Below are 141,461 nucleotides of genomic sequence, written 5' to 3' on the forward strand. Positions count from 1 at the left end.
TTTGACTAAAAACATCCTGGTACTGGGTAAAGTTCATGATGCCGGTGACCTAAACATGGCCCCAGCATGGACCAGTGGAAGCAAAAATAACCCCATAACATCAAATATCCACCACCATATTTTAAAGGAGGTATGGGATTATTTTCTACTTAATGAAACCAGGGGTGCAAGAAATGTAGATACCTTTAGATTGTTTTTAATACTTGCTTAACAAAATCACTTTTTTTCTGTACAATTGTATTAGTACTTTTTTTTATTTCCCAATTTATTTGAGCATACAATATCGCTCAGTATTTGTATTATTTATTTTATACAGTATTTTTTGCTCATCTTTATCAAGGGTGCCAATAATTATGGACCTGACTGTATATCAAACATTTACAAATGATGCAGTGATTTTAAAACAATTATGAAGGCTATATTGAATATCGAATTAGACGGAGTAGGATTAAACACTTCTATAGAACACATCAAAGGGTTAAAATCAGATTACATCATCGACTCCAGCCGAGGAGCAGCCATCTTTTTTCCAAGACCAACAATTTCACTTTCACCGAAGAAAATCAAATAGATATTTATTTATTAATCATCTCAAACAAGCGACTATTCCGTTCCATCGAGACAAATACCAACGAACTCAAAGGTAAATCGGTGAGATTTGCATGTCAATGTTTCAATAATTCTACTGTCACTGTTTTTCATGGCTGTTTCAAAATGCACCACTACCACCGGTTGCTTTGGTGATGCATTGTAACGGTGCAATAATAAGTGATGTGCATTGGATACAATGTCAATGGGCGAGATTTGGCAAAAACATAATGGCAGATCTTGACAGCCTATTTTCACGATAATGGCAGGTTTTGTATGTTGAGTTTATGTCGAAAAACGAATGTGCGTGACCAGTTTTTAACAACACAATGCCATGCAACTTTTCTGATAATTTATTAGGTAACCTAACACACCTGATATTTTGAAATAGTGTCTATCTACTTGACTATAGCCTCACACGTGCATTTGTCACCAATTAAGTACAGGCCGTAGTGGGGTGATTTGAGCTAGATTAGATTAGATGTAGTGTTCTTATATGATGAAGTCTTTTAAATGTTAAAAGGCGCAATCAGCAGTCGCTACATCCATTTTTTACTTATAAATGCATGATATGTACGCAATGATTCTAGAAGAATATAACTTGTTAGTGCTTCGTGAGCTTAGTTCAACTGTCATACCACATCGGAACCCAAAATATAAACGTGTTTTACGCCAACATTTGTAAACAAAGAAAAGGTAAACAAACATGGTTAAAACGATCATTTTGATATCATGGATTGTCAGTCGTTGAGTCCATAGCCATGTCTATGAATTTGAGAGAGGTTACATTTTCCCAGCCCCATCCCTTAACTTTTTACCGAACTAGAGGTGGGGAACCGCGCTTTGTTATTGTCAAATCAAATCAAGATGATGTTGATAGACATGGCAGCCCTGTTTCTAGTTCCTTATTGTTTCTGCCGCTGACTGACGCTTTAAGGATTAACTCCAAATGCTGAAAATATGTGCCGCTCAAGGTCATGAACCTGTGTAAGCTTTTGGGTTATTATGTTTTTTAAACACCTGTTGATCTTGTTCAGTATCACAGAGGTCAGCATGAGAGTTCACAACATCAATATGCTCCCAGATGTTCTGTTAAAACTCTGGGCATTCATATGCTGCTTAACACTGTCAACAAACACAACATATATTTGAAGTCTTTCCACACTTCATTCGTTTTGAAATCCCACTCCCCAAACAAACCCATGTAACCATGAGCGTCTCTCAAAGGAAAACAGTTTGTAGATTGAGCCAGATTGCTCTCCCAGCACCCTTTCACCACTGAATGATGCACATGGATGTGACCTGTGGGTGTAGGGCCTGAGTAAATCATGTATCCATCTGAGCCAGCAGCACTGTGAGGGATGGAGGAAGGAAACGGTTGTAATCAGGGGAACTTTGCTGTTTTCCAAAGTGGAGGCAGGAAGTCAGTCAGCTCTGGGGAGATGACAGCCAATGAATGCAGAGATAGAGAGAGGGGTAAGCGAGAGGTGCTGTGTGTTCTGCATTTTATGTTGAATTTGAGAGAGAAGGAATACATGTATGTTACATGACTGTCCACTGTCAAACTTCCTTTCATCATTTATTTCATCTCTGTTGCACTGTTGCAGATGCAATGCTATACAAAGTCAATTGTAAAATCAATTACAAACTCTTGAAGGGCAGACCACCTGGAAAACCACCTGGAGAATTGCACACTCCTGGTTTTCTTTGCTACCGTTTTCTGTCAATGTTGGTGTATCTGGCAATATGAAATGAGCCCATTGCAACTAATGGAAGAAGTGTGTTTACAATACAGTTTTACAAGGGTCTACGAAAGGGCAAAGTTGTATATTGAAAGTCTGTTTATTGAAGCAGCTTGCCTGGACAGCATCAATGTTCTCACACTCGTTCAGTAGTTCATGCTGCAGTGTTTTTGCAGGGCTGGTGAGAAGTTAAGTTTTGCATCGAGAGTCCATTTCCAACAATGCGGAGTAAAAGATAAGATAGAAATCGAATCAAATTGTATTTGTCACATACACCGAATACAACCGGTGTAAATCTTACAGTGAAATGCTTACTTACAAGCCCTTAACCAACAATGCTTTAAGAAGTTTTAAGAAAAAAAGTGTTAAGTAAAAATGTCAAATAAAAGTAACGAATAATTTAACAGCAGCAGTAAAATAACAATAGCGAGGCTTTATACAGGGGGTACCGGTACAGAGTCAATATGCGTAGGCACTGGTTAGTCGAGGTAATTGAGGTAATATGTACATGTAGGTAGAGTTAAAATGACTATGCATAGATAATAACAGAGTAGCAGCAGCGTAAAAGAGAGATCTGGGTAGCCCTTTGATTAGCTGTTCAGGAGTCTTCTTTCTTGGGGGTAGAAGCTGTTAAGAAGCCTTTTGGACCTGGACCTGGTGCATTGGTACCGCATGCCGTGCGGGAGCAGAGAGAACAGTCTGTGGCTTGGGTGACTGGAGACTTTGGGCCTTCTTCTGACACCGCCTGGTACAGTAGTTCTTCCTTTAAAAGTTTTGAACGTATGCCGCTACCATTTTGTGGTAGATGGTGGCATATTGTGGTAAATTGTGTCATTCTGGCAACAATGGCTGACACTTAAATAACGTGCCATAGAATTATGCTGCATCCTGCAAGCTGTGCTACAGTACGCCGCCACTTTTAAAGGAAGAACCACTGTATAGAGGTCCTGGATGGAAGGGAGCTCGACCCCAGTGATGTATTGGGCGATACGCACTACCCTCTGTAGTGACTTGAGGTCGGATGCCAAGCAGTTGCCATACCAAGCGGTGATGCAGTCAGTCAAGATGCTCTTGATTGTGCAGCTGTAGAACTTTTTTGAGGATCTGATATCCCATGCCAAATATTTTCAGCCACCTGTCGTGCCCTCTTCATGACTGTGTTGGTGTGTTTGGACCATGATAGATCCTTAGTGATGTGTTGCACTGAGGAACTTGGAGCTTAGGGCATAAAAATTCCTAATATTGAGTTGTGCCCCCTTTGTCTGCAGAACGGCCTCAGTTTGTCAGGGCATGGACTCTACAACGTGAGGAAAGCATTTCAAAAGGTTGCTGGCCCATATCGACTCCAACGCTTCCAACAGTTGTGTCAAGTTGGTTGAATGTCCTTTGGGTGGTGGACCATTCTTGATACACACGGGGAACTCTTGAGCATGAAAAATCCAGCAGCGTTGCAGTTCTTGACACACTCACACCTGACAGCTACTACCATATCCCGTTCAAAAGGACTTAAATATGTTGTCTTGCCCATTCACCCTCTGAATGGCACACATACACAATCCATGTCTCAATTGTCTCAAGGCTTAAAGATAATTCTTTAACCGGTCTCCTCCCCTTCATCTACTCCGATTGAAGTGAATTTTATTGAAGTGGACTTCAATAAGGGAATATAGCTTTCACCTGGATTCACCTTGTTACTCTATGTCATGGATAGAGCAGGTGTTCTTAATGTTTTGTACACTCAGTGTATATTTAGTTCATTTAGCAGGTGTTCTTATCACACCATAGTGCCATCAGACTTCTGATAGGTAAAGGGTAAAGGGGAGGGGGGCACAAAATGTGAACTGCTATAAAAAAAAATGATCAAGAAAAGTTTTTTGTATTTTGAAAACAATTACAAAATACATTGGTATAGTTCGGCCCAGTGTAATTCAAATGACAAAATACTTAATTGTGTATTTCAAATACATGTAACAGAAATACTACCCATCTCTGGGTATTCATAGTGAGGCAGCACAGCGCAGGGAGAGGGCAGACTAGACATGGTGGTTCCTTGGTGTTCTGGGTTGTGTTTTCTCAGTCCTACTTTGCTGTCTGACCGTATTCAGGCAGGAGGCCTGTTACACTGTTCTGACGCTGTTATTGTTACCATTTATTCCAATGAATAAATGTTACTCCTAATCTTTTCTGGGGAATCGTAAGTGTATACAGCACTTTGCTGGGCCCATGCGGACAGACTTGAATGTAATACGAATACCACAAGAGCAACATGTTTTCTGTGTGAACATGATTCAGATAGTCACGACAAACATTTGTTCCTCATTTTTATTTGGGTTGAGTGGAATGTCGGTTCCAGTGAATTTGTTTGAATAACATGTTCCCACCACATGAGATACTACCCTCCAGTGGAATGTTCCCGGTTGACATCATCCTGATTCCCTATGCAGTTAGACCTGATTCCCGGCATTACATTTCCATGGCACAGCATCAATTTCAGTAGCATGAACAGCATGTCAATCTAAGGGCAGTGAGTGCTAGTGATGAGCAGTGAATCGAACGCATTTCCCACTGAGTCAGCGGGATTGCAGGCTGGTGATTGTGTTACACAAAGGACACTTAGGTTCAGCAGCACTCTGTCCACTCACAAACACATTAAGGCCCCTGGGGATGGGTCTCTGCTCTCCATGGCCTCTTTGGGCTTCTAAGAAACAACTTTCTTTCAAGAGACAGATGTTCATTTTGTTTTACTCTAGCATCTTGTCTACATTGCTACTTTTAAATATATATACATACATGTATATATACCCTATATATACAAAAGTACTTGGACACCCTTTCAAATTAGTGGATTCGGCTATTTCAGCCATACCTATTCCTAATTCCTAACAGGTACAGTTGGGAGAACAAGTATTTGATACACTGCCGATTTTGCAGGTTTTCCTACTTACAAAGCATGTAGAGGTCTGTCATTTTTATCATAGGTACACTTCAACTGTGAGAGACGGAATCTAAAACAAACATCCAGAAAATCACATTGTATGATTTTTAAGTAACTAATTTGCATTTTATTGCATGACATAAGTATTTGATACATCAGAAAAGCAGAACTTAATATTTGGTACAGAAACCTTTGTTTGCAATTACAGAGATCATACGTTTCATGTAGTTCTTGACCAGATTTGCACACACACTGCAGCAGGGATTTTGTCCCACTCCTCCATACAGACCTTCTCCAGATCCTTCAGGTTTCAGGGCTTTCGCTGGGCAATACGGACTTTCAGCTCCCTCCAAAGATTTTCTATTGGTTTCAGGTCTGGAGACTGGCTAGGTCACTCCAGGACCTTGAGATGCTTCTTACGGAGCCACTCCTTAGTTGCCCTGGCTGTGTGTTTCGGGTCGTTGTCATGCTGGAAGACCCAGCCACGACCCATCTTCAATGCTCTTACTGAGGGAAGGAGGTTGTTGGCCAAGATCTCGTCATACATGACCCCATCCATCCTCCCCTCAATAAGGTGCAGTCGTCCTGTCCCCTTTGCAGAAAAGCATACCCAAAGAATGATGTTTCCACCTCCATGCTTCACAGTTGGGATGGTGTTCTTGGGGTTGTACTCATCCTTCTTCTTCCTCCAAACACGGCGAGTGGAGTTTAGACCAAAAAGCTCTATTTTTTGTCTCATCAAACCACATGACTTTCTCACATTCCTCCTCTGGATCATCCAGATGGTCATTGGCAAACTTCAGACGGGCCTGGATATGCGCTGGCTTGAGCAGGGCGACCTTGCGTGTGCTGCAGGATTTTAATCCATGACGGTGTAGTGTGTTACTAATGGTTTTCTTTGAGACTGTGGTCCCAGCTCTCTTCAGGTCATTGACCAGGTCCTGCCGTGTAGTTCTGGGCTGATCCCTCACCTTCCTCATGATCATTGATCACGAGTTGAGATCTTGCATGGAACCCCAGACCGAGGGTGATTGACTGTAATCTTGAACTTCTTCCATTTTCTAATAATTGCGCCAACAGTTGTTGCCTTCTCACCAAGCTGCTTGCCTATTGTACTGTAGCCCATCCCAGCCTTGTGCAGGTCTACAATTGTATCCCTGATGTCCTTATACACAGCTCTCTGGTCTTGGCCATTGTGGAGAGGTTGGAGTCTGTTTGATTGAGTGTGTGGACAGGTGTCTTTTATACAGGTAATGAGTTCAAACAGGTGCAGTTAATACAGGTAATGAGTGGAGAACAGGAGGGCTTCTTAAAGAAAAACTAACAGGTCTGTGAGAGACTGAATTCTTACTGGTTGGTAGGTGATCAAATACTTATGTCATGCAATAAAATGCTAATAAATTACTTAAAAATCATACAATGTGATTTAAAAACATTTTTTGAAGATTCCATCTCTCACAGTTGAAGTGTACCTATGATAAAAATTACAGACCTCTACATGCTTTGTAAGTAGGAAAACCTGCAAAATCGGCAGTGTATCAAATACTTGTTTTCCCCACTGTATATAAAATCAAGCACACCGCCATGCAATCTCCATAGACAAACATTGGCAGTAGAATGGCCTTACTGAAGAGCTCAGTGACTTTCAACGTGGCACCGTCATAGGATGCCACCTTTCCAACAAGTCAGTTGGTCAAATTTCAGCCCTTCTAGAGCTTCCCCGGTCAACTGTAAGTGCTGTTATTGTGAAGTGGAAACGCATAGGAGCAACAATGGCTCAGTGGTAGGCCACACAAGCTCACAGAATGGGGCCGCCAAGTGCTGAAACGCATAGTGCATAAAAATCACCTACCGAGCTCCAAACTGCATCTGGAAGCAACGTCAGCACAAGTACTGTTTGTCGGGAGCTTAATGAAATGGGATTCCATGGCCGAGCTGCCACACGCAAGCCTAAGATGTAAAGCTTGCTGGCATTGCACTCTGGAGCAGTGGAAACGCGTTCTCTGGAGTGATGAATCAATCTTCATAATCTGGCAGTCTGACAGACGAATCTGGGTTTGGTGGATACCAGGAGAACGCTACCTGCCCCAATGCATAGTGCCAACTGTGAAGTTTGGTGGAGGAGGAATAATAGTCTGGGGCTGTTTTTCATTGTTTGGGGTAGGCCACTTAGTTCCAGTAAAGGGAAATCTTAACGCTACAGAATACAATGACATTCTAGATGATTCTGTGCTTCCAAATTTGTGCAAACTATTTGGAGAAGATCTTTTCCTGTTTCAGCATGACAATGCCTCGTGCCCAAAGTGAGGTCCATAAAGAAATGGTTTCTTGAGATCGGCGTGGAAGAACTTGACTGGCCTGCACAGAGCCCTGACCTCAACCCCATCGAACACCTTTGGGATGAATTGGAACGACTGACTGCGAGCCAGGCCTAATCACCAACATCTAGTGGAAAGCCTTCCCAGAAGTGTGGAGGCTGTTATAGCAGCAAAGGGGAGACCAACTCCATATTAATTATTTTGGAATGAGATGTTCGACGAGCAGGTGTCCACATACTCTTGGTCATGTAGTGTATATATAGTTACAGACAGAATTTAAAGTGTATTACATTTACATTTTGTTTCATTGGCCTACACACAATACCCCATAATGTAAAATTAGAATTATGTTTTTAGAAATGTTTACTAATTCATTAAAGATAAAAATCTGAAATGTCTTGAGTCAATGAATAATCAACCCCTTTGTTATGGCAAGCCTAAATAAATTCAGTATTACAAATGTTGCATGGACCCACTCTGTGTGCAATAATAGTTTGGATTTTTGAATGACTACCTCATCTCTGTACCCCACACATGAAATGATCTGTAAGGTCCCTGTCGAGCAATCAATTTCAAACACAGATTCAACCACAAAGACCAAGGAAGTTTTCCAATGCCTGGGCAAAGAAGGTCAGCTATTGGTAGATGGGTAAAACAAAGAAAATAGACATTGAATGTCCCTTTGAGCATGGTGAAGTTATTATTACACTTTGGATGATGTATCAATACACCCAGTCACTATACACCCAGAGGAAGGAAGCCGTTCAGGGATTTCAGAAACCTTTGTTTCCTGGTGACTTTAAAATAGGTACATAGTGTAATGGCTGTGATAGGAGAAAACTGAGGACAGATCAACAACATTGTAGTTACTCCACAATACTAAGCTAATTGACAGAGTGAAAAGAAGGAAGCCCGTACAGAATAAAATATTCCAAAACATGCATCCTGTTTGCAATAAGGCACTAAAGTAATACTGCAAAAACTGGTGCAAGGAAATAAACTTAAATGCAAAGCATTATGTTTGTGTCAAATACAATACAACACAACACATCACTGAGTAGCACTCTTCATATTTTCAAGCATGGTTGTTGCTGCATCATGTTATGGATATGCTTGTCGTCGGCAAAGCTTGTTTTTTTTAATAAAAAGAAACAGAATAGAGCTAAGCACATGCAAAATCTGGTTCAGTCTGCTGTCAACAGACACTGGGAGATAAATGTACCTTTCAGTAGGTCAATAACCTAAAACTCAAGGTCAAATATGCACTGGAGCTGCATACAAAAACGACATTGAATATTCCTGAGTGGCCTTGTTACAGTTTTGACTGAAATCGGCATTCAAATCTATGGTAAGACTTTAAAATGGCGGTACCAATGATCAACAACCAACTTGACAGAGCTTGAAGAGTTTAAAAAGAATAATGGGCAAATACTGTACAATCCAGTTCTTACCCAGAAAAAAAATCACAGCTGTAATCACTGCCAAAGGGGGTTCTAACATGTATTGACTCAGGAATGTGAATACTTATATAAATGAGATCATTCTGTATTTCATTTTCAATACATTTGCAAACATTTCTAAAAACACGTTTTCACTTTGTCATTATGGGGTGTTGTGTGTAGAGGATGAGTAAAAAAATAAGATTTAATCCCATTTTAATTCGGGCTGTAACACAACAAAATGTGGAATAAGTATGAAATATGAATCCTTTCTGAAGGAAATGTATATACTAGAATTTGAAATAGTAAAATATCAAGAAGTATAGGCTACATCCCCATTTGGTAATATTGGACCACAGGTCATTGTGTTGTGTAGTATATACTGTGCCATTGCAGTAGTATCTGCCTCATAGGTTATTTTAGTTGGACTAAATTAAGACCTCAAACTCTCCCAGTAACATTGTTTGAATGGAAACTTGCCATCTGGAAAGCAGAGCAGTACTCCCCAACTGTGATTGTAGACCAAAACAGATACTCCCGCCCTCCTCCTAGGCCCACGCCATGAGTCCCAACATGCCAACGGCCAAGCGGAAGGCTATTTCTGTCTGCGGTCGGCTGGTCCAGCCGCCCCCTCCTCCACTGACCCAATGCTGAGTGCAGCGGCCCGCTCCGCTGCCTGGGCCCTGGGTCCAGGAGGGGAAGTGGGAGGGTCAGACGCCATGTGTGAAGATCTCAGTCATGGCCACTGGAGAATTTATTAGACTTATGACTTATGGGAAAGTTACGGTGTTTGAAATGGGGGAATTTTGGTGGGTGGGGAAGAAGAAGAGTTAAGGATGAGGAAGTCTCTATCTTTCTGCAGTGCTGCAGTAGTCAGTCTCACACTGTTTTCTTTTGTGCTGTTCTGAGTGTGGTGAGACCCATATGGCCTAAGCACACATGGAAAAGGAGGCTTTTTTTCCTGTATTTTTTCCAGCTTTTTTTGGCGAGTACTATCAGCTATTTTTAGCCATACAGTTGACCTCCTCTGGCTTACTGGTGGTGAGTCAGTGAGTGTTTTATTGAGGTTCAAAGTTATAAATGTGTAATGTGGTAACATACCATTTTTTTCTCTATTCCACATGCATTCTAGTTTTTTCCCATTCCTCACAATCCTCTTTCCGTCACCACTGCGGATTTTTCAATTTCAACTTATTCTGTTCTATCTCCTGTTGTGCTGAACTGCTTTTAAGCATTACTATTTCCTGATAGGACATAATGATTTATTTATTTTTTATCTCACCACTGTCTGTGTCTTCTCATGAATGATCCAGATAACAAGCAGATCACAGGCCTTGCCTCCCATGTCTGTTAGTTTTTTTCTACAGATGTGTCCCAACAAGTCTCAAATGAGACTGCATTGTAATCGGATTTGACATGGCTCAGCTACTTAGCATCAAATTGCATCTACACAAACCACGAGGACAAACACAATAGACCATGGATCCATGAGGACACTTTTAACCCCCAGGATAGGGTGGAATTCTTACTACGTTGACACTCAATGCTTAGTCATGTGCACTATGTGGCTCACTTTCTGACCTAGGTGGTGACACAGTACATCCCAATTCAGAGGACCGCAAGTGAACTCGGGCGAAGCAGGCTTTGAGCTGTTGCCTCGGCCCCAACAGAGGTGGCCTCATGCTCACTAGGGGTTTAACCTTGTGGTACACAAGGAACCTATGAAATAGATATGCTGTGTCAGTTCAAAGGGACAAAGATTTAGTGTTGTCATCATGTGTATTTTGAAGAATCTATAGGGGACAAGTATTGATTTCTACACTATTGTGAAACCAATCCACTGCCAGTAGGCCTTGTGGGTTACACAGAATCAAACCCCTGCTGAGATAGCAGAGTTGTTGTGTCAGGAAGAGGTCAGCTCTTGAGTCATACCGGCAGCCCATTGTCTAGACATGTTTACACCCGCATCTACCTCTTAGTCGTAATTTACAGAAGGAAAATCATCTGCCTCAGGCATCTATGGGAAGAGGAATATTGTCATGTGCTCGTACGTAATGTCATAACTAGGCATCAAGTTACTCAGTGGGACAGACACACACCCTGGGTATGCTGATTAAAGGAACATAAATTAACTAACGCTCATAGTTACGGATTATTGCACTTTCATGAAACCAAATTGTCTTAATTAATAGTGTAATGTAGTCTAAGAATAAATGTAATCTGTGTGACTTAGTTGGTAGTTCGCGTTCCTAGGAAACTATGCAGTATTTTGTTTTTTTACATGTTATTTATTACATTGGTACCCCAGGTAATCTTAGGTTTTATTACATACAGTCGGGAGGAACTACTGGATATAAGAGGAATACGACATTCCCGAAGCGGATCCTGGGTTTTACCCACCACCCAGGACAATGGATCGGATCCCAGCCAGCGAACCAATACAACGACGCCGTAAAAGAGGCAGACGAAGCGGCCTTCTGGTCAGGCTCCAGAGACGGGCACATCGTGCACAGCTCCCGAGCATACTACTCGCCAATGTCCAGTCTCTTGACAACAAGGTTGATGAAATCCGAGCAAGGGTAGCATTCCAGAGAGACATAAGAGACTGTAACGTTCTTTGCTTCACGGAAACATGGCTCACTCGAGACACGCTATCGAGTCGGTACAGCCAGCTGGTTTCTTCACGCATTGCGCAGTTTGCCTTATGATTAACGAGACGTGGTGTGATCATAACAACATACAGGAACTCAAGTCCTTTTGTTCACCTGACTTAGAATTTCTCACAATCAAATGTTGACCGCATTATCTACCAAAAGAGAATTCTCTTCGAATTTAATCACAGCCGCATATATTCCCCCCCAAGCAGACACATCGATGGCCCTGAACAAACTTTATTTGACTCTATGTAAACTGGAAACCACATATCCTGAGGCTGCATTCATTGTAGCTGGGGATTTTAACAAGGCTAATCTGAAAACAAGACTCCCTAAATTCTATCAGCATATCGATTGTGCTACCATCCTCAGAGCATGCGCAGACCAGCTGGCTGGTGTGTTTACGGACATATTCAATCAATCCTTATCCCAGTCTGCTGTTCCCACATGCTTCAAGAGGGCTACCATTGTTCCTGTTCCCAAGAAAGCTAAGGTAACTGAGCTAAACGACTACCGCCCCGCGTAGCACTCACTTCCGTCATCATGAAGAGCTTTGAGAGACTAGTCAAGGACCATATCACCTCCGCCCTACCTAACACCATAGACCCACTCCAATTTGCTTACTGCCCCAATAGGTCCACAGACGACGCAATCGCAACCACACTGCACACGGCCCTAACCCATCTGGACAAGAGGAATACCTTTGTGAGAATGCTATTCATCGACTACAGCTCCTCATTTAACACCATAGTACCCTCCAAACTCGTCATCAAGCTCAAGACCCTGTGTCTCGACCCCGCCCTGTGCAACTGGGTACTGGACTTCCTGACGGGCTGCCCCCAGGTGGTGAGGGTAGGAAACAACATCTCCACCCCGCTGATCCTGAACACTGGGGCCCCACAAGGGTGCGTTCTGAGCCCTCTCCTGTACTTCCTGTTCACCCACGACTGCGTGGCCATGCATGCCTCCAACTCAATCATCAAGTTTGCAGACGACACGACAGTGGTAGGCTTGATTACCAACAACGACGAGACGGCCTACAGGGAGGAGGTGAGGGCCCTCGGAGTGTGGTGTCAGGAAAATAACCTCACACTCAATGTCAACAAAACAAAGGAGATGATCTTGGACTTCAGGAAACAGCAGAGGGAGCACCACCCTATCCACATCGACGGGACAGTAGTGGAGAGGGTAGAACGTTTTAAGTTCCTCGGCGTACACATCACGGACAAACTGAATTGGTCCACCCACACAGACAGCGTGGTGAAGAAGGCGCAGCAGTGCCTCTTCAACCTCAGGAGGCTGAAGAAATTCGGCTTGTTACCAAAAGCACTCACAAACTTTTACAATCCACAATCGAGAGCATCCTATCGGGCTGTATCACCGCCTGGTACGGCAGCTGCTCCGCCCACAACCGTAAGGCTCTCCAGAGGGTAGTGACGTCTGCACAATGCATCACCGGGGGCAAACTGCCTGCCCTCCAGGACACCTACCCCACCCAATGTCACAGGAAGGCCATAAAGATCATCAAGGACAACAACCACCCGAGCCACTGCCTGTTCACCTGTTCACCTACTGCATCTTGCCATCTTTATGTAATACATGTATCACTAGCCACTTTAAACAATGCCACTTAATATAATGTTTACATACCCTACATTACTCATCTCGTATGTATATACTGTACTCGATACCATCTACTGCATCTTGCCTATGCCGTTCTGTACCATCACTAATTCATATATCTTTATGTACATATTCTTCATCCCTTTACACTTGTGTGTATAAGGTAGCAGTTGTGGAATTGTTAGGTTAGTTTACTTGTTGGTTATTACTGCATTGTCGGAACGAGAAGCACAAGCATTTCGCTACACTCACATTAACATCTGCTAACCATGTGTATGTGACAAATAAAATTTGATTTGATTTAGAAACCCCCCCACTTCTCCTTATATGGTTCCTTTTGAAACCCCCACTTCTCCTTATATGGTTCCTTTTGAAACCCCCACTTCTCCTTATATGGTTCCTTTTGAAACCCCCACTTCTCCTTATATGGTTCCTTTTGAAACCCCCACTTCTCCTTATATGGTTCCGTTTGAAACCCCCACTTCTCCTTATATGGTTCCTTTCTAAATGCCCACTCTTTTCGAAACCCCCACTTCTCCTGACATGCACTTCACTGAGAGATGACATATCAGCAGGGGCGTGTATTCATGGATGCCAAGGGAAGCCTTGATTATAATGGCATGGAAGTTCAATATGTACGGTAGCTAGATGTCGAAGGCTAATATTAACTACCTATCGTTGGCCATGACTAGAAGTTAGGCTAGCAAGCAAGCATTTTAGCCAGGTAGCCAAGGACATCAAAAAATAAAGTGTGTACTGTATGAGAGAGTGATAGTTTCGTCAACATGAAAGAAAGGAGGATGGCATTGATGTTTCTCTACAAGTAGGGTGAGTCAACATGTTTTTCTACTTGCACGAACAAACACACGCACACAGAAATCAGAACCATGGATAGCCACATCCTATTTAGCTTACGTTGATTGGACTAAATAGGTTTTGGTATCTTTTAGTTGTCACTGTATTAGACTAAGCAGAGGTGATTTGATGATCAAATCAATCAAACTTTATTTGTCACATGCGCCTATTACAACAAGTGTAGACATTACCGTGAAATGCTTACTTACAAGCCCTTAACTAACAATGCAGGTCAAGAAGAGTTAAGATAATATTTACCAAGTAAACTAAAATAAAAAGTAATCATAAAAAGTAACACAATAAGAATAACAGTAACGAGGACATATACAGGGGGCACCGGTACTGAGTGAGTGTGGAGGATATATACAGGGGGCACCGGTACTGAGTCAGTGTGGAGGATATATACAGGGGGCACCGGTACTGAGTCAGTGTGGAGGATATATACAGGGGGCACCGGTACTGAGTCAGTGTGGAGGATATATATAGGGGGCACCGGTACTGAGTCAGTGTGGAGGATATATACAGGGGGCACCGGTACTGAGTCAGTGTGGAGGATATATACAGGGGGCACCGGTACTGAGTCAGTGTGCAGGGGTACAGGCTAGTTGAGGTAATCTGTACATACAGGTGGTGGTGAAGTGACTATGCATAGATAACAAACAGCGAGTAGCAGCAGTGTACAATTGCCTTGTGGCGATTTTATTAATTGTTCAGCAGTCAGTTGTTCAGCTTGGGTGTAGAAGCTGTTAAGGAGCCTTTTGGTCATAGACTTGGCGCTTCGGCACCGCTTGCCGTGCGGCAGCAGAGAAAACAGTCTATTTTTTTTTTACCTTTATTTAACCAGGCAAGTCAGTTAAGAACACATTCTTATTTACAATGACGGCCTGGGAACAGTGGGTTAACTGCCTGTTCAGGGGCAGAACGACGATTTGTACCTTGTCAGCTCGGGGGTTTGAACTCGCAACCTTCCGGTTACTAGTCCAACGCTCTAACCACTAGGCTACGCTGCTGCCCTATGATATGGGTGACTGGAGTCTCTGACAATTTTATGGGCTTTCCTCTGACACCGCCTATTATATAGGTCCTGGATGTCAGGAAGCTTGGCCCCAGTGATGTATTGGGCCGTTCGCACTAACCTCTGTAGCGCCTTACGGTCAGATGATAAGCAGTTGCCATACCAGGTGGTGATGCAACCGGGCAGAATGCTCGATGATGTTGAAATGTTGAAGTTGAAATTCTGCTGGAATAGTGGAGGCAGCTCCTGTTTTCTTTGCGCCTTGCGGTAACTGTCTGTGGTTCTAAATCAATAGTTGTTTAGTGGTCCGAAAATGTCGGAAACAGTTTTGTGATAAACAAAGGTGTGGTTGAATCTGCCACTGTGTCTTCTTATTGTCTCTGCCTTTAGGCCTATATATCACTGTCCCAATGCGCAAATATGGCTTCCCCAGTGATTTTACCCACACACTGCTACTGCATATCAGTAGGGATGACTGCTCTGGGAGATGAAGTCGCAGCTGGACCCTATGGCTTCAGTGTGCCTGTTTTCCATATCTTAAGGCTGCCACTCCAGTGAAGAGCCACTGATCTATAAATACCTGTCCTGTTATTGTTTAGCCCCAACCAACACTGCACTCTGCTCACCAATTAGCGTCACCACGGCAACCCACTTCAATGAGATGCAAACTTTCAAGCGGACAAACAAGTCTCAATCTGGTTTACATGTTAATCTATCATTTCCTTTTTAGAGAATATTTGTTCTCATTGTTGAAGTGATGGTAGTCTCATTTCACAGCCACTGTGCCTCTACCACAAAATGTGATTGGGAAGGGCATTCATTGCAAAAAATATATTGTCTTTGTGTTCCAGTTTGGAAGGCAGCGCCATGACCTATTGAGTTGTACAGCAGCACTACCAGACAGTGTCCTCTCCTTGCTCCCTCTCGTACTGTCACAGGTAAGCCCAGATAACACCTCAAGGTTGTCTCACCCCATATAAATATTCTCCCCCTCTACCACTGTGGTGTAAATCATCAATGGGGGATTGAACATTTACTTTCAATTTACTTTAAAGGGCTTCTTATAATCCAATATGTGTTTATTTTTAATTGATAATATACTTTCCTTAATGCCTTTTCAAGATCAAGTTAAACCCAAAAATCATCATAGAGGTTTGGTTAAAAAAAAAAAAAAGCTAAATTACCGAAATAACAATGGTGACACATGGCTGAAGTTTCCTTTCCTTTAGGGATCAGTCATTTAGAATAAAACATCAAATAAAGGCACTGCCAGGGTTAGGAACAGAACATTCTTGAAAATGGCATGTAATTGGCTTCCAACAACATCAGTTAAGGAATTCGAAATGACTCACTCCAGCTAACGCACTGCAGCGCCATCTACTGCTCCTCTGTGGTTTGTTCTATGAAGAAAGTAATAGAATAGAAATGTCGAATAAAGAACAGTGGCTCACTTCAATTCTTACACTCAAATATTTGGCAGGTGAAATACACAGTGGTGTGTATTTAAGGATCAGGAGTGTGTGTGGCCGTCTTTCTCACCAGTAAGTAGTATTGTATGGACTGATTTTATGTCCAGGCATTGGGTTCAGTATCTCATTATCATCATTTGCAATAAATATAAATGTGACAGCAGCAATCCAGCTGAGGTACTTTACAGAGATCCGTGTGTCACTTTTTCCCATCCCTGTGTGAGTGCGTGGTCATGTGTGTGTGTGATCTGATTGTGCGTGTGTGTATGTGTATGTAAGTGTGCATGCATGCATCCATGTGTGTGTGTTGAAGATGATGTGACCCAACACAGCCAGAGGATTGCCTTTCCGTAGACTCTTCTTGGCAGCTGCCTGCATGTCGCACAGCTTTCATGGCCTTCAAAGAGAAGTCAGAGGCCTACAGGGATTTCCCTCTGGCTTTCCCACCATGTGCGCTGCGCTGCAGAGAGCCTAGCAGGGGATGGAGAGCAGAGCAGCAGGAGTGGGAAGGTAGTCGGTATAGAGGAGATTCCTCTGTGAAAACCAAGAGCCAAAGTTACTGAATTGTATCAGCATGATCCCCGTGGTAGTACAATCTTTATCATTATAATAAATACAAGTGTCTGGATTTACAGAGTCCACTGTAATGTCGAGGCACTGTAATCACCAATGGCTAGGCTAGCAAGTCTATTTCCGCTGAGATAGTATTCCTACAGTGTCAGACCCATGGCTTGGCCTCTGAGATAACATCTAAAACCAGGTGGAAGGCGATACACCTCGTTCCTGGACTGACAGACAGGGTCAAACTGTGCCAACTACGCAGACCTCTCTCAATAATGAATAACACTAGGCGAAGGGCTTGTAATCTCAATGTTTTATAACCTGCAATCAATCAGCCAAAACACTCAACCCTGACACTCTATGCTCATGTGTTCTGGCTAGGCAGTCAGGCCATGATCCAACTAGGCATTTATCTTGGTTGTATCAACATGCCAGGTGGTTTATGTAGCCAAAAACAAGTCCCTTTATTTTATTTGCCCAGAATTGGGCTTAGAGCTGTGGCAAGACCGACTAACTCTCTTCACATGTGGGTACCTGTAGCCAGATCACATTGACATGTTGGTGTCTTAGCCATGCTCTACATACGCTCTCTCTCACTCACTCACTCACTCACTCACTCACTCACTCACTCACTCACTCACCACTCACTCACTCACTCACTCACTCACTCACTCACTCACTCACTCACTCACTTAAAGCAAGTCTTTGTTTCATAGCAAACACCAGTGTGATGCAGAGGCATGAGCAGCAGATTCTATCTGCCACAGTGCATGTGAACTTGGTTAGAGCACACGTCATGTACCTCCGGGGGAAGACAGAGGATTGCTTCAGTGTTTGGTCTCTCTAATGAGAAGCCATAGCCTGCTAGTGGCGCCTTAAATCACTTTGAGTGTCTTATAAGGGTTTGTCAACCATGTTATTGCTGGCTGTTTATACTGTGGTTCTTCTTATGCGTTGTAAGCTAATGTGACCATGTTAATTGCTGAATCTGGTCTCATCTTGATTTGGTTCTTTGTACTGTAACCTGAGAACGCTTCACGAGATGTAACTCTGTAGTTACACACTTTTTTGGACTCAACACTCAGGCTTTGACACTGAAAAGGCTTTGATGTCTAAAGGCATTCTCTTTTTGGGGAAAAGAAGTAGAAATGGACATTGTGAAAGATCATTTAGGACATAGGGTCAACAGTCCAATGAGATCAATATAAGTCATAGTGTAAATGTATGTTTTCTCGTCATGACAACATATGGCATCAGCCAGGAGAAAAACCTAGTCTGCAGTACAGGAAAAACGTAATGGGGCTTATGGCCCTGCACATACTGTAAGTTTAATGAGCCGTTATTGGTATGCAGGAACGGTACATGTCTGCACAGCCATCTCAGTGATAGAGTGTTGTGTTGTGTTGAAGTAGCTTCCTAACTGAAAGGTTAGACCCATCAGTATGGCATCCACTGGAAATGTCATGTTTGTTCTGGCAATTGTCTGGAAAGGATGTGGCAGGTCAGTTGAAGAGCTACATTCTTCTCTCCTCTTCTCATGTTCATTTTATTTCATGATGAGTGATGTGTACATTTTGGTAGAAATGACTAATGACAGGTTTTTCATTGAAAGGAATCCAGTAAACAACTCTCGCAAGGTTTGCAAGTTTATCCAAACAAAAACCCAGGCTATTCCAATTGATATGATCTACATCTGGTTGTTCAAGGAGCCAGAACGCCCCATAGTTATGGCATGGCATGGTTCCTGGTCTGTCTTTGGCCAACAACAAGCTATCTAAGGAACAGGACTGGCTTGAGAGCTAGACTATATTTAACAGACCTGCAGAGTACCACAGACCATGTACCAAGAGGATTCATCTAGACAGTACACGTCCATCCTAGCCAAAGGTGCACCTGACGTTTTTGGCTTGGTGCACACTTGGCTAACTGAATACAGCCAGGCAGGCTGGTGCATTGCAGAGCGATAAATTCTTTGCATATAAAAGACTGTATCGTGTTAATAATGGAACTCAGCCTGAGTTTGGAGACGCTTTATCTTTATTTACATGAATCGCCGATAAGTCTGGTTTATTTGGCCAGCCGGAGCATCTAAAGTGAAGAGAGAGGCAGTCCTTCATCTCTTGCACAGCCCTGGTTGTAAACAACACTAATGCGTGTACTTTAGCTGACTGAGAGTGTAAACTAAGAAGCATTGGGATTTGAGTATCGATCAAAGATCAACAGCACACTGAAAGCTGACATTAGTCTTGGCAAAGAGTCCAGGGATCGCATTACAAACCCTCTCCTAACTGTAAACACATCCTCTCCTAACTGCAAACAAACCCTCTCCTAGCTGCAAACAAACCCTCTCCTAGCTGCAAACAAACCCTCTCCTAACTGCAAACAAACCCTCTCCTAACTGCAAACAAACCCTCTCCTAGCTGCAAACAAACCCTCTCCTAGCTGCAAACAAACCCTCTCCTAGCTGCAAACAAACCCTCTCCTAGCTGCAAATAAATCCTCTCCTAGCTGCAAACAAACCCTCTCCTAGCTGCAAACAAACCCTCTCCTAGCTGCAAACAAACCCTCTCCTAGCTGCAAACACATCCTCTCCTAACTGTAAACACATCCTCTCCTAACTGTAAACACATCCTCTCCTAACTGCAAACAAACCCTGCAAACAAACCCTCTCCTAGCTGCAAACAACCCCTCTCCTAGCTGCAAACAAACCATCTCCTAGCTGCAAACAAACCCTCTCCTAGCTGCAAACACATCTTCTCCTAGCTGCAAACAAACCCTCTCCTAGCTGCAAACAAACCCTCTCCTAGCTGCAAACAAACCCTCCCTAGCTGCAAACACATCCTCTCCTAGCTGCAAACAAACCCTCTCCTAGCTGCAAACAAACCCTCTCCTAGCTGCTAACAAACCCTCTCCTAGCTGCTAACAAACCCTCTCCTAGCTGCAAACACACCCTCTCTTAGCTGCAAACAAACCCTCTCCTAGCTGCAAACACATCCTCTCCTAGCTGCAAACAAACCCTCTCCTAGCTGCAAACAAACCCTCTCCTAGCTGCAAACAAACCCTCTCCTAGCTGCAAACAAACCCTCTCCTAGCTGCAAACAAACCCTCTCCTAGCTGCAAACACATCCTCTCCTAACTGCAAACAAACCCTCTCCTAGCTGCAAACAAACCCTCTCCTAGCTGCAAACAAACCCTCTCCTAGCTGCAAACAAACCATCTCCTAGCTGCAAATAAATCCTCTCCTAGCTGCAAACAAAACCTCTCCTAGCTGCAAATAAATCCTCTCCTAGCTGCAAATAAACCCTCTCCTAGCTGCAAACAAACCCTCTCCTAGCTGCAAACAAACCCTCTCCTAGCTGCAAATAAACCTCTCCTAGCTGCAAATAAATCCTCTCCTAGCTGCAAACAAACCCTCTCCTAGCTGCAAACAAAACCTCTCCTAGCTGCAAACAAAACCTCTCCTAGCTGCAAATAAACCCTCTCCTAGCTGCAAACAAACCCTCTCCTAGCTGCAAACAAACCCTCTCCTAGCTGCAAATAAACCCTCTCCTAGCTGCAAACAAAACCTCTCCTAGCTGCAAACAAACCCTCTCCTAGCTGCAAACACATCCTCTCCAAGCTGCAAATAAATCCTCTCCTAGCTGCAAATAAAGCCTCTCCTAGCTGCAAACAAACCTTCTCCTAGCTGCAAACAAAACCTCGCCTAGCTGCAAATAAACCCTCTCCTAGCTGCAAACAAACCCTCTCCTAGCTGCAAACAAACCCTCTCCTAGCTGCAAACAAACCCTCTCCTAGCTGCAAACAAACCCTCTCCTAGCTGCAAATAAACCCTCTCCTAGCTGCAAACAAACCTCTCCTAGCTGCAAACAAACCCTCTCCTAGCTGCAAACAAAACCTCTCCTAGCTGCAAACAAAACCTCTCTAGCTGCAAACAAAACCTCTCCTAGCTGCAAACAAAACCTCTCCTAGCTGCAAACAATCCCTCTCCTAGCTGCAAACAAACCATCTCCTAGCTGCAAATAAATCCTCTCCTAGCTGCAAACAAAACCTCTCCTAGCTGCAAACACACCATCTCCTAGCTGCAAACTCTCTCCTAGCTGCAAACAAACCCTCTCCTAGCTGCAAACAAACCCTCTCCTAGCTGCAAACAAACCCTCTCCTAGCTGCAAACACACCCTCTCCTAGCTGCAAACAAACCCTCTCCTAGCTGCAAACAAACCCTCTCCTAGCTGCAAACAAACCCTCTCCTAGCTGCAAACAAAACCTCTCCTAGCTGCAAATAAACCCTCTCCTAGCTGCAAATAAACCCTCTCCTAGCTGCAAACAAACCCTCTCCTAGCTGCAAACAAACCCTCTCCTAGCTGCAAACAAACCCTCTCCTAGCTGCAAACACATCCTCTCCTAGCTGCAAACAAACCCTCTCCTAGCTGCAAATAAACCCTCTCCTAGCTGCAAACAAAACCTCTCCTAGCTGCAAACAAAACCTCTCCTAGCTGCAAACAAACCCTCTCCTAGCTGCAAACACACCCTCTCCCAGCTGCAAACAAAACCTCTCCTAGCTGCAAATAAACCCTCTCCTAGCTGCAAACAAACCCTCTCCTAGCTGCAAACACACCCTCTCCTAGCTGTAAACAAACATTTACATTACATTTTACATTTAAGTCATTTAGCAGACGCTCTTATCCAGAGCGACTTACAAATTGGTGCATACACCTTATGACAACCAGTGGAACAGCCACTTGCATCTAAATCTTGTTGGGGGGAGAAGGATTACCTACCCTTACTTACCCTATCCTAGGTATTCCTTGAAGAGGTGGGGTTTCAGGTGTCTCCGGAAGGTGGTGATTGACTCCGCTGTCCTGGCGTCGTGAGGGAGTTTGTTCCACCATTGGGGGGCCAGAGCAGCGAACAGTTTTGACTGGGCTGAGCGGGAACTGTACTTCCTCAGTGGTAGGGAGGCGAGCAGGCCAGAGGTGGATGAACGCAGTGCCCTTGTTTGGGTGTAGGGCCTGATCAGAGCCTGGAGGTACTGAGGTGCCGTTCCCCTCACAGCTCCGTAGGCGAGCACCATGGTCTTGTAGCGGATGCGAGCTTCAACTGGAAGCCAGTGGAGAGAGCGGAGGAGCGGGGTGACGTGAGAGAACTTGGGAAGGTTGAACACCAGACGGGCTGCGGCGTTCTGGATGAGTTGTAGGGGTTTAATGGCACAGGCAGGGAGCCCAGCCAACAGCGAGTTGCAGTAATCAAGACGGGAGATGACAAGTGCCTGGATTAGGACCTGCGCCGCTTCCTGTGTGAGGCAGGGTCGTACTCTGCGGATGTTGTAGAGCATGAACCTACAGGAACGGGACACCGCCTTGATGTTAGTTGAGAACGTCAGGGTGTTGTCCAGGATCACGCCAAGGTTCTTAGCGCTCTGGGAGGAGGACACAATGGAGTTGTCAACCGTGATGGCGAGATCATGGAACGGGCAGTCCTTCCCCGGGAGGAAGAGGAGCTCCGTCTTGCTGAGGTTCAGCTTGAGGTGGTGATCCGTCATCCACACTGATATGTCTGCCAGACATGCAGAGATGCGATTCGCCACCTGGTCATCAGAAGGGGAAAGGAGAAGATTAATTGTGTGTCGTCTGCATAGCAATGATAGGAGAGACCATGTGAGGTTATGACAGAGCCAAGTGACTTGGTGTATAGCGAGAATAAGAGAGGGCCTAGAACAGAGCCCTGGGGACACCAGTGGTGAGAGCGCGTGGTGAGGAGACAGATTCTCGCCACGCCACCTGGTAGGAGCGACCTGTCAGGTAGGACGCAATCCAAGCGTGGGCCGCGCCGGAGATGCCCAACTCGGAGAGGGTGGAGAGGAGGATCTGATGGTTCACAGTATCGAAGGCAGCCGATAGGTCTAGAAGGATGAGAGCAGAGGAGAGAGAGTTAGCTTTAGCAGTGCGGAGCGCCTCCGTGATACAGAGAAGAGCAGTCTCAGTTGAATGACTAGTCTTGAAACCTGACTGATTTGGATCAAGAAGGTCATTCTGAGAGAGATAGCGGTAGAGCTGGCCAAGGACGGCACGCTCAAGAGTTTTGGAGAGAAAAGAGAGAAGGGATACTGGTCTGTAGTTGTTGACATCGGAGGGATCGAGTGTAGGTTTTTTCAGAAGGGGTGCAACTCTCGCTCTCTTGAAGACGGGAGGGACGTAGCCAGCGGTCAGGGATGAGTTGATGAGCGAGGTGAGGTAAGGGAGAAGGTCTCCGGAAATGGTCTGGAGAAGAGAGGAGGGGATAGGGTCAAGCGGGCAGGTTGTTGGGCGGCCGGCCGTCACAAGACGCGAGATTTCATCTGGAGAGAGAGGGGAGAAAGAGGTCAGAGCATAGGGTAGGGCAGTGTGAGCAGAACCAGCGGTGTCGTTTGACTTAGCAAACGAGGATCGGATGTCATCGACCTTCTTTTCAAAATGGTTGACGAAGTCATCTGCAGAGAGGGAGGAGGGAGGGGGAGGATTCAGGAGGGAGGAGAAGGTGGCAAAGAGCTTCCTAGGGTTAGAGGCAGATGCTTGGAACTTAGAATGGTAGAAAGTGGCTTTAGCAGCAGAGACAGAGGAGGAAAATGTAGAGAGGAGGGAGTGAAAGGATGCCAGGTCCGCAGGGAGGCGAGTTTTCCTCCATTTCCGCTCGGCTGCCCGGAGCCCTGTTCTGTGAGCTCGCAATGAGTCGTCGAGCCACGGAGCGGGAGGGGAGGACCGAGCCGGCCTGGAGGATAGGGGACATAGGGAGTCAAAGGATGCAGTAAGGGAGGAGAGGAGGGTTGAGGAGGCAGAATCAGGAGATAGGTTGGAGAAAGTTTGAGCAGAGGGAAGAGAAGATAGGATGGAAGAGGAGAGAGTAGCGGGGGAGAGAGAGCGAAGGTTGGGACGGCGCGATACCATCCGAGTAGGGGCAGTGTGGGAAGTGTTGGATGAGAGCGAGAGGGAAAAGGATACAAGGTAGTGGTCGGAGACTTGGAGGGAGTTGCAATGAGGTTAGTGGAAGAACAGCATCTAGTAAAGATGAGGTCAAGCGTATTGCCTGCCTTGTGAGTAGGGGGAAGGTGAGAGGGTGAGGTCAAAAGAGGAGAGGAGTGGAAAGAAGGAGGCAGAGAGGAATGAGTCAAAGGTAGACGTGGGGAGGTTAAAGTCGCCCAGAACTGTGAGAGGTGAGCCGTCCTCAGGAAAGGAGCTTATCAAGGCATCAAGCTCATTGATGAACTCTCCGAGGAACCTGGAGGGCGATAAATGATAAGGATGTTAAGCTTGAAAGGGCTGGTAACTGTGACAGCATGGAATTCAAAGGAGGCAATAGACAGATGGGTAAGGGGAGAAAGAGAGAAAGACCACTTGGGAGAGATGAGGATCCCGGTGCCACCACCCCGCTGACCAGAAGCTCTCGGGTGTGCGAGAACACGTGGGCGGACGAGGAGAGAGCAGTAGGAGTAGCAGTGTTATCTGTGGTGATCCATGTTTCCGTCAGTGCCAAGAAGTCAAGGGACTGGAGGGAGGCATAGGCTGAGATGAACTCTGCCTTGTTGGCCGCAGATTGGCAGTTCCAGAGGCTACCGGAGACCTGGAACTCCACGTGGGTCGTACGCGCTGGGACCACCAGGTTAGGGTGGTCGCGGCCACGCGGTGTGGAGCGTTTGTATGGTCTGTGCAGAGAGGAGAGAACAGGGATAGACAGACACATAGTTGACAGGCTACAGAAAAGGCTACGCTAATGCAAGGAAATTGGAATGACAAGCGGACTACACGTCTCGAATGTTCAGAAAGTTAGGCTTACGTAGCAAGAATCTTATTGACTAAAATGATTAAAATGATACAGTACTGCTAAAGTAGGCTAGCTGGCAGTAGCTGCGTTGTTGACACTACACTAATCAAGTCGTTCCGTTGAGTGTAATAATTTCTACAGTGCTGCTATTCGGGGGCTAGCTGGCTAGCTAGCAGTGTTGTTTACGTTACGTTGAGTTAAAAGAACGACAATAGCTGGCTAGCTAACCTAGGAAATCGCTCTAGACTACACAATTATCTTTGAAACAAAGACGGCTATGTAGCTAGCTATGTAGCTAGCTACGATCAAACAAATCAAACCGTTGTACTGTAATGAAATGAAAATGTGATACTACCTGTGAATGCGACCGGTTGAGTTCTATTCAGTAGACGTTGGCTAGCTAGCAGAGTCTCCTACGTTAAGGACGACAAATAGCTGGCTAGCGAACCTCAGTGAATTAAGATAATCACTCCAAGGCTACACACACTAAACTACACAATTATCTTGGAAACAAAGACAGCTATGTAGCTAGCTAACACTGAACTAATCAAGTCGTACAGTTGAGTGAATAGAACTACAGTGATGCTAATCTGTGTGCGTTAGCTAGCGTTGCTAGCTCCTGGGCGAATAGCAGTGAAGGCTACGTTAGGGCGACGAAATACGAAATACGATAATTATGCAATTATCTCTGATACAAGGACGGCTATGTAGCTAGCTAAGAAGAATGGCTAAGATTATGTAGCTAGCTAACAGTAAACTAATCAAGTCGTACAGTTGAGTGAATAGCACTACAGTGATGCTAATCTGTGTGCGTTAGCTAGCGTTAGCTAGCTCCTGGGCGAATAGCAGTGAAGGCTACGTTAGGGCGACGAAATACGATAATTATGCAATTATCTCTGATACAAGGACGGCTATGTAGCTAGCTAAGAAGAATTGCTAAGATTAGACAAATCAACCGTTGTACTATAATGAAATGTAATGAAAAAGTTATACAACCTGCAGAGCGAAGTGCGAATGCGACCGCTCGCTCCAACCGGAACCCTCTCCTAGCTGCAAACAAACCATCTCCTAGCTGCAAATAAATCCTCTCCTAGCTGCAAACAAAACCTCTCCTAGCTGCAAACACACCATCTCCTAGCTGCAAACTCTCTCCTAGCTGCAAACACACCATCTCCTAGCTGCAAACTCTCTCCTAGCTGCAAACAAACCCTCTCCTAGTTGCAAACAAACCCTCTCCTAGCTGCAAACAAACCCTCTCCTAGCTGCAAACACATCCTCTCCTAGCTGCAAATAAATCCTCTCCTAGCTGCAAATAAACCCTCTCCTAGCTGCAAACAAACCCTCTCCTAGCTGCAAACACACCCTCTCCTAGCTGTAAACAAACCCTCTCCTAGCTGCAAACAAACCATCTCCTAGCTGCAAACAAACCATCTCCTAGCTGCAAATAAATCCTCTCCTAGCTGCAAACAAAACCTCTCCTAGCTGCAAACACACCATCTCCTAGCTGCAAACAAACCCTCTCCTAGTTGCAAACAAACCCTCTCCTAGTTGCAAACAAACCCTCTCCTAGCTGCAAACAAACCCTCTCCTAGCTGCAAACACATCCTCTCCTAGCTGCAAATAAATCCTCTCCTAGCTGCAAACAAACCCTCTCCTAGCTGCAAACAAACCCTCTCCTAGCTGCAAACACACCCTCTCCTAGCTGTAAACAAACCCTCTCCTAGCTGCAAATAAATCCTCTCCTAGCTGCAAACTCTCTCCTAGCTGCAAACAAACCCTCTCCTAGCTGCAAACAAACCCTCTCCTAGCTGCAAACAAACCCTCTCCTAGCTGCAAACAAACCCTCTCCTAGCTGCAAACAAACCCTCTCCTAGCTGCAAACAAACCCTCTCCTAGCTGCAAACAAATCCTCTCCTAGCTGCAAACAAACCCTCTCCTAGCTGCAAACACACCCTCTCCTAGCTGTAAACAAACCCTCTCCTAGCTGCAAACAAACCATCTCCTAGCTGCAAATAAATCCTCTCCTAGCTGCAAATAAATCCTCTCCTAGCTGCAAACAAAACCTCTCCTAGCTGCAAACACACCATCTCCTAGCTGCAAACTCTCTCCTAGCTGCAAACAAACCCTCTCCTAGCTGCAAACAAACCCTCTCCTAGCTGCAAACAAACCCTCTCCTAGCTGCAAACACATCCTCTCCTAGCTGCAAACAAACCCTCTCCTAGCTGCAAATAAACCCTCTCCTAGCTGCAAACAAAACCTCTCCTAGCTGCAAACAAAACCTCTCCTAGCTGCAAACAAACCCTCTCCTAGCTGCAAACACACCCTCTCCCAGCTGCAAACAAAACCTCTCCTAGCTGCAAATAAACCCTCTCCTAGCTGCAAACAAACCCTCTCCTAGCTGCAAACACACCCTCTCCTAGCTGCAAATAAATCCTCTCCTAGCTGCAAACAAAACCTCTCCTAGCTGCAAACACACCATCTCCTAGCTGCAAACTCCTCCTAGCTGCAAACAAACCCTCTCCTAGTTGCAAACAAACCCTCTCCTAGCTGCAAACAAACCCTCTCCTAGCTGCAAACACATCCTCTCCTAGCTGCAAATAATTCCTCTCCTAGCTGCAAATAAACCCTCTCCTAGCTGCAAACAAACCCTCTCCTAGCTGCAAACAAACCCTCTCCTAGCTGCAAATAAATCCTCTCCTAGCTGCAAATAAAGCCTCTCTAGCTGCAAACAAACCCTCTCCTAGCTGCAAACAAAACCTCTCCTAGCTGCAAATAAACCCTCTCCTAGCTGCAAACAATCCCTCTCCTAGCTGCAAACAAAACCTCTCCTAGCTGCAAATAAACCCTCTCCTAGCTGCAAACAAAACCTCTCTAGCTGCAAATAAACCCTCTCCTAGCTGCAAACAAACCCTCTCCTAGCTGCAAACAAACCCTCTCCTAGCTGCAAACAAACCCTCTCCTAGCTGCAAATAAACCCTCTCCTAGCTGCAAATAAACCCTCTCCTAGCTGCAAACAAAACCTCTCCTAGCTGCAAACAAAACCTCTCCTAGCTGCAAACAAAACCTCTCCTAGCTGCAAACAAAACCTCTCCTAGCTGCAAACAAACCCTCTCCTAGCTGCAAACACATCCTCTCCTAGCTGCAAATAAATCCTCTCCTAGCTGCAAATAAAGCCTCTCCTAGCTGCAAACAAACCCTCTCCTAGCTGCAAACAAAACCTCGCCTAGCTGCAAATAAACCCTCTCCTAGCTGCAAACAATCCCTCTCCTAGCTGCAAACAAAACCTCTCCTAGCTGCAAATAAACCCTCTCCTAGCTGCAAACAATCCCTCTCCTAGCTGCAAACAAAACCTCTCCTAGCTGCAAACAAAACCTCGCCTAGCTGCAAATAAACCCTCTCCTAGCTGCAAACAAAACCTCTCCTAGCTGCAAATAAACCCTCTCCTAGCTGCAAACAAACCCTCTCCTAGCTGCAAACAAACCCTCTCCTAGCTGCAAACAAAACCTCTCCTAGCTGCAAACAAACCCTCTCCTAGCTGCAAACAAAACCTCTCCTAGCTGCAAACAAACCCTCTCCTAGCTGCAAACAAACCCTCTCCTAGCTGCAAACAAACCCTCTCCTATCTGCAAACAAACCCTCTCCTAGCTGCAAACAATCCCTCTCCTAGCTGCAAACAAACCCTCTCCTAGCTGCAAACAAAACCTCTCTAGCTGCAAATAAACCCTCTCCTAGCTGCAAACAAAACCTCTCCTAGCTGCAAATAAACCCTCTCCTAGCTGCAAACAAACCCTCTCCTAGCTGCAAACACACCCTCTCCTAGCTGTAAACAAACCCTCTCCTAGCTGCAAACAAACCATCTCCTAGCTGCAAATAAATCCGCTCCTAGCTGCAAACAAAACCTCTCCTAGCTGCAAACTCTCTCCTAGCTGCAAACAATCCCTCTCCTAGCTGCAAACAATCCCTCTCCTAGCTGCAAACAATCCCTCTCCTAGCTGCAAACAAAACCTCTCCTAGCTGCAAATAAACCCTCTCCTAGCTGCAAACAATCCCTCTCCTAGCTGCAAACAAAACCTCTCCTAGCTGCAAACAAAACCTCTCCTAGCTGCAAATAAACCCTCTCCTAGCTGCAAACAAACCCTCTCCTAGCTGCAAATAAACCCTCTCCTAGCTGCAAACAAACCCTCTCCTAGCTGCAAATAAATCCTCTCCTAGCTGCAAACTCTCTCTAGCTGCAAACAAACCCTCTCCTAGCTGCAAACAAACCCTCTCCTAGCTGCAAACAAACCCTCTCCTAGCTGCAAACAAACCCTCTCCTAGCTGCAAACAAACCCTCTCCTAGCTGCAAACACATCCTCTCCTAGCTGCAAACAAACCCTCTCCTAGCTGCAAACACACCCTCTCCTAGCTGTAAACAAACCCTCTCCTAGCTGCAAACAAACCATCTCCTAGCTGCAAATAAATCCTCTCCTAGCTGCAAACAAAACCTCTCCTAGCTGCAAACAAAACCTCTCCTAGCTGCAAACACACCATCTCCTAGCTGCAAACTCTCTCCTAGCTGCAAACAAACCCTCTCCTAGCTGCAAACAAACCCTCTCCTAGCTGCAAACAAACCCTCTCCTAGCTGCAAATAAACCCTCTCCTAGCTGCAAACACACCCTCTCCCAGCTGCAAACAAAACCTCTCCTAGCTGCAAACAAACCCTCTCCTAGCTGCAAACAAACCCTCTCCTAGCTGCAAACAAACCCTCTCCTAGCTGCAAATAAATCCTCTCCTAGCTGCAAACAAATCCTCTCCTAGCTGCAAACACACCATCTCCTAGCTGCAAACTCTCTCCTAGCTGCAAACAAACCCTCTCCTAGTTGCAAACAAACCCTCTCCTAGCTGCAAACAAACCCTCTCCTAGCTGCAAACACATCCTCTCCTAGCTGCAAATAAATCCTCTCCTAGCTGCAAACAAACCCTCTCCTAGCTGCAAACAAACCCTCTCCTAGCTGCAAACAAACCCTCTCCTAGCTGCAAATAAATCCTCTCCTAGCTGCAAATAAATCCTCTCCTAGCTGCAAACAAACCCTCTCCTAGCTGCAAACAAAACCTCTCCTAGCTGCAAATAAACCCTCTCCTAGCTGCAAACAATCCCTCTCCTAGCTGCAAACAAAACCTCTCCTAGCTGCAAACAAAACCTCTCCTAGCTGCAAACAAAACCTCTCCTAGCTGCAAATAAACCCTCTCCTAGCTGCAAACAAACCCTCTCCTAGCTGCAAACAAACCCTCTCCTAGCTGCAAACAAACCCTCTCCTAGCTGCAAATAAACCCTCTCCTAGCTGCAAATAAACCCTCTCCTAGCTGCAAACAAAACCTCTCCTAGCTGCAAACAAACCCTCTCCTAGCTGCAAACAAAACCTCTCCTAGCTGCAAACAAAACCTCTCCTAGCTGCAAACAAACCCTCTCCTAGCTGCAAACACATCCTCTCCTAGCTGCAAATAAATCCTCTCCTAGCTGCAAATAAAGCCTCTCCTAGCTGCAAACAAACCCTCTCCTAGCTGCAAACAAAACCTCGCCTAGCTGCAAATAAACCCTCTCCTAGCTGCAAACAATCCCTCTCCTAGCTGCAAACAAAACCTCTCCTAGCTGCAAATAAACCCTCTCCTAGCTGCAAACAATCCCTCTCCTAGCTGCAAACAAAACCTCTCCTAGCTGCAAACAAAACCTCTCCTAGCTGCAAATAAACCCTCTCCTAGCTGCAAACAAAACCTCTCCTAGCTGCAAATAAACCCTCTCCTAGCTGCAAACAAACCCTCTCCTAGCTGCAAACAAACCCTCTCCTAGCTGCAAACAAACCCTCTCCTAGCTGCAAACAAAACCTCTCCTAGCTGCAAACAAACCCTCTCCTAGCTGCAAACAAAACCTCTCCTAGCTGCAAACAAACCCTCTCCTAGCTGCAAACAAACCCTCTCCTAGCTGCAAACAAACCCTCTCCTATCTGCAAACAAACCTCTCCTAGCTGCAAACAATCCCTCTCCTAGCTGCAAACAAACCCTCTCCTAGCTGCAAACAAAACCTCTCCTAGCTGCAAATAAACCCTCTCCTAGCTGCAAACAAAACCTCTCCTAGCTGCAAATAAACCCTCTCCTAGCTGCAAACAAACCCTCTCCTAGCTGCAAACACACCCTCTCCTAGCTGTAAACAAACCCTCTCCTAGCTGCAAACAAACCATCTCCTAGCTGCAAATAAATCCGCTCCTAGCTGCAAACAAAACCTCTCCTAGCTGCAAACTCTCTCCTAGCTGCAAACAATCCCTCTCCTAGCTGCAAACAATCCCTCTCCTAGCTGCAAACAATCCCTCTCCTAGCTGCAAACAAAACCTCTCCTAGCTGCAAATAAACCCTCTCCTAGCTGCAAACAATCCCTCTCCTAGCTGCAAACAAAACCTCTCCTAGCTGCAAACAAAACCTCTCCTAGCTGCAAATAAACCCTCTCCTAGCTGCAAACAAAACCTCTCCTAGCTGCAAATAAACCCTCTCCTAGCTGCAAACAAACCCTCTCCTAGCTGCAAATAAATCCTCTCCTAGCTGCAAATAAAGCCTCTCCTAGCTGCAAACAAACCCTCTCCTAGCTGCAAACAAAACCTCGCCTAGCTGCAAATAAACCCTCTCCTAGCTGCAAACAAAACCTCTCCTAGCTGCAAATAAACCCTCTCCTAGCTGCAAACAAAACCTCTCCTAGCTGCAAACAAAACCTCTCCTAGCTGCAAACAAAACCTCTCTAGCTGCAAACAAAACCTCTCCTAGCTGCAAACAAAACCTCTCCTAGCTGCAAACAAAACCTCTCTAGCTGCAAACAAACCCTCTCCTAGCTGCAAACAAACCCTCTCCTAGCTGCAAACAAACCCTCTCCTAGCTGCAAACAATCCCTCTCCTAGCTGCAAACAAAACCTCTCCTAGCTGCAAATAAACCCTCTCCTAGCTGCAAACAAAACCTCTCCTAGCTGCAAATAAACCCTCTCTAGCTGCAAACAAACCCTCTCCTAGCTGCAAACACATCCTCTCCTAGCTGCAAATAATTCCTCTCCTAGCTGCAAATAAACCCTCTCCTAGCTGCAAACAAACCCTCTCCTAGCTGCAAACAAATCCTCTCCTAGCTGCAAATAAAGCCTCTCCTAGCTGCAAACAAACCCTCTCCTAGCTGCAAACAAACCCTCTCCTAGCTGCAAATAAACCCTCTCCTAGCTGCAAACAATCCCTCTCCTAGCTGCAAACAAAACCTCTCCTAGCTGCAAACAAACCCTCTCCTAGCTGCAAACAAAACCTCTCTAGCTGCAAATAAACCCTCTCCTAGCTGCAAACAAACCCTCTCCTAGCTGCAAACAAACCCTCTCCTAGCTGCAAACAAACCCTCTCCTAGCTGCAAATAAACCCTCTCCTAGCTGCAAATAAACCCTCTCCTAGCTGCAAACAAAACCTCTCTAGCTGCAAACAAAACCTCTCCTAGCTGCAAACAAAACCTCTCCTAGCTGCAAACAAACCCTCTCCTAGCTGCAAACAAACCCTCTCCTAGCTGCAAACACATCCTCTCCTAGCTGCAAATAAATCCTCTCCTAGCTGCAAACAAAGCCTCTCCTAGCTGCAAACAAACCCTCTCCTAGCTGCAAACAAAACCTCGCCTAGCTGCAAATAAACCCTCTCTAGCTGCAAACAATCCCTCTCCTAGCTGCAAACAAAACCTCTCCTAGCTGCAAATAAACCCTCTCCTAGCTGCAAACAATCCCTCTCCTAGCTGCAAACAAAACCTCTCCTAGCTGCAAACAAACCTCTCCTAGCTGCAAATAAACCCTCTCCTAGCTGCAAACAAAACCTCTCCTAGCTGCAAATAAACCCTCTCCTAGCTGCAAACAAACCCTCTCCTAGCTGCAAACAAACCCTCTCCTAGCTGCAAACAAAACCTCTCTAGCTGCAAACAAAACCTCTCCTAGCTGCAAACAAAACCTCTCTAGCTGCAAACAAACCCTCTCCTAGCTGCAAACAAACCCTCTCCTAGCTGCAAACAAACCCTCTCCTATCTGCAAACAAACCCTCTCCTAGCTGCAAACAAACCCTCTCCTAGCTGCAAACAAACCCTCTCCTAGCTGCAAACAAAACCTCTCCTAGCTGCAAATAAACCCTCTCCTAGCTGCAAACAAAACCTCTCCTAGCTGCAAATAAACCCTCTCCTAGCTGCAAACAAACCCTCTCCTAGCTGCAAACACACCCTCTCCTAGCTGTAAACAAACCCTCTCCTAGCTGCAAACAAACCATCTCCTAGCTGCAAACAAAACCTCTCCTAGCTGCAAACAAACCTCTCCTAGCTGCAAACTATCCCTCTCCTAGCTGCAAACAATCCCTCTCCTAGCTGCAAACAATCCCTCTCCTAGCTGCAAACAATCCCTCTCCTAGCTGCAAACAAAACCTCTCCTAGCTGCAAATAAACCCTCTCCTAGCTGCAAACAATCCCTCTCCTAGCTGCAAACAAAACCTCTCCTAGCTGCAAACAAAACCTCTCCTAGCTGCAAATAAACCCTCTCCTAGCTGCAAACAAAACCTCTCCTAGCTGCAAACAAACCCTCTCCTAGCTGCAAACACATCCTCTCCTAGCTGCAAATAAATCCTCTCCTAGCTGCAAATAAAGCCTCTCCTAGCTGCAAACAAACCCTCTCCTAGCTGCAAACAAAACCTCGCCTAGCTGCAAATAAACCCTCTCCTAGCTGCAAACAAAACCTCTCCTAGCTGCAAACAAACCCTCTCCTAGCTGCAAACAAAACCTCTCCTAGCTGCAAACAAACCCTCTCCTAGCTGCAAACAAAACCTCTCCTAGCTGCAAACAAAACCTCTCCTAGCTGCAAACAAAACCTCTCCTAGCTGCAAACAAAACCTCTCCTAGCTGCAAACAAACCCTCTCCTAGCTGCAAACAAACCCTCTCCTAGCTGCAAACAAACCCTCTCCTAGCTGCAAACAAACCCTCTCCTAGCTGCAAACAAACCCTCTCCTAGCTGCAAACAAAACCTCTCCTAGCTGCAAATAAACCCTCTCCTAGCTGCAAACAAAACCTCTCCTAGCTGCAAATAAACCCTCTCCTAGCTGCAAACAAACCCTCTCCTAGCTGCAAACACACCCTCTCCTAGCTGTAAACAAACCCTCTCCTAGCTGCAAACAAACCATCTCCTAGCTGCAAATAAATCCTCTCCTAGCTGCAAACAAAACCTCTCCTAGCTGCAAACACACCATCTCCTAGCTGCAAACTCTCTCCTAGCTGCAAACAAACCCTCTCCTAGCTGCAAACAAACCCTCTCCTAGCTGCAAACAAACCCTCTCCTAGCTGCAAACAAACCTCTCCTAGCTGCAAACAAACCCTCTCCTAGCTGCAAACACATCCTCTCCTAGCTGCAATCAAATCCTCTCCTAGCTGCAAACAAACCCTCTCCTAGCTGCAAACACACCCTCTCCCAGCTGCAAACAAAACCTCTCCTAGCTGCAAATAAACCCTCTCCTAGCTGCAAACAAACCCTCTCCTAGCTGCAAACACACCCTCTCCTAGCTGCAAACAACCCTCTCCTAGCTGCAAACAAAACCTCTCCTAGCTGCAAACAAAACCTCTCCTAGCTGCAAACAAACCCTCTCCTAGCTGCAAACACATCCTCTCCTAGCTGCAAATAAATCCTCTCCTAGCTGCAAACAAAGCCTCTCCTAGCTGCAAACAAACCATCTCCTAGCTGCAAACAAAACCTCGCCTAGCTGCAAATAAACCCTCTCCTAGCTGCAAACAATCCCTCTCCTAGCTGCAAACAAAACCTCTCCTAGCTGCAAATAAACCCTCTCCTAGCTGCAAACAATCCCTCTCCTAGCTGCAAACAAAACCTCTCCTAGCTGCAAATAAACCCTCTCCTAGCTGCAAACAAAACCTCTCCTAGCTGCAAATAAACCCTCTCCTAGCTGCAAACAAACCCTCTCCTAGCTGCAAATAAATCCTCTCCTAGCTGCAAATAAAGCCTCTCCTAGCTGCAAACAAACCCAATCCTAGCTGCAAACAAAACCTCTCCTAGCTGCAAACAAACCCTCTCCTAGCTGCAAACAAACCCTCTCCAGCTGTAAACAAACTCTCCTAGCTGCAAATAAACCCTCTCCTAGCTGCAAACAAAACCTCTCCTAGCTGCAAACAAACCCTCTCCTAGCTGCAAACAAACCCTCTCCTAGCTGCAAACAAACCCTCTCCTATCTGCAAACAAACCCTCTCCTAGCTGCAAACAAACCCTCTCCTAGCTGCAAACAAACCCTCTCCTAGCTGCAAACAAACCTCTCCTAGCTGCAAACAAACCCTCTCCTAGCTGCAAACAAAACCTCTCCTAGCTGCAAATAAACCCTCTCCTAGCTGCAAACAAACCCTCTCCTAGCTGCAAACAAACCCTCTCCTAGCTGTAAACAAACCCTCTCCTAGCTGCAAACAAACCATCTCCTAGCTGCAAACAAACCTCTCCTAGCTGCAAACAAAACCTCTCCTAGCTGCAAACAAACCCTCTCCTAGCTGCAAACAAACCCTCTCCTAGCTGCAAACAAACCCTCTCCTAGCTGCAAACAAACCCTCTCCTAGCTGCAAACACACCCTCTCCTAGCTGCAAACAAACCCTCTCCTAGCTGCAAACAAACCCTCTCCTAGCTGCAAACAAACCCTCTCCTAGCTGCAAACAAAACCTCTCCTAGCTGCAAACAAAACCTCTCCTAGCTGCAAACAAACCCTCTCCTAGCTGCAAACACACCCTCTCCCAGCTGCAAACAAAACCTCTCCTAGCTGCAAACAAACCCTCCCCTAGCTGCAAACAAACCCTCTCCTAGCTGCAAACACACCCTCTCCTAGCTGTAAACAAACCCTCTCCTAGCTGCAAACAAACCATCTCCTAGCTGCAAATAAACCTCTCCTAGCTGCAAACAAACCTCTCCTAGCTGCAAACAAACCCTCTCCTAGCTGCAAACAAACCCTCTCCTAGCTGCAAACAAACCCTCTCCTAGCTGCAAACAAACCCTCTCCTAGCTGCAAACAAACCCTCTCCTAGCTGCAAACAAACCCTCTCCTAGCTGCAAACAAACAAACCTCTCCTAGCTGCAAACAAATCCTCTCCTAGCTGCAAACAAACCCTCTCCTAGCTGCAAACAAACCCTCTCCTAGCTGCAAACAAACCCTCTCCTAGCTGCAAACAAACCCTCTCCTAGCTGCAAACAAACCTCTCCTAGCTGCAAACAAAACCATCTCCTAGCTGCAAACAAACCCTCTCTCTGCAAACAAACCCTCTCCTAGCTGCAAACAAACCCTCTCCTAGCTGTAAACAAACCTCTCCTAGCTGCAAACAAACCCTCTCCTAGCTGCAAACAAACCCTCTCCTAGCTGCAAACAAACCCTCTCCTAGCTGCAAACAAACCCTCTCCTAGCTGCAAACAAACCTCTCCTAGCTGCAAACAAACCCTCTCCTAGCTGCAAACAAACCCTCTCCTAGCTGCAAACAAACCCTCCTAGCTGCAAACAAACCCTCTCCTAGCTGCAAACAAACCCTCTCCTAGCTGCAAACAAACCCTCTCCTAGCTGCAAACAAACCCTCTCCTAGCTGCAAACAAACCCTCTCCTAGCTGTAAACAAACAAACCCTCTCCTAGCTGCAAACAAACCCTCTCCTAAACAAACCCTCTCCTAGCTGCAAACAAACCCTCTCCTAGCTGCAAACAAACCCTCTCCTAGCTGCAAACAAACCCTCTCCTAGCTGCAAACAAACCATCTCCTAACTGCAAACAAACCCTCTCCTAGCTGCAAACAAACCCTCTCCTAGCTGCAAACAAACCCTCTCCTGCAAACAAACCCTCTCCTAGCTGCAAACAAACCCTCTCCTAGCTGTAAACAAACTGTCTCCTAGCTGCAAACAAACTCTCTCCTAGCTGTAAACAAACCCTCTCCTAGCTGCAAACAAACCCTCTCCTAGCTGCAAACAAACCCTCTCCTAGCTGTAAACAAACCCTCTCCTAGCTGCAAACAAACCCTCTCCTAGCTGCAAACAAACCCTCTCCTAGCTGCTGCAAACACACCCTCTCCTAGCTGCAAACAAACCTCTCCTAGCTGCAAACAAACCCTCTCCTAACTGCAAACAAACCCTCTCCTAACTGCAAACAAATCCTCTCCTAGCTGCAAACAAACCCTTTCCTAGCTGCAAACAAACCCTCTCCTAGCTGTAAACAAACCCTCTCCTAGCTGTAAACAATCCATCTCCTAGCTGTAAACAAACCCTCTCTGCTGCAAACAAACCCTCTCCTAGCTGCAAACAAACCCTCTCCTAGCTGCAAACAAACCCTCTCCTAGCTGCAAACAAACCCTCTCTTAGCTTCAAACAAACCCTCTCCTAGCTGCAAACAAACCCTCTCCTAGCTGCAAACAAATCCTCTCCTAGCTGTAAACAAACCCTCTCCTAGCTGTAAACAAACCCTCTCCTAGCTGCAAACAAACCCTCTCCTAGCTGCAAACAAACCCTCTCCTAGCTGCAAACAAACCCTCTCCTAGCTGTAAACAAACCCTCTCCTAGCTGCAAACAAACCCTCTCCTAGCTGTAAACAAAACCTCTCCTAGCTGTAAACAAACCCTCTCCTAGCTGTAAACAAACCCTCTCCTAGATGCAAACAAACCCTCTCCTAACTGCAAACAAACCCTCTCCTAGCTGTAAACAAACTGTCTCCTAGCTGCAAACAAACCCTCTCCTAGCTGTAAACAAACCCTCTCCTAGCTGTAAACAAACCCTCTCCTAGCTGTAAACAAATCCTCTCCTAGCTGTAAACAAACTCTCCCTAGCTGCAAACAAACCCTCTCCTAACTGCAAACAAACTCTCTCCTAGCTGCAAACAAACCCTCTCCTAGCTGCAAACAAACCCTCTCCTAGCTGTAAACAAACCCTCTCCTAGCTGTAAACAAACCCTCTCCTAGCTGCAAACAAACCCTCTCCTAGCTGTAAACAAACCCTCTCCTAGCTGTAAACAAACCCTCTCCAAGCTGTAAACAAACCCTCTCCTAGCTGTAAACAAACCCTCTCCTAGCTGTAAACAAACCCTCTCCTAGCTGTAAACAAACTCTCTCCTAGCTGCAAACAAACCCTCTCCTAGCTGCAAACAAACCCTCTCCTAACTGCAAACAAACCCTCTCCTAACTGCAAACAAACCCTCTCCTAGCTGCAAACAAACCCTCTCCTAGCTGCAAACAAACCCTCTCCTAGCTGTAAACAAACTGTCTCCTAGCTGTAAACAAACTGTCTCCTAGCTGTAAACAAACTCTCTCCTAGCTGTAAACAAACCCTCTCCTAGCTGTAAACAAACCCTCTCCTAGCTGCAAACAAACCCTCTCCTAGCTGTAAACAAACCCTCTCCTAGCTGCAAACAAACCCTCTCCTAGCTGTAAACAAACCCTCTCCTAGCTGCAAACACACCCTCTCCTAGCTGCAAACAAACCCTCTCCTAGCTGCAAACAAACCCTCTCCTAACTGCAAACAAACCCTCTCCTAACTGCAAACAAATCCTCTCCTAGCTGCAAACAAACCCTTTCCTAGCTGCAAACAAACCCTCTCCTAGCTGTAAACAAACCCTCTCCTAGCTGTAAACAATCCATCTCCTAGCTGTAAACAAACCCTCTCCTAGCTGCAAACAAACCCTCTCCTAGCTGCAAACAAACCCTCTCCTAGCTGCAAACAAACCCTCTCCTAGCTGCAAACAAACCCTCTCTTAGCTTCAAACAAACCCTCTCCTAGCTGCAAACAAACCCTCTCCTAGCTGCAAACAAACCCTCTCCTAGCTGCAAACAAACCCTCTCCTAGCTGCAAACAATCCCTCTCCTAGCTGTAAACAAACCCTCTCCTAGCTGTAAACAAACCCTCTCCTAGCTGCAAACAAACCCTCTCCTAGCTGTAAACAAACCCTCTCCTAGCTGCAAACAAACCCTCTCCTAGCTGTAAACAAACCCTCTCCTAGCTGCAAACAAACCCTCTCCTAGCTGTAAACAAACCCTCTCCTAGCTGTAAACAAACCCTCTCCTAGCTGTAAACAAACCCTCTCCTAGATGCAAACAAACCCTCTCCTAGCTGCAAACAAACCCTCTCCTAGCTGCAAACAAACCCTCTCCTAGCTGCAAACAAACCCTCTCCTAACTGTAAACAAACCCTCTCCTAGCTGTAAACAAAACCTCTCCTAGTACAGTATATCAACTGAGTTAAGTAGCAGCTTTCTCATTTGTTTTGCCCATCTCGATAATGTGCCTCGTGTGGTAGAGAGCACAGACCTCATTGTGTAAAACTATCTTTGTCCGTCTTCTATTCTGACGTTTTCTGGCACTGCTACTCATACCAAAGCACTATGGAGATTTATATGTGTGTTGTAGATAAATAACAATATTTCCATTTTGGACTGTGTCTTTATCCAGAGGTATCCTGCAACACAGCTGGTTCTCTTTTTACCCAGCATAACACCCTGGAGCCAGACAGGAGAAATGGGACTGGTGCCACTCCATCCTCTGGGAGGCTGGAGCACATTATAGAGAGAGAGAGAGAGAGAGAGTAGATTCTGGGTTGGGACGGAGGGGATGGAAGGGTGATATGTTTGGCTCCATGGCACATCATTGAAAGCATTTTGCTATCTCTGTGATTTAAACCATTGTATTGCATATATCAATCAGCAAACTGTAGGCTTTGCATACGCTGCGATGGAATTGACTATTACATGAGAAAAGTGTATCTGATATGTTTTATGGCATCACTATCTGACATAGGACAGTCAAATGGGTGATAGGGGAAGTGGCACATCCGTCTGGTACAAGGTGCTAGAAATAACTGCTTTTGACATCCCATACAATATATCACTTAAATGATTGAAATGATTTGGATTTTTTAAAATATATATCCTCCCGCATCTAAATAAAAAAAACACACTTACAAGCCTCGATATGTAGCTCCAAGCATCAGTTCACACGTCAAGCTGACATACATATTCACATTCTCTCTAAGATTGCACTCTCTACCCTTAAAACCACATGTTCTGACATTCAAAAAAGAAATTCTGTACTAGTGATGTGAATTCAAGCAAAGGAACCATCATGACCTAGGCTAATGCTGAGATGTGCTAAACAGTTGCTGTGCTGAATGCACGCTGAGATGGGAGGACTGTGCCCAGAATGCTGTCATTGTCCATAGCCACCTCTCATACCTCTCCCAGTCTGCCAGCTCCCAGTGGAGCTGAAACCGGAATGCATGAAGAAGAACAAACAAAGACCCGCCTTAGTTTTAACACAGCTGGAGTTTGTTTTAGAGATGGAAGGTGCCTTGCAGCTCAGATGTCTTGGGTTTCTACTTTTGGATGGCAGGTTTCAGAAGCCAGACACTGTAGCAGCTATAGGGTAAGGTCATTTCATATCTGGCACTTGAAGGGTAACGTTGTGTACACCTGAATCCCCTCTGTAGGCTGTCCTCCTGAAACAGACTGACAATGGCTCCATTCCTAAGCAGCCTGGATCTGTATCTGCACCACAGTCTGCCTCACGTTGCACATTCAGCATCTGTCACTGGCAGACATAGAACAGGGCCACATTCAGTTGCAAAACGTTCTCCAACGTTACAGATAGAATTTCCGTGCATAGAGCTGACGTTATTCCTTATTCAACACATACAAGAGGAATGTTTGTTCTACATAGCATATTTCTATCTGACCGTCCTGCTGAACACGCCCCAGCTGTGGAGCCTTGCGCCCAGTCTACACGATCTACAATGCTGTCTACACACTCCTTATCCCACTCTTACTCTGGGATAAGAGCCACATAAAGACATGTATAGAACATATACAGTTGAAGTCAGAAGTTTAAATACACTTAGGTCGGAGTCATTAAAACTCGTTTTTCAACCACTCCACAAATTTCTTGTTAACAAACTATAGTTTTGGCAAGTCGGTTTGGACATCTACTTTGTGCAAGACACAAGTCATTTTTCCAACAATTGTTTACAGACAGATTATTTCACTTATAATTCACTGTATCACAATTTCAGTGGGTCAGAAGTTTACATACACTAAGTTGACTGTGCCTTTAAACAACTTGGAAAATGTACATACACCTTATCCAAATACATTTAAACTCAGTTTTTCACAATTCCTGACATTTAATCCTAGTAAAAATTCCATTTTAGGTCAGTTAGGACCTAAGAATATGGGTTGATGAAGTGACTGTAGTAAGACCAACAGGAAACTTTGGAATCCAATTCTATACAAAACTTGGGAAATGTATTACTAATTAGAAACATACAATATGCCAAGACCTTATACATTTTGTACATTCATCTGTTAAAATAAGTAATTTGGCTTTTAGCGTGATTCTTATTGATCAGCATCAGATTAAATGTGAACAGGGCACATTAATCTTTAACTTTATTGTCAAGCTCCCTTCTGCTTCAGTTCCATAGTGATCTCCATGCAATCAACTGTTAGAAGTAAAACTGTTATAAGTAAATTACATTTTTCAATTGGCAGCCAAGTTTGTCATGTGATGAATAACTCCTGCTGTAAAATGACACAATGTTCCCATCTCCCCGGCAACAACTGACAACAGCAGCAGCTCTATCTGCCCTGCTGGAGGAGACCCGGCCTAGCTCCTCCTCCTGGGGAGTGCTGAGGCTGCAGCATGGAGCCCCAGGGGAGTCTGGGAGTGGAGGGGGCCTTCAGTCTCCGGAGCGAGGCAGTGACCCACGAGCTGGAAGATCTGACTATGGAGCCCAGTCCCAGCCTGCCACCTCTCAAAGAGCGTAAGAACGGTGAGTAGTAGACCATTCATTCACCGAGGTCAATCACCTAGGGCAGGGCTGCCCGACCCTCTTCCTGGAGATCTACTGTCCTGTAGATTTTCAGTCCGACCCTAATTTAGCGTATCTGATTCAGCTAGTTAAGGTCTTGTTGAGCAGCACAGCAGGAAATGCAAACTTGGCTGCCAGTTGAATAGTGTATTAGAGGTTTAAAAAGGCTTCTAAAGTTTGTCATTTCCACTTTGCATATTCATTTCCAATTTGTAATTGCATACCTAGTATCAGGAGGATGAGTGGTGAAAACACAGAGGGGAAAATCAATTGTATTTGATTTCTTGCATCCTCTCTCTCTTTGCCTTCTTCTCAAAATGCATTGAAGCAGATCCGAGGCTCTGAAAAATCAAGGAAATAAGATTGAAATTAACCCAGAGACTCTGGTTTCTATATCATCCATCAGAGAGCAAGCCTGCCCTGACAGTGAGAAAACAAACTCCTCTCCAGTCCAGAGAGATTTGTTTGTGGAGAGAAGTGGGGAATTAGACTGGAATTGCATCTGGAAGCCAACACATAATCACAGCTTGAACAGTTCCTGACATCAAGTCCCAAAGTCAGTCCTCTCTTTGGGCCACTAAGTGTTTTGTTTGTTGGTTGCTCTCAGAAAAGCGGGAATTATTAATGAGTTAAATATTATAAATTAGATGCAGATTCTGATGAACACACTTCAACAACAGTCAATGAACGGGTTGAGCCTCTCGTTGAACTTTTCACTGATGATGAATTCCTTACTAATATTTCTCAGTGCATTTTCCTTGAAATTGTGGACCTTCAGTATCTTGAGATCTCCTCTGTTATCTCACTCTCCTAACCCACTGGTTCTCAGACCAAAGCCAGAACGCCAATCTGGAAATATTCCTCTGGCATGTGAACCATAGTGAGGGGTAGCACTGAGGCAGTGTCTGGTGGGCAGGCTGACACTCACCTACCCCGAGTGGTAGCCTGATATTTTCCAGTCCCTAGAGAGGGCACAGTCAGGAATAGAGAGTATGGGGTGGAGACTACTGTTCACCCCAACCTTATTGCCCAAGAGACAGACACTGGGAAAACTCAGATGTGTTGCACTCTACGCCTTGTTGATGATGTGATGATGTAGTGGAGATTTTTAAATTTAGTTCAGTTTCAAAATACATGCGTCTGGCCAAGTTTAATCTCTCGCGTACTGACCCTTACTACCCTCCCCTCACAAGCCCCTCCCTCAGAAAACTTGGACTCGACTCAGACTATGATGTCTTTTATCACCAGAATAATACAGGAAGTTCGCTGTTTGTTTTCTCTTCTGGTTAATGTCTGATTAATAATTTCCAATGCAGCTCACGTGATACGCGGGACCCAACATTTTTGTATTGATAGCGATGCACATCGGACGTCATACGCCATCCATTATTGAAGTGTTTACTCCATACAGTATGCACTTGTGGAGGCCCTTGACATTGCAACATCAACACACCCCTTTAGTGGGGAGCTCTCATAGGCCAGTGTCTCTGCTTGGTACTCCATCTTGTGCCACTCTCTGTATTGATTGCCACTTTCTTCTTGCTCTGGGCTGCAGACACATTGATCCCATTGCAGGCCAGGTCTGAGCTCCATGAATCCCTCCCCACCACGGCTCTTTCTCCCTCCCTGGGCCCCAGCAGGAGCTGACACAGTCAGGCACGTCATAGGGAGCATCTGGGGCGTCTAGAGCACATACTGCATCCTGTCTTTCTTCCTAAGAGGGAGACCCCTGTAGTGGATTCACATGCACAACAGGGGCTAGAATCAGGATCAGGACCGGCTCTATAAAGGAGCTTGCTTTCATTTAAGCAGCATTCCTAATCCATTTGAACACATAGAACCGGCCAGTCATTTCCTTTCGGTTCTGTATCTTTGTTAGTGTCATAATATGACTACCGCTGTTTATTTAGACATTCAGCTTGCAGTTGTTTCATGTTATAGTATTGTAAGGTTAACACGTTCATGACTGTTCCCAAGTTGTCCTTGAACATTGACATGGGTGAAATATACCAGGGCGAAATGGATTGGAATGGAAATAGAAGCAGCATGCCAGTTCATGTTGGCTGCCCTCTGCCCTTTAACCTGCAGTGTTAGGGAGTAGGGAGGGACACACATGTCTGCACTTCAAGCGTATGACTCATACTTCCTATATGTGAATGCTAACCCGGCTGGAAATGACCATCTATTCATCTGTTATCACTCTTCGGTGTTCTCTCTTCCCTGTTGTCCCTTTAGAAGTCTCCTCTGGGTGGGTGATAAGTCTCTTTGCTGTTATTGGTTCTCAGACACAGAGACCAGATTGATATATGTTCTCCTAGACAACATTGTGAAAGAGACAGGGTTGAATGCAACCACCTCCCATTTCTAATGTTTCCATTTAATCTATTTTGTTTGAAATCCGAAAGAAAATATTGATACTTATGTCAATATTAGTCAGCAACAGCTACGGTTGGGTCTACACAAATGAAAACAATAGATAAGATTGTATTAATGTCATGTTTGTGCTTTGAGTGTCGTGTTGTAGTCGAAATAATGAAATGAAAATGATAGCAATAACAAGAATGTGCTAAATGTCAGAAATACACACTTTACAACTGGGAAAAGTGACAAAGATAAACATCAATGTCCCAGGGGCCTCAGCATGTTTGTTTTTGTCATTCTTATCCAGTGACACAACATCGTATGAAAATAAACTCCCGGCTCGTTTTCTCATGGAGCTTTTCATCCTCGCACTCAAAAGTCACAAATACTCAATGTTTTTGGGCCAAGAAAGACACAATAAGTTAAAATGACATTTCAATACATGCATATAGTTAGCCTATTTCATGATATGGTTGAAAGTATGACTTACCTTTATAGACTTTTAGGACAGCAGTTGGTTTAGTCAAAAGTTTGTATTGTTCTCTGTGTTGTTTTGGTAATTAAAGTTGCTTGACTCATTGTATTTAGTTCTAATGAGGCTAGTGTTGAAAGAGCAGAGCACTGAGAGCTGAGTAGAGTGACCCAGCAGGGGTTAACAGTGGCTTGTCTGTCTGTGTTCCCTCCTCCTCCTGACGCTGAGCCCAGCCAGAGCATGAGTGAGCGCACACTCGCTCCCGCTGAGACCAACACAAAGACAGGCAGAGCGAGATTGGAGAGACTGGAGAGAGAGAGGGAGGGACTGTACGTACCAGACTGTGAGAAACAGTTCTCTTACCATACGCTCCTAGCTGGGTGTTTTCCCTCATTACCAAACCCTCATGCTTGTCCTCGTTCCTCACTGCCCTGATCACTCCATGGGACTCCAGACCCGGCCGCTAAGCGACCCGGCTCTCTCCTCCTCTATGGCGTGCCTCGACGTGGAGTCCCCCGCCGTCTGCAGGGGTAAATTTAAATCAGGTGCCCCTGTCTCTCTCTCTCTCTTTCCTTTTCTCCCTCCTCATTCTTTCACTCTGTCTTTCTATCGCTTACCTTTTCACTCTTTCTTCCTCTCTCTGCTAGGTAGCATCACTACGTTGTTGGCATGAAGCCCAGTATCAACATAAATCAGAATCCATTTTGGTTTCCTCTACGGTTGTCTCCAAAAATGTTGTGTGTTTAGGACTTTTTAACTACAGTATATTCTCACTAGAAGGCAAATGGTTGTTTAAGTTCTCAGTAAAATAATGGAGTTACAGTGAAATGTGTATGGCTTTATGGGTTTAGGTCTGCTTTTCAGTCAATGTGATTACCTTGAATGAAATATACAGCTACTTATAGGCCTTGACCAACGGCGTGATGTCAGAGTAATCTGTACTGATTAATTGATGATAACACCTTGATGCTGGGCTAGGACAGAGACAGAGAGCCCCACCAGGAAATGATAGGGCATTACAGAACGAATAGCTATTAAATGATGTCCAGTATCCGTTTGAGACTGGATTAACAGCACCACAATAGTGTAAAGAGTTGTTGTTTTCTATTAGAAACAAACAAAGTCTAAATGAGGGAGGAGATGAGGCCAGAATGAGGGAGGGGACTAGGGAGGTGGGTTTATATAGCGTATCATATTATTAGGATCCTTAAACCCAGGACTCTGTGTTCACTTCTTATGATGACAAATAACTGCAGAGCTCAGTGTTACCCTCAGGCTATCAGCTAAGCATGATGTCACCACTTAGTTCGTACCTTTTCCTGAACGAAAGCATTCTGCTGTACAGTATGTTGGCTGGGAGGAATAGTCCCCAGTGAAATGCTAAGCCTGGAAATGCTGTTGCTCCACATTCTGTTTGTGATCTGCATACTGTTACAGAGCAGCTCCTGAAAGTATTAGGTGTTTCAAAGAACAACTTGGTGTGCAAAGAAAAGGTGATATGACTCTATTACTTGGTTTCAATGTAGGTCATATTTAAAAGCTATTGTGTCCCCTCGGGTCATGGGTGTAGAATCATGCTTGGATGAGTTTGATGGATCTGGTTTGAATTTATTACCAATGTTTTATTCCTTATCTACCTTCGTGCATACATCAAACAACAAACTGACTCATCGAGTGAATGAGCATTTGCAAGGGCATGGAACACAGCTGAGCTGCAAGGAGAATACTGTATATTTCCAGCAATAATGTCAACATAGCTTATGTCAGTGTCAGACTGTTTCTATAACAGTGTAGCCATAACAAAACAGATTCTCTTTTATATTTACGCAGAGTGTTTCTAGGAAAAAGTCAGGCCAAGAGATCTAATGGTAGACTTTGTCCAGAGATGAGTTTTGTTGAGACGGACATAGGCAAGGGATTAGTGATAGAATCAGGAGACAGGGATATTAGTAAAGCCTATGTACACTCTGAGGTTTGTGAAGTACCTCTGTTTATGTTGTGCTGGAGAGCAGGGGAGTACAGCCGACTTGCATCACACAGAGGTTAGCCAGGGTTCAATGAGAACAGCACTATTGACATCGGCCAAACAAAATGTAAGGAGCACCTCAGGCATGGGCTGTACTGTCCACGTTGATGTCAAGAATAACAACTTGAAAGGCAGCATTGTTCTCATAAATCGACAATTATCCTTTAGCATTCTTTTCCAGTCGAGTCAAAGTGGATAATATGAATTTTGAAACCAACCAATAGTAATTCTCTCCTATCTTCCAGAATGATCTTTCTGTGTCGGTGCCCCCCTGGTGTGCAGGTTGACGTGTATTGTCATAAGTCTTGTCCTGGAGGCAGCACTGAGCGATTTTCCCTTAGATAGGCGATCTGTAAAGTCACAATTTTGTAAAAATGAATGAAAACAAACATGAGCTTTTTGGTCTTAATTTAAAGTTAGGGTTAGGCATTAGGGTTATCAGTGTGGTTAAAGATAGGGTCAAAATCTAATTTTATGTCTTTGTGGCTGTTCCAGCTAGTGACCGCTTCAGAACTTCCTCCAGAACAAGATTCATGAAAAAACTGCTAACCTGACCCTGGTGTGAACGTGTAATGGGAACCATGAATAGGGAGCAGGAACACAGTGTTCTGAGCCATGGAGGCGCAGAGGGGCTTGTAAAGGTTTTGGGGGGCTCTGAGAATGGACTCAGTTGCTCCCCTGCCTTGACTCCCTGGGACTCTCTGTGCTCATCTGTCTACCAGTGGGAGCGGGTCCCCACCACTCACTCTGTACAATGCTTTGGGTTCCAGTCCAGTCCAGTCCCGTCCCCCACCCCCATGCCACCTCCAGACTCCATGGTTCCCAGGCCTTCTTCTCACAGCTGCCCAGTTTATTTTAGCTGGAGTGAGTCACGTTGGCCTGGTCAGACGCAGTGACTGTCCCAGGGGACTAGAGCAGAGCAGGCCTGGGTGTGTATGTAGTATGTAGTGTTTAGTGTGTATGTGTGTGTTTGACTGTGCATTGACCATCTGGCTATAGCCAATGAGCAGTCTACTCCAGCAGCAGTCCGACCGCTCTATGAACAGAGTGCCTTGGTGACAATAAGGGCCCCAACATTCTTCACAGCGCCGCGTCGTTCGTCACCATCAACCGTCACCTTCCTCTTCAAATATTTTTGCTGAGGATCACTGTTATTCCACTGAAATAACACGTCCACGCTCGCCTGTTTATACATGTGTAAACTGGGCCCGCACTGCAGTTTATTATGATAGAAAAATAACATTGGGTGCCGTCCAAGGATTTGGAGCCTCCTGCATAAGAGGCCTTCTTGTCTTTTTATGTTCCAAGGACTTCATGGATCAGTGCTTACCGCTCCAAAACAAGACTACACATCTCACTTTTTATGGGGCGGCACTTACAAAAGAGACCGAGTTCACTCAGTCCTGGGATGACATCATCTCCAACTCGGAGGTGACTCGGACATATGAACATTGCCCTGTAATTAGTCTTCAGGGTTTGTTCTTTCTACAGTGGTACTTGAGAAAGACTCATCCTTTGCGTGTGTCTATCTATGTTTGTATTTCAAGTTGAACATCTATGTAAAGTTACCTCTGCATTTGCATCCCAGTCCGTCCTCAGTATGTCCTTGTCTTCACTTTATTTGAAGAGAGCTTGTATATTAATATTTAAAGCCCATGTAATCGCTCAAATGTAAACTCACAGTGCCAAGAAGAGTGCAATTGCTAGTCGTCTGGTAGGTTAACCATGCAGAAAGACTGTAGGCGGTCTTTATAGGATGTCTTAGGTGGAGGAACAGGACTTCCTGTTTTGTTCTGGCCGGGCTGTGATGTGTCAACACAAATTGGTGACTCGTCAATTTTTTCAGGTCCATTACACAATTTTCTTCTTCATAACAAATTGTGTCCAGTACACAATGTTCTTTATAAGGAATTCCAATTTGTTGTGGCTAAAGTTAGCTAGGTGGCTAACGTTAGCTAGGCTAGTGGTTAAGGTTCGGAGTTAGGGTTAGGGGTTAAGGTTAGGGTTAGCTAACATGCTAGCTAAGTAGTTAAAAAGTAGTAAGTACAGTTGAAGTCGGAAGTTTACATACACTTAGGTTGGAGTCATTAACTTGTTTTTCAGCCACTCCACAAATTTCTGGTTAACAAACTATAGTTTTGGCAAGTCGGTTACGACATCTACTTTTCCAACAATTGTTTACAGACAGATTATTTCACTTATACTTCACTGTATCACAATTCCAGTGGGTCAACATACACTAAGTTGACTGTGACTTTAAACAGCTTAGAAAATTCCAGAAAATTATGTCATGGCTTTAGACGCTTCTGATAGGCTAATTTACATTTCTTTGAGTCAATTGGAGGTGTACCTGTGGATGTATTTCAAAGCCTACCTTCAAACTCAGTGCCTCTTTGCTTGACATCATGGGAAAATAAATAAAAAAATTAAAATTGTAGACCTCCACAGATCTGGTACATCCTTGGGAGCAATTTCCAAACGCCTGAAGGTACCACATTAATCTGTACAAACAATAGTACGCAAGTGTAAACACCATGGGACCACGCAGCCGCCATACCACTCCGGGAGGAGACGCGTTCTGTCTCTTAGAGATGAACGTACTTTGGTGAGAAAAATGTGAATCAATCCCAGAACAAAAGCAAAGGACCTTGTGAAGATGCTGGAGGAAAAAGGTACAAAAGTATCTATATATATTGACATAACCTGAAAGGCCGCTCAGCAAGGAAGAAGCCACTGCTCCAAAAAAGCCAGACTAAGGTTTGCAACTCACATGGGGACAAAGATCGTACTTTTTGGAGAAATGTCCTCTGGTCTTGTGAAACAAAAATAGAACTGTTTTGCCATAATGACCATTGTTATGTTTGGAGGAAAAATGGGGAGGCTTGCAAGCTGAAGAACACCATCCCAACTGTGAAGCACGGGGGTGGCAGCATCATGTTGTGGGGGAGCTTTGCTGCATGAGGAACTGGTGCACTTCACAAAATAGATGGCATCATCAGGAATGGGAAAATTATATGGATATATTGAAGCAACATCTCAAGACATCAGTCAGGAAGTTAAAGCTTGGTCGCAGCAAATGGGTCTTCCAAATGGACAATGACCCCAAGCATACTTCCAAAGTTGTGGCAAAATGGCTTAAGGACAACAAAGTCAAGATATTGGAGTGGCCATCACAAAGCCCTGATCTCAATCCTATAGAAAATGTATGTGCAGAACTGAAAAAGAGTGTGCAAGGGCAAGGAGGCCTACAAACCTGACTCAGTTACAGCAGCTTTGTCAGGAGGAATGGGCCAAAATTCACCCAACTTATTGTGGGAAGCTTGTGGAAGGCTACCTGAAAGGTTTGACCCAAGTTAAACAATTTAAAGGCAATGCTACCAAATACTAATTGAGTGTATGTAAACTTCTGACCCACTGGGAATGTGATGAAAGAAGTAAAATCTGAAATAAATCATTCTCTCTACTATTATTCTGACATTTCAAATTCTTAAAAGTGGTGATCCTAACTGACCTAAAACAGGGGATGTTTTATGTATTTGGCTAAGTTTAAATGTATTTGGCTAAGGTGTATGTAAACTTGTAAACTTGCTAATTAGCTCAAATGTAAAAGTTGTCCATTATGTGAGTCGAATATGCAACGTTTGGGTTGCTAGACCTTCACGTTATATGCCCACCTACCCTCCACGACCAACCTCCCTCCTATCATTTCTGTCTTAAGTAACCTACTGCCTTAATCTGTGGGTTAGGTGTGTAGTAGAACTGGGTGGACAAAATCCATATTGCAATAAATTGCCAGAATTTTATAACATGAATGTGCACCAGTGACTGGTATCGATCATTTTCAGTTCATCGTCCCAGCTCTAGGATGTAAACTTATCTCTGCTTCTCTCCCACAGTCCTCCAGCGCCGCCTGCAGCAGAGACGCACCCGTGAGCAGCTAGTGGAGCAGGGCATCATGCCACGTGAGTATAACCACTGAGCATTGGGCACCGCCCCTCTCAAACCACCAAAGATTTAATATACTGTAACTCACCTCTACCAGAGTTAAGGTTATTGGTCTGGCATGTAGGAAAATTATAACTGCACCCACACCACAGTCATTAAAGTGGGTCTTGGTTCCAGAAAGCTCTCAGAAAATAAATGTCATACAATTATTACCTAAATTAATACCATAGATTGAACTATGTGCTGTCTGATTTGCTACTATTATGACAACCATACAGGAGTGGAATTCTGCCACTACTGACGTCTCGAACCACCCTCCACCACAACCTCGTCATGATGTTTGTAGAATAAATAAATACTCTGAATGGTCCAAGGTCTTAATCCACAGTGAGGCATACATCGGTGGCCAGTGACATACCAGAAACCAAAAGGCATACTGAAAACTTCCACACCCGGCTCACAAAGTCAGCAAAGTGGAGCAGAATCCTTCCTTTTTCTGCCCTTACTGGATTAGTCTCTTTGGGAGCCAGTGGGTTGCAGACTAGAGCAGACAGACTGATAAGAAGTCAGACAGCAGACAGACACAGAGAGAGGGAGAACAGTGATGTAGCCAAGTTATTTGTGGCTAGAGCTGCAGGAGCCCCAGACCAGAGACCTCTCAGTGCTGGGAGTGTGCTCTGTCTTGTCTTGTCCAGCCCTATAATAGGCCTCCTCCATGTGGACTCTAAGCTCCTCTTATTAGGCTCCACAGTCAGAGCTGTATGAGTCAGTGACTGGGCCTGCGCTGGAGGTCAGTAACCCCCACTGTGGCCCTAGAACAGGCAGCACAGGAACCTCCCAGCCAGCGACACTGGGTGAATCGCTCTGGTTCTCCCACACTGAGGACTTACAATAGGTATGCAGGCCAGGACTTGGGTGACGCTCAGGAATGCTTAGCTCTGCTCCTCTGAGTTTGACACACTCCCTCTGACTAAGAAGAACCACTGGTCAGTGTGTGTTCAGACCTCGGTGTGTGTGTGTGTTGAGAGCAAACAGTGCTTGTGTTAGTTAGAGGTGACTAATGGGTGTAGCCGTGCCATGCCAACAGCAGGATAAGTGTGTCTGATGAGATCAAAGTCTCGGCCTGACTGTCTCACTAGTTGGATGAGTGGAACATTCAGAGACATCCTGTCCTACTCCCGTCAGCTATTGTGTAGTAGCAAAGTCATCCTCTCTTCCAAAGAAATAACAAACATTATTGTCTCTCCCTTGTTGTCGTCAGCTTGTCATCAAGTACAACGACTTAATGTGTCAAATATGACATTTCAGGAGGACGAGTTGACCTTTTACCCCTCAGAAGATATAGGTAGTTACAGTGAGCTCCAAAAGTATTGGGACAGTGACAAATGTTTTGGTTTTGTACTCCAGCACTTTGGATTTTAAATGATACAATGACTATTAAAGTGCAGACTGTCAGCTTTCATTTGAGTTTTTTTTATCCATATCTGGTGAACCGTTTAGAAATGACAGCAGTTTTTGTATTTTTTTATTTTATTTTTTTATTTCACCTTTATTTAACCAGGTAGGCTAGTTGAGAACAAGTTCTCATTTGCAACTGCGACCTGGCCAAGATAAAGCATAGCAGTGTGAACAGACAACACAGAGTTACACATGGAGTAAACAATTAGCAAGTCAATAACACAGTAGAAAAAAATGGGCAGTCTATATACAATGTGTGCAAAAGGCATGAGGAGGTAGGCGAATAATACAATTTTGCAGATTAACACTGGAGTGATAAATGATCAGATGGGCATGTACAGGTAGAGATATTGGTGTGCAAAAGAGCAGAAAAGTAAATAAATAAAAACAGTATAAAAACAGTATGGGAATGAGGTAGGTGAAAAAGGGTGAGCTATTTACCAATAGACTATGTACAGCTGCAGCGATCGGTTAGCTGCTCGGATAGCTGATGTTTGAAGTTGGTGAGGGAGATAAAAGTCTCCAACTTCAGCGATTTTTGCAATTCGTTCCAGTCACAGGCAGCAGAGTACTGGAACGAAAGGCGGCCAAATGAGGTGTTGGCTTTAGGGATGATCAGTGAGATACACCTGCTGGAGCGCGTGCTACGGATGGGTGTTGCCATCGTGACCAGTGAACTGAGATAAGGCGGAGCTTTACCTAGCATGGACTTGTAGATGACCTGGAGCCAGTGGGTCTGGCGACGAATATGTAGTGAGGGCCAGCCGACTAGAGCATACAAGTCGCAGTGGTGGGTGGTATAAGGTGCTTTAGTGACAAAACGGATGGCACTGTGATAGACTGCATCCAGTTTGCTGAGTAGAGTGTTGGAAGCCATTTTGTAGATGACATCGCCGAAGTCGAGGATCGGTAGGATAGTCAGTTTTACTAGGGTAAGCTTGGCAGCGTGGGTGAAGGAGGCTTTGTTGCGGAATAGAAAGCCGACTCTGGATTTGATTTTTGATTGGAGATGTTTGATGTGAGTCTGGAAGGAGAGTTTGCAGTCTAGCCAGACACCTAGGTACTTATAGATGTCCACATATTCAAGGTTGGAACCATCCAGGGTGGTGATGCTAGTCGGGCATGCGGGTGCAGGCAGCGATCGGTTGAAAAGTATGCATTTGGTTTTACTCGCGTTTAAGAGCAGTTGGAGGCCACGGAAGGAGTGCTGTATGGCATTGAAGCTCGTTTGGAGGTTGGATAGCACAGTGTCCAATGACGGGCCGAAAGTATATAGAATGGTGTCGTCTGCGTAGAGGTGGATCAGGGAATCGCCCGCAGCAAGAGCAACATCATTGATATATACAGAGAAAAGAGTCGGCCCGAGAATTGAACCCTGTGGCACCCCCATAGAGACTGCCAGAGGACCGGACAGCATGCCCTCCGATTTGGCACACTGAACTCTGTCTGCAAAGTAATTGGTGAACCAGGCAAGGCAGTCATCCGAAAAACCGAGGCTGTTGAGTCTGCCGATAAGAATTTGGTGATTGACAGAGTCGAAAGCCTTGGCGAGGTCGATGAAGACGGCTGCACAGTACTGTCTTTTATCGATGGCGGTTATGATATCATTTAGTACCTTGAGTGTGGCTGAGGTGCACCCGCTCGGAAACCAGATTGCACAAATAGTCCCCCATTTTAAGGGACCAAAAGTATTAGAACAAATTCACTTATATGTGTATTAAAGTAGTCAAAAGTTTAGTATTCGGTCCCATATTCCTAGAACACAATGACTACATCAAGCTTGTGACTCTACAAACTTGCTGGATGCATTTGCAGTTAGTTTTGGTTGTGTTTCAGATTATTTTGTGCCCAATAGAAATGAATGGTAAATAATGGATTGTGCCATTTTGTAGTCACTTTTATTGTAAATAAGATTATAATATGTTTCTAAACACTTCTACATTAATGTGGATGTTACCATGATTACAGAGTGTCCTGAATAAATCCTAAATAATGAAAAAATTAGAGGCATATCATAAACCCCCCAAAAGATCCTCCCCTGTTATTGTAATGGTTCGCATAGTAATGGTTAGTATTAATCTGTCGTTAATACACTGTTCCTAGGCAGTCATTGTAAAATGAGTTCTTAACTGACTTGCCTAGTTAAATAAAAGAAAAATACTTTTGGAGCTCACTGTATATGATGTTGATCTTCCCTCCCATAGCACTGAAATGCCCTGCTGCCTTCCACGAACAGATCCGCAGCCTGCAGAGGTCCAGGGTAAGACCTCACTGTTCACTGTACTTCATTGAGATAAAAACACACTATCACATCCACATGCCATTCCATATCATCTCGATTAAATGTAGCTTTATGTTGTTTTCTTACAGACTGAGAACTTCTTGAAGCACAAAATCCGCAGTAGACCTGAACGTTCAGAGCTGGTCCGCATGCACATCCTGCAAGGTAACCTCACTGCCATGTACTGTATGCTTTATGATAAGCTATAGAGAAGACAGATGATATGGAGCATACTCAGCTACCACCAGAAAGTACATGTGCATTTAGTTGACCAAGTTAGCTCTCAGAAGAGAGATGATGACGGAAGAGGAGAATCCTGTGAAATTGAATCCCTCCCTATTGGATACAATCCATAGGATATTAAATATTCTTGAGATGTTACAATCAGTTGTCTGATTGATCGTCTTTGACGTATGAGGACATACCACCTTAAACAGTCTCCACTGTGAGACACACAGTAGTAGAACAGTACTGTTGTGAGTTCTTGGTAGACTAGCAGTTACTGATGACTTGCTGTCTGTCCCACAGAGACCCATGCGGAGCCCTCTCTGCAGGCCACTCAGATGATGCTGAAGAGAGCCAGGCTGGCTGATGACCTCAATGAGAAGCTGGCCCAGCGACCCGGCCCCATGGAGCTGGTGGTCAAGAACATTCTGCCTGTGGAACCCAGCCTCGTCAAGGACGGCGTCACCGGTAGAGAACACTCTTGACTTTATACATTATTATTTCCAGGCTAAGGGCGAAGTAACTCATTCAACTCCCACTCCCTGCATATTTGTATGGTGTAGATTTCTGAAAGTGCCTATTACGACTAACACAGCAATGAGGCATTTCCAGTGACTACCATGAGAAACAATTTAGTACAAACCTCTCTCCATTGGTCTACTTGTAATTAATAAGCTGTGCTTTTGCACGTGTTACGTTGCAGATCCCCCAGACGGTGAGGTGGAGAATGACTTCCCCAAGACGAAAACACCTGATGTGTACAACTTTGACGAGGACAGCAGCGACACCCTGTCCCCAGAGCAGCCAGCCAGCCAGGAGTCCCAGAGCTCCTCTGCCCCCTCACCCTCCCCCAGAACCCCCAGGGTGACAGAAGCCCCTGTTGCCCTCTCCACCTCCCCACCGACCAGCTCCATCACCATGAAGGTAGGTCCCATCGCAGTACCTCAGCAGCGTAAATATTTTATGTTTCTACATTTTGGGCCTAAATAATAGTCTCCCATTGTACCTGTCTGTTGTATATGAAATTCTGCTTGCTAGAAAATATTCTTTGCCTCCTGTTTTCTGTTAGACGACATCCATCTTTTGTTAGTCTTTTTCCAGTTGCTCTGCCCTTGTGGTTTAGTGTGGGAGGGGGATTTACAGGCCTCTGTTCCCCTTCTTACTGAACGGGCCATGTGGTTTCTATCTGTCTCTTTATCTCAGCACTGCCCATCTACCTCCCAGTCCACAACAGACTTCTTCAACTTCTCTCATGTCTCCACCAATGAGCATCAGAACAATCGCCTGGTGACCACGCCTCAGCCAATCGCCATTGTTGCCACTCCAAAGCCGGGGCCCATGTTAGTAAAGGTGAGCCTCAAATTTGAAAGAAAGTGATGTCATATCACATGATGGGAGAGTACTTGAACCTTGTGGCAAAGGTATGGTATTTCATGGCAATGTGCAAAGCTGTACATTCAATGCAAATATTAAATATACATTTGTTTATAGCGTTTAGCGGAGCACATTATTAGCTATAACCAAACTTTTCTGTCCCTTGGTACAGAAAGCTATTTATTTAAACAATGACAATGTTTTGGTTCCTTTTTGATCCCAGTTAGCTGAGCAAGCTTTTCCTACAAACACTAAATATACCCTTTAAACATGAAAGTCACCTCTGGTATTTGACTCTCTCTCTCTGATCTGCTGTGGTTTTCATGCTGCTTCCTTTGGAACTGTAATCAGAGATAAGAAGTCAGAGGAGGACAAACACTGGGGCTGTGTTCGGTCACAGTGGAAGAGCCCGTCAGTGCAGGCAGAGACCAGTCACAACTGATGGTTCGGCCAATTCAAATGTGGTTCAAAGCACAACAAGGCCTGGAGGAGTTTTTCACAAATCCTTGGACTTAAACTGGCAGCCGCTCTCTGTCTTCAATTAAGGTTAAGTGACAGGCTTTCTCTTAGCCTTCAGGGCATAAAGGATGGAAGCAAGAGAAGAGAGTGAAGTAATAACTTGGGCATTTGTTACAATCCTTTACACACAAAGCAAATGAATATTTTCTGAGCTCTGCCCCTCCCGTGTTGAAGAACAGGGAGGAACACATTCGAGGCTGTGTGTTTGCATAAACCAACTTCAATTGGTGTTTATGGCTTGCATGCATATTTTTATGGCTTGCATCTACCTCTCAAATGCCAAGCCATTTAATGTGCATCCTGTAATTTAGTTACTGAACAATAAGGGTCACCCCACATCCCTTTCCACATTCCATTTCCCCATCCTGTCTTTCTCACTGGGTGTTATCACAATGTCGCACATATTCATTTGATACTACAGTATGAAATGGGCACAATTTCGTGGACAAGCCTCACAATACTGACAAGATGTTTAGACGTTATCCACAACAGTCAGAACACTAAACATGTCCACAATCCACTCAGTGAGATGAACCTTTGAAGTTTTCAGTGAAAACTGCTCCTCCCGGATAGTATCCAGTAGGTTGTAACCGTTCCTCTTTTCCCCTGTGCAGCAAAGCCAACCAAAGACACCCAATGACAAGAGCCGCAGTAAGAAGAATAAGGATCCCAAGCCGCGGGTGAAGAAGCTAAAGTACCACCAGTACATCCCCCCGGACCAGAAACAGGAGGCCAACGAGGCCCCCATGGACTCAGCCTATGCCAGGCTCCTGCATCAGCAGCAGCAGTTCCTCCAGCTGCAGATACTGAGCCAGCAGCAGCAGCACTATAACTACCAGACCATCTTGCCTGCCCCACTCAAGTATGGCCCACTGTAAAAAGGACATTGGAATGTAATGTATTGCCGCAGCTTGAATACCGTAGGCCAAGTAATATGGCTAGCCCTCACATTCTGGTTGCAGTTTAATTGACTGACAGCTTTGAGTTGAGGGCGGTTAGTACATCATCGCTACACCTGGAAGGCAAACATTGTTTCCTTTGAACAATGTGATTCAAGCAAACAATCCTCCCTGACAGAATAAGTCCACACCTGGATAATAGCGATGTAATCTGTCACATCCGTTTCCTGCACAGCTTCTGTTTGGCTTAGATATATAGTATTCCTGTGTGCATTGTCCCGGACGGAGACTGTTGATTGTGAATGATGGGACATACAGGAAACTCTTTCTCCCATCCGAACACTAAACCCTCCTCCCGTTGTCTGTGTTCCTACAGGTCGACGGAGGGTCAGAACAGCTGCTCCAACATGTCTCTGAGTGGCAGCAGTCTGTCCAGTCCCATCATGGTCTCTCTACCCAGCGTTGCCCCAGCACGGTCGAACCAGACTCTGACAAACCGCAAGCCTGGTGTCCTACCTGCCAACCTGGACGAAATGAAGGTGAAGCTCACTCCTGCTCCGTACAAACATAGATTATTTTACTCAAACATAGATTTTCACTATATGATAGATATAAACTCAGCAAAAAAATAAATGTCCTCTCACTCTCAACTGCATTTATTTTCAGCAAACTTAACATGTGTAAATATTTGTACGAACATAACAAGATTCAACAACTGAGACATAAACTGAACAAGTTCCACAGACATGTGACGAACAGAAGTTGAATAATGTGTCCCTGAACAACGGTGGGTCAAAATCAAAAGTAACAGTCAGTATCTGGTGTGGCCAACGGCTGCATAAAGGACTGCAGTGCTGCAGCGCCAGCCATCATAGACTCTGGGTTCGCGCCCAGGCTCTGTCGTAACCGTCCGTGACCGGGAGGTCCGTGGGGTGACGCACAATTGGCCTCGCGTCATCCGAGTTAGGGAGGGCTTGGCCGGTAGTGACGCATGACTTTCAACCTTCGTCTCTCCCGAGCCCGTACGGGAGTTGTAGCGATGAGATAAGATAGTAGCTACTAAAACAATTGGATACCACGAAATTGGGGAGAAAAAGGGGTAAAATTCAAAAAAATAAAAAATACTGCAGTGCATCTGCTCCTCATGGACTGCACCGGATTTGCCAGTTCTTGCTGTCAGATGTTACCCCACTCTTCCACTAAGGCACCTGCAAGTTCCCAGACATTTTGGGGGGGAATGGCCCTATGCCCTCACCCTCTGATCCAACAGGTCCCAGAGGTGCTCAATGGGATTGAGATCCGGGCTCTTCGCTGGCCATGGCATGATTTCCTGTCTTGCAGGAAATCATGCACAGAACGAGCAATATGGCTGGTGGCATTGTCATGCTGGAGGGTCATGTCACAATGAGAATGCAGGAAGAGTACCACATGAGGGAAGAGGATGTCTTCCCTGTAACGCACAGCGTTGAGATTGCCTGCAATGACAACAAGCTCAGTCCGATGATGCTGTGACACACCGCCCTTGACCATGACGGACCCTCCATCTCGATCCCGCTCCAGAGTACAGGCCTCGGTGTAACGCTAATTCCTTCGACGATAAACACGAATCCGACCATCACCCCTGGTGAGCCAAAACAACGTTGTTGCTGGTGATGTCTGGTGAGGACCTGCCTTACAATAGGCCTACAAGCCCTCAGTCCAGCCTCTCTCAGCCTATTGCGGACAGTCTGAGCACTGATGGAGGGATTGTGCATTCCTGGTGTAACTCGGGCAGTTGTTGTTGCCATCCTGTACCTGTCCCGCAGGTGTGATGTTCGGATGTACCAATCCTGTGCAGGTGTTGTTACACGTAGTCTACCAATGCGAGGACGGTCAGCAGTCCGTCCTGTCTCCCTGTAGTGCTGTCTTAGGTGTCTCACAGTACGGACATTGCAATTTTTTGCCCTGGCCACATCTGCAGTCCTCATGCGTCCTTGCAGCATGCCTAAGGAACGTTCACGCAGATGAGCAGAGACCCTGGGCATCTTTCTTTTTGTGTTTTTCAGAGTCAGTAGAAAGGCCTCTTTAGTGTCCTAAGTTTTCATAACTGTGACCTTAATTGCCTACCGTCTGTAAGAACAGTGTCTTAACGACTGTTCCACAGGTACATGTTCATTCATTTACATTTAAGTCATTTAGCAGACGCTCTTATCCAGAGCGACTTACAAATTGGTGCATACACCTTAAGACATCCAGTGGAACAGCCACTTTACAATAGTGCATCTAAATCTTTTTAGGGGGGGGCGTGAGAAGGATTACTTACCCTATCCTAGGTATTCCTTGAAGAGGTGGGGTTTCAGGTGTCTCCGGAAGGTGGTGATTGACTCCGCTGTCCTGGCGTCGTGAGGGAGTTTGTTCCACCATTGGGGGGCCAGAGCAGCGAACAGTTTTGACTGGGCTGAGCGGGAACTGTACTTCCTCAGTGGTAGGGAGGCGAGCAGGCCAGAGGTGGATGAACGCAGTGCCCTTGTTTGGGTGTAGGGCCTGATCAGAGCCTGGAGGTACTGAGGTGCCGTTCCCCTCACAGCTCCGTAGGCAAGCACCATGGTCTTGTAGCGGATGCGAGCTTCAACTGGAAGCCAGTGGAGAGAGCGGAGGAGCGGGGTGACGTGAGAGAACTTGGGAAGGTTGAACACCAGACGGGCTGCGGCGTTCTGGATGAGTTGTAGGGGTTTAATGGCACAGGCAGGGAGCCCAGCCAACAGCGAGTTGCAGTAATCAAGACGGGAGATGACAAGTGCCTGGATTAGGACCTGCGCCGCTTCCTGTGTGAGGCAGGGTCGTACTCTGCGGGTGTTGTAGAGCATGAACCTACAGGAACGGTACACCGCCTTGATGTTAGTTGAGAACGACAGGGTGTTGTCCAGGATCACGCCAAGGTTCTTAGTGCTCTGGGAGGAGGACACAATGGAGTTGTCAACCGTGATGGCGAGATCATGGAACGGGCAGTCCTTCCCCGGGAGGAAGAGGAGCTCCGTCTTGCTGAGGTTCAGCTTGAGGTGGTGATCCGTCATCCACACTGATATGTCTGCCAGACATGCAGAGATGCGATTCGCCACCTGGTCATCAGAAGGGGAAAGGAGAAGATTAATTGTGTGTCGTCTGCGTAGCAATGATAGGAGAGACCATGTGAGGTTATGACAGAGCCAAGTTACTTGGTGTATAGCGAGAATAAGAGAGGGCCTAGAACAGAACCCTGGGGGACACCAGTGGTGAGAGCGCGTGGTGAGGAGACTGGTAGGAGCGACCTGTCAGGTAGGACGCAATCCAAGCGTGGGCCGCGCCGGAGATGCCCAACTCGGAGAGGGTGGAGAGGAGGATCTGATGGTTCACAGTATCGAAGGCAGCCGATAGGTCTAGAAGGATGAGAGCAGAGGAGAGAGAGTTAGCTTTAGCAGTGCGGAGCGCCTCCGTGATACAGAGAAGAGCAGTCTCAGTTGAATGACTAGTCTTGAAACCTGACTGATTTGGATCAAGAAGGTCATTCTGAGAGAGATAGCGGTAGAGCTGGCCAAGGACGGCACGCTCAAGAGTTTTGGAGAGAAAAGAGAGAAGGGATACTGGTCTGTAGTTGTTGACGTCAGAGGGATCGAGTGTAGGTTTTTTTCAGAAGGGGTGCAACTCTCGCTCTCTTGAAGACGGAAGGGACGTAGCCAGCGGTCAGGGATGAGTTGATGAGCGAGGTGAGGTAAGGGAGAAGGTCTCCGGAAATGGTCTGGAGAAGAGAGGAGGGGATAGGGTCAAGCGGGCAGGTTGTTGGGCGGCCGGCCGTCACAAGACGCGAGATTTCATCTGGAGAGAGAGGGGAGAAAGAGGTCAGAGCACAGGGTAGGGCAGTGTGAGCAGAACCAGCGGTGTCGTTTGACTTAGCAAACGAGGATCGGATGTCGTCGACCTTCTTTTCAAAATGGTTGACGAAGTCATCTGCAGAGAGGGAGGGGGGATTCAGGAGGGAGGAGAAGGTGGCAAAGAGCTTCCTAGGGTTAGAGGCAGATGCTTGGAATTTAGAATGGTAGAAAGTGGCTTTAGCAGCAGAGACAGAGGAGGAAAATGTAGAAAGGAGGGAGTGAAAGGATGCCAGGTCCGCAGGGAGGCGAGTTTTCCTCCATTTCCGCTCGGCTGCCCGGAGCCCTGTTCTGTGAGCTCGCAATGAGTCGTCGAGCCACGGAGCGGGAGGGGAGGACCGAGCCGGCCTGGAGGATAGGGGACATAGAGAGTCAAAGGATGCAGAAAGGGAGGAGAGGAGGGTTGAGGAGGCAGAATCAGGAGATAGGTTGGAGAAGGTTTGAGCAGAGGGAAGAGATGATAGGATGGAAGAGGAGAGAGTAGCGGGGAGAGAGAGCGAAGGTTGGGACGGCGCGATACCATCCGAGTAGGGGCAGCGTGGGAAGTGTTGGATGAGAGCGAGAGGGAAAAGGATACAAGGTAGTGGTCGGAGACTTGGAGGGGAGTTGCAATGAGGTTAGTGGAAGAACAGCATCTAGTAAAGATGAGGTCAAGCGTATTGCCATTCATTGTTTATGATTCATTGAACAAGCATGGGACACAGTGTTTAAACCCTTTACAGTGAAGATCTGTGAAGTTATTTGGATTTTTACAAATTATCTTATGATCTTTGAAAGACAGGGTCCTGAAAAAGGGACGTTTCTGTTTTTGCTGAGTTTATTAAAGGGCAGTGACATATGGATGGAGATTTATTGAGAGGGCTTGTTTTTTGTTATGATGACTCATGACTGTTCATTATACCTGGCCCGTAGGTAGCTGAGCTGAAGATGGAGCTGAAACTGCGAGGTCTTCCGGTGTCTGGCACCAAGACTGACCTGATAGAGAGACTAAAGCCTTATCAGGAGATCCCCAGCAGCCAGGCTGCCACTGCCATGGAGCTGACAGGCTACACAGGGGCCCCACAACCTGAGAGCATGAGCTCCACACCTCCTGTGTCCCCCACGCCCTCGGAGGTCTCCAGCCTGGGCATGGAGGAGGCTGGGATGCCAGGAGCTCTTTCCCCAGCTCGGCCCACTCCTTCTGGGTCGTCTCCCCACCAAGGCCGCCTGGAGGACAGCCCAATGGAGACCAGAACCTCAGAGAAGGACCAGCGACTGCACGAGAAGGAGCGTCAGATCGAGGAGCTGATGAGGAAGCTGGAGCAGGAGCAGAAGCTGGTGGAGGAGCTGAAGATGCAGCTAGAGGTGGAGAAGAGGGGTCTGCCCAGCCCTCCAGTCCCCATGGCCCTGGCCCAGGTCAAAGAAGAGGGCAGGGCCGCCTCAATCTGCTCTGCCTCTGCGCATAGCCCACTAGCAGTGGTGAAACAGGAGGAGCCCAGCTCAGGCCAGGTGCAGACGTCCCCCCTGCCTCAGTTCTTCATCAGCCACCAGCAGGTGCCTCAGGTCCTCAGACAGCCCCAGCCCTCACTGTCTGGCCAGCCTGGAACACAGATCCTGCTGCCTGTCTCCCTGCCCACCAGCACTGCCACCATCCAGCTACCGAACAACAGCATTAAGCTGCAGGTCAGAGAGCCAGTCCTGCAGACCACAGTTAGTACTACAGCTCCAGGCCTCATCCAGAAAACAGAGGCCTCAGCACCCCACCAACAACAACACACCACCCAGACCCAACCCATGGCACAGGTGAGAATGTATGGTTTAATTGACTCTAATCCCATATTTAGAGTGGGATATTCCCCAAGGTACTGTCAGCAGACACCATTTTACCCACCTGTATTGTAGTGTCTCTGTGTATTGTGTTATAGTACTCTCCATGGTCTGTGTGCTGCACCAAACCATAACTAAATAAATTGCTGTCTGGTCTGTGGATGAGTTGTTCCGCTGAATAAATTGCACATCCTGTTTTTGTGCCCTTTTTCTGGGATAACACCATTTCCAGAGACACTTTATAAATCGCTGCTTACATTCTATTGTGATGGGCCGGCCTAATCACATTTTTTAGGGCATTAGCCGTGTTTTGAAAGCAGAGAGTCTCCCTCTCCAACTTCTTTAATATTCTCTTCTCTGGGTGATTTATCTAGTGTGTTGCCAAGGTAATAGCAGGCCTGGACAGGGTGATGAATTCCTCTCCTAGTCACATCAAAAGGAGAGCCGGAGCCTGTCTAAGCTCCGGTTACTGGAGCAGGTGCTGACTGACGGCCAGGCAGACAGCACACTAGACTACGCTGTCTGTTCTAGTCTCTATAGTACCAGACCTGTGTTCAAATAGCATTTGTTTTCCTTCAAATACTTAAGCTGTGCTTGACTGGGCCTGCCTGGCAAAAATGTAACCAACTGAATAGTCCCAAAAGTGCACACTCCGTCCATCTGTCACTCAAATGCAAGCTCAAGCAAACACTACTTAATTGAAAGATGTCAAATACTATTTGAACCCAGGTCTGCAGAATCGGAACGGGGCCGAATCAACAGCCAGCTAGAATTAGCAACACCAACTGCATCACAACACTCATTGACGAGTGCTCCCACATCAAGAAACACACTGCTTTGTGTTGCACTGCACTGATATTATTATTATTATTATGTCCCTAGAGATTGTGTACTACCACATAATAATACATAAACACTTTGTATTCCTCCCAGAGAGAGTGTGTACCCTGTCCAACCACTGTGTGCCTTCTAATGGAGGGTGTGTACTACTACAGCTGACCAGTATTTATCTGCCCCAGAGAGAGTGTGTACCATGGGGTTAACCACTGTTCATCATTCCTCTACAGATGACAGTCCCACTGTGCACCACCACCACCTCAGGCTCTGGGTTCCAGTTCAGAGCAGGCCCAGGTCAGACAGAGATCCCCCAGTGTTTCCTAAACACTTTCCCAGGGAGCAGGTCCCCTGCCAGGGCCTCGTCCAACCAAGCAGTCCCCGATGGTCCAACAAACAAGGCATTGTTTAATTAAATACTGCATTATATCCACGTATTCATTTAGTTGTGTTGAATATGTGAACCGCATAGGTTGTTAAGAGCTTATAGGGATTATATCTCATAGTTTTTTCTGTCCATCAGTCCCCTTCTCCCTGCCAGCCCAACTTCCCAAACCACATCCCCAAGAGTAAGGACCCGCCACGCTACGAAGAGGCCGTTAAACAGACGCGCAGAATGCAGACTGCTGCACAGGTAATAGAGCTTTTATAACACCCTACTAAAACACACTGGACTGACCTTCTAGGTCTGTTAGGCGTTGAGGCAGGTATTGACTGGTCTTTATTGTCTATGCAGGTACCCACTGCAACCAGCCAGCACATGGACGACCTGTTTGACGTGTTGATCGAGAGTGGAGGTGAGAAAAATACTTGAATATCGTTGGGGTCTCCTCCTCTCCATTACGACAGCTGAGTCCCTCCCTGGCCATGAATCCATCATCTCCCATGTTCTTTTCTTCTACAGAGATCTCCCCATTCATCAGACAGGACCCTTCCTTTCCAGACAAGCTGCTTCCTGTGACCGCCAGCGTAACCACCCTGCCCTTCAACACGGTGCTATCCCGCCCCCCGCCCCAGATCCTGGTGGCCCGCCCGCCCGCCCCCACCCTTAACCCCCCGGCCCCACCCAGCCTGACAGGCCTGGCCATAGACAACCAGCTGGAGGCCTTCCTGGAATGCACGCTGAAGGGGGAGACTGAGCCCCAGACACTGAGGTTGATGGAAGAGCTGCACAGTCAGCTGCTGGAGCACTCGCCCCACTCCCCCATGGACACGGACACCACCGGGTTCAACAATGTCAGTACACCCCCCTCCAGCTACCACCTGGACCACACCAACCTGGACAACATGGAGTGGCTGGACCTGACCATGCCCGGGCCGACGGGGGGACTCAACCCACTAGGCCTTCCACCGTCTGGGGTCTTCTCCTCTGACTTCCTGGACTCCCATGACCTGCAGCTACACTGGGACTAAGGGGCGTCAATGTGACCTCCCCCCCCCCAAACAGGCCTGTTCAGACAGAGGGCTGTCAGGGAGAGACACACACATACTGATAAGTGAGACGGAGAGGTCAGTCCTTCTCCAGTGGAAGTGGGGGAGGAGAGTGCAGTGCTGCTGGCCTTGAGTCCCTGCAGGGCTACAGCAGCACTAGTGGTGGATCTCGCTGCTCTGAGCAGATCAGAGTGCTAGAGGCAGGACCCTCCTTCCTCACTGGATATACAGTGTAGCTGTTTCCCTCTGAGGTATCGTCCCTCATAACAGCCACTCATTCTAAGGAAGGCTAAGCACCCGCTGGGCTGTGGTATAGATCAATGGTATGAAGAGGTTGATCTCCCCCTGTGATCTCTTTCAGAAGAGGACCTGGTCTGAGGAAGGGTGGTCTCTCCTGAAATGGCGTTACAGTAGATAAGGAGCGGGATCAGGAAATGTGATCCCGGCTCAGGATGAGAACTCGCTAGTGGAAACAGATGTTGACCCAGGTGTTAGAGAATTTCACGCCTGGTTCTGACTGCGCCAGTGGCATGGTTACTGACTTACTTTCGTGATAAATTTGACAGACAGCGCAGAGAGATTGTATATATTATAAGCCTATGTCTACAGTAGCAGTAGTCTGTCTGCTCTGCTGCATACATCACTAAGGCAGCTGTATTACAGTCCTGTGTATGTATATGACATATTGGAATGTGGTATTAGCTTAGCATTATGGCTTTGAAATAACTGCCTTTGCTTTACTCAGTGCCCCCATGCGATTCCCATCATGCGAGGGAATTGGACACAGATGCTAAAAGACTGCACATATTGCATTATGCCTTATAAGACCATTTGCCAAATATCTTGATATTTTCAACGCGTTGCTTTCACTTAATTCAACTAAAGACTTTCCAAAGAGTAATGACTGATTGTGTTGTAACTAAAATAAAGCAGGAGACTACTTAAAGTGAGTGTTAACAGTAAGCACCCTTATGTCATGTAAGATAAAACAGTGAGTGCACGATACCCACATTTAGTATCATTGGTTGACAATACGAGAGCTGTCGCCCTGAGAACTCTTGAATTAATCCAAATTAGAAGTTGAGAGCCATCACATTTTTAGCAGCTGTTGTTCTTACTCTATTCTTGTGTGGGGGAGAGTAGGGCCAATGTGAGTTTGTTTACCAAACTACAACGTGCTTTGCCTGAGTGTGCATGGGGTCACAATAGGTGGCACAGCACCGCTGTAGCTAGCTAGCCCAGGCCTATGTCCTTTACATTATCGACAAAAGAGCCTTTGGAAATGTTCTCTCTCAACCCTATTGTCAAGTCTGGAGTGGATTTATCCCAATGTACAGATCAGCTGAATCCTGCTTGTTTATGTGTGACGTGCAGTGCACATGAGCTAGAGCTGGTGTGTAGAGCTGGTGTGTAGAGCTGGTGTGTGTGTGTGCACTGCACATCTGTGTTGCATATCGCTTTTGCTTGTTTTGACTCTAGGAACTGGCAGAAATATAGCCAGTAAATTCCCCTCGGCATTTCAATATACCATCTGACCTTAGTTGGCTGACATACCGAGAACAAACAAATTGACATCATTCAGTTTGACAAGCCAAGGAGTCACAGTGAATCAGCAGAGGAGGTTCAAGGCTGTCTTGTGCTTTTGTGATCAGCTTAGCAATATTTGTGGCTATAGTCCTGCAGGTTCAAATGTAAGCATCATTATTGTATACTTTTGTTGTAGTAGGCCTGATGTGTCTCTATTCATGAAGCCTTAGACCAGCAGATTATGTAGGATCAGGATTTCAGCCACTCACAATCACATCAAGAGGCAACCTTTCAAAACACATTTCAAAGCAGTGTGTGATCCATATGTACAATTACTACCAACAGATGGGTATTAAAATGATCTCCACACTGTTGTAATAGCCTTGGTTTTCACTCCTCTCTCCCAGTTGAAGTCTTCTTTTAGGTCAAAATCCTATATGATTATTGCAATCGTACACATGTATTAAAAAATTACATTACAGTGACATAAACTGGCCAAAGATAAAATGTGAAAGCATTTGAAGTGTTGAACCAACAGTTAAAATGGGTTAAGGCAGAGGAGTTTACAGATGGGTTGACTTTACAAAAGTTGTCGGTCTTCTTGTTCAAGCAGTCTGAGCTACGCCACGGATTACTGCCTTTAGAAACACAGAAACCTTTCTGTAATTTAGTAGAGCCCCCCAAAAATGGAAGAAGCTTTAAAACATTATTCGGCATGATAAAGTTTGAGGCATCAACGACAGCATAAGCATTCCTTGGAAATACATTGCAGACCGTGCTAAAGAAATATGTCATTTCAAGGGTTTGGATCAATTCTAGCCGACCTGTCTGTCCCCTACCAAAGAAAATGACTTAAAGGTCCAATGCAGCTGTTTTTAACTCAATATCAAATACTTTCTAAGTAACAATGAAGTACCTTACTGTGATTGTTTTCACTTAAAATTATCAAAAAGAAACTAAAACAGCTCCTTAGCAAAGAGCAATCATTTTACTATGACTGTCTGGGAGTGGTCTGAGTGGGGAGGGGGAAACTGAAAACTAGCTGATATTGGCAGAGAGGTTTGGAACTAGACACACCGGTGTGCCAGACACACTGGTTTGAGTCTGTCAATAACTGCAAAGCTGCTGGGTTTTCATGCTCAACAGTTTCCCATGTGTATCAAGAATGGTCCACCACCCAAAGGACATCCAGCCAACTTGACACAACTGTGAGAAGCAAGCATTGGAGTAAACATGGGCCAGCATCTCTTTGGAACACTTCAACACCTTGTAGTCCATGCGCCGACGAATTGAGTCTGTTCTGGGGGGAAAAGGGGGGTGCAACTCAATGTTAGGAAGCTGTTCCTAATTCCTAATGTTTTGTACAATCAGTGTATATAAATGCTTTTGAGTGCACTGGTCCTTTAATGCCTCAATGTCACACATTTCTGTTAGAAATACAGACAAAAGCACTTAAATTGCAAAGCAGTTTACACTGTGAGTGGATAAAAATGGGTAGCTAATCAAAAAAACATTGCCTGCTCCTGATTGGTCTTTGTGCACAACTTTGTTTTTGTCTGAGCATCAGTGCCCCATTGATCATGTGTCCAAACTACAGAAAGGGAGAATGAGCTGGAATCAGAAGTCATTTTATTTGTACTATACTAGTATAGCCCCTTCCCTTGCAATGGTGTATTGATACATAGTTAGTATGCCATATATTTTGCACATTGTGTATATATTTTGCATTTAATTTTTTTATTTTATTTTTTTTTTACAAATGTCGCACATGAGCTCTTTTCGTACATTTTATACAAATGTAGCACATCTAAGCTCTTTTGTATTAAGACTGTTTGGTGTATACAGTATGCATACTACTGTATACCCATAATGTGTATATATAGCCTTTTTGTGTCAATGTACATTGTGTGTGAAAATGATTCAGTTGTGTTTAGTAAATAAAACAACCATATCATGTGACTTTTTGTTTATCAATGAGTTCCAAACCCTAACACAGCCACCACTCGGCTTGGATAAGTCACATGCAGCTTTAGAGTTCACAGACCTTGAAACACTATTTTCCTCCGATGTTTTACAATTCACACAGGTTTTTTGCAGGTCAATAAAAATGTTTTTTAAAAAAACATTTTAATGCAGTTTCTCTAATAAATTGCATTGATGAATACATTTTATTCCAAGAACAATGCCATACACACTAACTTAAAATGTACAGGATGCAGCCACAGTTCTCACAGTATGACTACATCATCATCACAGGAGTGATGGGAGTGACACTGACCTCAGTACAGTTGTTGGGAATTTATGACCACTTCTCACTCAGCAGAACATGTTTCACTATGGCTTGGCCCCATCCACATTCATTGTCCATTTCCTCCACATCCAATGCTGTCCTGTACCTGCATGGTGGGACAGGGTGTCTACTGAACCCCAAATGGGTCACCTCAGATTCATGGTAGATGTCTCATCATCACAAGGGGAGATCTCCAAGCCCAGTCTGAGACCTGTTTATTAGTCTCTATGTACATGTGGGCCCTTACCTCAGAGCTTTTTGATGGTGATTATTGAACTTCGACACTTAGGACATCTATGCGTGACATCTTTGAAGTTATCAATGCAGAAAGGGATAAGGCAACAGCCAGCCACACAGCTGAATGAGAATAGACCAGAAAAGATAGTGTTAAACTTTGCATTCCATCAGGTGATGTGATTATCAGATATGATACTAGCCCAAAGGCACTACAAACTGAAATTTGCATAGTACTGCAGGAAACAAACATCTGGAATGCAGTCTCCAAAAAGCACCTGTTGGCACCTCTACTTAAGAGACCTAAGCAGTGTTCCTATTCTTTGTTAACTGAAATATCCTACTCCCTCCAACTCCAGATGAAGAATAGAGTTGAAAACACCTCATTGTCCACCTCCTGTCCATTCAAAGATGGCAGACAATTGGTAGTAACACAGAAGTAAGACAGTGCTGGTCAACTCACCCAAGTATAGACATTGTGACACAGACCAGACAGGCCACATTGCCTACTGAAGTGACCATCTCTGTGGTGATGAACTGTCGACACTGTGGGCACTGGGTCTGAGATGAGCAGGGAGGAAGTTTCTGGATGTCCAGGATTACCTCCGGAGCTATGGAGGGAGTGTAGTTATGACCATATGACATCACTCATCTATAGGACTAGCCTCTGATCTAAGCAGGCCAGGAAAATAATTGTAGCAAAATGGGGGTCCCGCTTGAAATAACCCACAAATGAACAAGTTCACACATCATTTGACTCTCAGTCCAAGTGACTCACCTGGTATAGAGGGTGGAGCTTCAACAAAGACAACAGAGGGGTCAGGGAGAACAGACACGCCCCCCTGACTGATGATGCACTCTGAAAAGGATTTTAAAGGGAGACAATCATGATCAGAATGTGAGTATTAAGAGAGTGCTGTGTGGGGACAGTATCACCATAACGACGGTAGAGTAGACACACCTTTTCTTTGGTCCTTGGAATGGAGAAAGTTATCTTGGCTTTCCTGCAGCGCTCTCTTCTTCTCAGACAGCTCCTGCAGTTCCTGATCAATGCATTGAATCTCACTCTGCTGCTTGGATCCCTCTGCTGGACAAAGAGAGATAATACATGTCTCGGAGGGAGTCAGTGATAGAACACATCAGCCCTGCTGGGGCATAGCTAGAGGACACATCACACAGTAAGTACATCCATGCCTGCCATGAGCATTTACTCAATAATAGCGGTTCTAGACAGTGAATTTCCTCTTTACCTGTGCTATTGTTGTTGGAGCGGTTCCTGAACTCCTGCAGGATGGTCAGCATTTTCCTGCGGTCGATCAGTTGCTGCCTCCTGAATGACAGTTGGTTCATCTCCATGGAGATCCTATCCAGCTCCCTGTGCTCAGGATAGAAAATACCCGAGCTCTGAAGCAAGCTTCCAGAAAATTGGAACGGAAATGGCGCCACACCAAACTGGAAGTCTTCCGACTAGCTTGGAAAGACAGTACCGTGCAGTATCGAAGAGCCCTCACTGCTGCTCGATCATCCTATTTTTCCAACTTAATTGAGGAAAATAAGAAAAATCCAACATTTATTTTTGATACTGTCGCAAAGCTAACTAAAAAGCAGCATTCCCGAAGTGAGGATGGCTTTCACTTCAGCAGTAATACATTCATGAACTTCTTTGAGAAAAAGATCATGATCATTAGAAAGCAAATTACGGCCTCCTCTTTAAATCTGAGTATTCCTCCAAACCTCAGTTGTCCTGAGTCTGCACAACTCTGCCAGGACCTAAGATCAAGAGAGACACTCAAGTGTTTTAGTACTATATCTCTTAACACAATGATGAAAATAATCATGGCCTCTAAATCTTCAAGCTGCATACTGGACCCTATTCCAACTAAACTACTGAAAGAGCTGCTTCCTGTGCTTGGCCCTCCTATGTTGAACATAATAAACGGCTCTCTATCCACCGGATGTGTACCAAACTCACTAAAAGTGGCAGTAATAAAGCCTCTCTTGAAAAAGCCAAACCTTGACCCAGAAAATATTTTTAAAACTATCAGCCTATATCGAATGTTCCATTCCTCTCAAAAACGTTAGAAAAATCTGTTGCGCAGATTATAATCTCCACCCGGCACAGCCAGAAGAAGACTGGCTACCCCTCATAGCCTGGTTCTTCTCTAGGTTTTGGCCTTTCTAGAGAGTTTTTCCTAGCCACTGTGCTTCTACACCTGCATTGCTTGCGGTTTGGGGTTTTAGGCTGGGTTTCTGTACAGCACTTTGAGATATCAGCTGTTGTAAGAAGGGCTATATAAATACATTTGATTTGATAGCCAGACATCCTGGGAGCTGAAATTAACCACCAGCATCAGATATCACACAAAGGTGGAACATTTCAAACACCACCAGTCAATGCTAGCAATCAAGTAGTCCGGTCTGAAACGCATGCCAGTCATGAAGATTGATCTGAATGTATCTAACTTCATGACCCAACAACTACTTCATACCAAGACAAACTAATGTAAGGAGATCACGTTCTGTTTGTACAAGTCAGATAGATTGATGTGACCCAACATGACTAAAAACCAAGAATGCAAAGATAAGAAATATATTTCACATTTTCTCTTATCCATCTTTGCTGCTGCCTGAAAACTAAATAATTACTGTAATGAGACAATATAGATTTGTACCTGGTTTCTCTGGTTGCTCCCAGATTGTGCTGTGGGAAATGTGATGCTCCTCTATGTACTCCAGGAAATAGTGAAACATTTTCTTTCAGTTTTGAACAAGGACTACAGGAGATATTTCCATATTGTGGTTGTACTCTCACTGTTAGACCAGGCGGGACACCCAGGTCTGGTTAAAAGATGTAGCGCCAGCTAAAATTCTAAAACATTTTCACTGAAATAAAGTGATATTTCAGGGGCGTTTTGGTTGCACTGTAGCCTTTATTCATATTTGAAGTGGCACAGTTTTACTGTACAAGATGACAAGAGAATATGTCCAAACAATAAAAAATGGAGACCATACGAAACATTCCACACAATCATATCTACAACATGTAAAAAAACAGTTGAGATGTCCATTGAAAAACCTTTTAGACATCCACTGAGTCATGTCAGTGTATGAATATAGTTGCTGTACATCTCCAGCCAGGTTGAAGCAACGGGGACTGTGCAGGAAACTCACAGAGTAGGCAGGACTCCAATGGTAGTGAAATCTGAAGTTAGAGCAGCGTTATTCATTGTTCAACTCAATGTATTATCAATAATATTACAAACATCAAATATATATTTCAAAAGGTTGCCAGTGTTATACCCCCATGGGGAGTGCAAGAAGTACAAATGTTGAGTCCTTTCAAAATAAGCATTATCTTATAATAATGGAAAATACCACAGGCACATAAGACAGGGGTATTTTCCAATAGCTTTTCTCTCGTTCACACAGCCATAAAATTGTGATAGTTACAGTCAACATTATACTGGTACCACTTTGCCTGTGAACATCTTTCGGGTGAGATCATAGTTCAGAAGACTACTGTACCTCCGTTTCACTTCTTCCTCAGTCTCTTCATGAATGTCACCGCATCTCTGTTTCTGATCCCATAACTGACAATAAAACAATACAACAAATGTTGTTTTCAGTTAACAAAAGCATTATGTAATATACTCCATAATCACAATGGTGTTTGATTGAAACTTACTCCTTTAGTTTCATTTTGTCATCATCAAGCTTCTCTCCTTGAAATACAAGATGAAAGGTTCTCCATACGTATCTCCTTCACAAAAAAAGAAAAACTGTGTGTGTGTGTGTTGTGTGTGTATAACTATAGTTGTGGGGAGAAGAATTTCCCACAAGAATAGTAAACAAACAAACAAAATTACCAACTAGGTAATTTAGTCCCCAGAAGGCCAAATGCTATTTCTAGGGGGTTAAGGGTTAAGATTAGAATTAGTGTTAGGAGCTAGGGTTTGTTTTAGGGTAATGGTTAGGAGCCTGGGTTAGGTTTCGAGTTAAGGTTTTCGGGTTAATTTTTAGGATTAGGGTAGGTTTCGAGTTAAGGTTTTCGGGTTAATTTTTAGGATTAGGGTAAGGGTTACGGTTAGGGGAAAATAGGATTTTGAATGGGACTGAATTGTGTCCCCCCACAAGGTTAGTGTGTGTGTGTGTTACCAGCTGACGTGCTTTACCCCACCCTCCCGTTGCTGTTTCAGCTCCATGAACCTCTGGATGGCTTTCTTCAAATCCAGTACCATAGCATTCTGCACCACCACTATGGCTGACCAACACACATTGGAATGTCACTTACACACACACAGTATCATTCATTTGACCTGCTCAAATAGAGAATACCATATTTTTGTTCTAAGAAACATTAGTCAGAAACTCACGCATTACTTCGCCATCCGCTTTGCATACACGGACCGTCATGGCTTGGCCATACTCCAGGGCAACCTGGGAATTCACCTCCTCCAGAGTCACCTGCAGGAAAGCAACAGACAGTAAGTAGTGAGCCATTGGATTAGGCTGGAGGACTTTACATCATCAAATAGATACATTTCACCAGTATGGATTAGGTCACCAACCTGAATGGGAAGGTCACAGAGTAGAGGGTCCTGTACAAGGCGAGCCAGTCCTTCTTCAAAGATGTCCAGGAATTCAGAGTGTGGCAATGCTTCTTCATCCTCCTCCTCATCTTCCTCTTCAACCTCCTCTGGTTTTTCATCCTCCACTTGGTTCATCTTTCCCTCTGCCTGTCCGAACTCCTCTTCCTTTATAGACAGTCCCTCATCCAGGTGAAGGGACTGGGTCTCCTCCTCCATCATTTACACTGTGAATAGGAGTATGTAACTAAAGTTGCTGACCAGTTTATGTTAGCTAGCTAGCTATTTCATGTAAGAGTAGCTAGCTAGATAAACGAAGATTTTCACACCTTATACTCTAATGATCAACGTGTACAGTGAAATATATATTTGGTTAAGTCTGAAGCTCTGCAATTCATGCTAAAACATTTAGCGACCGGCATGTACGTCACCTACAACATGCCGGAGTCAAACTAGCCCGAGTGGAGGTTCTGACTTGTACCGATTTGGGATACTGCTATTTCTATCATCATTGCTCCATTTCTATGGCTATTTTTCTAATATAATACAATATAGTTAACTTTAAATATGAATTATGATTTTAACAAAGAACCATAAAGAAAGAGCAAATGTAGTTTCTTACCGAACCTTTTTAGATGTAACAACGTTTCACACGAGCGTGGAGGTCAACAACGTTGTCAGGGATTTCGTCATTTAGATAAATGATTGAAATAGATGTACAAACCTAGCTACATTGTGAGATCGGTGCTGACCAATTTAGTCAGAAGAATATGCTTCTGTTTTGTCCAACATGTGGGAATGTGTTGATTGTAGAGGAAGGACAGAAGTGCTATCGATTCGCCTGCAACACATGTCCGTACGTGCATAACATTACTAGGAAGGTAAAAATAAATTTTACTTCATTCCTAGACTTATTGCCAAGTAACTGATGTGTCATGTGTTCTCTCTTACAATGTGTAATTTTAAAACGTATTGATACATTAACATGTCCATCTTTCCCATAGGTAAACAACAGGAAGTATCCCAAACTGAAAGAGGTTGATGATGTGCTTGGTGGAGCTGCAGCCTGGGAAAATGTGGATTCCACGCCAGGTAAATTACCAAATCACCTGCATAATGTAGCTAACATTTCAATCATTCTGTGGTCACTGGTTATCCACAACTCCTCTGTCCTGTCTACCACCGGACCTATAGAGGACAGATGGTCCTAATGGGCAATATTCACTGTTACTTATAGCCAGGTATGTATTTACTCTAACCCTTGTTTTGTGTTCTTTAGAAAAATGTCCCAAGTGTGAGCACCCCCGAGCATTCTTCATGCAGATTCAGACTAGATCTGCAGATGAACCGATGACAACATTCTACAAATGCTGCAATTATGAGTGTGGACATCGCTGGAGAGACTAAACTGGTGTTCAATAGGATCTCTACCTGAGAACACTAGTTGAGTCAGCTGGTTTTATGGTGTATGTGCTGTAGCCAAATCTTATGTTGTCATGCCAGACAGCTTTGGCATAACAGTGAATAAACAGATAGGAGTTTGGACCACATGACTTCTAGTTGACCACACCATTGGTGCTAAGCGTGTTGGAGAAAAAGTAGCAAGTTGGTGTAATATACACTTCTGCCAAATGTACTTCATACACAAGAGTATGTCCTTACTTTATCATTGTGATTAGTTATCTTCTCTGGGTTGTTTCCTATTACATTCAGAAGTCAATTGCACTTCCAATTTATAGCTGAAGATACATCATTTGTGTTTGAGTAGTTGCCAAATGACCAGAATCCATTGTTGGTGTCATTATTTTATCTCCTAGATGTTTAACATATTATAAAAATGACTGTTTTTGGATTAAGAGTATGACCATCTGACAAATTACTAATACTGTAAAATCACATACTGGTTTGTTATGTTAAAATAACTACACTGTATGCAACAGTAATGACCCAACTTATCATTTAGATGTACATTATACCATTTTGTTTTTGAGGGGGCAACAGACCAAACTAGCTACCAACATCAAAGACCATCATTGTGTTCAAAGTTAAATACAATCCCTAAACTCTGCTTTTACTACATGTTTTTACACAGCTTCAAGTCACTTCACACTGAAACCTGTTTCTCTGTGGACTGATAGATCAACTAGAAAATCTCAGCCTCTGACATGTGCATGGTGCTCGGTGAATGCACGGAGCTCATTGAAGCTCAATGTAGTCCTGCATCAATGACAGGTGATCAGGTCTTACAAAATTAGCTAGTCTCCTTACCAGTTGGGTCTTAATGATAATGAAGCTTGGCAAGCAAGGCTATAAAGTATCTAACTGAATGACAGTCCAAACCACTTAAATAAAAACTGTACAGTAAATTCATGGTAATTCTGGTTTTATGAATGTATGAAATTTCACATGGGAACTTGTGCTTATATAATGGTATTGCGAATGCACACATTTGCTTCATTATCAAAATTGAATACATTAACATGACTGGCATTATTGTAACAGCTCTAGCAAAAATCACTGGACATCAAGTGACTATGTAAAGCACATAGAGGATTAAAAAAGACAGAAACACATACTTCTCTCAATTAAGTGAGAACTAAATAAATTAAACTCAGTCTTACCAACTCGAGTTTGTCCTGACATCTGATACATGGTTATTTACTTGTAACATTTAAAATGGATATACATTAAGGTTGTAGGACAAACAGGGTGATAGAACAAACAGAAAGTAGGTCTCAGACATGGACGTAACCTTCATTGTGCTCAATATTAACATGTTAAAATATATTAAATTACAAAAACAACAAAATAGTGACCCTGCAATTGCTGATGATTGCTGACGATTTTGATTAAAGTGACAAATGTTTACAGCTTTCCCAAAGTGTGACCTTCTCTACCCCTCAAGTTCACTCCACAAATGTCAAATTCAGAGCCTTCCCATAACCAAAGACGTTTTTATAAAATATGCAAGATGTACCGTGTCTGCAACTCATCTTTTCTCAATTGTTATAGGTTTCTGTTTTTAGATCAGGTTCAGTCCTGTGTGATGTGTCTATCTAGCACTTATCTAAATGCCTGTACATAGCTAGGTAAGTGAGTCAGGACAATATATATATAGCATAGGCGGCTGGTGGGAGGAACTATAGGAGGACAGGCTCATTGTAATGCCTGGAATGGAATTGCACCAAACAAATCGAATACATGGACACAACGTGTTGGACTCCGTTCCATGGATTCCATTCCAGCCATTACAATGAGCCTGTCCTCTTACAGCTCCTCCCACCAGCCTCCTATGATATACAGTAAGTATAGTGAGTGTGAACAAGTGCTTTAGAAAGCAAGAGTAAAGTTAGGAGGGCTAAATGAAGCACAACACACTGAGCAAATGTTGGAGAAAGAACATAGGCTGCAACTACAACCATGAGGAGCTGTGAGTTAATGTGTGCATAATATATATACACACACACACACGTCTGTCTGTTGGTGGTTAGCAGATACGCTTGTATGTGTAGATGTAGCCCTTGCAGTAAGGGCAGGTGTGTATCACATCCTTGAGATCATCGATCAGACAGGGAATCAAGCAGCAGCCCAGATCACACCTGTGGTAGAGGAGAGAATTACAAAAACAAACCACCAGAGAATAGTCTTATTATAGTTAACCCCGCTCATTTCATTCTGTGGTGTTCGGCCTGAAATCAAATATTTCCTGCCATAGTATATTATTCTGTGTTTATACCATGGTATTGTTGAATACTCGTTTCCGATTGGCTTGAATGTCATTCTAGAGCATGCATTATTTCCTTATAACACATGGTAGAATTCAATGGCTACTTCATTCTTACATGTTCTATGTTTGAGTTGCTTTTGAAAGCAGAAGTTTAATTGAAACCATTATTGGCATTGTTGCATGCGATTTTCATAACAGCAAGCAGGACTGATGGTTCGGTTAGCTATACTAGCAAGTCGGTTTGGTTCCCGAGGCAACTACTCTCACTACAGTGTCTTCAGAAAGTATTCACACCCCTTGAGTTTTTCCAAATTTTGTTGTGTTACAGCCTGAATTTAAATTGGATTCAAGTGAGATTTTGTCATCACTGGCCTAGACACAATACCCCATAATGTCAAAGTGGAATTATGTTTTTTTTTTTTTTTTTTACAAATTAACAGATTGTACCTTTTTTCCCCCTTCCAATTTTCACCTAAAATGACATACCCAAATCTATTTGCCTGTAGCTCAGGACCTGAAGAAAGGATATACATATTCTTGATACCATTTGCAAGGAAACACTGTTGCCGTGATAAAAAAAAGTGTTTTGTTGTCATGCACTCTCTGCAAACAATAGCATGGCATTTTAACTGTAATAGCTACTGTAAATTTGGCAGTGCAGTTAGCTTAAAATCTTGTTAAACTTTCTGCCTATATAAGACATGTCTATGTCCTGGAAAGTTGGCTGTTATGTCATTCTAGTCACATTAGCAACAACCGTCCCGGTTTAGGGACACCGATCCTGTGGACGTTTTAATAAAAATTTAAAAGTTGAGTCAATAAATACGCAACCCCTTTTTTTCATTGGAAGACTAAATAAGTTCAAGAGTAAAATGTTGCTTAATAAATCACATATACAGTTGTATGGACTCACTGTGTGCAACTGTTTAACATGATTTTTGAATGACTACCTCATCTTTTGTACCCCCCACACACACAGTAGTGACCCGTCATTCAGAACAGAGTTGCTTTGACCCCCACATTCTTTAGCTAAAAACACATTTTTGGGGGGTGCCTGTTTTTCATGTTATTTTGGCATTAATACGTGTCACATATCAGTTTGCAAACAATGTAAAAAAAAAGTTAATAAAGACACATACAAATATGATCTCTTTTTTTGGCTTTCTTGCGTAAGGCAGCTCCAAAATGCAGGTGTTTCAGCCTAGTGGTGGTGGGGCAAGCCAGCGCAAAATACGATGCGTAGGGGTTGGTAATGTTCTCTAGTTGCGCCGTGATTGGCTCAGTGTTCTGTTAGAAGTGCCCATCCAAGAAGGCTCAAGGTCATTGGCCACATAAAATGACATGAAATCACATTATATCTACAGTAGCTTTGATTGATACTGACATGATCAGTCCATACCTTTCTAAATCTTTGCTAGTAATCATCATGAATCAAGTCAATGATTTACTGGCAAATCCTTTTCAATCCTTGTCATATGAAGAGAAATAATAGATAAAACGTATCGGTGCTCATTGGCCATTGGACATAAACATTACACAACAAGTTGGAAATCGCAAATTCAACAATGAGTGGTTTGGAAGGAATCTGTGGCTAACTGCAAGTATTGCAAAGCAATCACTAGCCTGCTATTCAATGGAATGGCTGTGTGGTCCCAAGTCTGTGTTTAAGGGTCTCTTTTCCAAGCTTAAAATTCTAAACATTCAACATTGACCATGCTGTCAATCCAGCGTGATTTCTGCCTCGCTCAAAACAACTTAACTTGGAACTGGGAAAATCTGACTACAGCAAGTTCAAGACAACTAGGAACTCGAAAAAAAACCAGGCTCCTACTGTGAAAATAAGTTTTAAACGGTCATCCAACTCGGAATTGTAAGTCAGAAACTCAGGCCTCTTTCTAGAACTACGACCTGAAGATCACTGACGTAATCGTGATTCGACCTTGTTTTTTCCCCAAATTCCCAGTTGTCTGGAAGCAACATAAATCCAGAGAATGCCCAACTTTGATGACAAAATTTGCCCACGATGGACCGCTGTGCCACCTTCCTGTTGAAATGAGCACAGCACAACAAGGTGAGTCCAAAAATGTCTTGTATGCGGCGGCATAAATTATGTAATATGCCAGGGAGATATGTATACAGTAGCTAAGTATTACTTTCTTAGCTACTGTAAGTGTATGTTGTGTAGTAAGCTTGGGTAGTAGTCCATGTGACTCACCCTAATAATTTGGTCTAGTTCACCTACTGCCCTGACTTTGTGGTGCACATGAAGACTATAACCTGTTTTAGAGAAATGTAATCATTGAATATTGTAAGACCTTTCATTGTCTGCTCATGTGCCCTTTATTTATCCTATGGTTCTGACTAGGTGTACAGCGAGAACACTGTAAGAACGGCCCATGTTCTGAATTCTGCCGCTGTACATTTCAAAAGTTCCGAACAAATAGTTATACAGACTACGTCCGTCCTAGCTTGCTCATTAATGTCTTAATCAAAATGACGGATTGCCTCTTTTCAGCTTGTCGTCCCCTTATGCCACAGTTTGTACATCTCAATTGTCAGTAGAAACCACATTTGTTTAAGCAAGTCAGCCATAACAGCTGTTTTTTTAAAGGCAGACAAGGCTCCACTGATAGCCAGGTGTAGCATTGGTAAGGTGTTGGGACTCTGCTGATATGACAGCTTTATGTAGGCCCTAACGGTTTATGGGCACTGTGTCACCGTTATAATGCAATTAATTTATTGTTTAGTTTTGTGGCTTTGCTGGCATGCACACCCCCCACAAAAAAAAAATTGTCCCACCAAGTAGCCACAAACACAGGTTCAACAACAAAGACCAGGGAGGTTCTCCAATGCCTCATAAAGAATGGCACCTATTGGTAGATAGGTAAAAAAGAAGCAGACATTAAAAATTCCTTTGAGCATGGTGAAGTTATTAATTGCACTTTGGATGGTGTATCAATACACCCAGTCACTATAAAGATACAGGCGTCCTTCCTAACTCAGTTGCCGGAGAGGAAGGAAACCGCTCAGGGATTTTACCATGAAGCGAATGGTGACATTAAAACAGTTACAGAATTTAATGGTTGTGTGGATGGATCAACAACATTGTAGTTACTCCACGATACTGACCTAATTGACACAGTGAAAAAGAAGAAGCAGGTACAGAATAAAAATAGTCCAAAACATGCATACTGTTTGCAACAAGGCACTAAAGTAATACTGCAATACTTTTTTTCTTGAACACAAAGTGTTATGTTTGGGGCAACTCCAATACAACATATTACGGAGTACCACTCTCCATATTTTCAAGCATATGAATGTTATGGGCATTCTTGTAATCATGAAGGACTGGGGAGTTTTTCAGGATACAAAATAAACAGAATGGAGCTAAGCACTGGCAAAATCCTAGAGGAAAACCTGGTTCAGTCTGCTCTCCACCAGACAGTGGGAGACAAAAATGGTTGTCTCGCAATGATCAACAACCAATTTGACAGAGTTTGAAGAATTTTTTAAATAATAAAATGGCCAAATGTTGCACAATCCAGGTGTGGAAAGCTCTTAGAGATTTACCCAGAAAAGACGCACAGCTGTAATCGCTGCTTCTACAAAGTATTGACTCAGTGGTGTGATTACTCATGTAAATTAAATATTTCTGTATTAAATTTTTAATAAATTTTCTAACATTTCTAAAAACATGTGTTCACTTTGTCATTATGGGGTATTATGTGTAGATGGGTGAGAATAAAACATAACATTAAATACATTTTGAATTCAGGCTGTAACAACAAAATATTGAATAAGTTGAGGGGTATGAATACTTTCTGAAGGCACTATATCTAGTAAACATGTTAGCTACTTCAGTGGATGTGGAACACATTTCTACCTGCAAATGAACACATTTCTAGCAACAAATGTGTTCAATTATAGCCATGGTGTGAAAGAGATAATCAACTCGGGGCCTTACGCACTCTCTGGAAAATAATGTAACTAAACATATCGTGAAACATCTTCCACGTCGTTTATTATTTACCATAGAACGCATAGCCACTCGTTGGTTAACCTCTATACAATATAGTACACCAACTCTTCCTCTTACCCAACAAAGAAGCAGAAGAGGCAGAAGACAGCGTTCATGAGGCCCACACTGTGGTTGATGCGGGTGATGATGGGCTGCTGGCAGTGGTGACACACAGTCTGTACGGGTGCTGTCTGGAATATCTCCCCCTGTAGCACGGTCACTGTGGTAGCTGTCCCAGGGGGTGCCGTCACCGTGTGAGCCATCTGACCTGCCACAGGTCCAAATTGAATGGGCCCCGGGCCAAACTGCCCCGGGCCAAACTGCCCCGGGCCAAACTGCCCCGGGCCAAAGTGACCCGGGCCAAAGTGACCCGGGCCAAAGTGACCCGGCGGAGGGTAGAAGCCACCTGTAGGGTAAAAACACAAGGAGGCATGTACTGTTTATATTCTGTATACAGGTCCTATGCCAAATGACATGTGTATGCATTTAGAGTCGCCCATCTTATTTCATTCCCTCTGTAGACCAGTGTATGCATACCATGTGGTATGGGCATGGCCCCATCGCCTGGGACGTGTGGCGGCAAGAAGCCTGGCTGTAGCGTGGCCTCGTAGGGTGGAGGGCCATAGTCTGGAGGCAGGGGGTGCCCCTGAGGAGGCCCTGTCGTTACAGGGGCCGCCGAGTCTGGGAGAGAAAAAACAGACAAACAAGAAGCATTTATTAGTGAGCTTTCACAGCAATGATTGATTGAAGAAACATGACTTATGTTGGGCTCAAATCAAGTAAGGCATTGGCCCATTATTGAGAACATGCATCATCATCTGTTGCTGACGCCAGAATAGCCGCACTTGTGTTTTTTCATAGCTTTACAATTCTCAAGGATTTGTTACGTAGTTTGTAACAAATACACTTTGTTGATCACATTCCTTTGACTGATCAACACAGTATTTTGTTGTAAGGAAACCTGGGGTGGAAGGGGAGCCAGACAAATAAAGATTTGTTCACAGACAGGGCCTACTTTCAAGGTTTAACTGATGATGTTTCTCTAGGCCTTCCTCTCACCAGCCACACAAGAGCTGTTATGGGAGGCATTTATGCAAATTCACACCAGTTTCCCTACAGCTAGTCAGCTACAGTGCAAATACTAAATCAGCAGCCCAGTCAAAGAAACCAGATGGTATTTTGAAGTTCACAGGTAATCAAAAGGCACTTGCACATCTGAGCAAACTTATTGCAGATGCATGGCAAAGCTGAACTTCATGAATGAAAAAGAAAACCACACACTGCTCTTGATAGTGTCACTGATCTTTAATAAGCTTACGTATCGGCCTCACGGCCTTCGTCAGAGCTCTGATGAAGTTCACAGGTAAGCATGTGTGTGGTTCCTACCCTGGACTTCTGTCCTTTTGTAAAATAGTCTCTTAAAATGTCTCTTTTTGTAGTCTTGTCCCAAACTAAATGTTTTTTTCCTCCACATCATACACAATAAGAGACAGTTATAGAATAATTGTACCCGGAGCGGCTGGCTGTCCATTCTTCTCCTCGATAAGAGGGGCGCTGGGAGCTCCGGGGTAGGGAGGAGGTGGGTCGCTGGACATGCTGGCTGGACCTTTGGATGGGGGGGCCTGGGGTAGAAGCTCCACTCACCACTGGCCTTGAACTCACTCAGCCACTCTGTGAGAAGAACACACACACAGGCCTATCAGTTCACTGACAGTCAGTTCAATACCCACACACTGCAACATGATACAGCAGCTGTCTCGCACTTCAGCTACTGATGCATTCAAATAAATAAATTCATTTGTCATTTTGTCTCAGTATTGACTCGTCTAGGAAGAACCTAGATCTTTTCAATCCACTCTTTACCTAAACGTGTGTTAGGATAATAAACATTAGTAATGTTTAACATCTAACACACTCACGACAGTAAACATTAGGGAGTTTAGCAATGAGTTGGCAGTCTGACATTAAACAGAAATGACCTCTTAAAGCCACTAATATATACATAAAAACAAAACCTATGGCAGCAGGGTGAAGAGAAGGGACATCAGGCATGATTACCTGCTGATGACAGTGGGGAGTCTCCACCTACAGAGCCTGCTCTTCTGTCAGGTCCAACAGCCTTCAAAAAAAAGGGAAAAGAAAATATGACAAAAGTGTCTTGCATGTGGTCCTATTTGGAAATTGCAATTGCTATTTTCTCAGGCGAATGAAAAACACTAACAGTGTGCAGCCATTAACAAGTGCTAGGTTAATTATAGACAACTTGCTTCCCTCAAACATTGGTACATTGGAATTTAGTCTCCAACATCATAACTATAAGATACTAACACATGCATGCCCATTAATCACAGTCGACTGCATTATGGCATTTCTATGGCTTCAATTCATTCACCTGACAACACAAGCGCTTAACCAAGCTAATCTCAGTAGCCTTTAAATAAAACAAGCACATTGCCTCAAAAATGGAGCAGCAAAGCTGTCTGGTGTAACCAACTTATTAGCCTATGCCAATGAGAAATGTGACTCTATAGTCCTCCTTACTACAATTCACTTTCGCATAAAGGAGATTGACTGGCCAAATTACACAAAAGGAGCAGATATTATTGGAACAGTTAAGAACTAAGAACCTTTACCAATAATGCAGTTAAGAAAATACAATACAAAAAGAGTAACACATACTTAAAGAGAAGCAGTAAATAACAATAGTGGGGCTATATACAGGGAGTAGCGGTACAGAGTCAATGTTTGGGGGCAATGCAAATAGTCTGGGTAGCCATTTGATTAGCTGTTCAAGAGTCTTATGGTTTGGGGGTAGAAGCTGTTTAGAAGCCTCTTGGACCTAGGCTTGGCGCTCCGGTACCGCTTGCCGTGTGGTAGAAGAGAGAACAATCTATGACTAGGGTGGCTGGAGTCTGACATTTTTTATATACTTTCGTCTGACACTACCTGGTATAGAGGTCCTGGATGGCCCCGGTGATGTACAGGGCCGTACGCACTACTCTCTGTAGAGCCTTGCGGTTGGAGGACAAGCAGTTTCCACACCAGGCAGTGATGCAACCCATCAGGATGCTCTCGATGGTGAATCTGTAAAACCTTTTAATGATCTGAGGACCCATAACAAATCTTTTCATTCCCCTGGGGGGGGAATAGATTTTGTCATGCCCTCTTCACGACTGTCTTGGTGTGCTTGGACCATGTTAGTGTGTTGCTGATGTGGACACCAAAGAACTTGAAGCTCTCAATCTGCTCCACTACAGCCCCGTCGATGAGAATGGGGCGTGCTCGGTCCTCCTTTTTCTGTAGTCCACAATCATCTCCTTTGTCTTGATCATGTTGAGGAAGAGGTTGTTGTCCTTGCGCCACACGGCCAGGTCCCTGGTCTCCTCCCTATAGGATCTCTCATTGTTGTCGGTAATCAGGCCTACCACTGTTGTGTCATTAGCAAACTTAAATTATGGTGTTGGAGTCATGCCTGGCCATGCAGTCATAAGTGAACAGGGAGTACTGGAGGGGACTGAGCACGCACCCCTGAGGGGCCCCTGTGTTGAGGATCAGCGTGGCAGATGTGTTGTTACCTACCCTTACCACCTGGGGGTGGCCCATCAGGAGGTCCAGGATCCAGTTGCAGAGGGAAGTGTTTAGTCCAAGGGTCCTTAGCTTAGTGATGAGCTTTGAGGGCACTATGGTGTTGAACGCTGAGCTGTAGTCAATAAATAGCATTCACACATGGGTGTTCCTTTTGTGCAGGTGTTAAAGACACAGTGTGGCGTGCAACAGAGAGGGCATCATCTGTGGATCTGTTGGTGCGGTATGCAAATTGGAGTGGGTCTAGGGTTTTGGGATAATGGTGTTGATGTGAGCCATGACCAGCCTTTCAAAGCATTTCATGGCTACAGACGTGAGTGCTACAAGTCGGTAGTCATTTAGGCAGGTTACCTTAGTGTTCTTGGACACAGTGACTATGGTGGTCTGCTTGAAACATGTTGGTATTACAGACTCATGCCATCTCAGCAATGCAGTGCAATTAACATGGCTACAGAGTAGCCTAACACTTTCCCTAACAGACTCTACAACAACATAAACCTCACCTGACTACTACACGTGTCTGAAAACAAACACAGCCTAGGGAGCAGCTATGCCACCAGCTGTCCAGACCTGCCATCCATACTTCAGCCTACTAGGCTTCACTTTCCCAGTTTAGCTGACCATGCCTGTGAGAGATCACCATGCATGTCAGGGTGTCTCTAATTTGAACATAAGATGATTAGGAGGCTGGCCCAATAAGACAGCGCAATAAAAATAAGCCTGTCAAATAACTGGGTAATCTAAGGCAGTGATAAGGCAGATGAGAGCTATCCAACCAGTTAGTGAGTGTGATGTGAACACTGATTAAGCTGGGGAAATGACAGGAATGTCCAGGGTATGATAGAAATAAAACTGTACAAATGCATGGCATCTGAATGTAGACCACAGTTCTATAAGAGCTAGGCTAAGTTAATACCCGTATTTTGCCCAAGGCAACCTAGATGATGCCATTAATTTGCACTTCCTTTACAGTTTAATAAACAGAACAAGCATTAAGGCCTCGTACAATAGAACAGCATCAGAAATTCAGAATCAGAGTACAGAACACTTTGATTTAAGGGACATTCATTATATCTGGATGAGTTTGATTTGATCACAAACAGTTGAAGCGGGCCTTAATTTGTTCCAACAAAGTAATTGAGGATCAATGGATGGTGATGTTACAAAAAAGTGTAATTGTCAATGTATATGAATGAGCCATCATCCTTTTCAATAATGTATCTCTAGTGAGAGGCAACTTTCTAGAAAGCTTCATCCATCATTTTCCGGAATCCTCTTGCTACAGTAACGTTATTTACGTAGATGATCTGTTCAACCCACCACCAGACCAACACTCTTTACGTAATGTAGCTAGCTATCTAGACATTGACACAGTTTATATCAAACATAAATTGCTATCTTAGCTAGCTAGCTCGTCGTTACTGCATTTAGGACTTGTTGACGAGAGAAGCCTCGATTTGACTGGATGTTTACATCAGCTAGCTAGCGTTATACAACTGTCTGCCTAGTTAGTGTAGTTGCTAATGTAGCTAGTTCAACTAGCTAGTTAGGTATCTATCTAGCTATTATTTTCATCAGTGAAAATGGAACACATTTCAAAAGAACAGTCAAGTAACATGTAACGTTAGCTAGTTCACATTGAGTAACATCAGTTTAGAACTAAACGGTGAATAACGTTAGCTAGCTACGTTACGTTAGCTAGCCGATTGCCTCTCAAATATTGTTTCCTAGTTATCTCTACACTGAATTTACCTGATGGGTTGTCTCTTCCACACAATTTGAATTGGGTGATGAGGATAGCTATATCCCAAGCCTGTTCGTAGGGAAGACAAATGATGGCAACCGTTAGCTAGTCTGTTTATCATGAATCTACTCAACATCCGCCTCTTGTGGTGCTTTCAAGACAACTGGGAACTCGGCGGAAAAAACGAGGTCAAATCACGACATCGGTGAGCTTCAGGTCAGAGCTCAAGAAAGATGCAGCGTTAAAAACTCGGAAAGAAATCAGTTCAATTCAAATGGGCTTTATTGACATGGGAAATATGTGTTTACATTGCCAAAGCAAGTGAAATAGTATTTACAATGTTGTTTGTGATCCACTGGTTGCCCTTTTCACATGGCAACGGCTACAAATCCTGCTGCTTTGATTGCACACTGCTGTATTTCGCCTAACATATATGGGAGTTTATCAATGCTTTATTTGTTTTAGAATTCTTTGTAAATATGTATCTAATGTGGTCATACATTTGGCAGGAGGTTAGGAAGTGCAGCTCAGTTTCCACCATTTTTTTTTGTGGGCACACAGCCTGTCTTCTCTCACGATCAAAGTCTGCTATGGCAGCCTCTCTCAGTAGCAAGGCTATGTTCCCTGAGTCTGTACATTGTCAAGGTTTTTATTAATTTTGGGTCAGTCACAGTGGTAGAGTATTCTGCCACTGTGTACTCTCGGTTTGGGGACAGATAGCGTTCCAATTTGCTCCGTTTTCTTTGATTGATTCTTTCCAGTGTGTCAAATAGTTATCTTTTTGCTTTCTCATAATTTGTTTGGGTCAAATTGTGTTGCTGTCCTGGGGGTCTTTTTATGAACAGAGCCACAGAACCAGCTGACTGAGGGGACTCTTCTGTAGGTGTTTCACCTGTCTTTGTGATTGTCTCCACCCCCCTCCAGGTGTCACCCATCTTCCCCATTATCCCCTGTGTATTTATACCTGTGTTCTCTGTTTCTAGTTTGTTTTTGTTTCGCCAAGCCTACCAGTGGTTTTCCCCTCTGCTCCTGTCTCTCGATTGTTCCTGTTTGCGAGTTTTCCCTGTGTTGACCATTCTGCCTACTGTCCTGTACCTTTGCTTCACCTTTCTGGATTAATGACCTCTCCTTGCCCTTGAGTGGTTTGGAAGGAATCAGTGACAGTGGCTAACTGCAAGCGTTGCAAAGCAATCACTAGCCTGCTATTCAGTGGATTGGCTGTGTGGTCCCAAATCTGGGATTAAGTGTCTCTTTTCCAAGTTTAAAATTATAAATCATGCTGTCAATGAAGAGTGATTTGTGCCGCGTTCAAAACAACTGTTAACTCGGAATTGCGAAAAGTTGACTTCAATGAGTTCAAGACAACTGGGAATTCCGGAAAAAAATGATCTCCGACTGGGAAATACGTTTTGAATGGTCATCCAACTCGGAATTGTAAGTCGGGAACTTGGGCCTCTTTCTAGAGCTACGACCTGAAGATCAATGATGTCATCATGATTCAACCTTGTTTTTTTTCAGAGTTCCCAGTTGAAAGCACCATAAATCCAGAGAAGGCCAGACTTTGATGACAACATTTGCCTAGAAAGGACTGCCGTGCCACCTTCCTGTTCAAGTGAGCACAGCACGACAAGGTGAGTCCAAAAATGTCCCGTATGCTGCTGCATAAATGATGTAATATGCCAGGGAGATATGTTCACTGTATCTAAGAAAGTAATGCTAAGTGTACATTGTGTAGTAAGCTGTTAGTAGCCCATGTGCCTCACCCTAATAATTTGGCAAATTTACTGCTCTTAATTTCACCAACTGTTTTGACTTGGTGGTGCACATGTAGCCTATAACCTGTTTTGTAAGAGCCTTCATTGTCTGCTTATATGCCCCCTTTATTTATCCTACCGTTCTGACTTGGTGTACATGGAGAACACTGTAAGAATGACCCATGTTCTGAATTCTGTCGCTGTACATTTCAAAAGTGCTAAACAAATAGTTATATTAACTACGTCTGTCCTAGCTTGCTCATTACTGTCTTAATCAAAATTACCGATTGCCTCTTGTCCGCTTGTCGTCCCCTTATGCCACAGTTTGTACATCTCAATTGTCATTAGAAACCACATTTGTTTAAGCAAGTCAGCCATATCAGCTATGTTTTTTTAAAGGCAGTAAATGAGGCTGATTGAACTGTTTTGCTGGCAGACAAGGCTTCGCTGATAGCCAGGTGTAGCAGTGGTAAGATGTTGGGACAGCTTTATGTAGGCCCTAACAGTTTGTGGGCACCGTTTGTCACCGTTATAGTGCAATTAATGTATTGTTTAGTGTTGTTGTGTTGTGTTGTGGCTTTGCTGGCATGCATCCCACCTATTATTCATTTTTTTGCCCCAACAAGATTTAAATGCTAAAATCGCCACTGGAACCACAATGATTTGTCTTTCTTAACATATATTAATATGCCTCGTGTGTTTTGTTTGTAAGCTCAAGTGATGTCCAATGGGCCTTCGAAAAACAAAATACTTTTTCTGTCTGTTATCATAGAATATGGGGTCATCCTCCAGGTTGTTTCTGAAACAAATTAAATATTTGTCAGAACATTTTGAGTCTAACATAGGGAGGGTTTCCGTCCAAGGTCAAGATAGAATGCCCTGCCCTGTTGTCCACTCCAGCCGCTAACAAGCTGCTTGTATCTGTAGTCGCATGTCAACAACATTGATGTGATGATTAAGCTCATTCACCACCAAATATGGTCTACCTACCGGTTTATTGAAACTCTACACTCAAGCTGTTGTGATATGTTGAATTTGATTACTGTACAATTATTGCAAGGCGCATTATGATGCAAAACCAGGTATAAACAGATAAACAAGAAAGTAAGGCTTTGAGAAAATGTACTTGAGACCTGTACTAGAGTTTTCTCCCAGGTGCCCTGGCATGTATGTCTCTGCTTGTCTTTGTCAATAAAACATCTAATACTCTGAAAGCCATCTTGATCTTTCTTTATTATTGATTACCCCGAGACCTTCACTGTCATTGAAAGTAACATGATAATTGTTGTTTGAACAGACCTGAAAAAGTGATATGTAGCCTCATATCTTTCTTATAATGTTCCATTTGCTTCAATAATAAGCGTGCTGAGTCAGATGTCCGTCCTGTTCTTTGGGAGATGTAGGCATATTTTCAGTCCTACAGAACAGAGTCATGAACCACTAGCTCCCTTTCCTTGCACAGCACGAGAGGAAGTAGTGCTTGGGTGCGAGCCAAAGAGAACCTCCTGATACAGTGCAACTCTGAAGCAGACTCTCCACTGAGTCTTCTCTCTGGCTCAGAGCACTCTCAGTTTCACTACCCCCAGATGGCCTCTCGCAGTCTCTCAGGCAGCTACTGTTAGAATACTCAGTAGACACTTGAGAGCAGCTGAGCCCACAACCCTGTACCAGAAGAGTGCCATGTTCTTTTAAAGCTTGGATCTCTGTTTAAAAACATTAATTGGAGACTTGTGCATGTAAAAGGAACAAATTAGACAAATCAGTAACCCGCTATGTAAAGAGAGGATTACGCTATTGTTGCCGTTGGCCCTAGGATTTCCCAGACTCTCACTGTTTCCTTAGAGAATAAACTTAACTTAATTCCGCTCTCTGTTGAAGATGCAATAATGATATACATCATGCTAGGGGGCAAAACAGCAAAACATTCACTTCAATACACAGACATAAACAAAAGGATGAAAGCGGTTGAAATAGGTGTCTCGATGGAGGTTTGCGATTATTTATATAGCCTGAATTTGTATGGTGTTGCGAAGCAATGGCTCCTTGCTTAAAATGTCCACTAGAGAGCACTGTGCACAATGCATAACTATAGTCAGAAGTCTCCTCCTCAGAAGACACATTTAGTCTACCACTGCACTCAAATGCAACTATTTCCCCCGCATCTTAGGAGCAGATAATATGGACAATTTTATGCTGTTTTATCTCTAATGAGATATGTTTTTCGAGCATTCTGTATGTTTTTGTTTCACATTGCATTTGAGTCATTAGGCCTACTGTCAGTTTTCCCATGCATTCAAACTTAAACAATAGTAAAGTTCCAGGCACAAGTTATAACAACAAAGTACTGCTGTTGGCAGAGTAGACACTCCCTTGTTCTCTGGCAAGTTTTACATCCCATAGTCTGAGCCAAGTTTAGAGGCCAACCAACCCAGTCTCTCCTTTTCTATCACACTCCCTGTGATTGGTGAACTTGATCACAGTTTCCATGTGTTTATTGCCAGATAGAGTTGATGTGGTTATATTAAGAAAGTTGTTACTATGTCTGGTTTTGCAGTAGGATACATATTGACAAACTGTCCAGAAATAACTTGTTACATAGACTACAGTAGGCTACTAATTCGTGTTTTAGTACTAATATGAAGAGGCTGCTGTAACATGTTGAACCAGCAAAACCAACCACCCTCCCTGTCCAGTATCTCCCAAACCCACACGCCGGTGCTACAATTACTACAACTACTACACTGAAGCATGACTGGTGTTCAGAGTGAGATTGTTTCAGCAGACAAGGGGGTGAGGGGTCAGTCACATGCATGAATGGAATGAATGAAAGGGAGTGTTGTCTGTCCCACCAGAGCGTTATGAAAGGACATTTCTCTCTACCTGTGTCCCTGTGTCTGTTTTGTTTCACTGGAACACTACGTTTCTGTTCTCAGATCAGTCTGTGTAATGAGAGACGAGGCACACTGCAGTGCTCTTATGTAACAATGGGGGGGGGGGGAGCAAGAGAGAGGGAGAGGGTGGGAGTCATGGTGGAAAGAAGTGTCTCCTCTCCATCCTTTGAGAGTTGAACAGTCCTATTCCTCCCATTTGCACGAGCACACAAGTTATTGCACGAGCACACAAGTGAGCTGTGAAGAGCAGTCCCACCGCAGAAATGATAGATGCTCATGGTGTATGTGTGTCAATATGATCATTCCCTTTAGGCAGTAGGCTAAATGCGACATGTTAATGCCATAGTAGCAGAGGGGCTACAAGTGATAAACAGCTCTTTTCTTCGTCCTCGTTGCTGTAATCTCTACCTCCCTCTCCCTTTCTTCTATCATGTGCTGCTGTGTCCACTTTGTCCCCATCACCTTTCACCCACTTCCTGCTTTTGAGGGTTCACTCCAGGCTTACTCTCGAGTAGGTTTTTATCTCAGCAATCACGTCAGCTTCTCACAAGTTGTCCAGAAACATGTCTTATCTGAGATTGCATACTGCGACAGTCTATCCAAACAATGACCCTGACATAAACAATAGCTATCTTTGTTATTGTATAGGCTAACCCACAATGTTCTGGAGATGGAGTGTATCATTTCTGTATATTTGAACCATTTCCCATCAGTACAATAGCTGGAGCACTTCTATTGTGTTATATCTTGAACACACCTACAATGCATAAGTTTCATAAACATTGCATGTAATCCATGTAAATAAATATGAAGTCAGCCTAATGGTCATGGATGTGGTGGGTTGGAATGTGAGTAGTACGGAGTAGCAGAGAGTGGGGCAGTGTATTGTAGGAATTTCAGCCATGTAGCTCTGCTTCTCCATCTCGTCTTGTGTTCCTGGCAGCTCCACTATCATCCATGGCCAACCTGGCAGCTGCCTGGTATTCATGTCACGCCCTGCAAACAGAAACACACACAGCCAGCGAGGTGACGGGGATAGGGAGGGGGACTAGGTCCAGCAGGATGGGTCTAAAGGAGACTCAAAAGTATTTTATGCACTGCTGCTGCCAGAAAAGTGGAGGTGAAACAAGGATAGTCATAGTCAGAAGAGACACACAACCCACCTCTCATTACTGCTAGTTATGTGGGGTGACTGAGAGATAGAGAGTGGGGGGTAGAAATAGAAAAAGAGGGAGAGAAAGAAAGAACAGGAGGGGGTTCTGCATTATGAGAGAAGCCGTTGTTCATGTTTGCATGCCTGAGTGTTCTCCACATTTTGGGGCAAAAGCAAGTCACATTGCTGATCTCCCCTGGCGCATGCTCTCACCATTTCCTCTATTCTATTTCAGGCTAAAAGTACATCTCTAGTATGTATACCCAAACCATCATGTCTTAGTTTGGCTCAAACTAGCTTGCGCTTACAGTACTTCAAGGCTCTGCGCAGCAGGGAAATCTTGTGCTAGCCTGCTTACAGTTTTACAGTGCAGCAATTTGCAGTGAGGAGTTTGAGGATGGGTGGACTGATCGGGGGCCACTCACCTTTCATTGTCAACTCAGAACAGACAGATCAGATCGATCAGTCTGATGTCAGCATGACATTATACAATGTACCAGACTAAGGCCTGTCCAGCTACAGAATACAGGGAGGTTCACCATGTGAGCAGAAGAACAATAATTGTTTGAGGTTGATAGGTGCACAGTCCAACTAGGCTCTGGTAAATGTTTGAATCCATGTCGCTATGTGCTATGACTGTTGGAGCATAACCACGCTCACAGAACTGATGACGATCTTCAAGAGTTAAGTGGAGATTTTGCAAGGATACAAAACCACTCAAGTCAAAATAGAGAGAAGATGAATAGCATACACAGGGGATTACATGAATGAAGTCGCTCTGGATAAGAGCGTCTGCTAAATGACTTAAATGTAAATGTAAATGTAAGACAGCGTCTATCAAATGGGGAGAGCTGATTTCCTAAGCAGATGGGGGGGGAAGTACAGTGGGGTGAAAATGTTTGTCATACAGAATCAAATCTGTACCACATAGACAAGGAAGTGGCCATAACATAGCACTGTTTGGTCTCTGCTTTGTCCTTGTAGTGAGGGATAAGCAGTATCTGACTCAACATCGTCTGCTCTGAGGTTTTTCATCAATCCAAGTATGGAGAGGGAAGGCCAAACATTCATCTGTTTAGACCATTTCACATTTCCCTTGGTTTTTAAACGGTGCATCTCTCCTTGATGTGATGTGTGTGACTGAAGATTGCGTCATACCAACTCACTGGATTCAACATCCGCTGAGAAATAAACTGCCATCTGGAAAATACTAAAAGAACACAGGGTGTTTTGGGTTATAGTTCCATTAGAGCCCCATGTCCATTTGATACATAGAGTCAGACTCCAAGATCTAATGCAGTGTAATACATACAATATTTATTCAGAAACACAAAATAATTAAGTTAATTGTCTGGTAATCCACAAAATTGTTGTGGTAGCTGTCTCATGGAAAACATCGAGGAACAGGCGTGTATTCACGCAACCGATGGGCAAAGCAAAACTACGGTGTGATTATCAGATGAACAGATCGTAGAATATAAAACGTTTGGATGGGGCCTTCCCTGAATTTATCAGTTCCTTTCAATTGCAATTTTCATTCCATTGTACAAAATAAAAAAGATGATCAGGTGCCTAGACGAAACATTTTTGAGCCGAGAGTTCCTGAGACAGCATCACCAAATATGCTGGGTTTTTTCTTATTTTTATTTTTTTAAATCTATATTATTTTTTAAAATATATTTTTCCTCTTTATTATTTTCCCCTAATATGCTGATTTCCATCTTAAGCAACAACAACACAGTTTTTGATACAATCTGTGTGCTACTTAGAGATGGTGCACAGCTGGAATATCAAGCAAGATGTCTCACTCTGACAGAAACCTTTATCTCACTTATCCTCTGACACTAGTTGCTGAAAACAAAATCATACAAAAAACACTGAACAATGATTGAAGTATAACATCCTTTAGCATTCAATGCAGACATAAGACATAAAGAGGAGCAGTTTGTAAAGTTCCTTATTAAACATAGTTGGATAGCTGGTGTTCCTTGATTGTGTGAGTGGGACAGTCAATGTCATTACCCAATGTTTGAAAAAGCAGATCCAAGTTGGTTTCTAAGCACATTAGAATACTAGAACACATGATATTCACACACTTACACTGGTTAAAAAATCAAGAAGAATTATGTTATTTATGCAGTGCACCCCCAGTATCAAAGGCATCCAGTCCATTGACACCACTCCAGAAAGACAAAGGAAAGATGATGACACTGTCATACACATCGGTGTGTACAACAAGAAGACCCTTCTTCGGCACTAGTCATACAAGTCCATCTTTGTCTCTGGTTTCAGATCAATGGAAAAAAATGAAACGTATGCCTAGCTAAAATTGTCTGCAGACTTTACAATGTGGCGTCATGTGAATGTTCATCAGCTGTATGCTCATAATTCCTCCTTTCTGTCCTCAGTGCATGTCCAAAACATCGCTTGGTTTTCTGCTCTCCCTTACAGACAACTCAAAGAGGACTGCCCGATATTGGTTCCTCTTGTTATCGCGAGGCCCCTGCAGTGCTCTCATCTCTCTGCCTCCATGGTGACGCTGGCCTGTTCACTGGAGGCCTGCTGAGTGACGGCTTGGGGCCACCCACGGGGAGGCACCTGAGAGGGCAGCTGCCCAGAAGTCCACAGGCCCTGCTGGGTCTGACCTGGGGCAGAAGGGCCCATGGCCCAGTTGACCTGAGGAGGAGAGGTCGCCATGGAGGCTATGGGACTGCTGCCGTAGAAGCTCTCTGAGGCCTTGAGGTGGGAGAACATGGCCAGGGCGTCTGGGAAGTTGGGAGGTGTTGCTGGTGTGTTGGCTGGAGTGTGCATCTGTGGAGAAAGGAGAGAACCATTAATAAGAGAACATAAATCTGTACGCATTTATGATTGCATATTTCACTACTGACTTGTCATTACTGGCGCATTGTCTCCAGTTCTAATTGACATGCTTGGTTTGATTTACCATCTTGACACTTATGTCCTCCCTCAACTGGTCCTTAGAAGTGCCTACATCATAATAGTTGTGGAAGCGAAAAAGGAAAAATATTTTCCCTTGCCCAACTTCCTCAGACTGACCCTTTGTCTTTCCACCAAATTCTACATCCTGCCCTGAGTCTGTCCTCTCAGCTGACACTACAGAGCACAGGCCTCAGGAGACTCCTCTGTGACTGCCAAACACATTACCAGTCAGCCAAAACAAACATCATTCCACGAGCAAGAACCTAAGAGGGTCCAAAGGAATCGTACCTTCCGGGACATAAAAGGTCAAAGCAACCCGTGTTAGGATTCACCCCAACCATCTGAAGGCTACCAGAATGTCTGTTTTCTCATTGTGTGGACAGGATATCCACCACATAATAGATTATGCAATATCTCAAAACAGTCATGTGATTTGTAGTGCAACTAGAGGAAACAGATACCCCCCCAAGGCACATGCTTGCCTTCAGAATAAGTTTGGACTGCGGTAAACATATTTCTGTAGGAGGATTGTCAGACAATTTAACTACATTTTGTTAATGAGAGCTGAAATACGTACAAGAAGAAAAAGATCACCACAGGCTAATAAAGAAATCCTTATTACTTGATAAGAACATTAGTGGAGTATCCCACCCACATGTATTTCTAAGGTTTCTATGGTGCAGTAAGAATGAATGAGTGAATGAATGAACAAACATTGGATTTCCCACAGGCATTAGCGTTGACCTCCTTCAATAGGAACGAGACATGCCTTTATTCAACGTAATCACTTATGATGCACAGTGAAGCTGGTGTGTGCATTGCTCAGTTCAGGACAAGCATGTCTTTGTACAAAAAAATGGGTCAGCAGCAGCCATACTAGCATAAGGCTGGCTGCTTCAGAAATGTCCTTTTGCAGATCACTGGTAGCCTACATTTGCTTCAGTTGATAACACTGCAATAAATTGCAGCAATAAATTGTAAGTGATCATAACAGACTTCCTGTCAATTGACACACATGGCGGCAACAAAACCATGACCTAAGATATGATTTTGAACTTTTAAAAAATCTGTATCGGTTTACAAAACGGTTAAAACTGTACAGCTGAAAAACCCATATAATACAAAGTACTTCCGTTATTTGATCACAATAACAAGAAAGCGTGGCCTGTGTGGGAGTTTCCACTGCTTTACATTGAAAGAGGTCAGCAGTGTATAGGGAGAAGGGTGTTGAAGGGGTTGGCTATGTGGACACACGGGGTGTGGGCCTCAGTGTGTGGCAGCTGCTCAGTCAGATCAGCTGGCTCTGTACACATAAACACACAGGAGACCGACCGTGCATTTTCTCATCTGGAGCTGCAAAGTTGCTATAGAAACAGTCCTGTTTGATAGGGATGGATCCTGTAATAGCAGCTGCAGCCAGGGAAACAGTACATGATAGCTTGTTTTAGAGAGTGTGGTCTTTCTCATCCCTTTTCCTATTGTTTATTGTCAGTTTGCCATATTTGTGCCTCAGAATAAACAATGGCAAACTGTACCCTGTACTAAAGCCCTGCATCCTGCCAACCAGCATTGTCCATATTAAAACACAATGTGCTATTGTACAACAGGCAGTCTACTCTGTCATTGTTCAAAGGGCTTGTAAACAAGCATCAGAGCACATCTAAATGTAGACACTAAACGTCTAATAGCCATCCCAAATAGTAATAACAATGGCAGTAGTACAGTTTACAAAAGCTGTTTCTTTTGGACGATGTTATGAAGACTCTTTCACTGACTCGATTCATGACTGCCACAGACCTCCTGGCATCCTAGACATTGACTGGGACATTGTGATAAGCCACACGTATACAATATTGCCACCAGCCTATGCCTTATTAGCCTGCTTTACTTAAAAACCCCTATGTGCATTTTAATCATGAGGGATGTAATCATCTGTGGATGTAACATCCCATAAGCACGTTGAGTTTCAACACTGACCTCCATTGTGTGATCTACAAGATACAATTGTTGAGGGCATCATGGGTAATCTGTCTTTCGTGAGGCTGCAACCTTTTCCAGAGCAGTTTCACTAACTCAGTCACCCTACACGTTGTCTGTCTCCATGTATGTGGTCAACTGTTCAACGAGATCAAAGAAAGGAAATTCAAACATCACGTGATACACAGTTTACATGACTGTTTTCTGTATCAACAAATCAATCTCACCAACCTCCAACACAAACAGGTCAATGAGCAACCATAGAGTGAGTCAATAATTAACCCAACACAGTCCCTTGTTGTTATTATACAGCCAGGGATAGATTAATATACAGATGCTGGTCTGTCATGTCAACTTGTTCAAGTGACAGAAGTGTCATTTTAAAACAAAGTCACAGTGCTCTTCATAGCAATACAACCCCTACTGACAACAGCAACAATAACCTACAGCACTTTCAAAAACATTACGTTTAATAGCCTTGGATGTAACAGAGTTAGTTTCGTAACCTCACTCCCCAGCTTGAAATGTCTCCACATCATGTTACATGTGCATTGGACCTCTCATACGCCTGGCCTTTCTGCACTGGTCTGTTTAAGGACACAGTGGGCACATACTGCACGGTAGTTAACCTGACAACCATTTGTCAATGAAAGGGGCTCAACTTAACCTTATGCCACGCCTGACAGCCAACCCCTAATGTAAACAGACCACGCCAGATGTATTGCCGATGTCACTGCTTCTTATCTAATCTAATGTCTGCCCACATCCTGTTTATTTTCATCAGTTTGAAAATGAAAATAGAAGCCGAATGAGATCACTGGGAAATGGCAGACGCAGTGGTAGGTTATGAGAGGTAAGGTTCTAGACTTAAATAAGCTGATATCTTACTGCTCATGAAGCCAGATGTTGTTTTGAAAGGAGGAAATCTATCGGCCAAATTGACAATCTATATGACAAATGGTCTAGATTAAACTGTGCTAATGTCCTGTTATGCATGTGTCAAGATTTTAACACTGCCATTCATTTTCAGTAATACTTTTACATTAAAAGACAGCGTATGTATGTTTTGTATAGTATGTACAGCATCATAAGTGCTGTAGCACTTAAATCATTTTATTTTAGAACCTTTTTTTATTTGATTTTTTTACTAAAACAATGTTCACTTTTGCTGGAACCACCCTCCCCCACAAGACACATTTTCAAGACTTCAATTCAAGAAAAAGTATAGTAGCAGTACAGATCATCCATAACTCACATGACTTCATTTGACGACTATAAGTATTATGTTTCTATCATGTCACCGTTCTTGTGAAATAACAGAGTAAGTAATATGCTACAGTACATGACAAAGCACTATGAACAACGTGGCCAATGTGTGTTTATTTTTGTCATGCTTGTGTTTCGGTACAGCATGGCGGACATGAACGGCAAGTGAATGAATATAAATATAATCATAGATGTTGCAATAATCATCATCATAATGTAATAATAATAATAATAATACATCAATCATTCATTGTTATCAATAATACTGTAGGTTTTCTATACTTACCATTTTATGATGGTGACTGTATGGAATATTGGTTTCTTGAAAAAAGGCACTTAATGCAGTCTATTGAAAATAAAATATGTGTCAGTAAGCACCAGTCCAGTGTGCATTGCACATATGCCTATTGCAGACAGATACAACCTAAATCGATATTATACTATCTCCTGTGAAAATGTTACATTGTGCCATTAGGCTGCTGAATACCATCGTTAGCTACATTTTCATTGCATAATAGCATTACCCTACTGGGGTGTTGTGAAGATAACCAGATTATTTTACAAATGATTGGCATTACTGTATTAATTAGATGTATTTAATTAATGACTCCGAGAAACAGACACAGACTGATCTCTGTAACTGATCTATCTTCCATGCACCAAACTCAGACCATTGTCAAGAAAATGTTCCCATACCTCGAACTGCCAATGTGCCGCTTGTAGAAGCTGTTTCGCTTGGTCTGCGGCGCATCCAGCAGTCAGGACGAACTGATTTATCATAACTTGGTGCTTTAGATCATCCATATTTGCAGAAGCGGGCTATTCTAAACCTTTCCCCTTGGGTTGGTGCTCAGTCCTTGAGGTTATTCTCCCTTGCACTACCCTTTCCTCTCATCGACCATGGAGACAGCACAGTCCGCAGTGAAAACCCAAATATTTACTGTCTGAACTATGTTCAATGTCCTGAGCGCCCCTTTGATCGGCAGCACGAGAGCGCAAATCAGAGCGATGGGGAGGGGCGATCAGTAGGTCGGTGACAGAAAGAACTACAAGTCCCTAACACCATGTAGTTTGACGTAATCATACATCAGAAGGCTTTTGGCTAGAAACTTGTGTTTATTTTCTTTAGCGGACACCAAGTTATCCTTGGTTCTATCGTTATTCTTGACAGGTACACAGTTGAATATATACGTCGCTGTGTAATACCGAAGAAAGTCTAAAACGTGTTACAAAACGGTCCCTTGGACGATAAATACACTAGCGTTGGGGTTCGTAGTTAGCTAATTCTGTAGCTAATTAGCTAGCTAGCAACAACAAGGAAAGATGGGGTCGATTCTTAGTCGGAGAATCGCTGGCGTTGAGGATATTGATATCCAGGCGAATTCTGCATACAGATTTCCACCGAAATCGGGTAAATATAGCTATTAATTTGGATTGAAACCCTAAAACTCGAGCTATAGCTAACGTTAGCTAAACTGATATCAGCAGCTCCCAACATTATAGGCCTAACGTTACACGTGAACGCTATAAATGGTTAATTGTATGATATTCAGTCGTGGTGAGATGTCTATTTGATGAGGCAAAGTTGTGCATCGGTACACTGATCTTTAAAGATAGGCCTTCCATCCTGATTTTATCCTGGTTGTAATCCAGTCACATACTTCTATTTTCTTTTAAGGGAATTACTTTGCCAGCCATTTTTTCATGGGAGGGGAGAAATTTGACACTCCCCATCCAGAGGGTTACCTATTTGGAGAAAACATGGATCTGAACTTCCTTGGAAATAGGCCTGTACAAGTAAGGACAAACAAGTGCGCTATACATTGGCAAAGGTTCTTATCTATGTTAAGTTTTTCATTTTGCAAGTTGCTGACAGATAAGTAACATGTACAGCATATTAGTTGAAGTGGAAGTTCAGGAGTAGTCCTTGATTCACATCCCCCATGCTATTGATTAGGCAAAAGCATTTGAAGTTTATCTGCATTGGGCTGTTCTTTTCTTAGACTCGTTGTCATGTCTCACCTTTGCTTAGTTTCCGTACGTGACCCCGGCACCCCATGAGCCTGTGAAGACCCTGAGAAGTCTGGTCAATATCAGAAAGGACTCCCTGCGCTTGGTCAGGTGAGGAAAAACCCCACCATATTCTACAGCGAGTAGTCTTCAGACTAACCTTTCCTCATTTATTTTTCTTAGTGGTTTTCATTGTCAAGTGATTCAGGATCAAGAATCCTGGCTGATTGAGCTTAGCTTAACATCGATTCACTGCCTACCTTTCGTTTGATATTGACATGCTTTCATAAGTGTGGTGCATGAGCGATTATTTTTGTTGTTGTTGTTAACTTAGTCATAGCTTCATTTTCAAAGTTATGTAATTTTGAAAATGGCCACTTGAGAAAGCTAGCTTAACATTGTTTTGTTTGTCTGCTTGACTACTAGGTACAAAGATGACACTGATGCTCCAGTAGAGGAAGGAGGGAAGCCAAAGGTTCTGTATGGTGTGGAGTTCACATTTGACGCTGATGCTCGTGTGGCTATCACCCTGTATTGCCAAGCTTTTGAGGAATTCACCAATGGGATGGCAATGTATGTAAGAGTCTGATTCAGAAACCTTTTCATTTACATGATAGACGATGCTTAGCATCAATATGCTATTTTAGTCATTCACTAATTACAAATACATGTTTTCTTCCACTGTCTCTTGCTCCCAAATATATAACTAAATACAGTCCAGCGTTTTACATTTCTCATTTGAAATTAAATCCATGCCTTTTATCCGTTTCTGAAGATGTGAAATTGATTTATTCACTTTAAAGACGCATTGTATAAGAACATCTTATGGTAGTGGCCAATGTACTGGGAGAGATACAATGGGTCCTTAGCAACCACCTATCTCCATGGATACGCATGTTGTCTGAAGAAGGAATTAATACAGTAGTTTATGCTGAGGTCATTATGTGAGTGGGTGGATGTGTTTTTTAGCTTTTTTGCATGTTTTTTTATTGAGATTTTCCATTGACAAATTTAAGAGGGAAATTTCAGAAATGGATTTGAGTTAGGTCTAATGCTGTTTTTCATTATTTGTGGTCAAGAAAGAGCTTTCAACAAGAGATCTGAAAAAGAACATCTTATATTTCCAATATACTAAATTAACTTTGATAGTTTTGTATTGATAATATATTGACTTCACTGTTTCTGTTCTGTGTAGGTACAACCCAAAGGGCCCAGCCCTGGTTTCTGAGACTGTACACTATAAGAGGGGTGTGAGCCAACATTTCTCCCTGCCTTCTTTCAAAATCGATTTCACCGACTGGAAGGAGGAGGATGTGAGTATATCTGGGCAGCAGCACTTAATCCTGTTGAGTGATGTCACCAGCTGACAGTTGATAAACTCATCTGTTGTCACCATTTATTTTATCTTTACAGCTTAACTTTGACCTGGACCGGGGTGTTTTCCCCATGGTGATCCAAGCTGTAGTGGATGAAGGGGATGGTAGGTGGTCCAAACGGTTGACGCTGATGTTAATGTTCTTCGCTCCATATATCACCTCAAGGCTGACCTAATAACAAACTTAGTTGGCAACTGTTTCTCCGCTATACCACAATAGCAGGTGCTAGATGAGACATTCTGTATGCACAGAGTACAGTTATCCCTTATAAATTAGTGTTTGTCCTTTTCCAGATTGCTTTGGACATGCACATGTGCTGCTGGCAGCCTTTGAGAGAGTAAGTAACTCATTGTGATGATTCAGTAGAAGAGGACAGTGTTTGAATTTGACTCAAATTTACATCCCGCATCTGATGTCATGAAGTTCTGTTTTCACACATTGTGAAATATGTGAAGTAAACACCATTTCTTCCTTTCAAGCATGTGGATGGCAGTTTCTCCGTCAAGCCTCTGAAGCAGAAGCAAATTGTAAGTTAACACAAGTTAATCCATGTCTTTATTATATTAGTAGATTATTCAAAATACAAAATGCCGGAATAACAAGAACATGCTCACATGGGGCGGCAGGGTAGCCTAGAGGTTAGAGCGTTGGACTAGTAACCGAAAGGTTGCAAGTTCAAACCCCCGAGCTGACAAGGTACAAATCTGTCGTTATGCCCTGAACAGGCAGTTAACCCACTGTTCCCAGGCCGTCATTGAAAATAAGAATTTGTTCTTAACTGACTTGCCTGGTTAAATAAAGGTAAAAAAAATAATAAAATAAAAAAACATTTTTTTTACAACACATACATTTGTTAGCATGTGTGCTTACTTCCTCTTTATCTCCTATGGGACATAAGGCTACAATGTGTTCCTCCCATCGTTCTCTGTCCTTGGCTACCATGTGTGCTCTCTGTTATAGGTGGATCGTGTGAGCTACCTGCTGCAGGAGATCTATGGAATTGAAAACAAAAACAACCAAGAGACCAAGGTTGTTATTCTAGAACTCACCAGGAACACCTTTTGTAGATGCATACAGTAGATTTATTTAACATGAATTTACAAAGGCTGTTGGAAAGCAGCACATTTTTACATTATAGAGGTGTAACCACACCTGACTCTTTCAGAAATGTAAACCAGAAATGTGGCTCATTATGCTGTAGGTTTTCAGACCGTTGGTTAGTCTATTTCTTTCTACATGTTCATCACTCTAACAAATATTTTTTGGTTCTCTGCAGCCGTCGGAGGATGAGAACAGTGACAACAGCAATGAGTGTGTTGTTTGTCTGTCAGACCTCCGAGACACCATCATCCTGCCCTGCAGACACCTGTGTCTCTGCAACTCCTGTGCTGACACCCTGCGTTACCAGGCCAACAACTGTCCTATCTGCAGACTGCGTAAGGAGCGACGCTGGTTTGTTTCCAATAGGCTTCCAAATGGGATGCCTTCGCTAATAGGAAATAGACCTGCCCGACTGCCATGTTTCAGAACTCGGCGAGAGAGACGCCAAATAGACGTAGAGATGAATGCCCTGTGGGGACTGAGCTGATTTAAGGAAAATGTTGTGAAGTTTACATTTTAGTGAAGATGCAAGTCACATTTGACAGTGTGCAGTGTAACCAGTGTTTGGTCTCTTTCTCTCCCCAGCCTTCCGAGCCTTGCTGCAGATCAGAGCTGTGAGGAAGAAGCCTGGGCCGCTGTCCCCTGTCTCTTTCAGCCCTGTACTGGCTCAGACCATGGACCATGATGAGCACTCGGTACGGCGCACACGACCCAGGCATTTGTTGTTAATACACACATGGCATCATTGGTGTCAAGGATGGTTTCTTATTCTACTTGTATTTAACATAACTCAACTCCATCACTATGCAATTACAAAGCCTTTAATAAATGACTGTGAATGACTAGTGAAGATATGAGCAGTCTTTCTGTGTGTGCGTCTCTCCAGAGCTCAGACTCGGTTCCCCCAGGCTTTGAGCCCATCTCTCTGCTGGAGGCCCTGAACGGCCTGCACTCTGTGTCCCCCTCCATCCCCCCCGCCCCCCTCTACGATGATATTAACTTCTCTGGGAGCCTGGTAGGGGAGGGCCGGCCGCTGGGCTCCCCAGAACACTCCGGTGACGGGGGCCTGCAGAAGGGCAAAGTCAGCAAGTCACCTGACAGGTAATCCTGGGACACAAGGGTAGTAACAAGCCCAGATCACTTTCTCCTGCATCTGAGATGAACCATCTCCCTGAAGTGTACACTACACTCCCCCTCATGGATTTAAGAAGAATGGACAGGTGTAAGGGAAGATGGTGGAACCTCCCTCCAGCGAATATTTAAACCAATCCAAAGCTTTGAAATCTTTTGACGTAGGGTGAACCAATGCACACTTTAGGAAGAAGGGGGAGAAACTGAAGTGGGCTAAAGTGTTCCAGTGCTGCTCTCTACAGTCCAGCTGCCTTCTACTGTAATTTTTCACACCATTACATTACCATTTGGTTTGAACAGCCTCTTAACTTGGAGAATTTTGAATTCTTTAGTTTTAGTATGGAGTTAATAGCCCTGGCAGATTAACTGCCCTGGATGGATTTGCTTGTTGACATTGGGTTTGACTCTGGATTGATTGCTCATCAGTTTGTGTAACAGCTGGCCCAGAGTCTGAAAAAAAATAGTCACCTTGTGTTGTGATGAGCTGCTGCTAGAGGTCTTCTCCTGTATCCAGCGCCATGCTACAAACTGATTAGACGGCATGTCCTTGGCAATCCATCCAGTTGACATTGCTGAGCCTTGCCAACCTGCAGAAAATAAACTTACTAGGACAACAGTACAGAGTGCAGTCTGTTTATTATAAAGCTTCACGTCGGTTGTAAATGTTTTTTTGTTTACCAATGTCACCTCATTGTAAGTGTTTGACCCCCGCAGCACCCTGAGGTCGCCCTCATCACCTATCCAGGAGGAGGATGAGGAGAAGCTGTCTGAGATGTCGGACGCCCAGCCTCACGCACTGCTCTCCAGCAGCCCTGCTCCCACCGAGGCCACTGCAGCCGAGGATGTACCGGAGTCCATCTCCCCAGATGATGGTGAGTTCTGTCATGCTCTGAATGCACGTAGTTAGCGGTCCAGTCTACATGTTTGGGTACGTGACCCCTCCAAATAATGACTTGAATTACCTACCAGGGTACATTGCAAACGCGTTTAAGGACATTTAGGTCTTGTTGCATGTTGTGACCTTGTCTCTCCCTCCTGTCATGGGTGGTACAGAGGACAGGCTGCACTCTGGAGGAGAGAGAGAGATCCTTCAGGACTACAGCAGTGAACACCGCAGCCTGACCAAAACAGAGAGTGACCCGCCAGGGGACCTTTCTCTGCCAGGTAAGCTAATAATAACACAAGGCCCAGGCCCGTGCGTATCTGTGCGCGTGTGCATGATTGTGTATGTTTGTCTGGATATTAAAGATATTCTCTGGTTCTTTTATATACTTTTTAGCCAGTAGTTCTGAAAGTAGGGCCCAGGAGCCAAAAGTGGCCCCAGAAAATTGCGTACTATGTCACATGTGCACCATGTCTCTCTCTCGCTCTACTGTGTGCGTGTTGCTAGCTGTCGCTCCCTTGGCAGGCTGAAGATCATTGGCTGAAACTTTAATTGCTAGAGGGCTGGCCCACATGGGGGTAAATGGAGGGAAAGTGGCACTGCACAGCTTCCAGAAAACAGGGATTTCTTGGCTAGTTCTGCTCATAGATTATGCATGAACTACACATTAACACATAAAAAACGGGAGGTTTAAAAAAATACTTACTAGTTGCCAAAGTACCAGAGCATGTCTTTAATGCTCAAACCAATTGTAAACATACATTTTTGATTGCACGTATAACACCTTTTAGCTATTTTTCTCTTTATTCTCCCAGGCTTTCAGTCCCCCAGCTTTTCATCTAACCTGTGTGCTGTTTGTTCTTCTCTGTTTCCTTACTACCTGCCCTGTCCCTTTACCTGGCCTTGCTATGGCCAGCTCTAGGTCCTGATGCCTGCTCTATTGGTATGGAGGAATAAATGTGGTATGTAGGTAAAGACAGGACAGAGAAGTCCTATCTGCTTTTCTGTCACGTTGCTTCAGAGAAACCGATCCCTCGCAATCTGTCCGATTCAGGACAGTTGGTTAATAATCTGCTGCAGGTTGTAACTCTGTTTATCATGCAAATAGACAGCAAGTTTGTATTGATAAGTATGCAACTGTTTAGATTTATTTCACGGGTGTAAGAGATCCTCTTGTTTAATTGGATCATGCTCCTTGTGTCCACAGGGTCATCAGAGAGCCTGAAGAGTCAGAGTACCAACTGCTCCAGCCAGCCCCTCCTGTGTCCCCCCAGCAGCCTTCACATGGAGGATGAGCAACTTGACCCCTAACCTCTGGGCCCAATGGTTCTCCCTCTCTGGCTGAGTCCCAATTCACTATCTCTCATGTATTTAACAATGGTGGAAACTCCCTCCAGTCAATAATTACACCAATCCAATGCTTTTAAATCCATGACGGGGAGTGTGAAAGTGCACATTTAGCCTGGATGGAAAATTGGGACTTGGTCTCCTCCCAAGCCCATCCCTCCCCCATGATCCAGTCCCCTTGGGCCTTGTAGAAGACCACTTTCCTACTTTAGTCATCGATTCATGCCATAACTGGCATTGATTCAAACTGTGTTTGTGGTGGTCACTGCAAGGATTTACTAAAACCATACTATACCTTAACTAAAAAACAACAAGTCCTTAATTAGATTGCTTTACATTCAGTTGAAGTCGGAAGTTTACATACACCTTGGCCAAATACATTTAAACACATTTTTTCACAGTTCCTGTCATTTAATTCTAGTAAAGTTCCCTGTCTTAGGTCAGTTAGGACCACCACTTTATTTGAGAATGTGAAATGTCAGAATAATAGTAGAGAGTGATTTATTTCAGGCTTTATTTCTTTCATCACATTCCCAGTGGGTCAGAAGTTGTTTAACTCAAACGTTTCGGGTAGCCTTCCACAAGCTTCCCACAATAAGTTGGGTGAATTTTGGCCCATTCCTCCTGACAGAGCTGGTGTAACTGAGTCAGGTTTGTAGGCCTCCTTGCTCGCACACGCTTTTTCAGTTCTGCCTACAGATTTTCTATAGCATTGAGGTCAGGGCTTTGTGGTGGCCACTCCAATACCTTGACTTTGTTGTCCTTAAGCCATTTTGCCACAACTTTAGAAGTATACTTGGGGTCATTGTCCATTTGGAAGACCCATTTGCGACCAAGCTTTAACTTCCTGACCGATGTCTCTGAGATGTTGCTTCAATACATCCACATAATTTTCCTACCTTATGATGCCATCTATTTTGTGAAGCGCACCAATCCCTCTTGCAACAAAGCACCCCCACAACATGATGCTGCCACCCCGTGCTTCACGGTTGGGATGGTGTTCTTCGGCTTGCAAGCCTCCCCCTTTTTCCTCCAAACATAACGATGGTCATTATGGCCAAACCAGAGGACATTTCTCCAAAAAGTATGATATTTGTCCCCATGTGCAGTTGCAAACTGTAGTCTGGCTTTTTTATGGTGGTTTTGGAGCAGTGGCTTCTTCCTTGCTGAACAGCCTTTCAGGTTATATCGATATAGGACTCATTTTACTGTGGAAATAATGCTTTTGGTGACATCAGTGAGGGGCAGAGAAAGTTCCTTTGCTGTTGTTCTGGGATTGATTTGCACTTTTTGCACCAAAGTACATCCATCTCTTGGAGACAGAATGCGTCTCCTTCCTGAGCGTTATAACGACTGCGTGGTCCCATGGTGTTCATTCTTACGTACTATTGTTTGTACAGATGAACATGGTACCTTCAGGGGTTTGGAAATTGCTCCCAAGGATGAACCAGACTTGTGGAGGTCCACAATTTTGTTTCTGAGGTCTTGGCTGATTTCTTTTGATTATCCCATGTTGTCAAGTAGAGGCACTGAGTTTGAAGGTAGGCCTTGAAATACATCCACATGTATGTAATTTTATTGAATTTTCCAAGCTATTTAAAGGCACAGTCAACTTAGTGTATGTAAATTTCTGACCTACTGGAATTGTGATACAGTGAATTATAAGTGAAATAATCTGTCTGTAAACAATTGTTGGAAAAATTACAATGACTTGTGTCATGCACAAAGTAGATGTCCTAACCGTCTTGCCAAAAGTATAGTTTGTTAACAAGAAATTTGTGGAGTGGTTGAAAAACGAGTTTTAATAACTCCAACCTAAGTGTAAGTAAACTTCAGACTTCAACTGTACATTTAGGAGTGTGTAATTGTTTGTCCATTCTGGATGGGGTTGTGGTGCAGTGGTGGACGTTGCATGATTCCAGTGGTTGAGTATGACTACCATCATATGGTAGTACTAGAAGCACACTCACTTTCAGTTTACTCCACTCAAATTACTGCTTGACACTAATTGTTTCAGAGAGCATTAATACCATTCCTGTTGTATTCATCTAAACTAATAACTTTTTAACATTTTATTTCTTGGTGCTTATATGATATGAAATGTTTTGGTGGACATTTGACATGATTAAACATGACAATTTAATGGAGGCATTTTTAAAGGTTTTGAGGATTCATTAATTTTACTTTGTGAAATGGTGAATTCCTATGTCATAACAAGTCAAATTGAGGCATTTAATTTCAAATTGTCTTCAAAGGTTTTGAGGATTCATTAATTTTGCTTTGTGAATATCTACATTCGTTCGTTTTTATACTGAATTATGTGATATATTGTACCTGTACTAGAAATGTATGTAGATTCAATTGTATATTTGTGTGTTGTAGAAGAAAATCTGGGGATTCAAATAAGGAGATTAGTAGATACAGCTACATGCACAGTATCTCAAACGTAGCTGATTGATTTTTAGTGACATAGTCCAGCTTTACACCTTAACAGCTGAACACAAAGAAAGATAGAGCCTGCAACAAGCCAATACACTATGCTGACCGTATAGCACAAACTGTGTTATTTGTAGATGTGGCATATTTCTATAGTTATATTGTGGCTTGTCATCCTGGCATAGTCGTTGCCTTGCTCAAGTTCTATGACTTGCAGTGTCTGACTTCCCTGTAGATGTAGCACCATACATATAGATCTATGTGCCTTCAACTAAACAGATATGGCTGCTGCTTGTTGCATTTTTTTGGTGTTCTTGTGATGAAACGGTTTCAGGATATACAGCTGTATGAGCCTGTAGTCCAGGAGGTTTTTATTCCCACTGGCTGATATACATGTATAACATTTCTTTGCATTCTCAATGCATTTCTTTGCATTCTCAATGGTTCGTTAAATATTTTTAAGGAAACCTAACTGTTATTAAACCATTATTAAAACCCAACTGTTCAGCAATTACAATTATGTTAAATCCATATATTGATACATTTAATCTATAAATAGTAAGTACATTATGATTAGACTTGGTTGTTATATGGTCTGTATTATGTGTGTGTGTTCTAATTTTTTCCCAGGAGGAATAAACTAAATGCTTCTTAACCATTTTACTTATGCAACATCTTGAGACATTGCATCTTTAACCTAATGTTATCTTTTGCTTGTGAGTTGTTGTAGAACGATGTGTAAAACGATCCAAACTGCTTTGGATTAATACTGTTCATTTCATGTGTCTTTGACTAACGATGTGCCATGTTAACTTTGATGATACACATGTGCCTTGTTCCTGTTTCTCACTAGTATTGACCTGGTATCCAGGACAACCCCACATTTAGTGATTCATAACTCTATCAATATCAGTCTGTCCCTGTGTACAGATGTAGGATCTTCATTTGCTCAATCTTCTGTTAGTGAGAATATTCCTGCACAGCAGGAAATGCAAACTTGTAGTGTATTCCATGTTTAAAAAGGCTTCTAAAGTTTGTAATTTCCACTTTAAAATATCAGACTAGATTTGCCCTAACGAAAAATGTATCAACCCCTACAAAAATGTCATTTTATTATAGTCCGAACACACAATTTAAATTTCCTGTTGCCGCAGGATTATTTTCCTGCTGTAGCGAACTGGCTCAGATTAAGATCCTACACGTGTAGCCTACAGCCGCATGTGAATAACAATTAAATAAATGTAATGTTGAACACTTCTGAACACAACTGCATGTCTCATGCTTGACTTCCATTGACATGTGAGGACCATTTAGGGTGAATTCGGAAAAAGTGGGACACTTTGCATTTCCGTCTTCTGTAACCTCTTTCGACATCTATCCAACCTATTAGCCCAACACATGATACATTTCTGAAATCCTCCAGATGTTTCCTAATCACACAAACACTACTGTTGATTTCATATTCACAGGAGGCATGACCATATTTTTAGTTCGCATTTGGTCGACTATGACACCTAATTGTACTTCAACGACGATTCAATTTTGTGTGATTAGGAAACATTTGAGGATTTCAGAAATGTATCATGTTGGGCCAATATGTTGTATAGATGTCTAAAGAGGTTCCAGAAGATGACAACGCAAAACGTGTTCCGCTTTCTGAATTCACTCAAATAACAGTACTAGAAGACATAATTAACAGGATATAGTACTACAAGAACCAGAGCCTAACCTAAATACAGGTGGTCCCTAATGTAAATCTTTCCTCCGTTAGTAAAGCCTACTACATTCTGTCCTACTTTAGCTAGCTATGGTTGGTAATGTGGGACAACAACAAAAATGAAAGATAATACAATTACAAAATTGAAAGATATTGGGCAACATTATGTATTTTGATGCACCAGTACATAATATTCACATTTACATCAACATTTGACAGTGCATTATGTATGACAGTTTTACTAATTTAACAACAAAACAGAGAATCTATGTCACTGATTTTACCGTATGCTTCCCGAGGTGAGCTTCCTGTTTGAAGCTTTCTCTGCCCCGAGGTGATGTCACCAAATGATCAGGCTTTTAGTAACAATAGTTTAAGATGTTCTCTTGTCAGACCAAGAAATAAAAGCATCAGGATTAATCTGTCCCAGATTATATCATGTCCAACTCTTTCCCGAATTCACCCTATGCATAGTCCTACAGGTTGAAATGAAATGTGTATATATTATATATACAGTACCAGTCAAAAGTTTGGACACACCTACTCATTCAAGGGTTTTTATTTATTCGTACTATTTTCTACATTGTAGAAACTGTGAAATAACACACATAGAATCATGTAGAAACCAAAAAAGTGTTTTAAAAAATCTAAATAGATTTTAGATTCTTCAAAGCAGCCACCCTTTGCCTTGATGACAGCTTTGCACACTTTTGGCATTCTCTCAACCAGCTTCACCAGGAAAGCTTTTCCAACAGTCTTGAAGGAGTTTCCACATGCTGAGCACTTGTTGGCTGCTTTTCCTTCACTCTGTGGTCCAACTCATCCCAAACCATCTCAATTGGGTTGAGGTCGGATGATTGTGGAGGCCAGGTCATCTAATGCAGTACTCCATCACTCTCCTTCTTGGTCAAATAGCCCTTACACAGCCTGGAGGTGTGTTGGGTCATAGTCCTGTTTTAAAACATGATAGTCCCACTAAGTGAAACCAGATGTGGTGGTGTATTGCTGCAGAATGCTGTGGTAGCCATGCTGGTTAAGCGTGCCTTGAATTCTAATTAAATCCCTGACAGTATCACCAGCAAAACACCATCACACCTCCTCCATGAGGGAACCACACAATGTGGAGATCATGCGTTCACCTACTCTGTGATCTCACAAAGACATGACGGTTGGAACCAAAAATCTCAAATTTGGACTCATGAGACCAAAGGACAGATTTCCACCGATCTAACGTCCATTGCTCGTGTCTTGGTCCAAGCAAGTCTCTTCTTATTGGTGTGCTTTAGTGGGGGCTTCTTTGCACTTTGCAGCAATTCGGCCACAAAGCCCTGATTCACGCAGTCTCCTCTGGACAGTTGATGTTGGATTCGAAATGGTCGGTAATCTGTTTGTTGACTTGGCTTTCGAAGACCTTAGCGAGGCAGGGTAGGATAGATATAGGCCTATAGAAGTTTGGGTCAAGAGTGTCCCCCCCTTTGAAGAGGGGGATGACCGCAGCTGCTTTCCAATCTTTGGGAATCTCAGACGACAAGAAAGAGAGGTTGAACAGGCTAGTAATAGGGGTGGCAACAATTTCGGCAGATAATTTTTAGAAAGAAAGGGTCCAGATGTTCTAGCCCGGCTAATTTGTAGGGGTCCAGATTTTGCAGCTCTTTCAGAACAACAGCTGACTGGATTTGGGAGATGGAGAAATTGCGCGAAATTGGGCCTGGGCGAGTTGCTGTGGGGGGTGCAGTGCTGTTGACCGGGGTAGGGGTAGCCAGGTGGAAAGCATGGCCAGCCGTAGAAAAATGCTTATTGAAATTCTCAATTATTGTGGATTTATCGGTGCTGACAGTGTTTCCTATCTTCAGTGCAGTGGGCAGCTGGGAGGAGGTGTTCTTATTCTCCAAGGACTTTACAGTGTCCCAGAACCTTTTTGAGTTTGTGTTGCAGGAATCAAATTTTTGCTTGAAAAAGCTAGCCTTGGCTTTTCTAACTGCCTGTGTATATTGGTTTCTAGCTTCCCTGAAAAGTTGCATATCACGGGGGCTGTTCGATGCTAATGCAGAACGCCATAGGATGTTTTTGTGTTGGTTAAGGGCAGTCAGGTCTGGAGAGAACCAAGGGCTATATCTGTTCCTGGTTCTACATTTCTTGAATGGGGCATGCTTATTTAAGATGGTGAGGAAGGCATTTAAAAAAAATAACCAGGCATCCTCTACTGACGGGATGAGATCAATATCCTTCCAGGATACCCCGGCCAGGTCGATTAGAAAGGCCTGCTCGCTGAAGTGTTTCAGGGAGCGTTTGACAGTGTTGAGTGGAGGTCGTTTGACCGCTGACCCATTACACCCTGAGTTAGAAAGACAGAGTTTGTGAGCCTGTGTCCCAGACTCCCAGGATCAGAGAAAGAGTGACTGTGATGGAGTTTTCTACAATGATCATATTCATTTTAACGGAATCATAGTTTCCCTGTCAGCTGGGTATACCTACGGATTAAATAATGGGTATAGCAAATACGAGAACCTAACATCGACAATAACCAGTAGATGTCGCTAATACATCATGTCAAAACCAGAATTACCCAATTTCATCACAGAGCCAGTATGTTCGCAATGTCTACTACACACAATCTCATTAACTGTAACATTTATGTATTCAATGTCTATAAAACGAGGAATTAATCAAAAGTCAATTCAAATATCGACCATGTGTAGGTAAAGTCACAGCACAGTTGTAAAACATTTAACTCCAAAGGTGGCTGTTTTTACAATTAACTAAGGATGTATTCATTATCTGCAATTATTCAGGATACCGTTTAAATAATATATATCATTAACTGTCCAATAGCCTACAGAAGAGCCTTAGTAACAAAACGGCACTTTCGTTTTTAAATCAAAACTCATCCTTCTTACAATTCATAAATGCACAACGTATACAATGACAGTCAGAAGCCAATTTATTTCTGATTAAATTAGGTAAAAAATATTACGCAGAATATTAAGTGCAATTACATTCTGTTTTCACTGATTTAATAACACATTTTTCCTATATATGCACTCATACAGTGAGCCGTAGAAACAAAGGTGAAACCTGTAAATCACGGAGCCAATCAGCGACCTGCAATTTGTTTAGGGCTATTAAAACTCAAGGCGGTCTTTTCTGTCTTTCCCTCAGTATGTTCGGATCTGTCTCTCCGCCGTTGTGGGATTATTATCACACATCGACAGGATCTGAATGAAGGCTACTTTTGCAAATTAAGTCTTGGGTTTACATGTTTAGATAGCAGTTCCTCACAAAGCCGTCTGTAAAGACATCGCAATAACGTGTAAGAGGTTTGGGTACCATATGAGAACAGTGGAGCTGATCACTCAAGTTGTACTGCGGAGTACACCAAGGTAATTGTACTGCATTCGCTAATACTTCTTTATGAATGAATGGCCACTGTTCTTTTATTTTTATGAGTTTATAACGCAATATTTCACATTGTAAATTTAAAGTCAGCTGAGTGAGATCACACCAATATGTAAAGGATTCACAGGAATGACAGCCAGCAAGAAATGTAATACAGCAATCTTTTGTGGGAATTTATTAACAGGGTCACTTTACAATGCCAGTACTACCAAGTCAGGAGATTGCCACCAGATTCAAGGAGAAATGGATGAAGCTTCACCCAGAAGACCAAGACGATGAGAATGGTTCAGTGCACCTGGATGACAGTCTCACCAGCCTCCAATGGCTCCAGGACTTCACCATAGTCAGTGCGAGTCTAGAAAGCCTACCGGGCTCCACTTGCCAGCCGTACCAGCTGCCTCAGCCCAGCCACCTGCACCCTCAGGGCTCCGACTCCCCCTCCAGTCCACCTGCTGGGGACACTGCAGCCTCCGGCATGCCTCAGAGTGCAGGCAGCCCCATCACCTCCAGTGCCTCAGCCAACAGGACTAGTTACTACTCACTTCACCCGACAGTGACCAACCACCACCAGATCACTGTGCCAGCCAAGTCCCTGGAGGAGGTAGACTTCAAGACCAACCACGAGGTGAAGCCTCCCTACTCCTACGCCACACTGATCTGCAGAGCCATGCAGGCCGGCAAGAAGAACAAGATCACACTGTCTGCTATCTATAACTGGATCACAGAGAACTTCTGCTACTACAGACACACTGAGACCAGCTGGCAGGTTAGTGACTCAGTCTGTCTTCTACATTATTGATCAAACCTGAGAGAGGTACACAACACAGGGGGAGAGAGATGGGTGGGCGATTGCATGCAACTAATCCCTCAGAGAAACAAAATTTATTTTGATGTTGTATGGAAAATAAGTTCTAGGCCTATCGTGGTTATATTTGTTCATCATTGACGTGACCGTGGGTTATTTCTTGTTTGATTTTTGGAGGGAAATAAGTAGAAGATGAGTAGAAATCATCGGACAGGAACAGGCGCAACTCTCGCTGACCATTCAAAAATGTGTTGTTTTATTAGACACGTTTAAATGATTGACGTTGTTTGATTTTCTTGGAATCTCTGTGATGGGAACTATATGATTCAGGAGAATAATGAACTTAAATTGTTATTACCTTGTCCTGACGATGCACATTTGACATGTTATAACCAATGATTTATATATGCACATCGTTAGGTGTAACATTATGACGATCCAGCAACAAATGACAGAGAACCTTTAGTAAGACTACTATCAGTTAGCTCGTCTTTTCATGAACTACATTCTATTCTCTCCTCAGAACTCTATCCGACATAACCTGTCACTCAACAAGTGCTTCATGAAGGTTCCCAGGCAGAAGAATGAACCAGGAAAAGGGGGATTCTGGCAGATTGACCCTCAGTACGCGGACATGTTTGTCAATGGAGTCTTCAAGCGCAGGCGGATGTCAGCCATCCATTTCAACACCCAGAGACACAGCAAAACCCAAGGATCATCCCGTAATCGGAAAACCCAGGAGTACCACCAGCATTTCTCCCAGGCCCACTACACAGTGTCCCACAGAGGAGCAGGTGCTGGGAACAGATGCAAACTTAGTGGCACAAAGTGGGAGACAGTCCATAAGTCACCACTGTTGACACCGGATCTCATGGAACCAGAGGCACTGAAGGGTGAACTAGACTGGGCCATGGTGTTTGACGATGTTCTGAATGGGAGCAGCAATAACTTTGAGGATCTAGACATTAACTTAGCTCTGAACTCCCTGGGCTGTAAGGTGGAGCTCTCCCAGCAGGATCAAGGCCGGGCCTGGCACCTGGGGAGGTGGTGCAGCGGAGGGGCTGACCGGGACCACCTGCAGGCCTGCAAGTACATGGAGGTGACCACCATGGGCTGCTACAACATGGAGGAGATCCAGCAGCACCTCAATCTGACTGGGCTGCAGCAGCCGCTCCCTTTGGGGGTCCACCCACAGCACTTTGAGGAGCTGACACTGTTCCCTGATGAGCAGCAGAGGCACCCCTGGGAGGAGCTGAAAGAGGAGGTGCAGGCAATGCCTATTACCCTGGACCATAGTCTCAGCTTCTGTGAAGGCTTCTTCACTGAGATGCAGCCATGGGGGACAGCAGAGTCTTATATGTGACACCCTCACCCAGCACCAGCCCCAATACTGAACAAGCAGTCCAGCAGGAGGCCAGAGGACCTATAGACTACTGTTTTGCTACATTAGCATCATGGATTCATTCAGAAAAACATACGTTAATTGATTTTTGATTTTTTTATATTTTATGTGCATTTTCTATTTGCTTTTTGATTGTTTGCATCTATGAAATAAACATGCTGTTTTTAACATAGCATTGAATGTCTGTTATATAACTAATACATCTATCCTAATTAGCAACCACTTCATTCCAAAAACCTATACACTAAAATCTATACACCAGTCAAACGTTTTAGAACACCTATTCATTCAAAGGTTTTTCTTTATGTTTGACTATTTTCTACACTGTAGAATAATAGTTAAGACATCAAAACTGTGAAATAACACATATGGAATCATGTAGTAACCAAAAAAGTGTTAAACAAATCAAAATATATTTTACATTTTAAATTCTTCAAATAGCCACCCTTTGCCTTGATGACAGATTTGCACACTCTTGGCATTCTCTCAACCAGCTTCATGACGTAGTCACCTGGAATGCATTTCAATTAACAGGCGTGCCTTCTTAAAAGTTAATTTGTGGAATTTCTTTCCTTCTTAATGCGTTTGAGCCAATCAGTTGTGTTGTCATAAGGTAAGGGTGGTATAAAGAAGATAGCCCTATTTGATAAAAGACCAAGTCCATATTTTGGCAAGAACAGCTCAAATAAGCAAAGAGAAACGACAGTCCATCATTACTTTAAGACATGAAGATCAGTCAATCTGGAAAATGTCAAGAACTTTGAAAGTTTCTTCAAGTGCAGTTGCAAAAACCATCAAGCGCTATGATGAAACTGGCTCGCATGAGGACCACCACAGGAATGGAAGACCTAGAGTTACCTCTGCTGCAGAGGATAAGTTCATTAGAATTACCAGCCTCAGAAATTGCAGCCCAAATAAATGCTTCACAGAGTTCAAGTAACAGACACATCTCAACATCAACTGTTCAGAGGAGACTGTGTGAATCAGGCCTTCATGCACGAATTGCTGAAACCACTACTAAAGGACACCAATAAGAACCAACTTGCTTGGGCCAAGAAACATGAGCAATGGACATTAGACAAGTGGAAATTTTATATTTTACACACACACACACAAGAAGGATAAGCAATAATGAAAGATGTGTGTATATAGTGTTTTGGAACTCTTCACATATTAATATAATATAATTTCAGAATCAGTATTTTGTGGGCAATCAGATCAGACATAATGCAAGAGAGAGTTGTGCCATGACAGTTTTCTGGCTGTCCAACCGGCTGCATTATGTTCTGAAAGTCTTCAACTGTAAAACTTTATGATGATTTTTTAATATTCTTTCCATTAGTAGATATTCTAAAAAGGCTCAGGATTACCTAACATTAGTATAGCCATGGTTGTAAGGGTATGTTATCTACATGATGTTTTATGTATGATTCAAGTAATACAGTTCAAATATGAAAATACTGAATAACTTTTTCAGCATAGATGGTCATTTCTTTGGCAGTAAGTTTATCTAAACGTGCATGTGATGAATGGGGTGATTAATTATTGAATGATTAATTAAAAGGCTGTAAATAATGCATTAATTAAATAAAGACAGTGGACTTAAAAATAAATGCTTTTGTGATGTAGTTTCTATGATCTTCCGAGGGATAGGAAAAAGATGGAACAAAGTAAATAGGTGTTAACTTGTGGAATAGACACCAGCTGAAATAGGTTTTAACCAATCAGCATTCAGGATTAGACCCACCCGTTGTATAAATCTCATTATAAACTGGGTGGTTCGAGCCCTGAATGCTGATTGGCTGACAGCGCTGGTATATCAGGCCGTATACCACAGGTAGGACAAAAATATATATTTTTGCTGCTCTAATTATGTTGGTAACCAGTTTATAATAGCAATAAGGCAACTCGGGGTGTTGTGGTATATGGCCAATATACCACAGCTAAGGGCTGTATCCAGACACTCCACTTATGTCACGCATAAGAACAGCCCTTAGCCGTGGTATATTGGCCATATACCACACCCCCTCGTGCCTTATTGCTTAACTATACTGTATTATCTATTGTTAATGTATGTAGTAGACAGACAGATAGGACAAGTACATTTACAACTCTTCTACTCTACCAGGAATTAACTGTCCTATCTCTATCCCCTACCTACACCCTCTCACCATACACCACTGAAAGTTTGTCTCATGAGGACCAGCCTGCCTAAGCCCCGGTCCCTTAGTGCATTCTGAAATGGATGGTACAAAACAAAGCACTTCACTCAGCAGGGCAGATGAACACACATCCATCTCTGCAAGATGAAACGTTGCTTTCAGATCCCTCGAGGAGTTGTTTATTTATCAGCCTTTCCCAACAAATCCAAATTCCATTTCCAGAGGATCCATTAGCGATAGAGTGTGACGAGGTATTGTAGCAGCGCTCATTCAATTTCACTCATGGTGGAGAAGTTCTTCCAGGATCAAAATAATGGTGTGTGTGTGTGTGTGTGTGTGTGTGTGTGTGTGTGTGTGTGTGTGTGTGTGTGTGTGTGTGTGTGTGTGTGTGTGTGTGTGTGTGTGTGTGTGTGTGTGTGTGTGTGTGTGTGTGTGTGTGTGTGTGTGTGTGTGTGTGTGTGTGTGAGACCCATTCTGAACACTTCCCTCCTTCTCTTGCCCAATGTTATAATGAAGATAACCTCTTTGTCTTTCATAGCAGAAAAATGTAGATATTTCCCTCAGGCATGTCTGAGCTTGTCGAAGCTTTATAAGATGGCCAGACCCACTGGACTAATAACCATGGTGCAACTTGGTCTGTCTGTGTAAGTCCAATGTTTTTGTAATCGTCACCCTGAACATGAGCAGCCCAGAGGCAGGTGTTAAGGAAGAGTCGGGTCAGGTGGAGGTGGTGGAGCAGGTCTGGGCATGCAGGGGCCATTGTGTTATTATGCAGTTCTGAGTAAACATAAACCAGTTGGATGTGTAGGTAGGTTGGGTCATCCTGAGGTCCATGGCCAATCTGCACATCACTTAAACTCAAACTGAACCACACCACAGCTTGTGGGCTTGACGGCAGCTTACTTTCTAGACAATCTAATAGAAGGTACAGCTGGGTGGTGAGCTCAAATCTAACATTCCCCCCTGGACAAACTTCTTGTCTGTTGCCGAAGCCAACCCTCCTGAGCTGCCCTGATAGACTTATCTCCCAGCAGGCAGAACCATGGGGCTCTATTCAAACAAGGAACTGTGGCACACTGTCGGCCCAACATGCAGATCTGTCAGGGTGAACAAGCAGGGCACCCTGACCCTGTCTGCTTTATGTCCTCCTGGTACTGCTGATTACAGGAGCTGACTACTGGGGAGCACAGGACAGCCAAGGAGGAGCTGACTGCTGGGGGGGCACAGGACAGCCAAGGAGGAGCTGACTGCTGGGGGGCACAGGACAGCCAAGGAGGAGCTGACTGCTGGGGGGCACAGGACAGCCAAGGAGGAGCTGACTGCTGGGGGGCACAGGACAGCCAAGGAGGAGCTGACTGCTGGGGGCACAGGACAGCCAAGGAGGAGCTGACTTCTGGGGGCACAGGACAACCAAGGAGGAGCTGACTGCTGGGGGGCACAGGACAGCCAAGGAGGAGCTGACTGCTGGGGAGCACAGGACAGCTAAAGGGGGAGCTGACTGCTGGGGAGCACAGGACAGCCAAGGAGGAGCTGACTGCTGGGGGCACAGGACAGCCAAGGAGGAGCTGACTGCTGGGGGCACAGGACAGCCAAGGAGGAGCTGACTGCTGGGGGGCACAGGACAGCCAAGGAGGAGCTGACTGCTGGGGGCACAGGACAGCCAAGGAGGAGCTGACTGCTGGGGGCACAGGACAGCCAAGGAGGAGCTGACTGCTGGGGGCACAGGACAGCTAAGGCGGAGCTGACTGCTGGGGAGCACAGGACAGCCAAGGAGGAGCTGACTGCTGGGGGCACAGGACAGCCAAGGAGGAGCTGACTGATGGGGGCACAGGACAGCCAAGGAGGAGCTGACTGCTGGGGGGCACAGGACAGCCAAGGAGGAGCTGACTGCTGGGGGGGCACAGGACAGCCAAGGAGGAGCTGACTGCTGGGGGCACAGGACAGCCAAGGAGGAGCTGACTGCTGGGGGGCACAGGACAGCCAAGGCGGAGCTGACTGCTGGGGAGCACAGGACAGCCAAGGAGGAGCTGACTGCTGGGGGGCACAGGACAGCCAAGGAGGAGCTGACTGCTGGGGGGCACAGGACAGCCAAGGAGGAGCTGACTGCTGGGGGCACAGGACAGCCAAGGAGGAGCTGACTGCTGGGGGGCACAGGACAGCCAAGGAGGAGCTGACTGCTGGGGGGCACAGGACAGCCAAGGCGGAGCTGACTGCTGGGGAGCACAGGACAGCCAAGGAGGAGCTGACTGCTGGGGGGAACAGGACAGCCAAGGAGGAGCTGACTGCTGGGGGGCACAGGACAGCCAAGGAGGAGCTGACTGCTGGGGGCACAGGACAGCCAAGGAGGAGCTGACTGCTGGGGGGCACAGGACAGCCAAGGAGGAGCTGACTGCTGGGGGGCACAGGACAGCCAAGGAGGAGCTGACTGCTGGGGAGCACAGGACAGCCAAGGAGGAGCTGACTGCTGGGGAGCACAGGACAGCCAAGGAGGAGCTGACTGCTGGGGAGCACAGGACAGCCAAGGAGGAGCTGACTGCTGGGGGCACAGGACAGCCAAGGAGGAGCTGACTGCTGGGGGCACAGGACAGCCAAGGAGGAGCTGACTGCTGGGGGGCACAGGACAGCCAAGGAGGAGCTGACTGCTGGGGGGCACAGGACAGCCAAGGAGGAGCTGAAACAAAAGGTGAACTGATACTGATGGGTTCACTCACGTACACAATACATGAACAAAACAAATCAGTTCGGTTTTTATTAGTCTTTCCAGTGATATACAGTAGAAAGCACAACACAGAGTGGGGACAGCCTGAAAGCTCCATGGCTTGTTGTGTGTACGTTTCTATTACATCTGTGCAAACAGTCCCAACCTGACATACATATTATTGAACACATGGTCCCCAGTCCCCAGAGTCCATTCACTCTGAGAATGATTGCTTCTCATTGTTCCCTGCATCTTCATCCAAACCAAGTGGAAGTCTTTGTGTGGTGGAGAGACGGCTGGGAATCCATCTCCTTCAGATGTGTGAAGCCAGAGCAGAGAAGGGGATGAGGACCTGCATCTGACTGTGTAGTGCCTTGCATTAGTCAAGTAAACCTCTGTCTTAATGCACAGCTCTGCTGAGTTTAAAACATCATTCTAAATATATTTCTATACTCTTGAGCATGGTTATAGATATGTCTTCAATTATCACTGTTGTATACATTATGATAGGAGAAACCTGACAGGTTCCAACTTTTACATTCTCGGCTTTGCTGAACAATCTTTTGGGAGACCAACTGTCATGGTTGATATTCAGTCACACAAAAGAGATCCATTTTTATCAAGTGGGATGACTGTCTCTCTATCTGTCACATGAGGGGTTAAACAGACTTATCTAATTTTCTCACATGGTCATTTCATTTCCACGGTCCATTCCTAATTCTGACTTGGGTTGACTGATCAATGACATCCTCCAGAAGAAAGACAATCTAAATATAGAAAAAAAATAGTATTTGTTTTTACCTGCTGTTTGAACGACCAGGTTGCAGACCAGGTTACCTGCTGTTTGAACGACCAGGTTGCAGACCAGGTTACCTGCTGTTTGAACGGCCAGGTTGCAGACCAAGTTACCTGCTGTTTGAACGACCAGGTTGCAGACCAGGTTACCTGCTGTTTGAACGACCAGGTTGCAGACCAGGTTACCTGTTGTTTGAACGGCCAGGTTGCAGACCAGGTTACCTGCTGTTTGAACGACCAGGTTGCAGACCAAGTTACCTGCTGTTTGAACGACCAGGTTGCAGACCAAGTTACCTGCAGTTTGAACGACCAGGTTGCAGACCAGGTTACCTGCTGTTTGAACGATCAGGTTGCAGACCAGGTTACCTGCTGTTTGAACGACCAGGTTGCAGTCCAGGTTACCTGCTGTTTGAACGACCAGGTTGCAGACCAAGTTACCTGCTGTTTGAGCGACCAGGTTGCAGACCAGGTTACCTGCTGTTTGAACGACCAGGTTGCAGACCAGGTTACCTGCTGTTTGAACGACCAGGTTGCAGACCAAGTTACCTGCTGTTTGAACGACCAGGCTGCAGACCAAGTTACCTGCTGTTTGAACGACCAGGTTGCAGACCAAGTTATCTGCAGTTTGAGCGACCAGGTTGCAGACCAGGTTACCTGCTGTTTGAACGATCAGGTTGCAGACCAGGTTACCTGCTGTTTGAGCGACCAGGTTGCAGACCATGTTACCTGCTGTTTGAACGACCAGGTTGCAGACCAAGTTACCTGCTTTTTGAGCGACCAGGTTGCAGACCAAGTTACCTGCTGTTTGAACGACCAGGTTGCAGACCAGGTTACCTGCTGTTTGAACGACCAGGTTGCAGACCAAGTTACCTGCTGTTTGAACGACCAGGTTGCAGACCAGGTTACCTGCTGTTTGAACGACCAGGTTGCAGACCAGGTTACCTGCTGTTTGAACGACCAGGTTGCAGACCAAGTTACCTGCTGTTTAAACGACCAGGTTGCAGACCAGGTTACCTGCTGTTTGAACGACCAGGTTGCAGACCAAGTTACCTGCTGTTTGAACGACCAGGTTGCAGACCAAGTTACCTGCTGTTTGAACGACCAGGTTGCAGACCAGGTTACCTGCAGTTTGAACGACCAGGTTGCAGACCAGGTTACCTGCTGTTTGAACGACCAGGTTGCAGACCAGGTTACCTGCTGTTTGAACGACCAGGTTGCAGACCAAGTTACCTGCTGTTTGAACGACCAGGTTGCAGACCAGGTTACCTGCTGTTTGAACGACCAGGTTGCAGACCAAGTTACCTGCTGTTTGAACGACCAGGTTGCAGACCAAGTTACCTGCTGTTTGAACGACCAGGTTGCAGACCAGGTTACCTGCTGTTTGAACGACCAGGTTGCAGACCAAGTTACCTGCTGTTTGAACGACCAGGTTGCAGACCAAGTTACCTGCTGTTTGAACGACCAGGTTGCAGACCAGGTTACCTGCAGTTTGAACGACCAGGTTGCAGACCAGGTTACCTGCAGTTTGAACGACCAGGTTGCAGACCAGGTTACCTGCTGTTTGAACGACCAGGTTGCAGACCAGGTTACCTGCTGTTTGAACGACCAGGTTGCAGACCAAGTTACCTGCTGTTTGAACGACCAGGTTGCAGACCAGGTTACCTGCTGTTTGAACGACCAGGTTGCAGACCAAGTTACCTGCTGTTTGAACGACCAGGTTGCAGACCAGGTTACCTGCTGTTTGAACGACCAGGTTGCAGACCAGGTTACCTGCTGTTTGAACGACCAGGTTGCAGACCAAGTTACCTGCTGTTTGAACGACCAGGTTGCAGACCAAGTTACCTGCTGTTTGAACGACCAGGTTGCAGACCAGGTTACCTGCTGTTTGAACGACCAGGTTGCAGACCAAGTTACCTGCTGTTTGAACGACCAGGTTGCAGACCAAGTTACCTGCTGTTTGAACGACCAGGTTGCAGACCAGGTTACCTGCTGTTTGAACGACCAGGTTGCAGACCAGGTTACCTGCTGTTTGAACGACCAGGTTGCAGACCAAGTTACCTGCTGTTTGAACGACCAGGTTGCAGACCAGGTTACCTGCTGTTTGAACGACCAGGTTGCAGACCAGGTTACCTGCTGTTTGAACGACCAGGTTGCAGACCAAGTTACCTGCTGTTTGAACGACCAGGTTGCAGACCAGGTTACCTGCTGTTTGAACGACCAGGTTGCAGACCAGGTTACCTGCTGTTTGAACGACCAGGTTGCAGACCAAGTTACCTGCTGTTTGAACGACCAGGTTGCAGACCAAGTTACCTGCTGTTTGAACGACCAGGTTGCAGACCAAGTTACCTGCTGTTTGAACGACCAGGTTGCAGACCAAGTTACCTGCAGTTTGAACGACCAGGTTGCAGACCAGGTTACCTGCTGTTTGAACGACCAGGTTGCAGACCATGTTACCTGCTGTTTGAACGACCAGGTTGCAGACCAAGTTACCTGCTGTTTGAACGACCAGGTTGCAGACCAAGTTACCTGCTGTTTGAACGACCAGGTTGCAGACCAAGTTACCTGCTGTTTGAACGACCAGGTTGCAGACCAAGTTACCTGCTGTTTGAACGACCAGGTTGCAGACCAAGTTACCTGCTGTTTGAACGACCAGGTTGCAGACCAGGTTACCTGCTGTTTGAACGACCAGGTTGCAGACCAAGTTACCTGGTGTTTGTGACTGGAATCTTCACAGGAACTCAAGAAAATTGTATTTTTCTCTCAAAGACAAAGCATGGTTGGGAATAATGGTTTAATATCCAATGGTCTTTCATTAACTTCCTCTATGAAGGTATGTGGTCTCCCACATGAGAAAATACTTTAGTATAGATGGTGTTAGGAGGTCAATGGAACGCAGACCGTGAGGAATAGAAGGAAGCTGGATTGGGGCAAGTTAAACACTTTTTTTTTTTTTAAGTGGATATTCATCAAATCCGTAAATGTCATGATTGATGCATTGTAAGAGACCCAGAAGCATTTCGCTACACCCGCAATAACATCTGCCAAATATATGTACTGTATGTAATTAGAAGTTGTCCCTGTTCAGGTTTAGAAGATGTGACTGCTAAATGCTAACTCCCATAAGTATAAGCTGGTATCATAGCTAGAATACAGAAATCCATGCTGGTAGTCAAAGTTGTTTTGAACTGTAATGCAGTTGATTGACGACGATAATATGAACATATATTGGGGTTTGACGTCCATACAAAAATGATACTCCGATTTTTACCTCAATATAGTGTGAAATACACATACATGTATAAACAATAGACTAAATGTAGGCTCATTTTGCTGGGGGGCAATGAGGAGATTCAGGCTTTCCCCCATGGCATCTTTCCGCTACGCGTTTACATGGCATTTCCATTGTTTTGGTCGAGTTCCATTGACCTCTTTACTGAATCTATACCGCATAGTTTCTAAACACGCTGTTCTGTCTTTGTCTATACTATGGTATAAATATTATAGTATTCACTGAAGTATTTTGCCGACTTTACTGTAGTATTCACTGTAGTGTTTTGTGCAAAAGCACTACAGTGAATTCTATGGTATTTACAGTTAACTATAGTATAAATATTGTATATTGTGGTCCTTCTGTAGCTCAGTTGGTAGAGCATGGCGCTTGTAACGCCAGGGTAGTGGGTTCGATCCCCGGGACCACCCATACGTAGAATGTATGCACACATGACTGTAAGTCGCTTTGGATAAAAGCGTCTGCTAAATGGCATATATATTTTGTAGTAAGAAGAAAACTGTAGTATATACTATAGTAATGATTTTTTTCTTCCCTCAAATCGTGAGTGTAATGGAAACAGAGGCAGGTCTAAACTTTTCAAGTACATTTCGGGAGAAGGTAGAAGGATGCATGTGTGAGAAAGGAACAATACAAGGAAAGGACTCGGAATGCTGGAATGATAACCCCCATGAATAAACCACTTAATTCCCAAACAGCATCTCTTTATTGTGAGGGGAACTAAATAGGCCCAATGAGTGATAATCCAATCTGTTGTGGTAAAGAATTATCGGAAGTGGCATTCCTGTTCTATTATTCACCCAGGAACATGGAAGTGCCTCTGTGGTGTCCTGCAGTGGTGGTTCACAAGTTCAGAAAGCAGGTGATTCCTTATATGAAACGGTAGTGGGAGCATGTCTCACCCCTGAGGACTCCGGACAGAAAATAAAACCACAGCATGGGCTTAATGCCATTTTTAATATAGCTATGTTCTAGATCTCTCTGTGTATACACCAACACAAAGCTGGGGTCATGCAGTGTGCCCTCTGGCTTTGATGGGCAGCAGGGTAAAGGTCAGAGGTCACAGATCTGTCAGATAGTTCTCCTGTTGAGGCTGTAATTAACTTGGGCCCCTCTGAGAAAGAGGGTGAAAGGATTGTCTCCTTTAGATTTGGTCTGACTAGATTTGGTCTCATCCTTGGCCCTATAGATAGTCCAGTCTGAACATTTCCCAATCTCAGTACATCGGCAGGATAACTGACCATTGATGTCAAAACAAAAGAGGGGTCAAATTAGAGCAGCATCATGTCAGAGAATCCTGAGGTGACAGGCTGGAGGTGAAACATCTTCACTGCTGTTTGTGAACCTCTGTTCACGTCTGTTTGAGAACCTCTGATCAGGTGATCCTTAGTCGTCATCATTTATGTCACATTTGAGTCATTTAGCAGATGCTCTTATCCAGAGCGACTTACGGGAGCAATTAGGGTTAAGTGCCCCACCTCTATACCAGCCTCCAACTGTTGTGGGTCTGCTCTATCCCTATGGGGAATGTGGATTATCATCAATAATGAATACCAAACAACAGCCTCCATTCCAGACCAGACTGAGAAAGAAGGGAATGCCCTGTAACACAGCATGTTGAATAACAATTGACGCTGGGCCAATTGTGCGCCGCCCTATGGGACTCCCAGTTACAGCCGGTTGTGATACAGCCTGGAATCGAACCAGGGTGTCTGTAGAGACGCCTCTAGCACTGAGAGGCAGTGCCTTAGACCGCTGCGCCACTCAGGAATTAGCTCTTGCAAATCTCTCGATTGTTATAAAAAAGTATTTTCTGCCACATCATTGCAATAAATGCATGTGTTCCTTTGAGTTGTGTGCTGTGTGTGTGTGTGTGTGTGTGTGTGTGTGTGTGTGTGTGTGTGTGTGTGTGTGTGTGTGTGTGTGTGTGTGTGTGTGTGTGTGTGTGTGTGTGTGTGTGTGTGTGTGTGTGTGTGTGTGTGTGTGTGTGTGTGTGTGTGTGTGAGTGTGTGTGTGTGTAAGCGCAGATGCTCCGTCCTCTTTTCTATTTCCCTCACCTCACAGCTCCCCTGATGAATAAGAAGGTGGGTTGACATTGCAGGCATTGTCTGGGTCTTGAAGAGAGTCTTATTTGATTAGCTGCTCCCTGCTTTATGAAGCCTGGCATCTGGCTCCCTGGGCCAGCTAACTGGTTAATACAGGGTAACACTATACCTTCCTTCCCAAGGCCTGGGACCGGGTGACTACACTGGGACCTCCCCTAATCAGCTGTCTGGATGGAGGGATGTGTGTATGTATGCTGGAGGTAGATGTGATGGGAGCAGAGTCTCTCTCACCTGCTCTCCTCTTAGGATACCATTATACTCAACACAATAATCTCTCTCTTTTACTAATCAGACTAACAATCAGTAGTCAATTTGACCAATCAAAAGAACAAGTGCCTACCATGAATCAGCCAGTAAAAGCAGACCTCGTTAAAAGATTACAATTACTTCCTGGAAGGACTATTCTGCTTTTGAAAAGGTTTTATGTAACTGGCATTCCCAAAACATTATTAACCAGACTATACTGTATATATACTGAATAACAAAGCTCATATCGTGGAACACTTCTCAACCACTAAGAACAACATTCTAAATGTACAATCACGCAGATTTTAATACATTGCAGAAATGATAGAGGCAAACAAAAGATGTAAAAAGCCACAAAACACCAGTCCGTAACACCATTAATCAAGATAGTGCCAACGGTGGCCTCTCTTGCAGAAGAGATCGGTGGGATTCATTAAAAGCGGTGTAATTACTGTAGCTGGGACTACACCTGTCCCCGGCAGACTGTGGATCTAACATGCAGTACACCTGCCTGCCTATTGTGATTGGCCAAGAGGCACAGCAGGGAAGTGCGTGCTGTGTGTGCAGCTCCCAGAAGCCTCAGTTCCTCCAGGAGAGAGAAGGGTCCTCTCCATCAGCGTTACTTTAAATATTCATGCTGGAATCAACAGTGGAACACAATCCTTCTCCTGGGTTTTCTCCTGCTTTGCTTTGGGAGGCATAGGTCTATGGTGGCAGACCCATTATGGGCCGTTATCGCGCACATACACACAAGCAGAGCACACACAGTAAGCCGTCGTCATACTTAATACCTGATGAAAGCAGGCATATTGCAAGTGTTTAAGTGCATTAATCAGACAAATCAGAAAAACTGAAAAAATGAATATTCACCTTGTCCTGTTGGACAGCAATGTCATAAAAAGCTATCATCGATCACTCTTAACGAATTACTGCACTGTCAAATATTAGAGTCAGAAGGCTCTTTTTCATCTAAAACCAGACGACGACGTGAGACCTCAGAGAGAAGAAGCTACATTGTGGGTAGGAGCATGGTTGGTATCTCAGGAAGGGGTATCAGGTACCGGGGGACCCTGGGCTTCCCTAGGGGCCAGAGCTCATTAGGCAGCTGCTTAATGAGAGAGCAGAGGGAGAGATGGGATAACTTGTGGCTCTCGTTAATGCTGTACGAGATGGTAACAATGGGAAAGAGAGGGAGAGATACCTGGAGACCATTCTGACCTAAATAGACAGGGTGAAGAACATTGTGTACAAATATTGGTGATGTAACAAGCACATTTACATCAGTCAAGATCTCCCTCATCACCACAGATTGGCAAAGTCATTTTGAAGTAGTAGTGCTTGGTGAAAGTATGTATAAATCCTAGTATGAATGCCTTATTCCAACAGACTTTTATTTTTGACATTTTGATATTGTCTTCTAGAGCTCTCTAGAAGACACAGTCACAAGGGCATATATTACACTACACAATCAAGCACACAATTTGGCCAAATGATTCAGTGCACTTACTAAAAAACATGTCCTAGGCCAATCCTAATTATGGGGCTTGGATACTTGACGAGAATGCAGACCTCCGCGTCATTCAGAGCATTGTTTCTGGGGTATTGTTCAATACCCCTTTTCTGATCATATGAATACTTAATTGAGTAACTCTTTAGCATTTGAATCTGTCCATCCCATGGCTGAGAGAGGGGTCTTTGTGCAGTGGTAATCATGGGGGCTTGCTCTGGCATTAGGGTCAGGACCTGTCCACACTCAAGATGCCTCCCTTTTTTATGTCACAGAACCAATTATCCTGGACCACAGGGACACGCATTAGCCAGCTTCTGTCAGGAGGAGAGAGAGAGACCAAATACTGCTGTAACCTTTGGGAATAGGACTACCCCGTATTAGGCCATCTAAGGTTACAGCAGTATTTCCTCTCTCTCTCTCTCTCTCTCTCTCCCTCCCTCCCTCCCTCCCTCCCTCCCTCCCTCCCTCCCTCCCTCCCTCCCTCCCCCTCCCTCCCTCCCTCCCGACATCAGACACAGTAGGCTCAGCAGGGGGTGGCATTCCAAAAGGACCATGCTAACCTCCCATTGGTCAAGCTCAAGTTAACAGCTCATATGAACACCAACTGGCTATTTGAAGAGGAGCATGTGTGCACTTATTTGGAGGGTAAACATGTGGGTAACAATAAAGACAGTCAGGCTAATAATAAATCATGAAATAAGTATAGAGGTGGTGGGTTGGCTTTTTGGAGAACAGACAAAAAATGATTTGGGTCCATCCAGCTGTAAGGTGTTTACTTGGATATGACTGAATCTGTGTACAGAGTTGGAATGGACAAAAAGGAGAACACTGAAACAAGAATGTCGAGCCCCATGTCAGATCATAATCAACGAACAGTACTATCAATAAGATCTTGCTTTTCTGCTTCAAAGTTATATTGGCCCTAGAGTAACTGAAGCTATTTGTTATGCACCTGTGTTAGACTAATAATGTACAAGAGGGACTGATTGAGACATTGCTGGGTCATGCAGGTTTCACAGTGCCCCCTGCTGATGGTCTCCATAAAACTGGCCTTCTGGTTCTCATGATGGCAGGTAGGTGATATAAGCCTGTGTGTGTTTACTTCGATTATACTTCCTCTTCTGCACATCAACCACACAATAAACGTACACAACCACTTACCTGAAATATGCTAATAGAATTCACAGAGTGACACACAGAGTGTGGTCTGTCTCTTATACGCTTCCTCTCATCTCCATTTGACTATCTCTTTATTGCTGTCCAGTTCCCTGACAGTCATTTTACCATGACAACAGGAATGTGCCTATATAGCCCTCCTCTCCTCCCTGTCTGGTCAAGGTCACTATTGTCTACAAAATGACCCTGTATGTCCTTAACATGATGTTTAATGTCCGGTCCTTCATTTTAGACTATGACGATTTTTATAGTCAACATGTAATACATATGTGAACAAAAAAAGAGGTAGAACACTTAAGAAATAGTTCTTCATGATACTAATGTTGATATAGAAATACTGCATGGTACAGATCCATTTGATAGTTTACACCAGAATATGTGTCTGTTGAAAGAAGAGACAGGCCAGGACTGACGTGGATACTGTGAAATGTTTGGAACTGTCTTGTATGGCAATATACCAAAAAATAATCAGAGGGGTAATATGATATACCTGGAATGAATAGTTACTTGGACAAGGGAGGGGGTGGCCCTGGTCAACACCGGTGGCCTTTCAACTGATAATAAAAGGTTGGATCATGAACAACCTTGACAGTTCTTGACAAGCCGTTTAACATGAGCTATTGTTCTTCAAAGTTTGTATTCTTTTATGATTCCTAAATATTGTGAATATAGCATGTATCATTTCTAGAATAGCCCTGTACAGATCATTCTCAACACTTTAATTCTACACCCTCCAAGGCGCCCTCTAGTGGGGAAACTGCAGTATAACCAACGGCAGATGAGTAAATATGGTCCTTGCAATAAAAACCTTCACAAAATGCATTGTAAACGATGGGCTGTCAATAAATAACATACAGACACATCCACTGAGAATCGATGATGCACATCAGAACTGCAGTCTGCTTCCAAGAACAGGCGCCATGTTTGAGTAGACCAGTATGTTAGGCAAGAACCCACCGAGACCCATAATTGTGCACCATGAATAAGGAGTAATAACTACTTGTCTCACTGTCCATTGTGTGTTGATGTGAATGACCTATACTTCTGAACCACACCTGTTACCACAGCAAGCCCGTACATGCTCTGACTGACTGTTGATTACTGATTAGACAGTTCAGGCACATTCATTCCAAACAGGAACTAGTGAAACACCTGTAATAATAATACGCTGCAATTGTTCTTGAGTCAATGCATTGGTCACGTTAGGTATTATTTTGCCCATATCATGTGTGCAAGGGGTGATACAGATCTTTATCGGCATTATGTGATTTTTTTTTTGAGTATCTGCCCACTGGGCGAAAACTGGTTTAATCAACGTTGTTTCAACGTCATTTCAACCCTAAATTCAATGTGATGACGTTGAATCAATGTGGGAAATGGATTGGATTTGAAAGAAGGTCATCAACGTAAGATTTCATTTTTTTTCTCACCCAACTTTTAACCAAAATCCAATGAAAAGCTGTCTCTTTTTTGTTGATTTCACATTGAATTCACGTTGGTTAAAATGTCAACCAAATGTAAAACTAGACATTGAACTGAAGTCTGTGTCCAGTTTCTCCAATCTCAGAGTAAGATCAATGTTCAGCTATGATTCACCTCTGCATCCTCTGACTTTTTTCAAATCCAATCAATTTTCCACGTTGATTCAATGTCATCGCATTGAATTTAGGGTTGAAATGACGTGGAAACAACGTTGATTAAACCAGTTTTCGCCCAGTGGGCAGATACTCCAAAATATCATATAATGTTGATAAATATCTGTATCACCCCTTTTCAGTCCTTACTCATAATATCTGAGTGTACAAAACATTAAGAAGACCTTCCTAATATTGAGTTGCACCCTTTGCCCTCAGAACAGCCTGAATTAGTTGGAGCACGGACTCTACATGGTGTCGAAAGCATTCCACAGGCTCATGTTGACTCCAATGCTTCCCACAGTTGTGTCAAATTGGCTGGATGTCCTTTGGATGGTGGACAATTCTTGATCAGCATTGCGGTTCTAGACAGACTCAAACCTGTGGGCCTGGCACCTACTACCAGACCCTGTTCAAACACACATATTTTGTCTTGCCCATTCTCCATCTGAATAGCACATATACATCCATGTCTCAATCCATGTCCCAATCCATGTCTCAATTGTTACAAATCCTTCATTAACCTGTCGTCTCCCCTTCATCTACACTGATTGAAGTGGATTTTGTGACATCAACAAGGAATCATATCCTGGATTCACCTGGTCAGTCTGTCCTGGAAAGAGCAGGTGTTCTTTATGTTTTTTACACTCACTGTATATTTTGTATTTTCAAGCCCTCATATTCCCTCCCTTCATTAGTCCAAGTATGACATTGTGTGGTTTCTTTTATGCAACAAACTGGATCCTGGACACTGGATGACTGTCTCTAAGCACAAAGAGGAGAGTGTCTCTCACTAGACACTGGATAACTGTCTCTAAGCACAAAGAGGAGAGTGTCTCTCACTGGACACTGGATAACTGTCTCTAAGCACAAAGAGGAGAGTGTCTCTCACTGGACACTGGATAACTGTCTCTAAGCACAAAGAGGAGAGTGTCTCTCACTGGACACTGGATAACTGTCTCTAAGCACAAAGAGGAGAGTGTCTCTCACTGGACACTGGATAACTGTCTCTAAGCACAAAGAGGAGAGTGTCTCTCACTGGACACTGGATAACTGTCTCTAAGCACAAAGAGGAGAGTGTCTCTCACTGGACACTGGATAACTGTCTCTAAGCACAAAGAGGAGAGTGTCTCTCACTGGACACTGGATAACTGTCTCTAAGCACAAAGAGGAGAATGTCTCTCACTGGACACTTGCCAGGCTTGGCTACGGTCTGCGTCAAGTTACAAGGTCAGTCAGTCAGCAAGTGCAAGGCCAGGTCCCTCCCCAAGACAATCAACTAACCCTAACCTCAACCCTAACTCTAACCCTAGCTTCATGTCCACACTCCGTCTCAACCCTAACCCTAAAGTTTACCGTATGCTTCCCAGTCAAAACAGTTTGTACATATATTATATATTTTTTGTTAGTTCTGGTCTTTGGCAGTTTTTTCGTCTGTTCTCTGTCTGCACACAAAAACATTTCTTGAGGCAAGTCGAAGTTCGGTAGCCAAAGTCTACGCCCCTTAGTCTGTGATCGGTCAACAGTACTACTCCTAGTAAGAGTGGGAACATGAAGAGTTTGTTCTCATTCAAAGAGAGACGACTAGGTTTCATGCATTTTTTCACTTGAGAAATACTGCACCAAACATCTTAGTTAAATGTAAAATTGCCTGACAAAGATCACGTCACAAAAACCGTCAAAATTAATGACCGATTTCTTGAGTTATTTTAGATTAATTCTGACTATTTTGAGGAAGTATTTCTGGCTATGTTGTTGCTATGGTGACTCAGGATGGACAAAATGCTTTTTTCCCTTTTTTACAAGCAAAGGTCTTTATGGAGTATGATAGTATGCCAAGTTCTGCTAGGAGCAAACCAAACCTACAGTATGTAGGATTCCTTAACCCTCGCTTCATGTCCACACCCTGGCTCAACCCTAACCCAAACTTCATTTAGGAGGACTCAGACCATATTTACCCATGGATTTCAGCCGCCTCCCTTTTCCCATTGCTGTTGACCTGTAGCCCAGTCTCTGTGTCATTTGTTAGGCCAAGTAGAGCTACTAGCCTCATAACCAGCTTGCGTAATCTCCCAGCACAGAAGGGTAGAAGAGTTATGAGACTAGGCTGTCAGAGGATGGGTGATCCTCTGGTTGTGCCTGAGTAGGCAGCAGGTAGGTATAGATTAAAACAGTCTGGCACACTGTGCCAACCTCACCCACTAACCTCATTAAGCTGACACTGACAGTACAGCTCAAGAACCAATTCCATTTGCACACACACTGATGCACATGCAGGCACACATGTGCACACATACACTATTTTGAGCCTGTAATTGAACCCACAAATGCTGATGCTCCAGATACTCAACTAGTCTAAAGAAGGCCAGTTTTATTGCTTCTTTAAATCAGCACAATAGTTTTCAGCTGTGCTAACATAATTGCTAAATGGTTTTCTAATGATCAATTAGCCTTCTGTAATTATAAACTTGGATTAGCTAACACAACGTGCCATTGGAACACAGGAGTGATGGTTGCTGATAATGGACCTCTGTACGCCTATGTAGATATTCCATTAAAAATCAGCCGCTTCCAGCTACAATAGTCATTTACAACATTAACAATATCTACAGTGTATTTCTGACCAATTTTATGTTATTTTAATAGACAAAAAAATGGCTTTTCTTTCAGTGACCCCAAACTTTTGAACGGTAGTGTACACCACACACACACACACACACACACCATTCTGTAACTCTACATTATAGTGCTCTTCTTATTCTGTCATTATTTCTTGAAAGTATTGTCACATCATGATCCAGTGATCCATGATTTTAGGTTATCAAAGGTTTTAAGAATATAATGATATTCGTCAACAACTTTGTAAAATAGAGTCTTATGTATCTGAGTGTAATCCAAAACATTGAACACTAACAAACAAGGACATGATGTCACATGGAAAACATATAGGAGGTGAAACCTGATATGCCCTCCCAAACCCCCATTGCACGTCACCACAGCATAATTTCCTCCTCAACTCTCATTTAAAGTGGCTAGAAGCTGCAGCTCAGAGGTTTGAGTGCTCCTTGAGATTATTACCTTCCTGACAACAGCAGTGAGACCCTACTCTCCTCTCCTCTTTCCTTTTCAAGCAAACTAGTGAGACTAGGATGACAAGAGCTTTAGGTGGAACCCAAAAATCACGGCATCATAAAAACACAATCTGTGCATCCGCATTAGGCCTAATATCCAGTGAGCCCAACAAGTGGGGATTTTCTCATTGTGATTGTCTTGGAAAGACGCAGCTGTTGGCTGGAAATAGAGATTTCACCATCCGTTTCTAAAGTTATCCTACAGACAATGCTTTTGGTAGAACAGTGGTCTACAGAGCCGAGTTACTCCACATTCAGTGGTGTTAAAGCTATTATGGCTTTGCTAAGCCTGTGTGGATAAGACTATGGGGGTATCCCAAAAGTCATGTTGACGTGGGCAAAGTTGTCTTAGTTGTCTACAATATCATCTTAATGTAAACAATATGACAAGTAATGAAAGGCTATACTAATAACTGATAAGGAATGGGCGGCGTGACATTATTTAGCTCTCTCATCATAATCTTATTGGCTTTCTGAACTACTCAAGGAAGATTGTTTTGGTGATTAATGTCCATTTCAGTCACTATGTAAAGAAATGCTGCCATCTAACAATTTATCTGGCAATCTCAATATTTAGAAACTAACAGACAAAGTTGCACCTTACAGATGGCCCTGGTAAAAATAAAATATTATATATACTAGCACAGTGCTACATAAATGATCACCATAAATAACTAGCATAGTGCTACATAAATGATCACCATAAATAACTAGCACAGTGCTACATAAATGATCACCATAAATAACTAGCACAGTGCTACATAAATGATCACCATAAATAACTAGCATAGTGATAAATAAATGATCACCATAAATAACTAGTATAGTGCTATATAAATGATCACCATAAATAACTAGCACAGTGCTACATAAATGATCACCATAAATAACTAGCATAGTGCTATATAAATGATCACCATAAATAACTAGCATAGTGCTATATAAATGATCACCATAAATAACTAGCATAGTGCTATATAAATGATCACCATAAATAACTAGCATAGTGCTACATAAATGATCACCATAAATAACTAGCACAGTGCTACATAAATGATCACCATAAATAACTAGCATAGTGCTATATAAATGATCACCATAAATAACTAGCACAGTGCTACATAAATGATCACCATAAATAACTAGCATAGTGCTACATAAATGATCACCATAAATAACTAGCACAGTGCTACATAAATGATCACCATAAATAACTAGCACAGTGCTACATAAATGATCACCATAAATAACTAGCATAGTGCTACATAAATGATCACCATAAATAACTAGCACAGTGCTACATAAATTATCACCATAAATAACTAGCACAGTGCTACATAAATGATCACCATAAATAACTAGCATAGTGATAAATAAATGATCACCATAAATAACTAGCATAGTGCTATATAAATGATCACCATAAATAACTAGCATAGTGCTATATAAATGATCACCATAAATAACTAGCATAGTGCTACATAAATGATCACCATAAATAACTAGCATAGTGCTACATAAATGATCACCATAAATAACTAGCATAGTGCTACATAAATGATCACCATAAATAACTAGCATAGTGCTACATAAATGATCACCATAAATAACTAGCATAGTGCTACATAAATGATCACCATAAATAACTAGCATAGTGCTACATAAATGATCACCATAAATAACTAGCATAGTGCTACATAAATGATCACCATAAATAACTAGCATAGTGCTACATAAATTATCACCATAAATAACTAGCACAGTGCTACATAAATGATCACCATAAATAACTAGCACAGTGCTACATAAATGATCACCATAAATAACTAGCATAGTGCTACATAAATGATCACCATAAATAACTAGCACAGTGCTACATAAATGATCACCATAAATAACTAGCATAGTGCTACATAAATGATCACCATAAATAACTAGCATAGTGCTACATAAATTATCACCATAAATAACTAGCAGTGCTACATAAATTATCACCATAAATAACTAGCACAGTGCTACATAAATGATCACCATAAATAACTAGCACAGTGCTACATAAATGATCACCATAAATAACTAGCACAGTGCTACATAAATGATCACCATAAATAACTAGCATAGTGCTACATAAATAACATCATCATATATGATCATACTACTTTATTTGATTACAGATCTGTTCATCTGTCTGGTGACATCAAGAGTAGTCGTTCTGTAACCTACTCATCCTACCCCGTTCCTCCAGGCCCAGTAGATATAAACAGGTTTACTCTCCTCCAGGTAGCCCAGCAAACAGGCTGCTTTCATTCTCATTAATTAGCAGCTGAGCTAAACCTCTAAGCCATGACATCAGCCTTACAGCAATCCACCCAAATCTCCCTCTCTCTTTCTCTCTGGGTTTGTTACAGTGAAAGCCCACATGTCCTTGGAACTGCACACACATGCCTACCACGCCAGTAAGCCAGAAGCCACGATACATCTCTTTCCATGGGGCCCTTGGGGGTGTCTCCAAAACACACCCCAAGGGCCCCACGTGTCAACACAATGTGAGCTACAGTATATCGGCTACGTTTGCTACATGCACATACCCTGGCACATGAGAGCCGTCCAGAAAGGACGACGTGGGCGCCGACGTTAGCGTGCCAAAAGGACATCATCGATGTGAGAGAAAAAAACATTGGTGATCTTGTTCACACTTTGAGCTTTAACTTCTAAAGCTTAATGGAGGCTTCAAAACTCTTTAAGCAGACGTTTCACTCATCATGTTTTAGTATATCATATAATGGTGATATAAGGAGCCCTTACATACAGTATGGTGCATTGAAGTGTGAACTTGGTGGATTTCTTTATGGATTGATTTAATAACAGTACAGTGAAAGGGAGAATATATTCAAAACTGGCCTTCAATTGAGTTTTGAGAAAACCCTGAACAAAATGAAGACTGAAGAGAATGAATGAATCAATCCCTAACATAATGTATATCACAGAGTTCAATGGTTTCCTTTAACCCAGACACTGCGCTGCATAAACATGCATGTCACCAGATTTGGTGAATTTTCCACCTCACGTGCCCAGACAGTGATCCCCTCTTTGGAATGACCACTTTGACAGATCAGGGGATGGGCCAATAAGAGAGAGAGTGCATGAAAGGGGGGGATAATGAAAGAGAGAGATAGCAAGAGAAGGAGATCAGGGAGCTTGCAGTGGGGGTGTTGAGACAAAAGGACAGGTACTATTCTACTGGTGAGGAGAAAGACTAGTCAGTTGACAGAGAGAGACTGGCAGATAGAAAGCACAGAGCAAGATAACCTCAGATGTGTATTTAGTGTTGCATTCAAAGACTATTATCATCATCAAACCACTCTGGAACAAAAAACGGTCAAGAGGAAACCAACATCTAACCAAGAAAATATCTACAGTAGTCTCTACAACAGAAGACTGGAAAGAGAGCTTCTATACTTGTAAAGACAGTACAGAGACTGTTTCCTCGTTATTATTCACCAGCCCAGTAACTGACCATCATGACACATCAGGTCAGCCGCTCTCCATTCCTCAAGCCCTTCTACACCAGGACCCCGGTTGGTGGGGTCATTCCGCGAACCCAGAGACGCCACACGCTCCCCGCCAGCGAGTTCAGGAACCTGACCCCACAGGACGCCATCAGCGTGTTCGAGATCGAGAGAGAAGGTAGGAATATCTCCAGATTCTACTGGTTACTCAGAAAATGTTGATTGTATAGGATTTGTTGGATTAGAGATACTTTTGGGTTTTATGTTCAACAATATGCACATTTATCTTATAATCTCTAACACATAATGACAATAGGCTGTCAGTCTCCACAATATAAATAGCTCAGGAAAAAAAACAATGCCATAACCACCAAATGTGTGTTTATCACAGATTTTTGTCCCAAAAAATGGATTGTGAATAACATCAATAAACTGTGACAAGAGAACAAGCAGCCTGTAATCCCTGGTTTGTTTGTTAATCTTCCAAGATGATTCATCTGCTCACTGACTGAATGACTGACCGTGTGTCTTGTCTTTCCTCCCACCAGCATTCGTCTCTGTGTCTGGTGAGTGTCCACTCACTCTTGACGAGGTGCTGAACTTCCTAAGTCAGTGTCCGGAGCTCTCCCTGGGCTGGTTTGAAGAGGGCCAGCTGGTGGCGTTCATCATTGGCTCAGGCTGGGGCAAAGAGAGACTGGAGCAGGTGAGACAGACACCACAATTTACAGTAGCTACCTCCATTGTATATTTGGAATTGTTTTGCCCCCAAAAAAACAGATATTTGTTTTTCATAATCTAAAAGGTAACCATCAATAAAATACATGTTTTTTTTACTCTGATCATACGGGGTCATCATACCTTTCCCTTTCCCTACCCCAGGAGGCCATGACCCAGCATATCCCAGAAACCTCGGCAGTGCACATCCATGTACTGTCTGTGCACCGCCACGCTCGCCAGCAGGGTAAAGGTTCCATCCTGCTGTGGCGCTACCTGCAGTACCTGCGATGTGTCCCAGGCCTCCGGAGGGCCCTGCTGGCCTGTGAGGACTTCCTGGTTCCCTTCTACCAGAAGGCAGGCTTCAAGGAGAAGGGTCCTTCTGCCATCACCGTGCCCAACCTCACCTTCCAGGAGATGGAGTACCATATCGGCGGAGCGGCCTACGCGCGGCGGAACAGCGGCTGCTAGTCACTGCCGGCCATCACCACCCCACTCATAATCACATCAACCCTAGCACTGGAACTCATCCACCATGTAAACATAGACTCTGGTCATCACAGTTGACCGTCCAGGCCACACTATAGCAGACAGACAGATCCAAGCACCAACCTGGTCTCAGAGCATTTCATAATATTCTGTAAGTAAAATCGAGACCCTCCATTTAGTATGATAGGTTACATTTGGTATGGTCACATAAGACAGATGGTTACTTAAGGAGGGTGGTTGGTCAGGATGAGTGGGTGTATAACACAAACATCTAGCAAAGGTTGCGAGTTCAAATCTCATCACGGACAACTTTACAACTTTTCAGTACTTACTACTTTTTAGCTACGTTGCAACTACTTAGGATGTTATCCAAAACTTCCCCTAAGCCTAACCTTAACCCTTTTAGCTGACCTTTCATGTTTAGCTAACCTTTCACGTAACTTCAACCTTTACCCTTTTAGCTAATCTTCCCCTAAACCTAACCCTAACCTTAACCCTTTAACCTAACTCATAAACTTAACCCTAACCCTTAGCCTAGGTAATGTTAGCGAGCTTGCTAACATTAGGCACCTAGCTAGGATTTTCAACATATCATACTTTTTGTATAATCCCAATATATTGTATGCTTTGCAAATTCTGAACATTTCCTACGAATTGTAATTTGTAACATATCATATCTGAAATGGGTGACGGATGTCTACCAATCAACACATACCATACCAAACGTAACATATCATACTAAATGGATTGTCCCAGATTTACATACAGAATAATATGAAATGCTCTGAGATCAGGTTGCAACCACAGGTGCATGAGAGAAGGCACTGCCCCATCAATCTCAGCTGCAGCACCAGCAGGCTCCGAGACACCATCTTTCAGTGCCTCACAGACAGCATCCCGACCCCCTGCGACATAGAGAGGGGACATGCACCACCACATGAAGGGGACAAGGATGGGTTTTCTTAGAAAACAGCAACAGAAAGCAAAAAAATGTCTGTTAGCGATAGAAGACAGAATCAGAATATGTTTGAGATGCAATGTCGAGTTTCAGCATATTTTGTGTATACGTCATTGAATTAACAAAGTTCAAACTTTTCAGTCCCAACATTCTTCATTTTTATTATGCTTAATTTTGAGAGTATTTAAATGAAATATTCCTTGCCACAAATCGTACTTTGTAGTACTATTCTTGTTTGAGGTCTTTATTATTACTAATACTACTATGGTTATTGAGATACTAATACTACTATTGTTATTGAGATACTGTTACTGAGATACTACTATTATTGACTATTATTGAGTTCTCTGAGTGTGATGTAAATACC

At 44.0% G+C, this 141,461-nt stretch overlaps 8 protein-coding genes and 2 long non-coding RNA genes across 19 annotated transcripts in view; 5 read left to right on the forward strand and 5 right to left on the reverse strand.

Annotated features, from left to right (window-relative positions):
* Positions 1 to 26,748: 26,748 nt before the first annotated feature.
* LOC127930011 (uncharacterized) lies at positions 26,749 to 34,669 on the reverse strand. Of its 4 annotated transcripts, XR_008136486.1 has the most exons (4): positions 31,423 to 31,724; positions 30,416 to 30,569; positions 29,478 to 29,583; positions 26,749 to 27,012 (listed from the first exon to the last, which is right to left on the reverse strand). It is a non-coding gene; the product is annotated as an uncharacterized LOC127930011 (long non-coding RNA). The 4 variants fall into 4 exon arrangements; XR_008136489.1 differs by lacking the exons at positions 30,416 to 30,569; positions 31,423 to 31,724 and adding an exon at positions 34,619 to 34,669; XR_008136488.1 differs by lacking the exons at positions 30,416 to 30,569; positions 31,423 to 31,724 and adding an exon at positions 34,356 to 34,406.
* Positions 34,670 to 37,334: 2,665 nt separating this feature from the next.
* LOC127930012 (uncharacterized) lies at positions 37,335 to 44,859 on the reverse strand. 2 transcript variants are annotated; one of them, XR_008136491.1, is made up of 4 exons: positions 44,719 to 44,859; positions 42,092 to 42,208; positions 39,221 to 40,591; positions 37,335 to 37,791 (listed from the first exon to the last, which is right to left on the reverse strand). It is a non-coding gene; the product is annotated as an uncharacterized LOC127930012 (long non-coding RNA). The 2 variants fall into 2 exon arrangements; XR_008136490.1 differs by having other exon boundaries at positions 37,335 to 40,591.
* On the forward strand, positions 41,595 to 68,868 carry LOC118384159 (myocardin-related transcription factor B-like). Of its 3 annotated transcripts, none has more exons than XM_052518769.1 (14): positions 41,595 to 41,828; positions 50,623 to 50,688; positions 54,334 to 54,389; positions 54,500 to 54,575; positions 54,939 to 55,103; positions 55,339 to 55,559; positions 55,839 to 55,985; positions 57,143 to 57,390; positions 57,804 to 57,966; positions 62,224 to 63,093; positions 64,185 to 64,352; positions 64,475 to 64,585; positions 64,688 to 64,748; positions 64,856 to 68,868. In XM_052518769.1, the coding sequence occupies exons 1-14, from the start codon at positions 41,699 to 41,701 to the stop codon at positions 65,362 to 65,364; spliced, it is 2,991 nt and encodes a 996-aa protein (XP_052374729.1). In that variant the 5' UTR covers positions 41,595 to 41,698; the 3' UTR covers positions 65,365 to 68,868. The 3 variants fall into 3 exon arrangements, with proteins under 3 accessions (XP_052374729.1, XP_052374728.1, XP_052374730.1); XM_052518768.1 differs by lacking the exon at positions 41,595 to 41,828 and adding an exon at positions 44,955 to 45,245; XM_052518770.1 differs by lacking the exon at positions 41,595 to 41,828 and adding an exon at positions 44,955 to 45,230.
* Positions 68,869 to 72,343: 3,475 nt separating this feature from the next.
* snrnp25 (small nuclear ribonucleoprotein 25) lies at positions 72,344 to 74,789 on the reverse strand. Of its 2 annotated transcripts, none has more exons than XM_052518771.1 (6): positions 74,642 to 74,789; positions 74,002 to 74,246; positions 73,807 to 73,897; positions 73,589 to 73,694; positions 73,119 to 73,193; positions 72,344 to 73,023 (listed from the first exon to the last, which is right to left on the reverse strand). In XM_052518771.1, the coding sequence occupies exons 2-6, from the start codon at positions 74,239 to 74,241 to the stop codon at positions 72,966 to 72,968; spliced, it is 570 nt and encodes a 189-aa protein (XP_052374731.1). In that variant the 5' UTR covers positions 74,242 to 74,246; positions 74,642 to 74,789; the 3' UTR covers positions 72,344 to 72,965. The 2 variants fall into 2 exon arrangements, with proteins under 2 accessions (XP_052374731.1, XP_052374732.1); XM_052518772.1 differs by lacking the exon at positions 74,642 to 74,789 and adding an exon at positions 74,349 to 74,592.
* Positions 74,758 to 76,648, forward strand: polr3k (polymerase (RNA) III (DNA directed) polypeptide K). Its single transcript, XM_035771145.2, has 3 exons — positions 74,758 to 74,900; positions 75,024 to 75,111; positions 75,299 to 76,648. The coding sequence occupies exons 1-3, from the start codon at positions 74,790 to 74,792 to the stop codon at positions 75,424 to 75,426; spliced, it is 327 nt and encodes a 108-aa protein (XP_035627038.1). The 5' UTR covers positions 74,758 to 74,789; the 3' UTR covers positions 75,427 to 76,648.
* Positions 76,386 to 87,261, reverse strand: LOC118384531 (cell death-inducing p53-target protein 1-like). The gene is made up of 6 exons (XM_035771138.2): positions 87,102 to 87,261; positions 83,823 to 83,883; positions 83,275 to 83,435; positions 82,302 to 82,445; positions 81,843 to 82,170; positions 76,386 to 77,618 (listed from the first exon to the last, which is right to left on the reverse strand). The coding sequence occupies exons 3-6, from the start codon at positions 83,357 to 83,359 to the stop codon at positions 77,507 to 77,509; spliced, it is 669 nt and encodes a 222-aa protein (XP_035627031.1). The 5' UTR covers positions 83,360 to 83,435; positions 83,823 to 83,883; positions 87,102 to 87,261; the 3' UTR covers positions 76,386 to 77,506.
* A 6,920-nt stretch (positions 87,262 to 94,181) lies between these two features.
* ubald1b (UBA-like domain containing 1b) lies at positions 94,182 to 100,010 on the reverse strand. The gene is made up of 3 exons (XM_035771143.2): positions 99,771 to 100,010; positions 99,361 to 99,420; positions 94,182 to 95,702 (listed from the first exon to the last, which is right to left on the reverse strand). The coding sequence occupies exons 1-3, from the start codon at positions 99,876 to 99,878 to the stop codon at positions 95,406 to 95,408; spliced, it is 465 nt and encodes a 154-aa protein (XP_035627036.2). The 5' UTR covers positions 99,879 to 100,010; the 3' UTR covers positions 94,182 to 95,405.
* A 160-nt stretch (positions 100,011 to 100,170) lies between these two features.
* On the forward strand, positions 100,171 to 110,625 carry mgrn1b (mahogunin, ring finger 1b). Of its 2 annotated transcripts, XM_035771137.2 has the most exons (16): positions 100,171 to 100,485; positions 100,753 to 100,871; positions 101,107 to 101,195; positions 101,511 to 101,657; positions 102,280 to 102,397; positions 102,498 to 102,564; positions 102,754 to 102,797; positions 102,940 to 102,987; positions 103,421 to 103,489; positions 103,737 to 103,896; positions 104,147 to 104,256; positions 104,448 to 104,662; positions 105,407 to 105,564; positions 105,746 to 105,856; positions 106,492 to 106,537; positions 106,783 to 110,625. In XM_035771137.2, the coding sequence occupies exons 1-15, from the start codon at positions 100,398 to 100,400 to the stop codon at positions 106,530 to 106,532; spliced, it is 1,584 nt and encodes a 527-aa protein (XP_035627030.1). In that variant the 5' UTR covers positions 100,171 to 100,397; the 3' UTR covers positions 106,533 to 106,537; positions 106,783 to 110,625. The 2 variants fall into 2 exon arrangements, with proteins under 2 accessions (XP_035627030.1, XP_035627029.1); XM_035771136.2 differs by lacking the exon at positions 106,492 to 106,537 and having other exon boundaries at positions 100,172 to 100,485; positions 106,783 to 110,021.
* A 3,576-nt stretch (positions 110,626 to 114,201) lies between these two features.
* Positions 114,202 to 118,291, forward strand: LOC118384535 (forkhead box protein J1-B-like). Of its 2 annotated transcripts, none has more exons than XM_035771146.2 (3): positions 114,202 to 114,455; positions 114,656 to 115,237; positions 115,800 to 118,291. In XM_035771146.2, exons 2-3 carry the CDS (start codon positions 114,668 to 114,670, stop codon positions 116,637 to 116,639), a joined length of 1,410 nt encoding a protein of 469 aa, XP_035627039.2. In that variant the 5' UTR covers positions 114,202 to 114,455; positions 114,656 to 114,667; the 3' UTR covers positions 116,640 to 118,291. The 2 variants fall into 2 exon arrangements, with proteins under 2 accessions (XP_035627039.2, XP_035627040.2); XM_035771147.2 differs by having other exon boundaries at positions 114,675 to 115,237.
* A 20,301-nt stretch (positions 118,292 to 138,592) lies between these two features.
* Positions 138,593 to 141,461, forward strand: part of aanat2 (arylalkylamine N-acetyltransferase 2) — a 3,014-nt gene continuing 145 nt past the window's right edge. The window contains exons 1-3 of the mRNA XM_035761554.2: positions 138,593 to 139,111; positions 139,482 to 139,636; positions 139,813 to 141,461. The exon at positions 139,813 to 141,461 is cut by the window's right edge and continues 145 nt beyond it. Coding sequence (XP_035617447.1) covers positions 138,946 to 139,111; positions 139,482 to 139,636; positions 139,813 to 140,118 — 627 coding nt within the window. The 5' untranslated portion in view covers positions 138,593 to 138,945 and the 3' untranslated portion in view covers positions 140,119 to 141,461. The remainder of the gene's footprint in view (positions 139,112 to 139,481; positions 139,637 to 139,812) is intronic.

Source organism: Oncorhynchus keta, chromosome 5 (genome assembly GCF_023373465.1).
Source record: "Oncorhynchus keta strain PuntledgeMale-10-30-2019 chromosome 5, Oket_V2, whole genome shotgun sequence".
In the NCBI taxonomy this organism is placed as follows: domain Eukaryota; kingdom Metazoa; phylum Chordata; class Actinopteri; order Salmoniformes; family Salmonidae; genus Oncorhynchus; species Oncorhynchus keta.

What these genes read in the sequence shown, in the direction of transcription:
- ubald1b (XM_035771143.2), bottom strand. Translation starts at nt 99,878, where the DNA reads ATGGATGATCTAAAGCACCAAGTTATGATAAATCAGTTCGTCCTGACT. An exon ending in CGGCACATTGGCAGTTCGAG is followed by an intron (nt 99,421 to 99,770) that starts GTATGGGAACAT and finishes TATTTTCAATAG; the next exon opens with ACTGCATTAAGTGCCTTTTT. An exon ending in ACAGTCACCATCATAAAATG is followed by an intron (nt 95,703 to 99,360) that starts GTAAGTATAGAA and finishes CTTTCTCCACAG; the next exon opens with ATGCACACTCCAGCCAACAC.
- polr3k (XM_035771145.2), top strand. Translation starts at nt 74,790, where the DNA reads ATGCTTCTGTTTTGTCCAACATGTGGGAATGTGTTGATTGTAGAGGAA. An exon ending in TGCATAACATTACTAGGAAG is followed by an intron (nt 74,901 to 75,023) that starts GTAAAAATAAAT and finishes TCTTTCCCATAG; the next exon opens with GTAAACAACAGGAAGTATCC. An exon ending in AAATGTGGATTCCACGCCAG is followed by an intron (nt 75,112 to 75,298) that starts GTAAATTACCAA and finishes TGTGTTCTTTAG; the next exon opens with AAAAATGTCCCAAGTGTGAG.
- mgrn1b (XM_035771136.2), top strand. Translation starts at nt 100,398, where the DNA reads ATGGGGTCGATTCTTAGTCGGAGAATCGCTGGCGTTGAGGATATTGAT. An exon ending in TTCACCAATGGGATGGCAAT is followed by an intron (nt 101,658 to 102,279) that starts GTATGTAAGAGT and finishes TGTTCTGTGTAG; the next exon opens with GTACAACCCAAAGGGCCCAG. An exon ending in TGGACCATGATGAGCACTCG is followed by an intron (nt 104,257 to 104,447) that starts GTACGGCGCACA and finishes GCGTCTCTCCAG; the next exon opens with AGCTCAGACTCGGTTCCCCC.
- snrnp25 (XM_052518771.1), bottom strand. Translation starts at nt 74,241, where the DNA reads ATGATGGAGGAGGAGACCCAGTCCCTTCACCTGGATGAGGGACTGTCT. An exon ending in TCTGTGACCTTCCCATTCAG is followed by an intron (nt 73,898 to 74,001) that starts GTTGGTGACCTA and finishes GCTTTCCTGCAG; the next exon opens with GTGACTCTGGAGGAGGTGAA. An exon ending in GACAAAATGAAACTAAAGGA is followed by an intron (nt 73,024 to 73,118) that starts GTAAGTTTCAAT and finishes TTTTATTGTCAG; the next exon opens with TTATGGGATCAGAAACAGAG.
- LOC118384531 (XM_035771138.2), bottom strand. Translation starts at nt 83,359, where the DNA reads ATGTCCAGCGACCCACCTCCTCCCTACCCCGGAGCTCCCAGCGCCCCT. An exon ending in TGGACAGCCAGCCGCTCCGG is followed by an intron (nt 82,446 to 83,274) that starts GTACAATTATTC and finishes TTTCTCTCCCAG; the next exon opens with ACTCGGCGGCCCCTGTAACG. An exon ending in GGCCATGCCCATACCACATG is followed by an intron (nt 82,171 to 82,301) that starts GTATGCATACAC and finishes TTTACCCTACAG; the next exon opens with GTGGCTTCTACCCTCCGCCG.
- LOC118384159 (XM_052518768.1), top strand. Translation starts at nt 45,107, where the DNA reads ATGCTTGTCCTCGTTCCTCACTGCCCTGATCACTCCATGGGACTCCAG. An exon ending in CGGGGCCCATGTTAGTAAAG is followed by an intron (nt 55,986 to 57,142) that starts GTGAGCCTCAAA and finishes TCCCCTGTGCAG; the next exon opens with CAAAGCCAACCAAAGACACC. An exon ending in CGTGTTGATCGAGAGTGGAG is followed by an intron (nt 64,749 to 64,855) that starts GTGAGAAAAATA and finishes TTTCTTCTACAG; the next exon opens with AGATCTCCCCATTCATCAGA.
- LOC118384535 (XM_035771146.2), top strand. Translation starts at nt 114,668, where the DNA reads ATGCCAGTACTACCAAGTCAGGAGATTGCCACCAGATTCAAGGAGAAA. An exon ending in ACACTGAGACCAGCTGGCAG is followed by an intron (nt 115,238 to 115,799) that starts GTTAGTGACTCA and finishes TTCTCTCCTCAG; the next exon opens with AACTCTATCCGACATAACCT.